The sequence below is a fragment of the Serinus canaria genome, chromosome 4 (genome assembly GCF_022539315.1).
Source record: "Serinus canaria isolate serCan28SL12 chromosome 4, serCan2020, whole genome shotgun sequence".
Classification (NCBI taxonomy): domain Eukaryota; kingdom Metazoa; phylum Chordata; class Aves; order Passeriformes; family Fringillidae; genus Serinus; species Serinus canaria.
Window position 1 is genome coordinate 31,458,821 of NC_066317.1, and position 144,179 is coordinate 31,602,999.

The 144,179-nt window shown below is 36.1% G+C and overlaps 2 long non-coding RNA genes across 4 annotated transcripts; one reads left to right on the forward strand and one right to left on the reverse strand.

Moving 5' to 3' along the window:
- Positions 1-543: 543 nt before the first annotated feature.
- LOC115485300 (uncharacterized) lies at positions 544-28,031 on the reverse strand. 2 transcript variants are annotated; one of them, XR_003946050.2, is made up of 5 exons: positions 27,809-28,031; positions 23,547-23,651; positions 20,993-21,082; positions 11,928-12,065; positions 544-3,014 (listed from the first exon to the last, which is right to left on the reverse strand). It is a non-coding gene; the product is annotated as an uncharacterized LOC115485300 (long non-coding RNA). The 2 variants fall into 2 exon arrangements; XR_003946051.2 differs by lacking the exon at positions 23,547-23,651.
- An 8,916-nt stretch (positions 28,032-36,947) lies between these two features.
- Positions 36,948-114,384, forward strand: LOC108964915 (uncharacterized). 2 transcript variants are annotated; one of them, XR_007777461.1, is made up of 6 exons: positions 36,948-37,037; positions 37,200-37,259; positions 37,821-37,895; positions 60,762-60,933; positions 78,032-78,104; positions 114,246-114,384. It is a non-coding gene; the product is annotated as an uncharacterized LOC108964915 (long non-coding RNA). The 2 variants fall into 2 exon arrangements; XR_001993026.3 differs by lacking the exon at positions 114,246-114,384 and adding an exon at positions 93,108-93,200.
- The last annotated feature ends 29,795 nt before the right edge of the window (positions 114,385-144,179 follow it).

Genomic DNA, 144,179 nt, shown 5'->3' on the forward strand with positions numbered 1-144,179 from the left:
AATTTTTCAGTTTATTTTTCTCTGCAAAAACATTCATGTTTCTACCTGACTTGTTTAAATTAAATTAATTTTCTTTACTGGGAGTACCATCCATTATTTTGATATGTTTTATTGTGAATGAGTATTTTTGATTGCAGCTGCATACCAAAAGAAGGAGTTTTGCCACTTTTCCTTAAAAAAAACCATCTTCAGAAATGTCAGACATCATTTTAGTGTCTTTGCTCAAGAAAATACTTCAGGAGTGCTCTAAAATGAGCTTTTTTGGAGATGGCAGCTATTGAAACAGCAACAACAGCAACAATAATAATAACAATAATAAAATGTATTTGTCTAACCATATTGGAATCACCTTTATACAAGTGTTCTTGTAGGCAGATAAAAAATATATTAGTCATGTGCTCAAAGCCAGGGTGCCCCATAGGTAAGAATATTGGAACATTTCTCACAGAGACAAATTCACAGGCTTCTTCCAAGTAAGATTAATTGGACTGATTTCAGTTTGGCTGGTTTCTCATGGATAGAAAAATAGGACACAAGAATTGCTGTAGTTTGTTTGCTTCTTTTTACTGAAATTTCTAATAAAAAAAATACTCTGGAGCACAGGTACTGAACCTCTATTACTTTGTAAGTGTATAGTTTACAAGGCACTTTGGAAAAGGAACAGAAAAGGACACAATTGTTTTGTATTCTGGTATGCATTTGTATATCATTCTGGAGACCTCAGCAAAATTTGAAATGTTTCTTTATTGCTGTTTAGGTGTTTCAGTTCATGAGCTTTGAGGTGAGATGTCAGAACCACCATGGTCATCTTGTTCTGACTTTCTTTGCACAGAAGCTATAGAACTGTGGGGGATATCTGACTGGAAGATGCACAGTGTTCAGTAGTCATTGCTTCTAGGAAAAAACCCTCAAGCCTTGGATCTCTTTTAGTGATAAACAATGCCTATTAAGTTATACCAATGGCTAATTTAGCTCTCTGTTATAAAGATGGCAAAATTTTTTATATTTAATTTATTAACCTTTAGTCTACAACTTGTACACATCTCATTATATCTTAATTTGAGAAACAGAGGAGATAGATTTAAAAATCTGCTTTCTTTGTCTTTTATATCCAGGTTGTATGCTTCTTGGCAAAGTACTACATTGAATTAACTTCTTAACACAAAGATTATGATTCTTTGAATGTTCATGGGAGTTTATCTTTTTTTTCCAATTTATTGATATTCTTCCTAAAATCTGAAGGTCATTCCTGGATATAATGCTCTAAGTGTGGTCATATCACTAGCGCAGTATACAAGAGGTAATGTAACCTTTCTTCTTCTGCCATGGCCTACATGATAATAGAGTGAGTAAATAATCCCAGGATGCAGCTCTTTATGCCACAGCCCTGCAAGTTCAGTGTATGATGTGATGTCTTCAAAAGTGAGGAGTTGTGCCTGATAAACCCACTCCCTGCTTCTCAGAAAATTCACTTATATCCAGGAACCTGTGTTAGTGGACATGAAGATATTTCCTGCCCCTGAGACACTTGGATGAATCCTTCAAAATGCCCTGAGCCCTCCCCAAGTTCCCAAGAAAAGGTGAGAGCAGCAATAAAAGGCAAGTAGCTGATCTTAAGGAAACAATAGGCTTCCTGGTTGCACAGTGCAGAGATCCTCTAAACTAGCTGGGGTTTTGTGTTTCAAGCAAACTCTGAGTTTTGTCTCCACCAAAATCAACAGAATGCTCTGTGGCAAAATCATCTGCTGCTGGTACTATGCACTGAAATGATGCTGTACTTCCAGAGCAGGGGCATTCACCTCCAGTCACAGCTCTGGCAGTGACTGCCCAGTAATGTCAGTTTGTTTTGGTTTGGTTTTGTTTGTCCTTTTAAAATTTTATTTAAAATTGAAATTGTATAGCCACATCCTATGAAACAGTGTATCATAAGATGTAATCCATATGTAATCCAAATTCTGAATAACAGAATTTCAAAAAGTCTCTAAACCTGGCACTTTATTTTCTTAATAAATGTAATTTACAGACCTCAAAGTTTTTTTATAAACCCTATTATTACACCTCAGCATGAAACCAAAACTTGCATGACTGCAAAAAGAATTCAGTCTTTTGACCATGTTTCATAGATTGATACTGACTTTACATCTAGTAGCATGCAATTAATTTAATGTTCTCAGAAAATGTTTCTGACCTTGCTTATATTTTATGCTGTTGGCCCATTTTCAGAGAGTGAGGGTGCTTGTTGCTGTGTTAGACTTCATTACTCACCTCATAGGAAGCAACAAACCTCCAACTGATGAAAATGATTTATCTGGAATACTTTGTTGTTTTACTTTGGCTGGTGAATGTCATTTTTATATCTACACTTTGCTTCCATTTGACCATACTCCAAATGTGGTGAAATCTGATTACACTTTTCTGCTGCATGACAGAGCAATATGAAATATATGTCAGCAATGTGTAATATATGTTAAATATGAAGTGAAGAAAAATGTTTAATTGTTTTACAGGTCAAGACTTTGCATCATGTTGTTTGCTTCTATTCCTACCATTGTTGTAAACTCTGTTGGCTTTCTGCTTTGTAGATGACAAGGTAATAAGATGCAAGTCTTGACTTTTGCCTACCAAAATCTCCTGTGTTGAAGTTCTGACAATGTACACTGAAAGTGCTGTAGCTGATAATGAAAGAACAGGGAAAATATGCCTTCTCTGGCAGAGGTTAATTGAATTTGTCCTTTCTGCTTTGCTTTATCTAGTTTTCAGTTTTGTGTTTCCTTCCTTTCCCCTCAGAGGGTAGGAGCATTTGTGGGAAGGCTGCAGTGCTGTCCTTTATGATTTTTCAGAATACATTTTAATTTCACATATGATCTCCATCCTGTGTGGTCTTGGTGTCCTACAAGGGTGTGGAATGTTGTCAGGCATTTCTGCATGCTTCATATTTCTTGAGAGCAGATTTCTTCTGTTTGAACTCCATTGTAGGCTTTATTTATCCTAATATTTTATCTTCAATAATTCAGCTGGAAAATATTAAGAAAGAATGAAAATGGCATTATAGACAGAGCAATAAAACTTATCAGGTTTATAGTAAACTTCTTTTTTAGAAAGTACTTTTAATTTTTCAGGATTTTTTAAAATTTTTTTTTGGTTTTTTTTTTTGGTAATAAGAATCTCATAGCTTGAGTCATGAATGTTTTCTTTCTGTGGGAAAACATTCATTACTGCACTGAAGTTTAATTTGGCTTGGTTTACAATATTTAATGATTCCACTGACCAGAAAATTGGTACACCTACATCTTAGATGTGTTTTCAGAGGAATTTAACACCACAGGTGTGTCAATTACTTTTTTCTCCCAGTTTAGATGTGTGTTACCCCTGTACTTATTTTCATCATGTGTATAAACTCAAAACCACTCAGTAGTGCCTCTGAGTAGATAAAGGAAACCTTCTAAGGATAAAGTGAAAACCCATCAACTTCTTGTAGAACAAGACTAGAGTGAATTGTCAAACTGGATCTTGCAGTCTTTTAGTTAAACTGGTTGTAGTTGTTATAGGTACACTGTCTTTAAAAAACACTTGATATTAGTTTTACTTTTCTGATAACAAGGATGCTAAAGATCTGTTTGCATGATGCCCAGTTCTCACAGCACCAGCACCCTTTACTGACATGGCTCTGGCAATAACCTCCTGTATGGTATCAGTCATTCAACTTAGACAGTTTGTAGCAGAAGGGTGAAATGAAACACTGACCCACCTTCCAGTTGCATAAAATCTGGGACAATTCAGAGTTTCCTTGCCTTCTATCCTTCCTTTCACCTGCAAAGTTTATATTTGTTCACAGTCCATACTAGATAAGTACAGCAGTAAAAGCTGTGAATGTTTTTAGTCTTTATTGTTTCAGTATGTCAAGTAAAAGTTTACAGACCCTGCTGAGTGGTGATAGAACGAAAGATGGATCATTAATGTTCTTAATAGTATATAACTTGTCATATTTGCTTTCTAAAGGTCAGCCAGTTTTGATCTGTCTTTTTGCTTTCTTGTTTCAGCTCTGACATAGTTCTGCATTCTTATGTCACTTTTCATTTTGTTATTCAGCTTGGATATAATTTATAATTAAAAAGTCCCCCAGTATTGATTCACTGACTTATTGATGTGTTCACCAAATAGTTCAAATGAAGTCATTACCCTGTTGACCTCTGCATTTGCTATTTGCTTGTTTTCCTTTTACCAGTCTGGATAATGCAGAATTTTTTTTTTTAAGAGGTGTGAAAACAATAGGATTTGCAAATTGTAAGCATGCTGTGATTCTTTATGTTTTTTAAAGACTTCTCATTTAAGCATTTAAGATTTTTTTTTCTCCCTCCAGGATAGCTATGTTGGAAGAGATTGTTGCTTTTGTGCAAGTGACATAGTATTAAAGCCCTCCTAGGGATTAGTATCACACCAACTTTGTTTGACTGTTCAGCTCCTCTGTAGTAAAAATTTACATTTTCCTTTCATATTTGCAAGGCTTACAGAGATTTTTTTTTTCTTTTTTCTATTGGTAGAAAGGTAATGAGGTAAATATTTCTATGTACTCCCTAACAAGGCAAAAAACCTTTTTTTTTCTAAAGGAGAAACAAATATGCTTCTTTGGTCTCCACTCATGTTTCTCCAAGACCAGAAGTTGAGTTCCCAGTTTTGCCTGTTAGTCTTGGAAGAAAGTAAATTTTTTCAGATGAAATTGCATGATAACTTGCAGTTTCTGAGCAAGCCCCTTTAGAACACCACAAGTCCCTAATTACTCTGCAAATATAGATCAAAATGAGCCACAATATAGACTTAAATCAGAGTCTCTGACTAAAATATGGAACAAAAAGGTACCTATTTATTTGACAGCAGTTTTAAAAAAATAAGTCTAATTCTTTGTAAATATTGAATAATTTTTAAAACCAATGTGCTTAACTGGGACTTTTGCTTGCTTGCTAATATTTTTTAAATGTGAATACTGTACTTTACTTTTCTATTTTTTCGGAAGTTATCTAATCTTCATTTGCTATAGTAAAACCTATGAAAGAAATAGAAATAAGAAATCACCAAAAAAAGAAATCTCTCCACGTGCATAGATGTCAGATACTTTCTGAACTTTTATTACTTCTTCTTGTCCATTTCACAGGCAAAAAAAATTTGACTAACCACTCTATCATATTTGTGTCGGTGCCTGGAGTTAGCTACGCACTCTTACTGTATATCTGAAAATGCTAATACATCTACAAATGCTAGAGAGAACCAGGAAAGATGGATGTAAAATTTTGAGGGACTTAGAGAATCCTGTTGTGCTTGTCAGGTTGTTTCAGCAGGAATTTTGATACCAGGAAATTATCAAGAAGCATATATATATATATATATATATATATATATGTATGTATGTATGTATGTATGGTTTTTACCCCAGATTTAATGCAGCCCTGGGAGAGTTGGATGTAACATGATCATCTGTAAGGAGATAATAATTTTAATACTTTTCCTCACTGCAATAAAGACATAAACAACTCATAAGTCTGTCCATTGAGCTAGCATGTCAGTGATCTTGGATATCACTTCGTAATTTGTAATGAAAGTCTCATTTGCCTTGAATCCTGTGTAAAGATTTGGCATTTCCTGGTCATTTATTAACATACATAAGAGAGAACATGTGGGTGTTTCTTTTAATTTCTGTTCTCTTAGGTCAGTTTTATAATTTTCTAGCATAATTGACTAAAAAAGGGTTATTTTTTATTTATAGCTCCATAAGTCAAAGAACAATCAGTGTTGTATTCTTATTTTTTTAAAATAATTTTTTAATTTAAGACTTTCTGTATCAGCATGATAAATCTGTAAGTGATTTGTGCTTGGGTATATGCACTGGGCAGAGAAGGGCTTGGCATTTTCAGAGGTGATTTGCAGTCTGGAGTTGAATACAGTCAGTAAACAAATTTAAGTCTCTGCATTGTCTGAAGTCCTGATGAGACCACATGAGATGATGTGCAAAGTTAATACAGGGCCAGCCTAAAATTTCAGATAAAGCACAGTGGGGTAACTGTAGCTCAGTTTGATTGTAATTGGGGATGAGAACCCAGCAGGTTTCTCTGTGATTTGAAAGGGCGAGATAAGAAAGTAGAGAAAAAAAAAATCATTGCTGATCATTGTACCAGTTGCCTGTGTGTGAGAAACAACATTGAGCATACAAAACTCTCCACAGATTAATCCTTTCCCCTTGATCATGTACTCTATTCAAGTCCAAGGTGAAACTATACAATCTGTACAATTATTTTGGCTTTTATTTTTTTTGTACAGACAGCTTGAAATGCTGTAAAGGAGTGATCTGGTTTCTACTAAGGTAGAGTTAATTTCTTCTCAGTAGCTGTTGCAATGCCATGTTTTGGATTCAGAATGAGAATGTTGATAACACACTGGTGTTTTGATTTTTTTTTTTTTTTGTTAAGTCATGTTTGTCCTAAATCAAAGACTTTTTCCTTGTCTCATGCTCTGCCAGTGAGGAGGCGTACAAAAAAACCCAAAAAAACCCCCAAGAAACCCCAAAAAACCAACCAACAACAACAACAACAACAAAAAAACACCCTGAAGAAAACCTCTAGGAGGGTACATAGCTGGGACATATTACCTGACCTGATCAAAGGGTTATTTCCCACCACAAAACGTGATACCTGCCATATAAACCAGGGAGTTACCTGGAAGGAGGAGCCAATCTGGATTCAGGAAGAGGGGGTCTGGCATCAGTCAGGTGGTGAGCAATTACATTGTGCATCATTGGAATTTTTTTATACCTCATCATTATTATTATTATTCACCATTTTTATTGTATTTTGCATTATTTTCAATAACTCTGTTCTAATCTCAACACACAAGTTTTACTTTGATTGTCCTCCCCATTCCACCAGAAAGTGGGGAAGAGATTGAGTGAATGGCTGCACATGTTTTATCTCCAACTGGGTTTAAACCATTACAGGGAGAAGTATTTTTCTCAGTGCCGCAGCTCTTGAAATTTCACTTGGTTGTCTATACTGAAAGCAAGAAACCTGGTTGCCTTTCAGCTTCTTCAAGGAATCTGTCTTATGAGTTCTGTGTTTTGGCAAATTTTCTGCCTTTGACAATGCATTATCAGGTGATATCTCATTTCCTACTTAAATACTTTCAGATATGTTTGACAGTGGAAGCAGTTTATAGTACTTATTATGTGCATGAATTATACCTTTAGATGTACCTAGAAATCTAGATGCTTCTTTAATTAAAGTTTCTGTCAGGCTCAGAGCCAAGATTTGATTTGTATGATTAGTCTCTATCTTAGATGAATATCCTTCATGCCATGCAGTTGAATGTACTGGCATGAGTTGCTTTCAATCTATTCTTTATAGTCTATAATTAATTAAGTATCCATAGGTTCAAAGAGTAGGTGTACTTGCCCACAATATGCCAGAATCAACCACGTCCATACTCACCTGCTTCAGTGCAGATGCATGCATCTGAACAATCCTTCTTTTGGTTTGAAATTATGTGTGTAGAGAGCTTGGTCCAGGCAGAAAGTTTTCACAGAACATTGTACTTTTTTCTTCATTTTTAATTTTGCAATGGAACAAGGTACTGTATTCAGGAAAGTTCCATGTATCTGTAAGTACTGCTGTGCCACACTTGTAGTTGTCAGTGATCAATAGCAGTTTTCCTTGGTTTGGTTTTGATGTCACAGATATGCTGACAAAAGCATTTGGTCATGTAAAAAGCAGCAGGGAAAGGAAATAATGGGGTATATTCAAATCATCAGTGTGGTTAAGTTAGGCAGCTCTCATCCTTCCTGCACCACTGGAGCTTCTTCTTCATTTCTCCAGATGATCAGGATAGGAGATTCCTTTTTTTTCCCCCTCTGAATTGCACAAAACAATAGCCTTCTTTTCTCCAGGATCTGCAATCTAGCTCTAAGGAGACTATTCTATCAGTTTCAGCCTAAGGTAGATGGTTCAGATTAGAATATGTGAATATTCATCATGTCAATGTGTAAATTTCTCTTACTTTCTGTTTCAGTGCCTAGAAAATGGAGGACTTTGAAAAGGGAATTAATATGTTACTCAACTATGGAAGGTAATGATCTATAAAATTACACATAAAAATATTTGTTCTTGGTAGGATACTTTTGGTTGACTTTGGGGTATTTTCTTGCCCCTCTGTGAGGTGTTGAAATGCAAGGATTGTTTTTGTTTGCTTTATTTCATTCACCTTGAACGACTGCTCATATAATTAAACAGAATGAAATCCTGTGTCTGATTACATTTTGGGAATCTCATTTCATTTGGAAAAGAATACTGCATTGTTTTACTCTGAGATAAATGCAAGATTAAATCCTAACAGGTGTTTCCTTAAGGGGGAAGGTTTTGAAGTCCTGTTGAGTCCTCAGGTTATATGACCATTCTGTATTTCTCAGGCAGAAATAATATTTTCTTTTGCACAGTAGAGGAAATCAAGTTTTTTGAACCCTCAAATCTGTTCTACTGTTTTAACTATTGATCGGTGCTTTCTTTCAAAATATTTCTTTGGACTGAGGGGATTTCAGGAACAGAAGTAGTTTTTTATGTTGAGATGTCTAAACTACCTGGGAATTTAGAAATTTTTATTTTATTATCATCCAGTTATTAAGACTATGCACAGTCTTGGTCAAAATAAAGGCAGTACAGGGGTTAAAACATTTAAAATAAATTATTGCATGGTAATTAGATTAGATTCCATGTCAGAAGATTTGTTATTACACTTACATATTAAATGGCATTTTAGTAGGAAAGCAGTAGAAATTTCATTGGAATCCAACACCAGTGCCACAAACAATTAACAAGCATTCTTCTTATTCCTGTAATTTACTTCTTCTGTATTTATCCAGAATAATAAAACTTCCTAGGAACATATTTCTGAGTAGAAGAGGTTTTCATGTGTGCTTGTGTATGTGTGTTGCGAGGAATGAGAAGAAGCTAGAGAAGGGGAGGCAAGTGAAAATAGATGAGAGCATCAGTATGGCTAGGGAGTGCTAAAGGATCTCATATCCATTTTTGCACTGTAAATGCTACACTAGATCTTGTAAAAAGCTGCTCTATCTGCAAATACCTCAGCAAACGGTTCCTTGAAATCCACTGTCCTTTGCAGCTCTGCCTTGTTTGTAAGCTCCTATCATTTATCATGGGAGCAGCTGTCAAGGCAGGGCTATAGGCTGAGACAACCTGGGAGCCAAATGCTGCTGGTGTATGCTTCTGTGAAAATTAGCTTGGATTGTTTGTGTCTGATCAGGATGGAATCCATTCAGCATGGAAAACAGTCTCAATGGGAAGAACTTGCTGAGTAAGGATTAACAATATATTTGTAAAACCAAGTGAAATGGATTCAGCAAATCAAGATTGTGTGGGAATTGGTGAAGGCCAGTGAAGTCTGAGAGGAATTTGCAGAGGAATTGCCATCTACAGTCCCTAGGTTTTACTGGAAAAGTCATCCTAATGTATGAAAGGTGGCAAAGTCAGCCATTTTTGCCTTGTAAAATCCAAGATACTTTTAAAAATTATATCTATCTAAGACCTGTCTTAGAAAAATATGGTTCCTAGATTATAGACAGGGGTGTACTTTTGCTGTCGGTTATGTATGAGAGGAACCTAGAACTTTTTAGACTGCCTCAGAATCACAGCCTCCCTGAAAGCAGACAAGTTTTTCAGACAAACACTTTGGGTGTCAGTTTTTACTAGTTGATTCAGGAGAAGTTATCATATCTAGATTCACATACTTTTTCCTAAATAAAAAGAATTAGCATAATCAAATTCTTTCCTGTAACAAGGTAAGGGTGTCTTTCTCCCTTCGTGCTGTTACATACCTTATTTCCTCTTTGCAAATTGAGTTCACAATTGCAAATGTGAAGTGAGAAGCAAAGAACCCCCAAGGAGTAGAGTTTATTTTTATTAATTCATTGATTCAAATAGAGTGAAATCTGTGTTATCCTTGCTTTCTGGAGGTGTGCATTTTAAGTTCACCATGAATTAGTTGTTTTAAGACCAATGAGATATTTTAGGTTACTGATATGCAGCCAGTGTCATGAAACATGCACAACCAGAGGGATCAGGGGTTTTCTTCAGTTCATCTCACAAGAGTTGCAAAGCAGTCTACAGTGATGTAATTGCAAGCAGTATTTTGATTGAGGTCCTGTTTTCATACAAACTCTTTAAAGCCACATGATCTCACATAAAAGCTGTAGGTAGTAAGTAGGCCTCCTACTTTCACTAAAATGAAGGAATTGTCATTGGCTAAAAGTTATGTTTTGTGGAAAAAAATAGAATATAGGAGAAAGAATAGAAGATATAAATCTAGCATATGGGGTTTTGGTCATGTAATGGCTAGAACTAGTCCAAAAGCTGGCAGTGAATAGGGTAGAAGTGAAGTAAATCAAAGAAGATGGTTGAAGTTACTACATTTGCAGTTATTTATAACCCTAGAAAATGGAAAACCTAAAAACTTGGCTGGAAACTTAGATGTATAGCTTAAGTTTTTAGTGTGATGTACCTCACCTCTGAAATAAATGTTTAGCAGCTGATATTGTAGAGTAAAATTATACAGATAGGAAAAATATTTGCAACTTTTCTGTGCCCAGGCTCTTAGTGAGCTCTTGTCATATTAAAACTTGTTAGTTGTGTGCAGCAACACATTTGTACTCATTGCTATATTTCCTTGCTACAGGAAAACTGGTTATTAAAAAAAAAAATATTGATATGTGCTCTACTAAGTATCAAATATTTCACTTAACTGAAACTGGAAAGTTATAGATTTTCTAATATTTATTATTAAATATAAAACTTGTCTCTTAATAACTTTTTTTTTTTTTGCTTTAAAGAATAGATTCAAGAATATCTTTCTGTGCACATGGGACTGGTAGTTTTAAAGCACAGTAGGTCATTAGTATTACAAGCTTCTTAAAAGAATTTTCTATGCTTCTTTCACCTACAAGCTGAGTGTTGGCTGTTGTGGGGTGCTCAGTGGGAAACAAAATTTTACCTTGAACCCATCTTTGCAAAGCCCTTAATTTCTCTGTTTGTACTATCTCTCTGCAGGTAAAAAATCTTTATTTATATGCATCATAAAGAAGAAAAACAGGATTTTGTAAATCTGAAAGGCTTATAAACTGAGTGTTTAACTATATTTGTTCATCATGAATTTTGAATGATTCAAATGGGCAAGTGATCATTCTCTACTGGCTTTAGTTTGCAGTGTGGTCTTACTGAAATCTAAAGCTTCCTATCTAGTAAGCACAGACTCCACATTCAGTAAGAGTTTGGGAGAGAAGACTCATTTGAGCTGCCATCCTCCTTGACCAGTTGAGTTCTGGAGGGATGGAAAATGAGAAAATAATTTATGCAACCAGACTTTTCTATTTGACTTTAACAGCTCTACCGTGGTAGAGGAAACAGTATAAGGCTCTTTTATCATCATTAATAGTAATAGCTCATCCTTCAGAGAAGATGGCTACAATCTAAACCATCTGTATCTTTTCACATTGCCACGAGAAGCCAAGTCCTAAACCGAGGAGGGCATATGCTCAGGAATCTCACAGGGAGAAAATCATCTGCCATTAAGTCAGTGGTGCAACTGTGAGCTTCTTCTAAATGCTATTACCTACTGATAATTACTAATTTGAATGAGCTGTCAGAGACCAGGGGGAGAAGAGACCAATATATGAGAAAAGATTTTTTAGGAAATACTGTCTCTGATTATTCTGTTCTGTCTTTCACCATAAAGCTGACAAGAAAGGTGTATGTTAAGATGAAAGTCTACTGAACATTTAGGAGGTGATTCCTCCTAAATCTCACCAGTTTTGCTCTGGTGAGATCCCATCTGGATACTGCATCCAGCTCTGGAGTCCTCATCTTAGGAAGGACACTGACCTGTTGGAGCAAGTCCAGAGGAAGGCCAACAAGAAGATTAGAGGGATGAAGTGCTTCTCCTATGAGGAAGGCAGTTTAGATTGTTCAGCCTGGAAAAGAGGAGGCTTCAGGGTGACCTTATTGCAGTCTGAAGGCAGCCTACAAGAAAGATGGAGAGAGACAATTTACAAGGGCCTGTAGAGACAGGAGGAGGGGGAATGGCTTCACACTGAAAAAGAGGAGGTTTAGGTTAGATATTAGGAAGAAATTTACCCTCACCACCCTCTCTTTACTGAGAGGGTGGTGAGGGTCTGGAACAGTTTGCTCAGAGAAGATGTGGAAGTGTTCAATGCCAGGTTGAATGGGCCCCTGGTTAAGTGAAAGATGTCCCTGTGCACAGCAAAGGGGTTAGAACTACATAATCTTTAAGGTACCTTCCAACCCAAGCCATTCTATGATTCTGTGATTTATGAGCTATTTGTAAAAACATCCCATCCATATATGAAACAGAAATAGTGGTTGTATAGTTCTAAATATATAAACTCCTTGGATATTGTTTTCCCTTGTTCTTATGTCAGAAAGATATGGTCTTCTGTGATGTAAAAAATTAAAATAGGGTAAAGAAAGGGCTTTAAAAGAAGTCACTAGACCACTGTGATCTACACAGATACTGTTGGTGGAAGATATGGCAGAAGAGAAGACAGGTATGATTTCTCATTGGCAATGCCTTGCCACAAGTACTGGCAATGACACCCTTGCAGCTGGTGTTGATGGAGGAGGTTTCTCGTGCTTCCAGATAGGTGGAGTACACTATCCTATATCTAGTAGAGTTACCTCCAGTGGTTTAAGTTTAAAGTGTTAGATTTGTGGCAGCATGAGATTCTGTTTTGCCTAATTTCCCTTGCTGAGAAGACAGATGAATCTGAGCTCAGTATTGTGCTGCAGCTGGTGCACACTGCAAAATAAAACATCCCTGGACTCTCTGCAGGACATCACACTGTAATCTTGTATTTTCCCTTCATCAGGCCTGGGCTGAATAACTTTCCTTTCAATAACCTGCTAGGCCCTGGGAGTGCATACTGTCATTACTGTGTGTGTGCATGCATGTGTAGATATGAAAGTACCACTGAGGCATTCCTTTTATGACTTGTTATAACTAGAAGTGGAACTCAGTACAAAAGTCCTGGTTCAGCTGCAGCAATTTTTAGTTCAAAGCAATAGCATAGATGCTCTTTGTTGGAGCATGTTAGACTTAGGTTATTGCTTTTAGCGTTACCTGTGCACTTCCAAGTATTGTCAAATTTGTCACAGACAGTAGCATATTTCCTTTTCTTCCACTGATGTTGCCCTGCAAACTTTTTACCCAGGATAACAGAATAAGAATACAATTGGAAGACATTTTGTTGTTACTCTTGGTGAAATTTTTGAGGGCTTTTGCAGTCATTCTGAAAAATTTGGAATAACAGCACTTCCAGAAAGTTGGCCAAAGGTCGAAATTCATTGAAATATGTGGCATTCTTATACAGCTCAAAAATGTTAACTACTGCTGGAAGGAAAACATGCATATGAAAAAAAATTTTATTGGCTCTTTTCCTAGAATCCTATTTCTGATTTCATGTCCTGGTAGTGATTTGGATCTATGTTATGCCCAGCTGAGTCTTTTAAGTCTATAACTTCGTACTTAAAGTAGTAGATTTATTTATTTATAATCTTAAAAGTCCTTCCTATGTATCAATACAAACAGTTGAAGTACCAATAGCGAAATAAAGTATCATTAGTTCCAACGGGAGGTGAGAGCAGTGTTTTTGATAATGTCTAAATGAAAATGGTACCCATTACTTATGAGAATATTGTTGTACAAGCTCTGAGAAAGCACCTCTTTACTTGAACTGTTATGTGTTGTCTCTGTCCTATAAGTATACATTTTATTTCCACTATATTCTTTATAATAAGGAAGTAAAAAACTTAAGAAATTTTGCATTTTTGGGTTTGATATTTTTTTCTGTTGAATTTGAAATGTGAATTAAAAAGACAAAATTTGTTGTAGAAAATTCCCTTTAAATTCTGACATAAAGTGAAGGAGTGTCATTCTAATCTCACAACTCTTAATTGTCTTTAGTGGATAAAAGGGAAGTGGAATCTATACCATATTTGAAATATGCATATATAAATACACTGATATATTTATATATATATAAAATATATATATTAATATATACATTTATATATATACATATATAAATGCATGAAATTGCAGAAGATAGAAGCCAGCCTCACTCAGAAATTGTTGCTAAAGGAGTGGGATGAAAGACACTAAAAGTATTGTGCTTGATCAAACAATTAAATGTCACAGTTGAGATGCAGGAAAACAGATATGTAAGGTGTAAAATGTAAACAGAATAGTGAATATATTTTCTGGGACGAAACCACAAAAAAAGATTCTCCCCAAATAATCGGCTTAATTTTTACTAAATCTGTGCCATTTTATTATTTCCACAGCACCAATAGCAATAATTCTGTCTCCTACCCTGCTTCTTCCTGTAAGCATTTCCTTCAATTTCTATGAAAAGTTATTAATTTTCCAACCTTTAGCTGCTTAAGCAACTGGGGAGGAATGGAACTCAGCTAGTAGACAAAAAATGTTATTGCTCATAAGGCTCTGTTTTTAGGTGGATTTTCTGTTGAAATACCCAGGCTTTGTCAACTTCTTAGACTACAAAACATGTCACAAGAGCTGTTTTTTCTCTTCATGTGCCCTGGCCAGCTTTAAATCATCTCTCTGGCAACTATCTATCTTTCCTACCATGTATCTAGCTTAGGGAATGTACTGTAGGGTGGTCTCCAAGTAGTTTGGTTGAGGTTTTACTTTTTTTATGTCCAGTGAATGAAACACTTTTGACAAATATTAGGGAGTTACCCAATGACTGGTTTGCACCCACATGAAAACAAAAAGCCATTTCCTAATGGTATGAACCCAATGCAACTTCCAAAAAAAGTTTTTATTATTTCAGCTCTGGTACCTCTGTCTCTGGGATGACTAGAAGGAAATAAATGAGTGTCCGTAATTTTACTTTTTTTTTAGAGTGATCTTCAGTGTATGTCATGTAATTGCCCTAGCTGGACAATCCACCTCAAACTAATATAGAGTTCACTTCTCAGATGAAGGTTAGAACATGAGAAATCTCACCCCATAAAATATTAGGAGCCTGCATGTGAGAAAACTGGAGAATAAGCAAGTAAAGTTCCTAAGCCAGAGGCACAATAATAATTCTTAATTAAAAAAGGGACCAAATAGAATAGTTAAAACAATTTATGATACAATTGTCTATAAAAGAGCCATTAAATCTGAACAAAAAAAAAAGCTCAGCTCAGTAGCCTGGGTTTACCCTAATAGAAGCACTAAATAATGACCTCCTCTACTGAAAAAAATATGTGAACTTTTGGAAAAAGACTAGTATTAAAATGTTATATTGCAAATGCAAATACCTTTGATTTTATTCCTTAATAGTGGTATGTCAGACATAAACCTCAACAAATGACATTATCAGGAAAACAAACCAGATTATTAACAGGATAGTAACTTTGCCTTGTAAAGGACACTGGCAGTCTCTGGTACTGCTTGAGCTCCAGCTGACACTGCTGCAGGAACTATTGAAAGGTTTCATGCTCAGTACCATCTCTGTTACTAGAAGGAGATGTTGGTATTCCAGGCAATTCCCCTGCTTAGCCAGCCATAAGAACATTTCCTATCCCCTCTAGCCATGTATTTTGCATGTGATCTGATGAAGATTTTTTAAACTAGTTTCTGTCTTCTACCTTTAAACACAGAATTATGAATTGCAGCCTTTGAAAGGATAGAATCATGTTGCCATGCCACAAAGTTAGCCAAGTTATTTTTGTTGATTCAGTTCACATGTCATGAAAAACTCTCATTAAATTCTGGAAGGACAAATTTTAGCACAAGAACAAGATAAAAATTTTAAATCTCCAGCTGATTAAACTCCTTGTAATTTTAACTAAGTCCTTAACCCATGGTTTTTTTTGTTTGGTTGGTTATTTTTGTTTGTTTGTTTTTGTTAATACTGATACTTTCCCAGGATCAGGTTCCTTGTATTGAGTAAGGATGAGATTCAGTCCTTCATGATAGAGGAAAAAAAGCCAGTAACACTGGAAGAAGATTTGCTTCATTCATGTATTTATTTAAGTATAAACATGGGAAATATAGTGATTTCTATACTTCTTCTGTATGAAGTAAGAGGTTTGCTTAAATTTAAATGTAGGAGAAAAAAGTGTAGTTTATTTGGTCTTCAGGGTTTCAGCTGGGACACCAGGAAGCAGTACCTGCTGTAATATCAATTTCTACTTTGTTCAGTGTAATGTGACATTATTGACACCTTTATGTAGATGGTCCTGCATTCATAACAATGATAGAATTATTTAGAGTTTTACTTAAATTAATTGTGGCTTATATCTTCTAAAATACCTTCTCTGCAAGATACCTGTGACTGTCAATCCCTATTGTGCTGAACCCTAGGATACCAAATGTGTTTAACTCTTTCAACAGTTATCAAAAAGGCATTTAGTGAAATATGGATCTCAAAATGCTGAATGTATTGGTGGGCTAGAACAAAAGGGATGGGAAAGAAAATGAAGGAGAAGCCAAATCTTGTGGGGAATCGTTGCCTCTTGAAAGAAAAAAAATGGTGTCAAAATTCAAATAATCAGGGTCTGGCTTTTGAACGCATCTCTTTTTAATTTTTGTGGGTTTTTTCCCCCACTACTTCAATGATATGCAAAGACATCATAGATTTTCAAATAAACTAGCAAATATTCCTCAAGAGAGAGTTTTCAAGCACTGTGGACGTCAGCTAGGATTAATGGTCTAGAAAGCTGCCTGCCTCTCTAGTAACTCTCTCCACTGATCTAACCTCTCTGGAATTAATTTTTTATTGTCAGATTAGAAAGATTAAAATAAAACAGAGCTGAGTGTTGAGTGGTGTGTTGTAATATGAAAGAGAATATTTGAGCTCTTTCATTTCCCTAAACCACCTATGCAAACACAGTTTTAATGGCAAATATGATAGAAGTATTCTGTCCTATTTGTAAAAGAATTCTGTCCTCCTAATGTAGAGCCTCAGCTCATCTGAGGCAGCTCTCAGACCTGTACTGAGAGGATTACCTCTTTGAATTTGCAATCTCTTTCAGAGATGGACTGGTTGTTACACAGCTGGCACTGTTATTGCACAGCCCCATTTTGGTAATCTGTAATAGCCATCTGTGCACTCTCAAAACCCTTCCAGATAAAACCCAAGCATTTCTACTGTCCAAAGGTGTATACTAATGTTTCAGGGTAGATTTAGGATGATTATTTAATGGGAACATAAAATTATGCTATAAGGAGAATATTGGCTTTAGAGGAATTGTTTCTATGTATTGAAAAAAAGATCCAGACCTTTGCATTAACCAATTTGAGCATTTTTTGTCCAAACAAATTTTATTTTGAACTGATAAAAATCAGCAAATTCTTACATTGTAATGGTTTCCTAAGCCTCTTTAAAGAAGAGGCTTTATAATTTCTTACGGACTAAGACAATTCATTGGATAGTTAATTGAGCTTCAAAATACAGAATTTTTAGAAGGAAAAGGAAAGTTTGATTCTCTATGGCTTTTATAAACCTTTTCCTAAATGAAGAGTGGGGCATATAATTGATACCTCTTTACCACAAGCAATTGAGTTTATTTTCATTCAGGTATAAAAGATGAGTCAGCAATGAGTACGGACTGAATTTACTGTTTGGGGCTTTTTTTTTTTTCTTTTAGTCATTATTTTCTTTCCTAAACTAAAAGGAATTTTAATTTCAAAGAGAAAAAAAAAGGAACACATTTTCACAATTCTATCAAGCTTTGTGTATTTTGCCCATAGGTGAACTTTGTACTATAGAAAACAAATTTCAATGCCCTTTTGTTTTGTTTGCAGGATAATGCTGATAAAATGGTATAAAACAGAGTTAGACATGCTTACTTCTTGTCACAAGCTAAATATTTGGGATCGAGGACTCTGGTCTGCTATTGGTACTTAGATTTTTTTAATACACAAAAAGGCAGCGAAAATTCCATTGCAGATTTAACTTAAACAGTTGCTGACCCCAATTCTACCTAAATTATGAATTTACTTGGAGACCAACATCTGCTTTTGTTGCTCAGATCAGTGGGTAAATATAAAGCTAAGTTCCTGCTGAAAGCTATCAAAGACAATAAAATGTTTTTTAGAACATTTTTTCTGCAGTGGATGATGATAGCAAGCTTTGTACAAGCAGCTTCCTCAGAGGAAGACAGTAAAAGGAGAGGGGAATTGTCCTTGCCCCTTTCCTGTGTTTTAACACCTCTGTGTCTCAGGCTATTCCAGCACAATAACAGATTCTGAAGGGTGAGAACGGGATGATGAGGGAAATATGAGGTGTCTTAGATCCTTCTACCCTTGTTCATAAAAGAAGAATTTGATTTTTTTTCCTCCAGACAGGTAGATGTGTTGTCACCTGCTGAAGCCTTTGTTTTCAGTGTGCTCTTTTCTGCATCTTGAGAATAGCAGGCCTTGAAAAAGTCTTTCCACATGTTATGCAAAGTAAACAACCCAGTCTATTTGAACCTAAGTAGTGGCTTACTTTTAAGTATCAGTTGATTTCCAGAAGTTCAGTAGTTCAGAAAGTAAAATATGATTGCTATATCTGGATGAAGTAGTCATGAATCCTTTTCAGGCTTTTTTAGGTCTTTTCACATAGTAGTGAACCCAGAGAAGTTAGTTTCTCTTGCTGTTGCAAATCATATTGTGACAGTGTATCATGTGCATATGTTTGCTTCTATGGCTAAAGATCCAAGCATGTACGCAACATAGAAGTGATAGCAAGGATTTTATTATTCATATCTACTTCTGTTTTCAGAAGTGAATCAAAGATCAGTTCTTAAAATTCTCTTTTCTTGTAGCTTGACCATGAACCCAGAAAAAATATTGGCAGCTAAAGATGTTATCGCAAACTGAAACTACTGAATCTATTTTCTGAGCACAGAGAATGTAATTCTTGGGAAAATAGTTATGATTTTTTTTTCTAAGAGTTAGGGAATGAAAATGACCCATGGAATAGTTCTCAGAGAGGTGGGGTTATAGTTATATAATTATATATAATTATATTATTATATATAATGATATAATTATATACAGGTATATATATGTCACTACAGGAAAATAAAGGTGTTTCCTTACAGTCATGTAGAACTTTATGTAATTTTCTTAATTACATTATCGAACAGACAATGTTTTCAGAGTAGTCATCCCATATAGCCATAAACCATATTGGAAGCTCAAGTCAGAGAAAGCCTCAAAGGTGTTTGAAGATCTAATTTCTTATGGAAACTCTGATCCTGCCATTAACCCTGTGACATTCTCAAATAATGTGAGGTTGTAAAAGCCCTTCTTCCAATCATAATAACGATGTTAGAGTGATAGTAACTTTCTGTGCAGTAATAAAAAGTCTTGTTTAATTTATTGTTTAATCAGTCATTATAAAATGTCATTTATTTTAATCCCTCTAAAAGATAATCCTATTTAAGGATTGCAACAGGATTTGAATAATATTCAGAGATAGAAGTGAAATTTCTATTTTACTATAAAATATTTGTTGCAACACCTATTATACTATTTCAGTACCAAAATTAAAAAGTGACTCTGCCTATACTGGTTTGCTTGATTATAGATCTCTATGTATTTGAAATTAATAGAAAATTAAATAGGGAATGAAATTTAATGAGATGAAAATTTATTAGCAATACAAATTTTCATTAAGATTTCTGTATCAAAAGATTTGTGGTCCACAGATTCAGTAAGAAGCTAGGAAAAATAAATCACTCTGTTTTCAGAACATTTTGATTTTACTGTTCTGGGAATTATCAGCCTTATTTATAGGTAGTATTCAATTTGATTTATATAATGATTCTACAAAGAATGTTTTACAGTGCAATAAAATCATAGAGCTTAACACTAAGGTGACCTTCATCTGAAATATGCATATGAAAATACTGAGTTCTTGTAAGGATCACTGTTATTATTTTTTAGCTACATTAAATGATCATTTCCCTGTATACAGCAGATATTGCTGATCTGCCCCAATAATTTACCCAGCAGTTTCTTATCTAGCTTGGTGGGAACATCAAAAATCTAAACCATGCAATGATGGTCATATGCCTTTAATGATTTGATGAATCAATATTGAAACAACTGAGAAAAATAGTTTCCTGTCACTGAGATTGTCCTTCTGAAACTTCTAAGTCTTTTTGTTTCACTGTATTTTGAAATTTTATCTAATTTTTTGCTGCCCATTTTGGGCATATTTGGGAATTAATATAGATATCTGTACATCACTACACAACAGCACAGGTTGTGATAATCATTAACACTGAATTCCACTGTTATCCCCTCTTCGTTCTTAAAATAGTAAGTCATGAAAAAGAATTTTGTTGAGGAACTAGAGCATAAATCTTTAGATCTGGTGGTGTAGAGATCAAAAAAATTGTGACAAAAGTCAATACTGTTATGTAACAAAATGAGTCCCAACAAAGAAAAGAGAAAAAAAATGTTGAGAAATAGCACGATGAATTGGAAAAAAAAATGGAGAAAAATCTATAAAAGAGTTGGGTACATCCTTAAATATTTCCTCTTGAGCAACACTTCTCTGAGTATCCCTTTATCTTTTCCTGTGCTCTGAACACACTATGTATCGTTGTAGGAACACACTTTAGCTTTAGTTACCCTAAGGCAAATTTCACAGGCTGGCAAAGCTGCCTATTTTTAACTTTTATGCTTTATTATTTGGAAATGTAAAGATCAGTTGCTACTATTATTTATGTGGGGGAAAAAGTAAATATTTCTTCACTTGCTTTAGAGAAAATATATCTACAGATGTTCCTTCCAACCCTAAGTATCCTTACCAATTCTGTACTTATGATGTAATAGGCAATACTTCAGTGAAGTCTTTGTTTTCCCCCCTTTGGAAAGTGCTGATGGACTGACCCTAGAAATAATGACTGTTAATTACCTTTTTGTAGTGTCTTTTTCTCAAACAAGCCTTTCAATGTGGGAAGATGCTGCATGCTTTTTGAAAAACACGTTTTCTTTGTGATGGAGACTGTAGGCAGAATGATAATATTTTTAGTGAGTGAATCTATTTAGTGAGTGAGTCAAAACATTTTATATTGCTAAAGTATGATCTTTAAAATCTCTATTCTTTTAGAGGTCCATTTTTATTTAGAGTGGATATTCATATTTATGTACCTCTGACCCTTTTTTTCTGATTGTCTAGGCTTTTACTCTTTGTGCTAGTTTTCTTACAATGTAGTAGTGGCTTTCTAGTTTCACCCCATTGATTGCAAGAAGATGTCGTCATTCAGATACAAAGTAACTTCTATCAATTATGCTGTAGGGAGACTCACTTTGACTCACCATATACAAAGAATCTTTGTTTAGAACTTTATATGAAGATGCTGGGAATATTTGCCAGATTAAAAAAAAGAAAAAGGACCAACAACCTACAAACAAAAAACCCCTCAAAGCACAGAAAAATACATATTTTTTAAGGAACTGAAATCTCTCTTCAGTGGTTGTCAGGGCAAGTTCTTAGGCAGCACCTAGTCAGCATGTTGCATATTGTTGGTGTACACATAAAATCATATAGAAGCTTGTTAGTTCTACCTGCACTACACCTGTAGTGTATCATCTACATTGGGGACTCAGAAGAAGCAGAACCCTGGTGTTCTGCTTCTGGGCAGGAGGTTGATTCTTAGAAATAATTGAAATTTAGCCTATTTGTGCAGCATGGGTTTATCAGCCACAAGCCTTGCTTCCAGGTTTCCATTTCTCTCATTCTTTCCCCCCTCTGTGAGTACACATGAATTTACTATATGGTTCACAGATGGCTTTCTAGCAAAAACTTCCTTTGTGAATAAGACAAGCAAGACCTTGTTTGGGCAGGGCACAAGGCACAGTAATAGGAGAAGGCAGCTATTTAAATAGTGTAGGATAGAGAAGGTCTCTTAATCAGTCTAAATATTAATATAGAACTAATTACAAATGGTTTTATATTAATATTTAGAACCATTTGTACAAGAACCTTCCAGTACTTGTACTCAACCTGGGATGCAGATGGTAGCAACATCACTTCATTCAATACTAAATAAAGTGCTTATTTAATAGTTAATCAACATAGAGCTAGATTTAATAGGAAGCAATGAATCATGCTACAGTCAACACTTTAATATCTATAATTCATAAATAAATAAAATTACTAAGTAAGTCAGAATCACTTGGATTTGCCTTTGATCATTGTATTGCATGAGAGAAAGCCCCAGTCAATGACAGTAGAGAAAAGAGCACTGATAGAGTCAAGCAACAAGAAAATGTAAAGAATAAAAAAGAAATTGCCAAATACTTGTTTTCTCTGTGAACCCAGACACTGAAGTAATTATAGGAAAGAAAATTTATATTAAGCCAAGAATTTTCTTGTGCACTCTGATATTGCAAAAAAAGGTGACTATTATATAATTTTGTCATGCTCATAATCTAAGATGTTCATTCTCTTCTCATAATCTGCTGAAGCCTTATGTGCTCATCTTTTGCCTTTAATTAATTATATTTGGGTAATTATGTAATCCCAACAAATAACCAATTATGTGAATTTGGGTCCATTATATTTTCTTTCCATTTAACATATTTTAGGCCTTCTGGTGTCTGACTTTGCCAGCAGTAAACTCATTGCTTTGTTTAATTAATTTAATTTGTCATGCTTTTATGAAAATAATTAAACAAGGATTTTGTGCATTCTCTATAGTATTTACTTTACCTTTCCCTGAGCTGTTTAGACTTAGATTCAAAGTGCTCCATCTTTGCTTTTTTCTTATAATGAAAGAAATTTGAAGAAGTACTGTTATCAACTTCTTTTACTGTAGTTTGTTTTTAATTGGGGGTGACCTTTGCTAACTCGAATAGGAGTCTGTTTACTAGCAGACATGATTTTTGAAGTAATACCTATTAGAATTCTGCTTATAGGAACTATCTTAGCATCTCCAAATTCTACTTCTCTTTCACAGCTACCTTAAATATCTCAAGACTGTTATAGCATAGTCTTATGTGTCCCAGAAATAAAATGTTCTAGCAGTCAATTAGAAATGTTGTGTGCAGAGGTATGTCTTAAATCTAGCTCCTACAGAAGGCTGTTGAAAATCTCCTTTAGGGATTTAGCACCTACAGAAGACTGGAAGAAACAGCGTATACCCAGTCATACCTAAACTATGGTCCATGAAAAGATAAAAAATTAACAGATATGTGTGTAGGTTATGTGAATTGAAAATAGATTAATAGGAAATTTTAAAGAATCACAGAATATTCTGAGATGGATCTTGCAATTCCAATTCTCATGTAGCTGTCAGCTGAAAAAGGGAACCTAGCCAATGCAGCTCAGGTACAGTGCCCATATCTTTTGACATTAGGAATTCCCATTCTGGAGACGTTCCCACTCAGGATTAGGGAAGACTGCAAACATGGGAATATATGTGGGGTACCTATTGACTGAAATTTGGCCAGTTTAGTCACTGTACCTGCCCAGTGTCCGTAGCTTGTTCTGCTCTTTCTGTGCCAGCAGCACTGTAAACCTGGCGGAAGGTTTCACAGCTGTTTCAAAGACCAAGCACAGCTTTCCTACCCTTGGAAACCAAGGCAAAAAAGGACACATTCAGAATTTTGATGTGTGTTGTTCCTCCTGCCCAGCCATGCTGGGCTCTGTTTCTAAATCTTTTATGTGAGACATAAATTTAAAATGATCTAGAGGGAAGTCAACATTTTTATTATATGTTGAAAGATAACTATAATTTACTTTTAAGAATGGATAAAATTTATTTTCAGCAGTTTTTAGAAAACATGAGAATCATTTGCATTAAAATTCATTACCTTTTAATTTAGGCCAGTAAAAATAGACACATGTTTGCATTATAGGACACATTAAAGACCCTGGAGAAGCAGTTCCTGTATATTGGAAAGCTATCACATATATTCAATTTGACATTAAAATATTTTTAAAAATGCAGAGTCCAGCAGCATGCATCAGATTAAAAAGCAACAATCCAGATTACAAATTTTAACCACATTAGTAACACTTTTCTTTTTTTTTTTTTTTTTTTTTGCAAAATTACAGAAGTCCAGGAAGTAATCTGGTAGAATATAGGACTTTGAAGCAGTTAAGACTAACTGAAATGTTAGATTGACAATCAGAAGTGTTTGAAATGAAAGCCATTTCCTTCATTATCAAGAACAATAGCACTTATTATGGGAGCTTTATTTGTTGCTGGCATTACACTAAAATAGTAAAGTATGATTGTGGTCCATGCAGACTAGGTCTTTGCTGTTAATCCTTCTATGAGGGTAGCATGATACCATGCAAATCTTCCTTTCAGGAAAGAGAATGAAATCTTGAAATCAGAAAACAAAGTGTAACAAACACTCTGGCAAGGAGATATGATAAAATAAAATGCAATTGAAAAAAACCCCAGAAAATTTGGAAATAGAGTGACTACAACCAAATGTATTGAGATGAAATGTGGTGCAGTGAAAAGGACCAAAAGGAAGAAAGGTAAACACAGAGAGAGGAGAAGTAATTGAAGAAATTAAATGCTAAAAAAAGAGAAAATTTTGAAATGAAGTGCAAACCAGAAAAGTAAATTGGATGGCACAAAGAGCAGGGAAATGGACAGAAGCTTGCCCAATTGATTCTCATTGAAATCACAAGATTTCATTCCCTTTCCTGAAAGGAATCAGAAAAGTGTAGTTTCATGTAAATACACAGACTTGTAAGTAGTCTGGGTTTTCTAACTCATAGAAATTAATATTTCTCTAAATTTATGCCTGTGTTTCTAATTATGTTTTACATCTCCCTGAACCATTTAATTACAGAATTCTTTCTCAATCCACGAACTTGCTATCAGAAAAAGACACCTTTGACTTGGTGCCTGTGTGAAATGCACTATATTGGTTGAAGCATTCTTTTTAGAACTTGTTTTGCTAAAATAATAGTAAACATCTGTGATTCTGCTAACAGAAATAACAAAAGGAATATAAAAAATGAGATACAATTATTCCTTCTTGATTTATTGAAATACTACTGCCATAGTGATCTTGTAGCCATGATTCTGATGTAGTTGTACTGCAGACTGTTTCTGGATTTATTTGCTTTCATGTTCTAGCTCTGCTGTTATGTTCTTTCCTTGTAAGCACCTGCAAAACCCTGCAGTTATGAAGTGTTATTTGTTATTCATCCTGTTTTCTGGGGCAAGTGGGAGACAAGAAGGACCACAGGTCACCATAAACCTTTCAGGTCAACCAGTTTGGGTTTCAGAATCACTCAGCTGTCATCCTCCTGCTTTCTCAACAGCTAAGAGCATATCATAAAATATCAGTAGTTTTGGTGTCAAGAAAGGAGTAAAAAGTAAATCCAGAAAATAAATGTAATTCCTGTTTAATCTGAACAAAGGTCCTGAATATTGTTGCAGTTCTGCAGGAGTTTCTGAAATTTATTTTCCAGTTGGCCTTAACAACAGTCCCTTAAGGTATGTGGGGAGATCTTTGCTGACTAGAGTGCAATACCATCAGTGTTCAACAAAAACAATATGCAGAGAGGCTATTGCCAGCTTGTATTTTGCCATGTGTTTTCATTACATGTTTGTGAGTAGCATCCTGTTCCACCTGTTTAGTGACTGTTCTCAAAGTCCACAAAAACAAGAAAGAAAAGGAAACTGTAATAATTCTGAAAAATATCAAATATTAGATAGACACTTCTAAAGGCGAGATGTAAAAGTAATTTGTAAAGGTAAAACATTCCTGCTTTATCTTCTGCCAGCCTTCATATGGATGTTTTTTCACTATTGTTAAGGACAGAGAGGTTCAACATGGAAAATAAGATTGTAATATAGGACTCTAAACTTGTTTGTGTTGGAGAGTTTTTTGAACCTGTCAGTCTTCAAGCAATGTGCCTTTTTTTCTTCAGCCACATTTTTTACATGATGTCCATGTTAAAGCAGAAGTCTGTGAAATACCAGCTGCTGATATTTTTGCAGATGCATGGGGAAATTTGAGCCTTTTGTAAAATGTGTCCAGCAGGTTATAGAAAATCTGGGGGAGAAAGGCCACCTTTGAACAAAAATGCAAATATCTTATTTTTTCCCATGGTAGCTTACAGAGATCTAATTTCTTTTAACTTTAATGGTAGATTCTACTTTAGTAGAATTTTGGAGCAGTAAATTAGCTTCTGGCATTTTGCATACTGGACAGCTGCAATGCCCAGAGCCACAGAGATGACAATTAGTAAAGAAAATTCATGAATAGTGTGGTAAACTGAAGGGGTAAGAAAGAGTTGTCTTAGTCCAAAGCATTTATCCAGAAACGATTTCATCAGGCTAATGTCAAACAATGTTCAAAGGAAATGTACTTTCTCTTGCCCTGAAAACAACCTGGTTGAATTTTAATCTGTTCCTGGCATATTTGCCCTATGTGCTATATTCTCCATCTTCGCCCACGTTATAGTAAGCTAATCACCATTATTTATAGACTAAGTTAGAAAAGTAATTTCTTCTCCAGTAAAAATTATAAGTTGCTATACCTTCTTGGAAGAAGTTAATTTAAAAAGTAATTAAATTATGTGTGTTTTGATTTTGTTTTTTTTTTAAGTATCTTTAGGGAAAAGGCAATACATCCTATACAATTACATCAACTGCTAAATCTATTATACCCCAAGTTTGTTCATACTCTTTTGGAGAGGAATTTTTGGTTTGAGTTGTGGGACTGTATTATATAAACAGTGTTTTGAACTACTATTTCTTTTTCTCCATTTGCTTTTGGAAAATTAGAAATGCTACTTCATTAGTCTCTAATGGTGAAAAAAGTAATGATTTCAGCACTTTGATTTGACTTCAGTTTCTTATTGGAAATAGGAATAGAGAATATGGCAAGGAAGGGAATGATTGCATGGGGATCTTTGATAATTATTGTATTGAAGAAGTCAGTTATTAGACCAAACTAAAAAAAAAAACCCATTTTTGTTTGACTTTGCTTCTGTTTCAGTGGTTTATGTCTCTCAGTTTCCATAAATTAGTTTGTGCAATCTGTCCCTGTGACCCCAGGAACGATTCTCCTTCTGTTTGTGTGAGGCATATGAACAGGGATGCTGAGACTGGAAAACTTAGTAGAGCTGATAATTGATTATTTGCCCTGGAAAGTAAACATCAGCTGTGGCTAACATTGAGTTGGATGGGTAAATTTCTTGTATCACAGCCTCACACACCACCACACAGCAGGAGGGAAGGGAAACTTGTCAGCTGCTCCCAGATGAGAAGGAAAGAAGGGTTTTTTTCTCCTTGTCAGACTAGCAAATTGTAACAGATTTCTAGCACTGAGTGTGAGATAGAGACTGATGTGTTCGTGCTGGTTCCTTCTGTAGCTCTGACCCCCTAACATCAAACCAAATCTTTGAGAGCTCACATGGTTGGGAGAGAGGAAGGGCTGGTGATTAACATCAGAGATGGTGGATACAGCTAGAAAAGGAGAGGAAAAAAAGGTGATATAAATAACAAAGATAGGGTGGGCTTTGAGATACTTGAGGCTCTGTTCCCTTCCCTACTCTTACATTTTCACATGTATTTATGTTACTTGATATTTACCTGCCCCTCATAACAGTTAATAAAATGCTTTTCAACGCACTTTGATAAATCTGAGATGTACAGAAAGAGGCAAAAGCATCAACTGTAATTTTCCACAAGATTAAAGCAGAAGAGATCAGACATTCAAACAACAGTTCTGTTCCTGCAAACCTTACCTTTGAGGTAAAAGATGCCTAGGAAAGACTTCTAAACCGAAGCTTTCTGTTTTTCTCCATGATCCCTTGCCAGATTTTCTCTCATTTGCAAAGAACATGAATGCTCCCTCCACATTTTAATTTCCATTTTAGAAGGTCTGCCTGTGAAGGCCTGGAAAGTACACTACTTTTCTATTAAGTTATTGCAAACAGAATTAATTTTAGCATGACCACAGACAATTACTTCTCGTAACTGAAATAATTCTTCTTTCATCTTAATATTTGCTCCTGTTCTTTCAATATTTGCAGACTTTATCAGCTTCCCTTTTCTGTTTTACCTCTGTAAACTAAACAAGCCAGGATCTTTTAATCTATTTTTCAGCTAAAGAAAAAAATTTCCAGTCATCTAATCATGGTATTAGTCCTGCTGTGGAATCCATTCCAATTTAAATAAACATTTCCAACAACAACAACAAAAAAATTAAAAAAGGACCAGAAATACTTGCAATATTCTGAGGTTTTTCCAGTTTGGCAAGTGATTCTGTGTTAATTTACCAGTAGCTTTAGAACACTAAGGCTCTTAGTCATTCTTGTATTTGTTAAGTTGTAGCATTGCCTATAATTCCTTTCCTGGCATTTCATGTCATAAAAAAGGAATCACATTTATTTCTCTATTATAATTTATTTTTGTTTTCTTTCATTTTGTGTGGGTTTTTTTTTTTCTCATTTATAATAATAATAATAAAATAAAACCAGCTGGTGTTTGCTTTGGTAAAAGGTATCATCACATGCCATCACAACCAGAGAGTATATTATAGTGATAAAAAAAACTTACTGTGAGCATGATGTGTTATTTGCTTGTCTCCTTTTAAATATTTCAAGTAACTTTGAAAATAATGGTCAAGGTTTCCTATGTCTATAAAATGTCCTAAATGTTGCATATTAACACAGCTAAGAATATGCTACTGCAATAAAGTATATTTTTTTGTTATCCAAATAGAGTAATGTTATACCAGTGGAATATTTATTTTAAAAAAATCAATAGAGCCGGCATATCAAGTGTTTTCTACTGATCTGATACTGCCTGTGGATTTAAGCATGTTGCCTGTGGCCATCCTTCAGCTTTAGAGGAAAATGCCTAGAGGTTATAAAGCTGACTGTGATCCTGTACCTTGACTGAGCAAACAAGAATGGGAAAGAGTAGGTATTTGATCACAGTAAGTTGAGCTTCTATTATACTTGTTTTTCTTGCCAGTTTAAGAGTTAACAGAAGAAAAGCAATATAATGAAAACATAAGGTAACAACCTATTCATAGACATCCTTGAGAGAAAAGATAACACAACACAGTTCCAACAACTGTTAGAGAAAATGACATAGTATGTATGGAAAATAAGATGCAAACTCCAAGCTTAGGCTTTGATCCTGTTTCCTTTGGGATCAGCAGTTGATTCCATGAGACAGATACAAGTGGAAAAGGGAGGGAGATATAAACCATTTTCAGCTATGAAGCATTTGCTAGTCATGATGACAGGTTTCTTATTGCTACTGACAGGAATGCTTTTTAAGATATTGCTAAGGCTTTCCTTTTGCTCCCCTGTCAAATACCAAACCTGCCTATTTAAGCGTTTCGTCTGATCACTGTTGTTGGATGCCCTTGGTCCTAGATTATCCTGCTATATGAATCAACATGAAAAATCCTATATTTTTTTTCAGAAAAGTACATCTATAAATATACAGAGAGATAGATTGGCAGGGGGTGGTGGGGGTGAAGAGTTTTCATTTCTGTAGAGGGTTATTAAAAGACCATTTAGGTTATAGTGATATTTTGAGTGGGACTCGATTCATAGACTTTGTTTACCTATTGTGCTGAGGTGAATTTTATTTAGGCAGTGCAAATATTTTAAAAAAAAGTGAAGAACAGCACAGTTTAATATTAAGATGCCATATTCAGATGTAATATATCCAGTGGATCTTTGCTTCCCCAGAAGAATTCCAGTGCCCAAAATACCAGGTTTAAATTCAGTCCAAATCATTTGAACTGCAGTCTTATTTGTGTTATAGAATGACAGAATCATTGTGTCTGTGTCTGTCATGGAATCACTGAATAATTTATGTTGAAAAGGACCTTAAAGATCATTGAGTTCCAACCCCCCCTACCATGGGCAAGACACCTTCCATTATGCCAGCTTCCTTAATGCCCCATTGAACTTGGTCCTGAGCATGTCCAGGGATGCAGCAATTTTCTGCTGCCTGTTGTGCTTCATCTCCAGTCAGTTGTGAAAAAAAAATAAATCCAGAAGTGCTAATTAGCTGAAGGTAATGACTGCAGAATGTGTCACTAACCACTGAAATACAGTCTGTGAATTAAAAAAATAATCAATAAATCATCAGACTTTGTTAAATCGAATCAGTCACTATAATAAACCAAAGACAGTGCAGTGATGTATAGAAAATACTGAGTACAAAATATCACCTATCATTGTACCCCAGACCATAATTCACCAGCAGTTAAGATAGAATGTAGTTTAATAAAGTCTATGTGCAGGTGCCATTATACTGAGAAAGACTGACTTGATAGAGTCTATGCATCCAGTGAAACTCCTGTCACTTCTAGAGGCAATTGAATCTTATGCTGCTCGAGCCCTTTAATTGGAGTTTCCCTCCATTTTTTGGAACTATCTCTGTTGAAAACTGAATTATGCAAAAAACAGGAATAGATTTTTTTCAATATGTTCTCTTGCAAATATGAAGATACTTTGGCTTCTAACACAATGCTTCCCCCCCAGTTTGATAAATGACTGCAGTATTTTAAATTATCAGAATCAAATGTCATTCTCCATTCAGTATGGGTTTTGCCTATTTTTTTTTGCTATTATTTGATTTTTTTTTCCATCTACATAATGAAAAAAATAATTTTGGAAATTGATTCATGGCTAAATGAAATCGCAATGCTATAAATTTAATTTCTTCAGAATTGAGTGAATATTACATTTTAATTTACAAGCTGGATGTCCAGGGAGCACAAAGAGGTAAATTGTATCTTAGAACTTAAACTCTGGATGTTTATAAGTACAATAGTAATAGTAAAGAATGAAATAATAAATTAGGTAAGGCACAATATAAATAACTCTAACCTGAGAATAGTAAGAGTATATGTGACATGTCTAAGGATGCAACAGTCTTGCAAGCTCTTACTGCTGTGACAGCAAAGATTTTGTCAAGAACACAGCCAAACTAGGTGTTGTACACATTCATTAACAGAACAGAAGTGGCTAATGTATAATGCTGGTTTTTGTGCCATCTGTGACACTGTTGGTGTCACCCAGCTCTCTGCCTTGTACAGAACAGGAAAGTACATTTGCAACAGAAGATGGAAAGATCACCTCTCCTGTGCTCTTGGAATCCTGTGTCCCAGAAGGTAAGCCTGTAGTTTGGTCCTTTCCAGTTTAGCCTTATTTTGTGTCTAGGGATTTCCTATTTAAAAAAAAGGTGTCAGTAATAAAACTGGGTGCATTTTTATCAGCTCTGAAAAACCTGAATTGGTTGAATTCAGTGCAGTGATTAATTCAAAAAACAAAATGCAGATCAAGAAATGCTGCCCAGCTGTCTTCTGTAGAAATATTTTTGTAAGATCTAAAAAAGATTTGTAGCATTTTTAAATCTCATCATGGGACAGGCAGTGTAAAAGCAGCAAAGGGCAACTTCCAGCTATGATGTTCCTTATGTTCCTTCTCAGTGGTCATAGTTCTGAAGGAATGAGGTGTAATCCAGCAGTGCTGTCATGCTGTTGGGCACCCCCAGTCACTGTGAGCAGTGCTCCCCTTGTATGTGACTTTCAGGCAGCACAGAAAATGCTGGAACATTGTTAAACAAGTGGCTGGTTTATGAGACCACTGGGAGAGGTTGCTGAGCATTGAACTCTCTAGTTTAAGATAATAGTCAGGTCTGGAAATTACCATGGTATGTCTTGGATTATTTTAATGTATAAATGACCGAAATGAGAATCCTCTCTCTGCTGGATCTTCTTGAAACTTGAAGCTCCTGATACTTCTTCACTGGATTTATATTGTTTTGTTTAGTTTTGTTTTGTATGTGATAATCATCCTAAACAACGATTAGTCTAAATGGTTATTTTGGCAGCTTTGATTAGGTGCCAACTACTACGAAGTTAATGTGTAATTTTATGGTTTGGTGTACTCTTGAGTATCCTTACATCCAATAATGCCTGAAAGGACTTTCTATTATTTCTACTGCTTCTATTTATGGCTGCAGAAGTTGGGTTTCTGTAAATATTCCTAGAAATCTGTCCATAACATGATTTCTCAGTGAAAGGAAAACCTTTGTAGACTCATCCTGCATTTCTTGTCCATTCAGACTTTCAAAAGCATATGTTTTTGGTCCTGAAGTTCAATTGAAGAAATAGCATGGCTAATATGAGGTATTTTGCTATCCTCAATACCTTAAAAATAGTCACCCCTCTCCCTTGACAGCCCCGATTTACTGATTAATGGCCCATCATCTTGCCTTTGTATGAAGCAATTGCACTCAGCTCCTCCTGAATTACCAAAGGAGCTGTATAACACACTGCTGCACACTGTGTTTCTACCATTCAAAACTCAGTGAGAACCACCAAACCATATTAGAACAGCAATTCCCATCTCCTGATGTGCTCCTGAGGCAGTTGACCTATTGTTCCCGATGAGGACAATTTGGTAGCTTGAGACTGTACACATCAGTAGCCTCCACTGGACTGATCTGGGCCCCACTAAAATAGTGTATCCACACTTTCAGCTTTAATTTCTATTGTGAGGCCCCCACTGAGAAACCAGCATAAAAGGATTTACACAGCTCTTAGGCCCTCTTTTTATTTCCATTGAAACTCAAAGTAGGTCTTAACTAGTGAGTAGTTAATTGAGTTAAGTTAAATCAGTTGTCTGCAGGCCTGTTGTCTGGGATGGAGATATTGTAAATGTCTTGGAAATGGAGGTGGCAGAATACAATTCTAGTTGCTACTGACAGCAGGTTGGAAACATGAAGTTCTGGAGGCGTTATATCCTTTCAGAACTCTTCAGTTAGATCTGTAGTGTTCATGCCACCTTGTCTTTTGGGTAAATATTTGTATTATGGACAAAACATTCACTCATCACCTGAATGACCACAAGGTACAGTTATTCTTTGGAGTTTGTTTTCAAAGAATATTTTATTCTTCTTTTCCTGCACTTTTTTGTGCAGACAGCTGGTATACCTTGCCAACCTGTTTCATTGCAGCTGCCTTGGCTGTAAATTCCTCCTTTGATTTTTTTGCCTTCCTAAATTATAGTAGTTGTGGAGAATATAAGATGCTGCTTTCTCTGTCTTCTGCAGCACTGTTTTCAGCCCTGTTCACTTTTTAAAAAAAATTCTCCTCATTTGTATCCCAAGGGTAATAGCATTTGTTGGCAGGAAAGAATTCAAAGTGTAGAATTGCAAGGATGATAGTAGATTTACTTGAGTGACTTGTAGCTGGGAATGCCAAGTCCTGGCACACAGCAGAGTGGGAAGCAATATATTATGCCTAGTGCTGCTTAGCCTCTGTTTTGAGAAGTAGAATTTCTGTGTAGATATAACGTAGGTGTTTACAGAGAGTTGGAGGCCCTCGCCAAGACATGCTTGAGCTTCCTGTCTTGGTAGAGAGATGAAAGCAGAGGTCATAAAAAGCACAGAGAAAATAATGGAGGTACATCGTGCATGTGCCAGACCCTTTGATATGTTGATGCTGGGGAATAGGTCACACATGCTTTTTGCCCCTGCTAAGAGGGAATGAGCTTAGCAGAGTATGCGCCCCAGCTTGCTCATGAAACCCTCCAGCCAGCAAGGTGGTGGAATAAATCTATTCTTATCACTTCAGCAGTGGGTCAAGGTCACCTTTGTTATTTGCATCCATGTTCACGCAGTATTATATTTAATAATTAATGTTGATAAATTCAATAGCACTTGTGGCTGATATCCAAAACCATCTTTTCTTAAGGCTGGAGACAGAACATATCAGGTGTCTAGCTAGCTCTCTAGCCCTGCAGTTCGTATTTCACCCCTGCCAGCACTGTGTTTCTTTATATGTGCACATGTCACCATTTGACATATAGCTTGTAAGATCTTCAAGATGTTATATGTTAATCAAATTAATCAGTTGAAGAGAAGGTTCATTAACTGAATAAGAACAGATGTGTGCATAAGGTAACTTATTCCTCATTAAAGGAGAATGTGTATGACCTTTGGAGCACTTAAGCCTCACATAACTGATAGGTAGATGGTATGGAAGATTATCTTTCTTTGAGGATTTTGTCTGAGCCATTTGGTGCTAGTTTATGTTACATATAGCAGCTAATGCTCAATAAATCTTTGTCATACTCTAGAATGTGTGATAGATTCTGACAGAACCTAGCTGATGTAAATAATATATTTGTTATAAGTAAATGGTTTACCATGTTTAGCTTTTGAAATTTTTTTTATGGCCATGAAGTGGAGTTTTACAGGACTCCACTGCTAGAACTATGTCTCAAATTAGCTTTTACTCTCACTACCAAACAGAGACTTGAATAAAGAGCAGGAATCAACAAGATTGTTTGTTTGAAATTGTCCTCAGTGACTATTTGTCATTTGAATACTGACCAATGGTGATTTACCTGCCCTTTCCTAGGCACAGCTGCAGATGAACACAGTCCCATTCTCCATGGATATTTTCTTACTGAGTGTTTGTTGAAGATAACTATCAGTAGGATTGTGTCTTGCAGTGGCAAAAGCAAAAGGTTGGGCTGAAAAACACTGGGCTCTGACATTCACCATAAATTTTTTAGAGATTGCTTTTCTCAACATCTCTACCCTTCTGGCTTGTTGTGCTTTCTTTACTGATATTCAGCACAGACTCTGAACATACCCTACAATTATAATCCCCACAAATAAAATAACTCCAGGCCATTTAGATAAAAATATAGCATTTTAATCTTTCCTGTTTTAGTTTGCACCCTGTGGAGAAGGCCAATGAAAAAGGTTCACCACTTTTATCACCCTAGTTAGAGCTAGTCAGAAGACTGAAATCAGATACCCTTTTGTCTGTGTGGTAGTGTATCATCATATTCTGCCTTAAATCCTCTTTGAGCCTACTAACCCAAGAGTTCTGTCACCTTCTGTTCTCTTAGTTTCTTTCTGGCCCCATGTTAGCCTCATAATCTATAAATCTATTTCAAGTTTCATCCAGATGTAACAAAGAATGATTTTAAAAGGAAAACTCAAAAAGCAAACACACAGACTGCCAGAGGACTTAATGCTGTCCTCAAAACCTCTTGATTTTTTAAGGATGTCTAACATTCATAAATGTGTTGTTTCAGCATGTTAGGAAGGGCAGCAAATACTGTGCTGGTAACAATCTGAAGAAAAATTCAACTCTTTTCTTGCTGCAGTGCATTAGAATTAATTTTATAATTATAAATACATATTTCTTTTTTCTTGAATTTAAGAATTTACAGAAAGTTATCAGTAGTTAATTTGGAGCTTTCTATTAAAAATCTCTCTTAAAACCTCTGATACAAATTTTGAGGCATATTTGTTTTATATGCCTACCTTTTGTGCTTTGAATTTTGCCATTTAAGTGCTCATCCCTCAGGTCTGGCCTCAAGTGTGATAAAAAATGACAACAAAATATCCCTAATCTGAGTCCAGTCTAAGTTTGTCTTTGAATAAGCAGTTTTCATTTTGCAGTCATAAATTTCACTCTAACACATCTTGCAAAGTCCTGCTTGGGTTTATTCCAGAGACCCTTTTTTCCAATTCTTACCAACTCTTACCCTAGGTCTGGAAATTACTTATCTGTGGAGGGCTTTAGTTTTAACTACCAGTAGATCCACAGAAAATTGCTAGGGTTAGTTCAGGCAAAGACTACTTCTACCAGCTGAAGTGCTACATTTCTTTATTTGCTGGATCTGAAGGTAAGGGCAATCTCACTCTATACTTCAACTTTATTTACTGTGAACAAGAGGTGATAGAATATAACAAGAATTCTACATAAAACATTATTTCAGTTGCTATGTACTAGACCAAAAAAAAAAGCATACATGCTGCAGATTTTTTTCGTTAGAAAATAATGTCTTAACAGCAGCTTTTCTAGTTGTAGCTCCGAAATTAATCCATTTAGAGTGCACTTATAATAAATAGGAAATGTTTTGTAGATGCAATTGTTCTGTTGCATGAAATCACATCCAAATCATTGTTTTTCTGGGCTTAAAGTACTTTGTATAACTGCAGTTGTGTAATGAAATGAAGATTAGTGTACTGCATGCATGAGACTTGCAATGTAATTGCAAAGAAAAATTACTTTCCTTGCATTCAGACTAACATTTTAGAAAATGCTAGGCTGAATGCAAGGAAAATCATTTGCATTTATGAAGTCAAGCCCAAAGGGAGATGTTTTTTTTCTTTTTGGAAAATGTGAACCTAAAACTGAAACATGGAAATTAATTAAGGTGTGCTGTATTGAAGTGTATTACTGGACAGACAGAATCAAAAGAGCGAGCAAAATGAAGATCTTTTTCTATTGGAAGTATCAGCATTCTAAACTGAAAAGAGAGAATGAAAAGGCTAAAGAAAGGTTCCAGTGGTAGCACTGTCTAGGTAAGGCAAATATATGGCACAGCTCAGAAATCTGCACAAGAGGGCTAATCTTCTGGGATTTAGATTAGTCAGAATTATTTAGCACTTTCTGTTTAGCAGAACAGTATTTTAAACAGTCATTGAGCTGATTTTATTGCAGAATTTGTATTCATTGTTGAGTTAAATCTAGGGAACAGAATTAATAATCTAAATTTTTATCCATTTTATGTCAGATCATCCATCATTAATTTCAAAATTTACCTGTCAGTGACAAAGAAATTTGATATGGGTGTTGCTTGTTAATAACTCTAATATACTTTTTAGTTGAAGAGATACAAGAACAAGAAAACCACTGAAGATAACTGAAAAAATCCCCTTACCTGCATAGCTATGTATTGATGTTTAATGAACAAATATCAATTTAAACATGAATTAAAAACTGAGTTTAGGTTAGGGACAGTCCAAGTGAATTAATGTTTTACAGCTGCAGGTCAGAGAGCACAACTGACCCTAAGGGCAAAGCAGGTGAGGAAAGCAGTTAGAATAGAAAAAACGTAGAATGCAGGAGGAAAGGTGCAGTTGTAGTTAATCTGCTAAATTAGTGAAACTAATTTCACTCCCCAAGATGTGAGTAGGAATTTTACTTCTGATTTCAGTGGGAACAATTAAGCAAAATCAGTCAAGACCCTGACTCAGTCCTAGTCTACATCTTAAAATTATTTGAACTCAGTGGTGGGCTGATTAGATTTTATGTACAACTTTTTGCTAAACTTTGCCCTATTCTTTTAGGAGAGTGCCAAGGCAGTGGGAAAGTGGTAAGAAAAGTCCTTGTAGCAGTAGCTGTTTAAGGTAAGAGCTAGTTTAATGTGATGATTGGAAAATATGTAAAAATCTTGAAGGACAGTCACAGAGGTAGCTTTTTATAGTGTTTTGGATTACTGTAATATTGATTATTCTTGTACAGAAAAGTTGAATAATATTTAATGATGAGCGTCTTGTGCTAAATGCTATAAAAGGCAGGAACAACTATTATGATTTTGTAATAACTCATAATACTCTGTCTTCTGTGCTCCATCCCTTTGCTCTAAATGGTGAATCCCTGAACAGACAGCTCCTTTGGGTGCATTCCTTGCAGCAGCTTCCAAGTGCTGTCATGACCTGGCGCAACAGAGAAAAAGGGCATCTGCTGGGTCCTAGTCCCACTAAGTAAAGAGGAGGAGTGGATTAGAGTTGCTTCTTCATGGTGAGAGAATCCAGTCAGAAGATGGGATTGACAGAGATGATGATGAGCTTTTGCTGAAGAACCTCAGCATGTTTCATTTGATGTGTGTTACCTCCTTGGGAACATGTTTCTTCTGATTTTGGTTAATAAGAAAGTAGACAAATTCCTATTTCTGACCTGTTTTGCAGCTGTTCTCAAGTTGTCAGAAAATGGCTGAGGGACACAGAAATATTTTTCTTCACTTCCTATGAGCAGATGATGAGGTAAGTATTGCCCTCCATTGTTTCCTCTCAAGTTGAAGCATGGTATAGAAGTTCCAGTTATTTAGTACTCACATCCTGAAAACCTGTCTCTAAATAATCTATGTTGCCTGTATTCAGGTTGTAGCTTCAGTATTTCTTATGATCTATAGGATAATTGCAATGGATGTATCTGAGTCAGACAGAATAACTGATAAAAGGGAACTGCAAAAGCATGCCTGGGTCTTTTATTGATTACTGCCACAATAAGAAGCTATTTTTTTTCAATATAATTGCTGGTAATGTTTAGAGATTTTGTTAATTTTGAGATTAACTACAATTATGACTTTCTCAGTGACCTGTGTGATTTAAACACACAGATCACTGTGAAATATACATGTAAAATTCTTAAAGGGCATTCATCAGTGTCAAAGGCTCTGCTTCCAGATGAAAGGAATGATCCTTGAGTTCAGGAAAACAAAATAAAACAAAATTATTTCACGGAAAGTCAAGGTCATTTAAATGATAGAGTTTGTAGAAAATAACAACTTGCTCCTTGTGCATAAAAACCAAATATTAGTGCTGCTGCAGAGAACAGGGATCAGCTTCTGAGATCCATCTAAAATGGTTTTTCCATTGGCAAAAACCATTTGGGACTATATTTTTCCAGTTTTCTAATCAAACCGGCTGGTTCCTGGGGAAAAAAAAATAAAGGAGAAAAAGTAATCAAAGATGTTTGTTTCCCTCTGGTGAAACCAGGATAGAAAACAGTAAAGGAAATCAAGATTTAATTGTTGAAGGTTTTTCACAAAATTCTGTGCTGATTCAGGTAAATTTTGAATTTTTGGCTCAGCAGTGAGTAAGGAACTCCATATGATAAAGGTGATTACATTTTCCACATAAGTGACAGAACCAAAAGTGTATTGGTATTGTTCTGCAAGAATGGAGTTGTTAGCACTCTCTTCCAATTCCAGTTTGGATCATTATTTTCTTACTGAATTTTACCTGCAGTTTAATGGACAGGTAAATTTTGAAATTAATGATGGATGATCTGACATAAAATGGATAAAAATTTAGATTATTAATTCTGTTCCCTAGGATTAACTCAACAATGAATACAAAATCTGCAATAACATCAGCTCAATGACTGTTTAAAATACTTTTCTGCTAAACAGAAAGTGCTAAATAATTCTGACTAATCTAAATCCCAGAAGATTAGCCCTCTTGTGCAGATTTCTGAGCTGTGCCATATATTTGCCTTACCTAGACAGTGCTAGCACTAGAACTTTAATTTTACCTGCAGATGGAAATTTGTAATATGAAATATTGTGTAAAACCACTATAGCCCCTGAAAATTCATCTTAGAGCTTGCTATGATTACTGGGCCTAAAAAAAAATTCTTGCATGGTGTACATTCTATTTGGAAAAACCTGTGATCCTGGTAAAGTGATATGTGTTCATGAATATATAACATCACTAAATGTAAGGTACAGTGGGAATTTCGAGCTAAAACAGTCAAATGGTGTAAGATTAGCAAAGCCTTTGATAGGAGGGACTGAATCAGTACATTACTCTTTAGATCTTTTTTCCTCTTCATTCACAGTTCTGTCAGTTACTTGATCAGAACAGTTTCTGTGGATGAAGGTGGGAGATGAAAAGTAGGGAAGAAGGCTGACTAAAGAGAGAAATTATGTTTTAGCTTAATCCTCAGTTGAAAGAGCTGTAACATTCATGAAGTCAGATTGTACCACAATGGAGCAGCTCATTCCTTCCATCACAGGAAACATCCCTCCTTCATATCTCTCCTCCATCTCTCTTGTATCTCAATTCAGGAATACTGCTCTTACAGCTGTACTTTCCTTCCTAATGTTAGACTGGCTCTTAATACAATCAGGAGATCTCTGAAAAGCAGGGGTATTTAGTCCACTGCTAAATGCATCAAGATGGGAAAAGAAGAAGGTGGAAAAAGTCAGACATGCATTTGGGGCTACAAATGGCAGGTAGGACATTGACCAAAACAACAAAACTTGTTGTCTTCCAAAATACTCCTAAAGACTCATTAAAAAATAGAATTTTTAGGCAATAAAAAAAATTACTTGGTTATTTTTTTTCCTACTGTCCCAGTTAGCATCTGGGATACATGACTTATTTTTCAAGCTTGAAAAAAGATATTCTTAGATAAATCTCCTTATTTTTCTCCCCACATGTAAAATTTAGCACCAAGAGAGGTGCATGACTTTTATCAGCAGAAAAAATTTTTGTTATGTGATTTCCAGGTGCTTTTGCATTGGTCTTTTTCTTTATAGGAGTCTATGATTTGAATATATTCTTTGAATTGAATATTTGATTTTGAAATTATGTAATGTTTATTTTTTTACCATCTTAATGTTTTTCCTTGTGCCATCTCTCCAAAATTTTTCTTCTAATGCTGTACCTCCAGCTATTACAAGTAATTTGAAATGGTTGCCAACATGGCTTTGAAGACTGAAAATTATTACATAAGTTCTGGTGGTTTAGTCACAATGATTTTTAGCTCCCTCAGCACAAAAAATGTGCTTCTCTTAACAAGGATTTTTTAAAAATCCTTAAGCCAAGAATCCATAGTAGGATAGTGACACCCAGTTTCATTATTCACTTCCTAAAAATAAGCTGGAGATAATTATTACTGGTTGATCAGTAACTGATCACTCACTGATCCTGTTGAGAATTTGAAGATAATTTGTTTTTACTTCTTTTTGAGTGAAGTTCATATTCCTTCATTCAATATAGAAACTGTCAATACTTTATGGATTGTTTGGTTTTTTTTTTCTCTTAAAAGGGTGCAAATGGCACTCCTTTACCCATTCCCTGTTCAGATCAATGACAACATCCCTACTGAGTTCAAAACCCCCAAAATCACACTTTTTAATGTACCTTAAAGGAGCAATTATGATAATTTCTGATGGCCAGTGTCTATATCAGACATAGTGGATTCAACCCATGTTCCCCCAAATCAAGCTGAAGAAAACATAAAGATCAGATTTGGTGGTAGAGTAGGAGATGTCTCAACAGTAAAAACAGTAATTCTACAAAATTATTAGTTTCAAATGGCATATTTAATTTTCTATGAAATATGTGTCACCTGTACAAATGTGTGTTGCTGTCATGAATTTAAAATTTGCTGGAAAAGAAGAATTTTTCTTTTTTATACTGTACAACCTAGAGAATAAATAATAAAAAAGTGACATCAAGTGCTTTTAATGTTCAAACCTGTCAGTAAATGTTATAAATAAAAAAAAAAAATCACTATCTGTGTCCATAGAAATGAATTCCAGTTTCAAAACTAGATTGTAAATTTGCATGAATTTAGACAATTTGGGTAACAATTATAATGTCTCATTTTCTTCAGGGATTTTAATATGTGTTACCAACATGTCTGTTCTAGATTTGGTCCAGAGATAGGAAAAAGAATTTTCATATGACCTTTCTGCATAGTTATAAAAGTATAAAAAATCTCTACTGCTATTTGCCTGTCCTGAATTTACATAACTTATGTCTGTGTAGTTATTCCTCCAGGTTAGGTGTCTTTATAAGCATCAGCTATTGAACAAAGATGTTTCTGTTGTTTTTCCTTTGTAGGATTTCCCTTTTTAATGATAAATTTAATTGCTTTCACATCTTTGGGTCATAATGACTGTATGCAGTGATTTCTAAAATGGCAGTTTGAGAGGTGCCAAAAGCAAGGGTTGTCTCATGGGAAAAAACCCATAAGATAGTGAGTACTGAGCCAAGGAGCACAGTCTTATTTAATTACCTGTTTAGGAATTGTCCTCTGGATGTGATGAATACAATCAATAAATTGACTGTCTCTAGTAATACCTGATATATGTCCATACTTTCATTTTATTGATAATTTCAAGCATGTTTCCTTTTTGACCTCAATTTTACGTACATTGCAAAAACTTCTTTCTCATTTAATTAATTGTGATCACCAGTTTGATCATCCAATAAATTTGATCATCTAATTTCTTCAGTGAAGATTGAGAATTATTGGCCCCAAAATTTGTGTACAGCATGATTTATGGAAAAGAAACCTAATTCTCTAGAAAACAGATTTGTATTTTAGAATACTGTCTGAAAGACTGCTGTATTTCTGCAAAACTTGAATCCCTTATTTCTAGTGCATCTAAAAATGCATCTTTGTGCTTTCATGAAGACCTTGAGCTTCATACAAAAAAATACATACTAGAGAGCAAGGTGTATAATTTACACTTTTAGTCTACACTAATCAAAAAACTTTCATTATCTATATTACGTATTTTTAAAACGTCTTATCCTGTATTTATTTGAAAATTCTGTTTAATCATATTAGAAGACAAAGCTTGGAGTGACACATTAACAACAAAAAAAAAAACTCTTGTAGTTTTAAATTTAAATCCTCAAGACTTCAAATCTTCCTGTATTGCATTGCCATCAAAGATAGTGACATCTATTATTTCCTTCTCATAAGAACATAGTGACCTACTGCTACTTTTTTGCCTTCATAGGCTTTTTTTTGTAAACTATGTGGTAAAGGAGAGGTAGCTTTTTATAATACTTGGCATGTTCCTGGAAAGATGAAGATGATTCACATCAGAATAGGGACACTGACAGATGAATTGCAGCAGTGGTGTCTTTAGCAAGCTGGATCAACTTGGCTGTAAATATGCCTGAGTCAGCAACTTTAAACATTGTAGTTTGTGAGGTAAACAATGAAATATCAGATGTTCCTATTTATATGCTGATATCTTGGTTAACTAAGCCTTCAATGCCTCTTACCTAATCGGCAAGAGGAAGGAGGGCGGAAGGAGAAGGAAGGGACAGGAAGGAGGAAGGCAGGAGGACGGAGGCCGAAGGGAAGGAAGTGAAGGAAGGAAGGACGGAAGGAAGGAAGGAAGGACAGGAAGGAGGAAGGAAGGCAGGAAGGAGGACAGGCAGGGAAGGAAGGAAGGAAGGAAGGAAGGAAGGAAGGAAGGACGAGAGGAAGGACGGAAGGAAGGAAGGAGGAAGGAAGGAAGGAGGAAGGAAGGAAGGCAGAAGGAAGGACAGGAAGGAAGGGAAGGAAGGAAGGAAGGAAGGCAAGGAAGGAAGGAAGGGAAGGACGGAGGAGGAAGGAGGAAGGAAGGAAGCGAAGGAAGGAAGGAAGGAAGGAAGGAAAGGGAGGAAGGACAAGGACGGAGGGAGGAAGGAAGGAAGGAAGGAAGGAAGGCAGGCAGGAAGGAAGGACGGAAGGAAGGAAGGAGGAAGGAAGGAAGGAAGGGAGAGGCAGGAAGGCGAAGGCAGGAAGGAAGGAAGGGAAGGAAGGAAGGAAGGGAAGGGAAGGCAAGTAAGAAGGAAGAGGACGGAAGGAAGGAAGGAAGGAAGGAAGGAGGACAGCGAAGGAAGGAATGAAGGAGGATGAATGCCATGAATGGCTAGGAAGGCCTTCAGTCCTTCCGTCCTTCCTTCATTCTTCCCTTCCTTCCTTCCTTCCTTCTTCCTTCCTTCTCCCTCCTTCCTTCCCTCCTTCCTTCGCTCCTTCCTTCGCTCCTTCCTCCCTTCCCTCCCTCCCTTCTTCCCTCCCTCAAAATTGCATCGTGCAATGCCATTAGTCATTTCATTAAAATCCACATTAAAAGCATTTTGATGATTGCAGTTCCCAGTATTTTGGTAACAGGGCACTTGCTTTGAATTTCCAAAAGGATTTCAGTTCTTCATGCCAAATTTATGGCCTTTTTTTTTGTCTTGTGTCACATTATCCTTGATTTGAAATGACATTTTTCTCTTTTTGATACAGTGCCTCTTGATATGTCTGCTGAGGGCAATCATATCAAACCCTGGACTTTTGGCAGGCTAAAAGTCTGGTTTTCTCTCCCACAGCATCTATTTCTCTGTGATATCTATAGCTCTTTTCCATATCTGTAGCAGGAATGATCAGAAGATTTGTGAAATTTGAAAGCCCTTTGAGCCTCCTGTGGTCACAGAAATGCTTCTTTCTCTCTGCAGAGGTTGAGAAGCCCCTGCTGAATTTGCTTAGAGGGATCTTGTTCTCTCTGAGCGTGGTGTGGGCTGCTGTGGTGCTGAACAAGGCAGGAACTCTGCCATAATCCCACAGCAAAGAAAATCTTGTCTTCTCTTACACCTGTACTGTAATAACTAATAAATTTGGATGTTCATAATCTGGCTCAAGTGCATAGTAAAAGGTGGTTTAGTTTATAACCTCACAATGCTGAGTATTCTGACCTGAAATCCTGCAATGTGGGACCATCCTGGTGCCTGTTTATTTTTGTGTACCTAAATTGCTGAGTTATAATTTGTAAGAAAACATGAGTTTTAGAATGCAAGTAGAAGATAAATAGGGGTGAGTAACTTTCATTTTTGAACTTAGCATGTTTCTTTTGCAGTTGCAGAAACCTGAGCTGCTTGGATTCAGGTTATAATTTGAATGATTCATTCAAGTAGCAATGTGGGTGAAAATAAGGTCTCAAGAAGGTCTGCCAATGAAGACTGCCACTCCAAGACAGAAATATTATTTAATAAGTAGAGATAGAGATTCTTAGAAAGATGTATTTGAAATAATTTTCAATGTAATATGAAAAGAATTGAACAAGCCCAATTGATGCAAATTGCATGTTATGCCACTCTGTGTAATGTATGTGTTTTGCTGTTGAAGACTGTGGTCTCATCACTGCACTGAAAATTTTATAACTAAGTAGGCTCAGATGAAGATTTTTCTAGTAGTCCAATCTCAGCTCAGTTACAGCTATTGTGAGACAATAGATGCTCTCATTCTTTTATTACTTTGTAACTCTCATCATGTGTGACCAAATTGTTTGAAACTCCCATGGTTATCCAGAGACAATGCAGGGCTGGATTCTGGATAAATTCAGTGAATACAATGCGGATTTCTTATGGATCTATGTAAAAACACTTAAAAATATTGGTAAACAAATCTATCTGAATGCATTTTCCATGTTTAATTTTTTAGAGTAGCATAGACCATGCTACCATGCATAAAATTTTCAAAATTAATTACTTAAAAGTATTTATTTGTAAAAATTAACATTTAGCATGAAATAAAGTCAAAATTATACCCACTTAAGAATTAACGTAAGAAAGATTTTGATTATGTCTAATGACAGCTGCAGAGGAAGATTGTTTCATTTTAGCTGATTTAAAATAGGATTTATAAAGAGGAAGGCTTTGTAACAGTGTTTGCTATTCTATTTTCTTCTAATTTATTTTTAGAAAACCAGTGCCTTTTTTTTATAGGACTCTGCAGGATATATAAGACTCTCACCAATGATTGATATTTTCTTCTTCCATTTAAGAAGTGAACTGTAATTCAGAGATAATAATAATGATAATGACAAAAAATACTGGGAAATTTGGATGCATCTTTGGATGCATCAATGCATCTTATTTTATGTCTTTTTTTTTCTTTTTTGTAGCAAAACCAGTTTGGACGTGTGTAAACAAAATGTACAAACTAAAAGAAAATAAACTTCTTGAAAATCAGATATATTGACAGAATGGGAAGGTTGGAAGGGACCACAGTGGGTCAGTCTGGTCCAGCCTCCCTGCTCAGGCTGGGTCATCCCAGAGCACAAGGCACAGGATTGCATCCAGACAGTTCTTGAGTATCTCCAGTGAGGGAGGCTCCACAGCCTCTCTGGGCAACCTGCTCCAGTGCTCAGTCCCTGCACAGTAAAGAAGTTCCTCCTTATGTTCAGGTGGAACTTCCTGTGCATCAGTTCTTGCTCTTGCCTCTTGTGCTATTGCTCAGCACCACCAATCAGAGCCTGGAAACATCCCCTTGGCAGCCTTTCTTCAGATACTGACAGACCTTGATGAGATCCCCTCTCAGTTGTCTCTTCTCAAGGCTGAACAGGTCTTTCCTGGCAAGAGAGATGCTTCTGTCCCCAGTCATCCTTGCTGCCCTCCAGTGGACCCAGATACAGGATGAATGATTTAATGGAAAAGGAAATAAAGGGCTATAATGGCCAAGTGAAAAATGCTTTAAATCATGTACTAGCAAGTGAGAAAATAAGACTTTAAATTAACATTTCATTAAAATGAATCAGAGTATAAAAGCCCACAATTTTGAAGAGTATGAAAATAGTGTTTTGAGCTGTCTGGTTAACCTTGTTTATCACAGGCATACTGTAATATCAGCCAATAACTGTGGAATTCATGATAATTTATTCTTCTATTCTTCATATTTATTTGGATATAACTTTTGAAAGCGAGGTCATAAATGTTTCCTTAACTTACTAAAAGACATTTCTTTGTTTTTTATTCAATAACCATGCTGCCATTAAAACAATGAAAAGCCCAATATCTGCAAGGTATAGATGAGTATGTGAAATAAGGTATGCACTGTGAATTATAATTTACATACCAAAACTCTTTTTAGGATAAAGTTTGGATAAAAACAGAGCCAAAGTAAAGACAAAGTATATGATGCAGAGGTGAACTCAATACAGAAAAAAGAAATCATCCCAAAACAATTGTACCTGAAGGTGCTAGAATGAAATAACATAAAAAGTATTCGTAAAAAAGTGAAACATCATGTAAGCTAAGACATAGAGTTTATTACCTGTATGTTTTTGTAGGATTGCTTGAAAGATGCTATTGATCTATATCTGTCAAAAAATGTAACATCACTCATCTTTTCTAGATAAATTTAATCTCCTTTATTTTAAGAGTTGAGGTACTGGAGTGAGTGGGCCAGAGATATAACTTGCCCAGTATTGTTATTCTGACCCTAGGAAGGATATTATTTACTGTACCTGTAGCAACAGAAAAAAAAAGATAATTTCTTGGTTGTTTAGTTTAGAAAAAATTTCTCTTTTCCTTTCTGTTTCTCTAGGTCTTAAACTTTTGATGGACAGAAAACTCTTGGCCTTACTCCTGCAGTTTTGTACATATTCCAAAAGAAAGATTGTTGACACTTGCAAGAATTCTGGATGTTGATTAGAGATGTTATTTTTGGATCTCTAAGATTTTGGACTCAGTAAACAGTGAATTCTATTCTTCTATGTGGAAGAAAAAGTACTTATTATGAATTTAGCATCCTTTAATTGAATTTTTTCGTGCCTATTTATTAAAAGAAATGGAGATGAGAAGCTTCCAAACATTTCCAGACTATCAGTACATATGTTTTTTTAATCTGATGTCCTTACATTAAATCAAAGAGTAACATTTTTGTTACTCTTTAAGTAAAATGATTCCAACCTTACTGAGTGTTTTTCCACCCAGTTTTTTTTTTTGGTTTTTTTTTATTTTATTTTTTTTTTTATTTTTGCAGAAATTTGAGCTTCCTTTTCTGAACCTCTGCCAGTTTGACACTTTTTTTGAAACCCTGTCATCAATGCTGCACATAATATTCTGGAGAAGATGGCATTTTAGATGGATATGTGGTAATTTCTTGACTGTGATGGCACATTGAGCAATTGATGTTTTTTATTTCCCCCTTTTCTCTCTCTTCATTGTCAGTAAGTTTGGAAGGCACATACCCTGTACATGAGTACCACACAGAAATTGAAAGGAGATATGATCACTCTTTTGATTCTCTTCCTTCCTATCACTGTTGAATTCAATTACTGCTGTCTTTGAAGTTTTCTGGCTCAGAAAGAAATATACTCTTCTGCAGTAAGTGATTTGGTCTGGGGAGAAGTACTGGGATGTTGTCTGGGGTAGGAGCTTGTGCTGCTTTCCACTGAAAAAGCCATGCCTCTCAGGGCATCAGAGCTGTGCTGGGAGCTGGTGAGGACAGATGTCAGGAAAGCCTCTGACTGCAGGCACTTTTAGACCCTTTAGAGTCTAACCTCTAAAGGTTGGTGTGCAGCAGGTTGGTGTGACAGCCTCTAGTCCTCTCATGGTGAGGGGTTTACTGTAAGGGAATATTCATAGTCTCTTCCCACATAACCCAGTCTATGATTTGAGAGAAAAGAGGAGTTTTCTATTTTGTCAGAATATTTTGCTTGGTTGTATTATATATTATCTTGTTTCAGGGAATATCAGGGGGTTTCATTAGAAATTGTTGCAGAATTTCTAAACATAGGCAGTATCCTTCAACACTTTAGCCTTCCTCCTTTGCTGTGTTTTCATTTTAAAGGCTTTTGATCTTTTATACTAAGGGCTCCATTCTTTGGTCAGATGCTGAGGCATAATTTGTGCATTGAGGGGTGTTTGATGTGGGTGGGACACTGAAGAGTTTCACACCATCTGTGTATCAGATGTACTTCTAATTAACTTGGTGGAAGTAGCCTCATAGGAGCAGTGCTTTGTACTCTGAGCTCCTAGGTGTGTGTGGAAGGAGAAGAGGGAAAAGAGGAAGAGGTCAAGAGAAGTTATAAGGAAAGGAAGGATGTGGAGTGAATGTGAACATACCTGCACCCTTGAAGAGGGATGTGTGCTCTGTTTAGAGGGTGTGGCCTTAGACAGGAATGCAGACTCCAAACCTGTTCATTGATTTTGCTTCAAGTAGTTAGAACATTTATCCCAAAATTTCTCCCTCACCATAGGCTGTGTTCTAGGCTGCAGAGTGCCTTTTCCACTGTCTAATCCATTTGCTTGACAAACATTATATGGAGCTGGCTTTCAGCTGTGCTCTGTGATTTTTGTGGGTTTTCAGACTCCTCTTTCTCCCTATACTTCTTAAGCTGAAATATAGGAAACTAAGTCAGAGGTATATACCTCATTAAAATGAACAAACAAGAAAAAACAGATATTTCAGTGCTGTGGAATTTAAATCTCTCTTAGATTTGGATCTAAGATCTGTCTTAGATAGAAAGGCTTTCCCTAATAATGAATTCTACATGAATAGTCATAATCAGAAGAAAACATCATGGGAAATTGTCCAAATGCCTGAAAAATATCCAAATTTATCTTCCATTTCACATTTATCTTACAAACTTGGAGATTACCTAAAAATGAAGTGTAAACTTTGGGCTGTTATATAGGTTTTTCCAAGTAGTTTCTTCTCACCTATCTAATGTTGTATGGTATCAGTGAACTCGGAAAATATATTTCTTTTTCTTTATGGTATTATTATTTTAACTTTTTTTCTCTTTGAAGTACTCAGCTTATCATGAATTCTAAAATCTAATCTTCTGTAAGTGTTAGTAATGAGACAGTGGAGCAGAGAGTCATGGCTTCTTCCCACAAGGTTTTGCTTTCATAATGAATTAAGTCATATGAAGTGTGGAATCTGAGATAAGGCATGAAATTTTTAGATGGGGCCAGCTGGAGTAGCTCCATTAAAATCAATGGAAAGACACTAGTTTTCACCACCAGCTTGTGACTCACTCCCAGGGGAAATAAAATGGTTGATATAAATGTTTCAGTCATGAGCCTCTTAGAGTGAACAATTGACATGGCAAGGGCAGATGCTGGCATTCAGAACTGAAGATAATTTGGGATATTATATTCTGGATGTGATAGAATCTGTTGATTTTCTCTCTATCACCCAGTATCACTTTGAACCCGACTCATATTTGAGCTTCTTAGAAAGTAGTTGAATAATGTGAAGTTTCTTAGGGCTATGGAATAAACTGTGGGCTGCTGCACAGCGTTAGGAAGAATTCTTGCTTTTTATTAAGACTAATCAGGGAAGGAGAAAATCAAATCTTTTCCCCTTAATTCCTCACAAGACACTCACTGAATTGTACTACCGAGTCCTTCGCAGAAATATGACTATTGACAGATAGTGTTACTACTAAATTCAGTAAAACCATATTTATGCTGATAAATATGCATGTAGTTTTTTGTCTTTTACTGTAAGGCGGGTGTGGGATGCCATTTTCCAAACTGAATGTGGCAACAGCAACAGCCAAACCCATGTGTGAGAATGCATGAATGGGCTTGGAAAGAAGGAACAGTAGTTATGGGTTTTTCAAGAGCCACTTTCAGATTCTGTGATTCCTACTGTGAGCTCAGGAAGCCCCCAGGCAAGAAAAATCCAGACTAAGAAGCACAAACATAGATGATTTATCTTTTTTTACTTTACTGTTTAATAACATGATGAAAACAGAGAAAAAGAAGCAGGTAAGAGGTAAAGCAGAAAGGTCCCTTCCCTGGGAAAGAGTGTTAGACTTTCATGAATCCTGTTTGTATAAGATGTGAAAGTGTTTCATTTCACGGACAGCCTGGTTTCCCCATTTGCATCACCCTTGGATCAGCGCACAAGCAAGTTTCTCCCTGTGGAGTTTTATTAATGAGGTTATTGTTAAGCAAGAAAGCTCACCTGCTTTCCTTCCCAATGAAAAAAGGAACATTTCCATGGGCTAAGATTTGCCCTCTAGTGCGGCTCCTGAAATCCCACCAAGTTAAAACTTATCCTCTATGCATTTTAACTATTCCAGTGACAATGAATGGACTTTTAACAGTTTCAGAATATGCCCCATTAACTTTAATATGTGCTAAACTTTGTAGCATAATTTTAATTTTTCAATACAGCTTTTTAATGCAGCCTTTCAATACAGCTTTTTTCAATACAGCCTTTCAATACAGCTGTGCTTTTCTCTCTGATGAAGCTTTTCTGCTGAGGAGAATGCTCGCACTAGAACAATAATGATCTCATTTTTCCTGAATTCTTAAATTATTCAACTCACAAGTTAGGATCATAAGATATTTCAGACTGGAAAGGAGACATCCTCATGCAATTTTCTACTCAAAGCACTGTCAGCTGTGAGGTGAGAGCAGGTTACTCAGGGCTTTATCCAACCAACTCTTGAAAACCATATTAAAAAATTGTAAGAACAGAATGGAAATTGTAAGAACTTGTAAGGTCTTGAAATCGGAGAAATTACAAATCCACAACTATTAGATTTTAAATATTAGGAGGTGCCTTTTTGACTATTCACTTCAGTGCCTGTTTATGGCCCTCTTGTCTTTAAATATGTCTGAGGATTTTTTTTTAACCTGCTGCCTTTGAGAGACTCCTGGGGCAACAAATTTCAGAAGTTCACTTTCTACTGTACAAAGCTATTTTCTTTTAAAAGCTTTTAACTGATATGACAAATTCATCAAGAGCAAGCTGTTTCTCTTTGGGCTTATTCAGTAAATAGTTCTGAGTTCACTCACCCTTGTTATTTTACAGACCTTCAAACATACCCCATCATCCTTCTCTTTGCAACAAACAATACTAGTCTTTCTCATCTGTCCCTGCTAAGGTTATGACTGTCTCCACACCTTCTTAGCTCCATGTTGTTTTCCTTGAGGTACAGAAGTGTCCACAGCACTGAAGATGTTTGTGTGGAAGAGGCTGCTTAGCCATCCCTTGATGCCTGAAGTCTGCCAGAGACAGATGTATAAACCACAGCTTTTAAATTATATGGTAATGTTACTGAAAGGGACTGTACAGCTGTGGTGTAAGCAAAAAAGGAAATTCATTGTTGATCTTAATGGTGGTGGTGGACATCCAGTTTATCAGAATGTCTTACTTGCTTTTGGGCTGAGTTTTTCCTTGCTCTCTTCCACTGCATCATTGAGTGTGGTTGTATTGTGATGACTAATGAGTTTGTAAATGCCTACTAAGGAAAGCAGTTAATATTTGTGACACTGTTACAGTAAGAGTAAGGCAAAAGCTTCAGAAAAAAAGAAACCAAGAAAAGCTTTTGTATAGATTTCTGGACATCAGAGAATGATCTAGAAATCAACAATCACTGCTTATCAGGACTGCAGACCTAGCTGCGGTGTGCTCATCAAACTCTTACACTTGTTCCTGTTCTGGCACAGCAGGAAGTAGGCTAGGAGATATGGATGCTTCAGTGTGGCAGGGGGCTGGAAGAGGCTCTTAAGTCTGCTAGGAAAATGTTCCTGCCTGTCTTGTTCATAGCTGCTCAGTTATGTGGCCAGAAGACACTCCTCATAAGAGAAAAAGGTGAGTACACCTAATTAAAATTGCTAATTTAATGAGAAGTCAGAAACATTCTGTTTCTCCTCCTTCCTTAAGTCATGCAGACAGTTTCCAAACACTCAGCTAAATGGCTTTTTCTCTGACACCATCTCTGAGAGGTACTAGTCCTGGCTTTCAAGATTCATATCACCTCATAAAAGAAGTTCCTGTGCTACAAGAGCTGAACAAAAGTTAAGGGAAATGAATAATATGTAAAAGAACTTTTGAAAGTTTGAAGTCAGATTTGATTCATGCAAGTAATACAAATTTTCTCAGAAAGCAGTGACTTATTTTAACTGGAATTGGAAAATATTGTTTTTTAAAATATAAACTGTCATGTTACACGAAACTTTATTTCCTCATACCAGCAGTGATTTTATTGACAACTGTTCAAAGAGGTTTTTTTTTTTTAACTACATGCTCAGTCATCACAAGGCCATTCACTGGAAAGGGGGACTAATTTTTTTTGATGGTTCGCATTTATTTTTGCTCAGTGATGGAAATGAATTGTTTTCATGAAAGATTCATGTCAAAGTATGTGTTGTGGAAGCAGAAATGTTTCTTATTCATATCTCTCTGTGTTCCTCTCAGAAAACATCTAACTTTGGAAACTTTCCAGTCAGAAACTTTCCAAGTTAATACAATGCTGAGCAACATGTAACTTTGGTTTAAGAAAATATTAACCATATTAGCAGTACTAAGTATTCTAGTGTCAACAAGTCTGCAGTCACAGGCAAATAAAAGCAAGAACATTCTGAACAAATTCATCACTACATAAAGGTATTCTAGACTAACACTGGAAATTCAGGAGCTAGGTCATCCTTTCTTGGAAATTTTGCTAAGATTTTCTTCAAATTAGGTAAGATATGATCCAGTATAGATTAGTTCCCACTTGAAAATCATTTGGTTAAGGTATTTACTTATGAAATTTGCTAAAGGGAAGCCTTTAGAGATGCAGTATCTCACTTTCATTTCAGTCCTGAGGGACAGGAAGAAACTCATGCATAGTAACTATCATTTTCATAAAGCTAATGAATTCACACTGCTTGTACGTAACAATTGTGTATCAAATGTGAAAATAAGCAGTAGGAGGTTACAAATTGCTAAAACAATGACAAGATGCCCGAGAGAGAAATATAATTTGTTTTCCAAGCAACATTTTCAAGTTACTCTTTACTTCTTCCTCTTTTAGATGAGTTATGAAATAGTAACATCATTGAGACAGTTAAATGTTATGATACATTAGCAGATTACAAAAAAAATAAAGAGGAAACAACCTCTAGATTATTCTGTGCAGTTTAGTGTTTTGTTCCTACATTTAGATTATATTTTCATCACTATTCTAATTCTTCCCTATGTGTAGCAGATGCTTTTAAGAAGACGTTTTAAGAACAAAGTTTAAGTAATGCTGTTTTAAGTCATGAGAAGAGCTTAGAATTTTGACTCAGTTGTACTGTGATTCTATTGCAAAGTCAAAATAAATTCAGAAACAGGTTTAACACATTTTGACTTTATGCAGTAGGGGCAAAGGTTCCATGCCAACCTTCAGTTAGCCTTATCTTGATAGCATCATAATATTGTCAGTCTCTAAGTGTATCCAAAGTGTCATTACACAGACTGAAAGTCAGCTAGAGAGAAGTGGCACTCTGGCCTGTCTGTGCCATCAAGTCTCCACAAAAATGTCGTTGTGGAGATGAAGTGGATGTTGTAGTGACATCTCTGCCATCAATTGGTCATTAAGGGATCCCCCTAGCTGCTTATCCAGACAAGTTTTATAACTCCTCTGCACATTCATACCATGCAGCATATCAGGATAAAGATCATAATGTTTTTCCAAAACAGTGCTGAAGCACTTTAAAATGGGCACTGGAAATATTTTCTCTAGTCGTTATCTTCCCTTTTGTCACACAATACTGTAGTTCCACTACTGTAATGTAATAGAATTTTATAATGCATATAATATCTGAAACACTCTATCAATGCATATTTTATGAGAAAAGCTCATTTATGTAGCTCTTTTGCCTCGTAGAAGCAGGAAAAAGCCCCTACTTCAACATTTTTAATCTGATTCCTAATCTATAAATAAAACTGCATTGTGTCTCAAAATCCTAACAAAAACAACTGTTGTTACTCTGTAACCCCCTTGCAGCAGAAAAAAAAATCCTCACTTGAAAATGCACTAGTCATACAAAGACAGGGAAATCTTTAACAGGAAATTTAAATGTAATCATGTAAATATGAGAAATGTGGGAGTGATATGTAGCATGTGTACATGGAAAGGTGTTTTCTCAAGCAGCAGTTCACTGTTTGCATCAACTCTTGCAACCAACCTTCCTCCAATTCTCAGCAAGAATCTAGCAATAACCTATGTGTCTTAGCAGGTTTTTATTAGGGCCCTAAGTGCCTTTTGCCCGCTTTTGACTCAAGCAAAATTTGTTAAACCAGTGATTTAGTAAGTTACTAACTACCAGCATATCCATACAGTGAAACCCCTTGTGCTGTGATTCACTTCATTTGTTAACAGTAAATTTATTAATTTGCAGTAGCACCTCATCAAACTCATAATGGAATTAGAAGTAAGAATAGGATTGGTGAGATCCAAAGAAATATTAGGGCACTAACTAATTACTGACATAACTACATTAATCAAAATATAGGTTAAAATCGAAGATGTTCACAGAGATGATTCAATTTAAAAAAAATTGTTTGATTTGCTGTACTTCTAGGGTTGCTTTAATTGAAGACGAAGAATAAAATGGCTAGAAATGATTTCACTTGCATTATTCCTGCCAATGCACTAGAATTCATTTTTTTGACTGTGTCCTGTACTGAGCTACTTTGTCTTGTTACTTTTGTTGATATTTAGAGTGGCGAAGATGAAAAACTAACAAAGTAAAGCAGAAACCCAGAAAATGAAGACAAGAAAGACTCATATATAAGTCCTGATAGTGTTTTCAGACCTTTGGACTTGGCTAGATATCAAAGCAATAATTTCTCTGTAGAAATAAATATTTGAAAGTCACAGTCTTGCATGCACCAAGTCCCTAATGATGGTTACTATAAATTTATTTTATCTCATTGAATTGCACACTGGTCCTGAATCATTTCCCTGGCAAAGAAGGTAAAAATATCTCATTTGTGGCTGCTCTAATTTGCTGTTACTGGTAATTTAGTGTAGGCTGAAGCAATCCTGAAATTCTTCTATATATCTCTCCAAAATCTTGACTCGCTTCATGGTTGGGGACCTAAACAACTGCTGCAGAGCAACTGTTTTCTCCCTTGTCAGTGCATAAGCCAAACTATAAATGAAAAGTTGGGCTATAAAATTGCATTTTTCTCTCAGAGTAGCCAGAAATGTTAAATGTTCAAATTCATATAATCATTATGTGTAATTTTAAATACAATAAAGCAGATGGCTCAGAACAGAACCAGCCTCTTTTGGCAGTTGACTTGCTAAAAGAAAAATGTCTATTGACATTAGTGTAGGAAAATTTTAGCTCTGAAATTGGGTTCCTTTGTTGCTTTACTCGTCTCTGCAATTAGGAAAATATTTCAAAAAATTCAAAAGTTGTTTTGTAAGCTTTCTTGTATTTCAGCCAGCTGATGTGTTCTTTGACTGTTTGATTAACACATCCTTGTTTTTCTAGAGTACAGATAGCAGTTTTTTAGAAAAGTAGCTGCCAGTAATAAATTATCCAGAAAAGCTGATTTCAAGGCTGGCTTTTCTAGAGAGTGGATGTAGTTTGTCTGTAGGTCTGTAGCTCAACTATCTTTGAGCTTTAAATTTCATAAGAACATTATTAGTAAATTTGCTCCCATTTCATCCCAGAATATCATTGTTCAGCATGTTGATTTGGAAATTTAGCAACAGCTTCAATTTTGATTTTCCTTTTTCCCAGTTGTGGTATAATCACTGTGCATGTCTATTAGCAGAAAGACCCAGGTTTAGGTTTCTTGTGATTTTAGAAAAAATGTAACATTGCAGCTATAGCTTGTGACCTATTAAGTATTGAAATAAAAATAAATGGCCTCATCAAGGACTTCTAAAAGCAGTAACTTTCTTTGGGTTCCTGCCATTTGATGATGTCTTGTTAATGAAACTGTGCTCCCCTGTTCCACAAACTACAGACCAGTGGATTGGTGTCTTTCAGTCACTGAGGAAAAGCCTTGAAAAAAGTCATAAGCATTGGATTTTTTTTTTTTTTTTGGTTTTGGTTTGTTTTGCTTTGCTTGTTTTGGTGTGCATATATTTCTGTGAGTAGAAAGACTGAATTTTAAGTTAATTAATAACGATCACACATAGGACTTAAAAGTATTTTGTGGCTTATGGCATTTTTCTCTCATCATTTCATAATTAAGAAAAAATATGGTGTGTTGATTTACAAATATTATTCTAGAAGTTAGTGATACTTGTGCAAAAATAATCCAAGCTGTGCAGATAGTGTAGATCACACTAAGTTAAAGCAATGTGAGCCTAGAATATCTTGTTATTTCTTTTATTCATCGAGCCACATATGTGCTTTTAGAAATATTATATATAAGTCTGATATATTTATATCAGATTTATATTATATATAAATCTGATATAAATATGTCAGATTTATATTAAATATAAATCTGATATAAATATATCAGCACTGATGTATTTCAGTGCTGATTGGGGTAGAGCAGTCAAAGAGAGCTGCTGGAGAGTTCTGGATAATGGGAACCTGAGTTCTTGGCAAAACTGGTAACACACATGTGCAGGAGCATGGGTGTGGAAGGTAACTATGGCTGGCAGCCATGCATTCTGGTGGCTTGCAGCTTGCCACTGAGGACTTCCTATTTAAAGGATTCCATATTAGATGTAATGAAATTTCTTCACAATATGGAGTGGATCAAGCTTACCAGACATGCTGGTGGTACTGGAACACCAAAGAATATGTGAGATTACTCTTATGGCCTGTGTCTGTATCACAGAGACACATAGAGGCAAGTGAAGCATGAAGATATGTTTTTTTCTGGAAATGTTTAATGAAAATATAGTTCTGTTTCTCATCTTTCTGCATGTGTTGGCAGACTGATTTAGAGGATTCTGCAGAGGCTTAAAACTACAACAGAGAGAAACAACTAAGGGACTTTGTACTCAGTGAATCAAGTGAGCTAAAACAGAAGCTCAGGACCTGGGAATTAAATGTTTAGTTACAACAACCTATGTCTTTGAAAGCTGAGAGATCATAAATTTATGTTAAAATGTTGCATTATATCTAAAAATTGCCTTATTATGTAATAGTGAAGGGAAATTAACTGGAAGAAAATCACTCATGAAAGAGTACTTCTAAAAATATATATCTGTAACTTCAGCAGAGAAAGAAAATCTGGCTATTTAGCAAAGGAGAAAGAGTGGGGTGGGGGAACAGACTCCTACAGTGAGAATTAATAAGTGAAGTTTTACAATGGACTGATTTTTATGGCTCAGACATGAACCTTTGAAAGCAAAGGTTTATAAAGTAAATGCTGACACTTTCTTAAACACTGTAAAGCATTCTGTAATGGTACCAGATTTCTGGTATTTCTTTATAAATAGATATATATTTTAATAGCTAAGCCTTTTGCAAAGAAGTAGTACAGATTATAGTAGGAACTACAGATAAAGGTATCTTTTTCTTTGCTCCAGCATAATAGGTGTCAGTGATTTTCCAGCAACATACTATAAGTAACCACAGTAAAACTCCTGACCTTCTGCCATTCACTTAAAACCTTCAATGTGAATTACACTTTTAAAAATATAAGCTACTTACTCAGTTATTTGAAATAATTTTGCTGACTATTGATTTCTTTTTTGGCATTATATTCACATTCTTCACTCAAAAGAAATGACTTCTTGGTTCAGAAATGAAGTATCCATTAGTGCCACATTTCTTAAAGATGAGTTGGCGTGCTTTTAGATAACCATAATCATTCCAACCAGGCACCAAACTTGTAATATTACTTACAGTAATATTGTAAATTCATAATTTTGAGCCAGAAGTTGCAGAAATACTAATTTATTGTTATAAATCTGATTTAATCTCATCTTTTTTGAAAAAAACCCAAAACTTCCTGATAGGTAAGGATTTTAAAATATAAAGTCATATTAAATTGCTGGTTTGTTGGTTTTTTTTTTTTTTTTTTTTTTTTTTTTTTTTTTTTTTTTTTTTTTTAATGTTGTGAACTTTTTAATCTACTACTATTTTATTCTTTTCAAGTTATAATTTAAAAACCTCTGTTATGGTCTTTTATGGATAACACGTATTTGTCAAGTTTAAACTTGTTCTCACCTGCAAAGCTGAATCTTTCTAGAGGTTTTTACTGGGAATTGTAATCTGTAAAAGGAGGAGTAACTTCTGATTCATGACAGCCTTAAGCCTTTCTGTAAGTAATGTGGGAATTGATTCTATTTAGAAATAAAGAATTATTATCATCAGCCCTTCCCATTCTTCCACAGCAATGACTGATTATACCCAGGTTGGGATGAGCATATAACACCTTTTAAAAAGCAAGATGCCTCCTTTAAAAAAAGGAGCTAGAACCTAGTAGTCACTGAAGTAGGTGTACACTGAAAATGCTGAAGGTGAAAGCACTGCATATGCTTCAAAATGAGCTCTTTGCCTTTTTCTCCAAATCCTGGTGTCATAAGCTGGTGGTGTGTAACTAGTGCAGTGACTGAGTTTTAGGGGACTGGAGTGTCTGCTCTGACTGTTGGAGACTGTCCTTTCTCAGGGATCTGGTACCATCAATTCCAGACCATGAGTGCCCTCAGCCTTTACACACAAGGCTGTTAGAAGCCTCTTGTGATATGACTTCATCAGCATTTGTGTGCTGGGCTGAGCGTGGGAAATTGTTTAAGCAGAATAATTTTTATATTGCATGTAAGGGATGCATTTTTCTTTTTAGCCACATTCCTGTGTGGTACAGCATCTAGGAGATGAACGAAGAAGGTTGAATAAAAATCAAGGGATTTCTTTCACTGTAATGTAAACATTACAAGATTAAGCAATGTTGATCAAAGTTTTAGAGTAGTGGAAAATAAGGTTTACCAAGAGAATGTGTATTCTAACAACTTTTGCTGTGTTGGAACCAGTGACCTCTTTGGAACTGACTTCTCTGGAGCCACAGAAGGGGAAGCCAGGAGAGAATGAGTAAATTCTTTAGTATGGCGTTAAGTTTGAAAAATATATTTTTATGGTTTTTAGCTGTTTCTAAATGTCTGCTTTCATAAGAGATGTTTGCATGTATCTGTGTAGACATTCCTTTCTTTTTGTCTGTTAACAGGCTGTGAGTGTTTATTCCCTCAAGAAATTCCACATGCATAAAAAAGATTCCTTTGTTTTTCCTCTCTTTAAATTTGATTTCCTACTGCTGCTTCCATGAATCTTATGAAAAGGCACTTAGCATGGTTGCAAAGACCCCCAGGGTATTTTCTGATTTTTCTGGGTTTATTTCATCAAAGCCTTTTTGCATTTGATTTTTTCAACCCAGTTTTAAACTTAAAAATGTTTAGTCTTAATAATAAATGTCTAATCTAGATTCGCATTTCTATTTCCAAGACAGAAATGTGTGCATGAAGTATTGTTGCAACATTCTCTCCTTATTTTAGCCATCTGATACTTTGGGCTGATGCTGTTACCAGACAGAAAATAAAGAGATTTTGTGGTTAATCAGGTGAAGTCCACAAGTACTTTTTGATTTAGCTCCTGGAACTTTAGCTTACTCTGGGAGGATATATTGAAGTTTAGAAAATAGTGTACAAAGAAAAATAGACACACCCAGAATCTTCCCCTGCTTTTAAGAACTAATCTAAGAAAAGTGGCACTGTAAAAAAGGAGCTATAAATTGAAAGTGAAAACACATCCCCGTGGCTTGTAACACCAATATGGTTCAAGATTAATTCTGTAGTGTATCAGTTGCAACATATCTGGCCCTTGTTATCTTTGCACTATTTTTATATCCCTGTAAAAGAAGACTAGTCCATTATCTCTTAATATCATGTAGAGAAAATTACTTTGTGACACAAGGATGGCTGTGGAATTTTTACCCCATGAAATGTTTTTTCAAAGTCAAATCACATCAGATTCACCTTTCTGTCTCCACAGAGTCTAGGCACTGTTAAGAAGCAAACCAGGTCATATATTACAAAGCATTCCACGCTTTGTGTTACAGTTTTAGTAAGTGCTAAAATACACTCACCAATTACAACAGTTTATTTTGCTATCCTATTTGAAATCCTTTTTCAGTTAACAAGGTGATGAACAGTAAGGAAATTATTTGGATGTTTTTGATAAAATGGAATTTATTATGCTCTCGCAGCTGAAAATAATTTTGTGTTGCCACTGTTCTTTTTCCTTAGGCAGAACACTCTCTTATGAGTACTTTATTTTTGGTGGTACAAACCAGTGCATTTTGAGATTTTATATTTGTACTTTTTTAATATTTAGCTTTTGTCAACAGCAAATTCTAAAGCAGTAATTGAATTTATAATCCAAATTCAGTCCTTAGCTGCAGGAGCCACTTGGAAATTTAGGACCCCTACAAGGGTTCTTCTGTATTTCTTTCAGTGTTGTGCTTTGAATTCACATGCTGTATTCTGTATTATACCAGTATTCTAAAGAATGATTTTTGATAAAAAATCTTTATAAATGTAGTATCTATGTATATAACACCATGCCATTTCATTAGGTTTGTAGCAGGTACAGAATTAAAATGTCTTGTTGATTGAGGGGAGGATTGAACTTCTGGAAAAGGTGGCTGGCCATTCAACCACGCTTAAGCTTCCTCAGTTCATTGAAGACGTGGTTTGATAGTGTATCCATTAGCTGTAAGCAAACCTAAGGTGTAATTATCTCTTCTTCTTCTTCTCGTCCTCAAAGATAAACTTTGAAGTAACCTGCCTTTGTCTGTGAGAACAGAAACCTATGTTGTAACTTTCAGAAATTTTTCCTTTAACAGAAATTTTTCTTTCTTAATTCTAGCTAAAAGACATTTGGAGCTTCCAAACACTTTTGCAGACGTGCTGGAAGTGACATTCATGCCAAGTTATTGAATGTAAAAGCAGTGCAGTGTGATCCAGGGTTGTGACTCGAAGGTTTCAACTGCCAGAAAAGTGGAAAAAGCCCGAAGCAAGTACTGGAATTGTCAGAAAAGGTAACCAAGTCATATCTCCTGTATTAATTCAGTCACCTAGGATGCAGGGGAGAAAGTGAGCATGGATGGTGGTCTGTGCAAAATGCTGGGGAACAGATTGTTCACTCCCAAGTTTGCTTGTAAGAAACAGTGAAAAGACACAAAGTATGCAGATGCAGCAACATTTACCCTGCTCAAAATCATGTTGACAGAAATATATTTTCTTATGAACTGTATTGTATGAAACTTGAAATGAGTGTACTCATGTAGGGGTTTACACTTTTTTGTTATTACAGGCTATATATAGGCTGCATTTATACAGCCAGTTCAGGATCTTCCTGAACAAATCACTGCTGAGCAAAATAGGGATACATGGAACAGAGGAACTGTTTGTGACTACTGAACATGGGAAGAGACAGCTGTGTGTGTGATTAATCTGTTGATTTGGATAGCTATGAATCACTTTCCTAAATATCAGGATGCTGTGCTCTTATTTTTAATCTGCCCTCTCTGATGAAATGTAAACAGGCTGTACATTAGCTACCACTGTATCTTCAGTATAAAAGTAATATCAGATCTCTAGTCCCAACTTCCACCAGAGTCTGCAGGGTTTTACTTCTGTATATGCATACACAGAGAGACAGAGGAAGGGCACATCCTTGTCACCAGGAATTGTTCCTTTAAGAAATTCTAAACATGAATTTGACAAGTAATTTATATTTGCTACACAGTTATACCTCTGCAGACTGTGGAATGGCTCCCAAGCTCAGGTCTCATCATATCCCACTCTGCTTCTCAAATTGTATCTCCTTCTATTTCTTTGTTTGTGAAGGCTCTGTGGGTTTCTGCTCCCTGCACACTAAAAAAGCTTTGTGAAAAACCAAGCAAGAGGTAATACTGTGTGTTCCCTCTGTGGCTTTGGATTAGCTTCCCCAGGGCTGGTTTGCCGTGGGGTCTTGATTACACTGACAAAAAATGAATGATGCTAAGTTTTTAATCAAAATTGTATCCATTTAGGGGCAGAGGATGTAGATGATGTCCCTTGTCTAATCATTGTCTTGTTTTGCAAACAGGCAAGCACTGAAATTAGGTAAAATTGTAAAATGTGCTCTGTGAATTTATACACTCCAGATTTCCCTATAAGCTTCATTTTTAAAGAATATATCAGTAAGTATTTTTATCACTAGTGTGAAGAGTGAACTATATATTGCTTTGAGTATTGATGTAACTTTCTGAAGTGGTGGACAATAGAGCTAAATGAAAAATGCAAATATTTGCTGTTAAGATGTATGTGTTTTGGTTTGGTGGCTTTTGCTTATTTTGTGTTTTTAAATTAAAAATCTGAACAAAAGGTCAGCTCATAGACCACATTGTCTTCTATGAGGTTTCTAGATATTTTAACAACTGGTGTGGAATTTTTTTAGTTTGTTGGAATTGCCTGCAGTGAATGACAATAGCTTGTGCCCTAAGCTGCAAGGCTACCAGGCTGCCTGAGAATACCAGGAACCAATTAACCCAGGAGCTGGGAACCTTAAACAAACTGACACCTAGGACTTGCTTTGGAATTTCTTTCTGAGACACTGACAGTTGACTTGTTTGGAATTTACTGCTAAAAGGGCACTCAGTCACCATCTCTGAAACCCAGTTAATTAATCCTTGTCGGAAGAGCTTTGCCCTGAATGCCTAATGTCTTGTTATGCTGACCTTTAAAGTAACACTTGCAGCTGAGGATCTACCTAAGAGCACCCTGTCTGCTGAATTCTGGGTTTCAAAAATAGGCACAGCAGGGTCCTCACACTCTTTTCCTTTTGTTCAAGACTGTTGTACTCGTCCTGCTTTTATTCAAAACTTTTCATCTAGCCATAGTGCAGACACAGCTGTGGCTGAGAACACTTATGCTTTTCATGTTCCCTATGGCCTCTTGCAGACATAGCCAATACCTTCCCCAAGGACTCTTCTGTGCTTGTAATTGCATTGTCATCCTTAAAAAGTTTCTCCTGGCTGAAATGAATTTCTCACTGCTCACAAAACTTTCACCTGTTATAACAGTTTATAGCTCTGGTCTCATAAAACTGATTCACAAGGCATGCATATAAACAGATCCGTAATTTCTGATTTGCTTGTAGCTTTTAGTGCAGACCATTTATAAGATATAAACATGAGGTTTGCTTTTAAGAGTGGATCATCCAAACATCTCCTATCTACCTTTTATCAGGCAGTGGATAAGCAGCAAGTCAGGTCCCTCAGCAGCTCACACATGAAGAAGCCATCACAAAACTGACATCCTCAAGATTACCAAGCTTTCTATATCTGCCACCACCTGGGCATTAAAACCTCTCACGAGGCAGCATCCTGTGCCCTGGGGTTCAGAGTTACTTCTGCAGGCTGCTGCTTCCTGTGCAGGTGATGAGCCAAAAGGTGTGTGAGTGGGCAGGTCAGCTCTTCAGCACCATCCTGCTGCTTCTCCTGTTTGGCACAGGGTGGGAAACACTGGAAGCCATGATTTCCTGAAACACCACGAAAAAAGTGATTGGGAGTCCATGAAGTCAAGGAGCTCCATGTTTTGGGACTGTTTCTAGCATGAGGAGGTTGGTGGCTGGCAAGATGTCAGTCAGGGTTGCCTCGAAAACTGGAAATCAGATGATTCCAGTTTTTCTGAATCAGCATTTCCAGAGGAGAGCTGTTAGGTCAGAAGATTTTTGCACCTAATATCACAAGCAGAACAGCAAAAGCAGCATATATTGCAGGAGGAGATTTTGAAAAGGTCATTGACTAAGTATTCATTTTCCATTGAGGATTACAATCATACTTCAAGAGAAAAAGGATGCCCAAGTGCTAAATTGTCTTTGGAAAGTTCCATTTTTTGTCTGTATGGCCCAGCCTGAATGACTGAATGTCTGCTGCCTACCTAAGACTGCCCTTTGGAAAATAGTCCCCACGTGTGGTTTGTACAATTTGTTCAATAATTTAAAGTTTGCTCTTTTTTTCCTCTCTTTTTCTGTCCAGAACACTTTTAAATTTTTAAATTACAGTATTCTAGGAAAATAATTTTATGTAATTCTGATTTATATGCAAGCAATAGAGCAAAATCCCCAGCTTAAAATACAATTTGACTTCTCTAGGGGCATAAATCTGACACTGTCCCTCAGAAAATGTGAACTTTCTACAAAGGCTCTAGAGTCACCCAGTCACTTGCCTGCAAAACTAGACCAAAAAAAGAAAGATATTTTATAGATTTTTTTAAAACCACACTTTACAGCTAAACAAGAAAAGTGCACTTCAAAATCCAATGATGTTAGCAATGCCATTTTACCATTTCAACAAGGACAATAATTGTTTCTTAAACATGTGGAGGCAGAAAGAAGAAAATAGAAACATTGTTAATCTGAAAAGGAAAAAGAAAAAAGGAAGACAATGACACATTGTGTTTGTGTTCTGATTTGAAGGCATTCTTCCTGGCACACACACATAAATGGGGAAAAAGGAATAGAAATAAAAGGATCCAGAAAAAAATTGACTTTACCCATTGTATTTTACCATACTGTATCAGGATAACATATAACTAAAACTAAACAATTGGTTCTAGAGAGAGGTTGGTCTCCTGTGCCCCCTGTGCATCCTTTGATCACAAAGAAAGTGATGCTTTGTATTGTGCTGCTCATAATCACATTTCCTTGACTATTTAAACCAAAATTAAAAGGAATCAGCAAACCTGATAAATCAAATATCAAAATGGAAAACAATAGAATTCTATTTTCCTTATTGCATGGCAGAGTTTGCACTCATCTCTGCCTTTTTCTGTATTCAGTTACTGATACCAAATTAATGAGATGATACACAAGTGATTATCTGCCATTTGTATTGGACATCCTCTATTCAAAAGCAATAAATGATCTGAAGACTTTTACAGTGACAGAAATATATATTAACCATTATTAAATTATGAAGTAGCATATAATACAATGTTAATTATAGTTAGAATTAAAATTTTTGAAGCATGAATTTCACCCTAGATATTTAAGAATTTATTTGAGCTACTTTTGCTGCAAATGGGATTGTGCTAGGTGCTAGACAAATTCATTGCTTGGTATAGATAGATCTTTTTTGGTGTGATGCAAAAATTGTAGTTGCTGAGGGACTTTTCACTGACTCCAAGTGTTTTGGGTGAAGCCTTTTGTTACTGTACTTGGTTATTTTTAGAAACATCTGTGCTGTTTTCTAGGAAGCACTTAGAGAGCACTCCCAGTTAGGGAGGAGCAGGGGATGAAACAGGAGTTTGCAGCTTCTTGCTCTAGGTGCCAAGATGTACAGTTTGTTCTCAATTGCCTTACAAAGTATTGGAAAAAGCCAAGCCAACACTCAGTCAATATTTTGTTTGCTTCATTTCGCAATATGTCCAGGCTCTCTACCCAAACCCAAATAACAGAAGGATTGCGTTTGAGCTGTAGTATATCATGTTTCTGAAAGAGAGAGCAAAGTGGCATGGAAATTGAATAGTTAGAAGCCTTAAAGGGTTATTCTGAAGTGGAGGGTAGAAGCAAAAGGAGGATAAAGATAGTAAATCCCTAGAGACAGATTTATAAAATCATCCACAGCAGTTCTTTGTGAAATCCCTCAAGTAAACCAATATTCTCTGTCCGATGTACTTTCTCACAAAAGCACGTTTTCCAATATCTGTGTCCTTACAAATATTTTCATGCTTTTGTAGCCACTGTAGTAGTACCAGAGCAGTACAAAAATCAAATGATCTGCACTACTTTTGGTTCCATATATGGGGGTATGATTTTATTCCCAAAATGATAAAAAAGTAACAAGAAGGTGGAGTTTTTAAAGAAACTGCAGTATGATTCTGTCATTCTATCATGCTCTCATGAGAAGAAAACAGCCACTTTTGTCTGATGTAATACATGACAGAAGCTCTAAAAGGGATGAGTCATAACTGGAGAGAAGAGTCCACTTCATGAAATGCTCTTTAGGCAACACCAGTGTGTAGATAGATAAATATTTTCCATTTGGTTTTGGGCTTGTTTTTTTGCCAGAAGTGAAGCTGTCAGTGGTTCAGTTAGTGGCTGATAGACCTTAACATTGTGAACTTCTCTGCTTGGTGCTTATAGCAAACACTGTTTACAACAAATGAATTTATTTATAATTTATAAATTGCAAACTTCTGCTCAGTAGGCAAATGTGCAGTAGCTGGCACACCTTTTCATCCTTGACTCTGTATAAGATGATCAGTATTTCTGCATTTAACAGAAAGGTTTGTCTCTTCTGACACTGAAATTCATAAATGTTTTACTATATTGGTCTTCTCATGTGAAAACAGCAGTCAATGCCAACTAAGGAAAAAATAATGTAAAAGTTGGTCCTATAAAAGAATTCACATGGTGTCCCTCTTCAAATCAAGTTTTTTCTTTGCATGTATGTCATATTGCAGGCTGTACATGCATTTTTCTTGAATATGCAAGAAGTGTAAGAACTTTAGCAGTTTGGAAAAGACAGAAGGTCCAAGGTAAGGTTCCTGAGAAATCATCATCTTTTCTGTTTTGAGTACTCCAGTAATATTTTTGCTACAAAGAAAGTTTTTGCAAATAACCTTTTTATATTTGTGCTGATGAATAGATGGGAAAATATTGGGCTGCTAAAGTTTCTGAAACTGTAATAATTTATGGTATCACCATATATATTGCAGTGCTATAAATTTCACAGATCTAAGATTGGTGCTTATTAAGCTCAACACCTTCATCTGTTATAGTTTAAATCAAAAGATTGTTATTTATATCTGTACATATATTTGTATAGTTGCAACAAAATAAGGAACAATGAGACACAGAAATGCATCCAAAGCTGAAATATTGTATGGCTAATATTAGGAAATTGAATCTTAAATAATTTGAATATTAATTCTTTTCTGGGACATTAGAATGGACTTTTTCTTTAGAAACAGGATAGTTTAAAAGAAAAACAAAATTAAAAGTTATTTGAGCTTGCTGCTTCCACCTATAGTAACTTCTCATCCTCAGAAGACAGTAAGCCACATCAAGCCAGAATGGAAGTGAAATTCTTATTGAAAGTATTACTGACTTCCACATGTTTATATACTGGCTGAGTTTGATCTAACATAATCCAAGCCTAAGGGAAAAAAATCCTAATGTAGGATTTGGAGTCTTTTATGCCGAACTATAATTTCCGATACAGCACTTAAAAAGCTTTCAGTGGCATTGTACTTATTTTACATGAATTCTAGGCCATTCACCTTGCTAGCCTTTCTCTGCAGAGTTAAGACATGGTTTTGATTTTTCTAAACTCAAAATAAAAAAATAATGTCTCAGTTTCTATTTAGAAAAATAACTTACACCATAACAGCAAGAAATCCATAGACAAGCTCATGGGAACACTGTAACTTGCAGGAACAGGATCAGAAAAACACTTTTTCAAGGTGATAAAGCACTACTGCAGTGACCAAAAGGAATGATTTAGCTTCTAGAAGGTGAGTTATTTTCAGAGAGCTACAGAAACACTGTTATCAAAAGCTTCCACGAGATGCAGAAACTTTACACTTCATACGTGACAGATTTTTTAGGAATCTTCTGGCCTAGGTTTTATCAGCTGTGTGATGCTCCCAGCTGATTTCTGACAAGCTGAAGTCCCCCACAGGACAAGAGCAGTTGACTTGGAAGTGTGTCCTGATTCCTGAAAAAATAATTTTTTTGTCATCATCATTCTGAATTGGAGAGCCATAGCAGAAACCACTGTGAAATCCACATTATTTGTTTGCCCCTTGCTTTGTACCCAGAGGCTCTCAACTCTGCCAGTGCCTCCTGTGAGCTCCACACAATCTGTCCCTTCCATTACACACAGTGCCATGCCTCCCCATATTCTGTCCTGAGTATCCCTCCAGAACAGCCCAGGACAATCCAGCATGGCACTCTGATCACAGGACTCACTCATCAGGTTTCTCTTATGCAGGGATATCAAATATCTGGGACTGGGCCAAAGCTTGTCTTTTTTGTTCCTCACTCTGCCTGCATTAGTGTAGAAACATTTCAGGTGTTCTTTGCAGCCACAACACCTCCTGCAGCAGATGAAAGGATCCCATTATTGATCATTTCCTCAAGTTTAGGCACAATATCCCCTTGCTCATCATTGGTAAGCCAGATATTTTCCATTTCCCCCTCCCAAACTAGTTAGTGGCACTCCTTCAGCAGAGCTTTTGTAGCTTAATCTCATGATTGTTGAATTTTTTAAACACGTATTTTCTCTAAGATAATCTTACAAGTGAGGATTTCTGTAATGTATGAAAGAATAATTATTTAGGTGATAAAAAAAGTTCCTGTGATAACTGCTGTCTGCACTGTGAATCAATATATTTTATGAGAGCTTTCCAAAGTTACAAAAAAAAGGAAAACTGAATATCATCATATTTCTCACTCATACCAACAGTAAGTCTTTTGCCTTTTCCTAGTTATGACAGGGTTTGCATACTTACAAGAATCTGGCCACTTCCTGGACAAAGCATAGTTTTTTCTTCTGTAGGGAATCCTGAAAAACATGATAATTGCTAGGGATTTTTCCCAAAAAGTCCAAATGAATTTGTGTTTGCTTATAGCACACCAAATTTCATTAGTTTTTTTTTTAACTGAAAAGTGTTTAATACATTTAAAAATTACATATTTTAAACTCTGGGAAGTGTAGCATCTTAAGTGTGTTGCTCTTCTCAGTCCTATCAGCATTTTACTTATTGCTAAGGTCTTTACAAGAACAAGTTTTCAGTAATGCCAAAAAAATCAGTGAAGTCCTTTATAAAATATTTTGTTGAAGCCTATAATTCTATGGATTGAAACTCAAAGTTGGATTCCCTTAGAGAATGAAAGCTGTCACATAATTTTAAATCTAGATATAATTACTCACCCAAATCCTAACCCCAGTTACAGTTTTGCTTTGATTGTTGTGGGTTTAGGGATACTTCTCACCACAAATTTAATGTAGCAGCTCTTGCTTTGGGAAGAGAATGGTTTTGTGCTTTGTGCAATGAAACAGATTAATGGAAATGTTCAAATGTGTCTCTGTGGGGGGGCTAAAGTAATTTGTGTTGCATTATTGATCATCTTCCATACTGGGCATTATTATAAATGTGGAAGAGAAATTTCTCTCTCTTTGACTAAATTCCTAATATTTTAATTTACTGTCCATGGAACATAGGTACCTCAGTGACAGTTTGTCATGGTACAAATATGCTGATACTTCTTTCTTTTTCAAAGAAACATAAATTTTAGTTTTCAGTGAAATAATGTTTTTACCAGAAATTTATCCCTCTGGGCCAAGTACTGTCACAATTATGAAGAGTAGCCCCTTTGCACTGAAGAATGAATTCTCAGCTATTTCACAGGGCTGTGAAACAATGCAAGAGCTCTTGAGGCGGATCAAAACAGTAGTCTCTAATATAATTTATTTGCAATCATTCCATCTCTACAGTTTTCAGAAGTAAAACTGCTCTCAATTCAGTCAGTTATTCAAGCATTGTTGGGAGAACACTCCCTAGAAATGAAAAGTGGGCAGAAACTTTAATTAGCACTTGCTATTTTTTAATGAGTTGTGAGAGTTGGTCAACTGTACAGCATATGTAGGGCACAATTTATGCAGTGCATATATTGTGAACTAGATTGTTCAGCTGCACAATGCTTTAACTCCTCTAGACAGCAGAGAATCTGGTAAGGGGCAAAATTATCTAAAGGAGTTTGTGCATGTGCTAACCTCCTAAAAAAAACATTGCTCACTGATGCTTCCATTTGTGAGGTATCTCTTTCCAACCTGGAGTGTGCATGCAGCTCCAAAACCGCTCCCCTCTGAAGAATGAGACCCATCAACTGTCCAAAGCCTACCCAGAGAAGAACTGCAGTAGCTTGAGAAACCAAATCCAATAAATGTTTTCCAAATGAGAAAGATGCACCAGCAAGTGCCACACACTCTGTGAGTGATGCAGTGCTCTGGCATGGTCCCACTGACTGGGTGTGACTGGTGGAGCTGCAGGATACTGTGCTGCAGCATCTCCTCAGTCAGAAGTAGTTCAGCAGAGACTCAGCATGGAGCAGTGATTTCATTCACAGTGAACAGAGGCACCACACTTTAAGGCAGGGTAGGAAGTCAGAAACATGCGTAGTTTATGATTCTCCATTGGTTTCCTCCAGACTGCTTTCCTCCCTTTCTCCTATTGCATTAGGATTATTCTCAGCAGGTGGCTAATTTCTTTCCATGCTTATAGGAAGCCAAGTAGGTCTCTGAGTTCTCTGGGCTAGGATCAGCTAGTATGCTTTTAGTTTTATATGTGTGATCTGTGCTTCAGAAGTATAGCTCTGCCAAAGGTAAAAGGGTTTTTTTTTTTTTGAAGAGAATCTGGAGAGGTTGGTGAAATAAATGCAAAGCAATCTTTTGAATTACATGTCATGCTGCATGTCTTTCACTGAGTTGTAGAGAACATCAGTGCTGAGGTTATCAGTCTGCTGTTTCCACCCACTGAGAGAATATTTAAATTCTGGTGACAGATTATGAAATAGATACTGAAGCTTCTCTAAGACTAGCACTTCTGAAAAAAGGGGAAAAAAAAAGAAATAAGAGATTTTCATAAGATAGCAAATGTCTCATGCTTTGCATGCTGTACAACCGGACAGGTGTTTTGTGAAGAATCCCCAGGGAATGTCTGGATTGATGTAAACAGGAAGGAGTTTTCATTTCATGAATCACTAGATTGTCAGTGATGCATTATAGGTTGTCACAGATATTATGGAGCAAAAATGAGATATTACCCTGAGTTTTATACCCCATGACTAGAAAATTTGAACCAAGGGATTTGTATATTTTAACTGTAACCATCAATGGCAATTTTTTTAACTGCAATTGTAACTTTGAGTATTTTTGAGACACATTTTCTTTGTAGATTTTCTAACTGGATATAGCAATTAATCCTTTAATATTTTCTCACTGATAGCTCCTCTCTTCTGTCAATGGCAAAATATGACACTGCTGAATATCAAGCAATTGATTTGTGAAATAAATACTGTAACATATTAGTATAAAGATTTGTGAGTTGATCTCTGAATAGTGATAGATAAAATAGCCCTAAAATATACACTGTGTGTAGTAGTAGGTGTACTGGAGAGCCAGGCATTTATGAGTGACACTATGAAGCAGGAAACACTTTTGTACCTCTCATCATGCTCAATGAAACATGTTGGTAGAAACTGGTGGAGAAAGCTGAGATAGCCAAGGTAATGACATATGCTTACCCTTCCTAGGTGAGAGGAGAAGACTAGAGGAATTGTCATACAAGGCAGAGAAAATGGCATTCTTCAACAGTGCTGTAGAAAGAGTGTGGGATTGTTGGTGTTTGGCATTTTTTACCCCACCTTGCTGGTCGTTAATTTCACTAAGAGATATATGAGTGGCAGATCTACTTGTGCAAGATTTGAGGAAACAGTACTGGACTTAAAAAATTAAAATTAGGTGTCTGGCTATTTATAAAGTTCTTTTTGGTTTGGAATTCTTTTATTTCCTCACAAGTGTCTCTCACTGAAGACAGTGTGTCAGTCTGGTGTTCACAACTTGGTAGATTACCTTGAACTTTAAGGATAAACCTGCTGTAAACTTTTTGCTTGGAGTTTTTGTACCACTAGCTAAACATAACATATCCTTCTTTAAAATGGTGTATTATTATTCCTGACTACATTGTATAAAATGAATACGCAAATGAACTTGGAGTTTATTCACTTATGTGCAGTAGAATTTTGCCTTTGACTGTTCCCAGCTGTTACCACTTTGTGGGAGTCATTCAATAAGGGCAGAAAATGCAGCTATCACCTTTGCAAAAAATATTTTTGACCTTGTGAATTTCCAAAATTTCATTCCATTAATTTGAAAGCTAAGATTTAATGTAGTGAACATCAGGCAATCTGTAGCACTTAATCTACTAACTCAGCAAAACACCAAATTAATTCAAATTTGAAAAGGCCTCTCCATCTGTAGCAAAAGCATGTTATCAATTACATATTGAATTAAATAAGAGATAGGAATATTTTTGAAAGCTTGAAATTTATGGTTTCATTAGACTGAAAAATTAAACCTAAAAATGGGTAAAAATCCACATTAATAATTTAGTTTTAGCACATAAATGCAAATGGCTTGGAACTGAGCTTCGTTTCAGACTGTAAGTGGTAATTACCTTGTGACACCTCATGAGGTTCATTAGAACCCTGCTTTTAATAGAAGTGGGGAGCACTAGGGATCTACACAAATATGAGAGTTATGGTATTCAATCACCACAAAGTGGTAATGATAAAACTTCATTAGATGGGATTTCCAAATATGAAATCCAAGAAGACAATCAAATATGAGTGATTTAAATGACCATTTTAAAGTATTTTATTTAGTGAGTCCTCTTTTCTTCTCTTCATGAATAGGTTGCTTTATATGAATTATTTTCTTGCTTGAAATAATAATATTCAACAATTAGTAGATGGAAATTTTTTTCTTCCAAAGTGTTGATCTTATACAGGGCCAGTCTACAAATTGGGTTTAGTTATTCATTAGTATTTTAGGATTTGTTATCCATTATTTTTGATATCTCATAGCTATTTCTATACAAAATTATTTCTGATCCTTTTCTGGCCTATTAAGCACAAGATATATGTTCATACACAAATACACACATGAGAATTTATATTATGGTGGAAGTAATGATACTTCCACCATAAATAAGGATATTTACTTATGGTGGAAATAAGCATACTTCCACCAGAAGTCTCCTTTTGACCAGAATTTTATGTTGGTTTGAATTAGTATTTAAAAGACAAGCACATGACTGAGGGTTTTAGGGTGCATGCATGTTATATATAGAGATTGAAATACAAAATTAAAATGACAATGAAAAGAGAAAGATCTATTTCTCTCTCTCTTCAAAGCAGATTTTAGATAAGAGGAATCTCTTCTGCTGTTCAAGTTTGTATATGTATTTCCCATAAGTAAGATGGTTTTCTATTTTCTATATTTTCTTTTCTTTCTTACATCAGTGAACTCGGATTCTGTATTTTTGCTGATGTTTTATTTGCAATCACTACTAAATATGTTGCAAATACTCTGCCTGTATATGTGTGAGGAAAATTCTTTTGATGACAGTTTTGTGAGCTTGTCTAGAATCCAACACAATATTCAGGACCTCATGATCTACTGTGACATTTTATTCAAATAGAAAAAATGTACATCTACTACTCTTATAAAGCACCAAGGCCTAAAATTTTTTGCATTCTTTGTTTTATGCCCTCCTCATGTTCTCATACACTGTCTTTTTGTTGATAACATAAAATTTTATGTCTTATTCCATTGCTTTGTCAGTTGGCTGTATCTCACGATATCCTCACCACTGCAGCTTTATCATCTGTGAGTTTATAACTATGCCAAGCATTACCCTTTCAGATTCCTCTTTCATCTGTTCCTATGAAGATCCAAATGTTCTGTTCTTTTCATTTTGTTGTGATAAACTTGTGCTTGTACAAATGGGAAGGTTCACTAAAGAAAGGTGCTAAAACAGTTTGGATAACTTCAAAAATGGCCTACACAAAATGCAATTCAGGAAGAGCATGTCATTATTGCACATCAGCAACTGTCTTTTTAATCACCCCAAATGTCCAATTGCATGTCTTGAACTTGCTGATCTTTACATTAATTTGAGGACTGAGGGCTATTTCCGAAGAAAATAATTTTAAAGTTCCATCTTTAAAGCACATAAAGTTTACAGTTGAAAATGTCCAAGCAATATTGAACATCCAGGGTGATTCTTGGAGAATGCTTATTCTGGTTGGGCAGATGGAATTTTATATTATTTTATATATTCCTTAGTAAAAGCCAGAATTTTAAGTCATTATGCTACTCCATCGATATGTAATCTAGATAGTCTCAGCAATAATACATTTATGAATCTATTTTAACTTCTGTATTTTTTCCTCTTTTACACCACAAGTTTCACTGGTTTTGGTATTCTCAAATTCCCACTTTTCCTCTTGCACTGTATAACAATTCCTTATACCATGTGGATCTTAACCAGCACATTCAATTTAAAATGCAGTACTTTACCCAGTGGTCATTACACCATGCAGTTATAGCTTTAACAAAGCATTAGTGCCACTGTTTTTCTCATTAAGTTTCTACTAAAGATGGATTTCTTTCATCACAATTGCTGCTTCATTGCATAAAAAAAGACTTTTCTCTCCTGTAGTTTTTCTATAATTTGCTCTGTAATTTCTCATTGTTTTCCCCAGAAAGGTTACAATCCCTGCCAGTCCTACTGTGTGTAATTCACAAATTTCTCAGAATGACATTTCTATAGTATCCAAATTCTTCATACTTAGACTTGAAGAAAAGTAGCATTAAGATCAAAATGCTTAGGTCTGTGCTGTCTCATCAGCAACTGACCTCAGAGAAGATATTTTTATTTAATCCAACAGCAAATCAGAGGGATCATAGAGGAGTTTGGGTTGAAAGCAGCCTTTAAAGTTTATCTAAAACAACCCCCCTGCCATAAGCAGGGGCATCTTCAACTAGATCTGGTTGCTCAGAACCCTATCCAGTCTGACTGAATGTTTCTAGGGTGAAGACATTTATCATCTCTCTGGGAACCTGTGCCAGTGTTTCTCCACCCTCAATGTAAAAATTTTTCTCCTTACATAAGACCTGAATCTACCCTGATTTAGTTTAAAACAATTAACCTTTGAAACAGAGTCTGCTGAAATGTTTCCACCCATCTCTTTCATGAGCCCCCTTTAGACGCTCTAAGGCTGCAATAAAGCTTTCCTAGAACTTTGCCTTCTCTCTCAGCCTTTCCTCATGGGAGAGGTGCTCCATCCCTCTAATCTTGATGTTTCTGCTCTGGACTTGCTCCAACAGATCCATGTCCTTCCCATGCTGTGAGCCCCAGAGCTGGATGCAGCATTGCAGGTGGAGCCTTACCAGAGCAGAGGGGCAGAATCCCCTCCCTCCCTCCCCTGCTGCCCACACTGCTTTGGATGCAGCCCAGGGAATGGCTGGTTGGCTTTCTGGCTGCAAGATCCTTCTAGAACAGAAAGAGTGCATGCACATCCTTTTTCAAGCAGTCCAATAGTTCATAACATCTTTGAGATCAGATAGTGTAAAAAATTTCCTGTTGATCTCAAATTACTTTTGATTTCCTTGAAACCTTTTCTGATTTAATAAATTGTTCACAAGTAGTGCTTACACTGAGAGGAAGTTGAAAACTCTCATTATGTCACAAAGTAATGCTAATGTCTTTGTCTTTGATATTAAGTGGTCTGTAGGTGAATCCAAGCTCATTTGTTGCTGCAGCAGTTTGCAGGACTGTTCTTAAAATCTGAACCTGTCCATCATAAGAAGTTTTGCTATTTAAGAAACAGTGCCTCCAGGCTCTCAGAAAAAATACAGCTGTTTCATTTTCCAGTCATTTGTCTAGACTGAAACACAAACAAAATTATACAATATACAGCATCTGTATCATTTAGCTCTAGAACTGTTAATGACTGAGGGTCAAAGTGAAAAAATCCCAAAACTTAAAACCTTTCTGGTTATAAATCGCTGTTTAGTTAGAGTCAAACCATCAAATGTTGACACTTATGTAATAAAATACTTTATTAATAATAATGCTTTAGAAATGCCTACTCTTTTCAAGTTGAAGTAGGAATATTCAGAAAATATATATGAAACTCCCTGGACTGACCCTGGAATTGTTTGAAAACAAAAAAGCTAAGTTAATTTAATAATGAATGTCCAACAAATGAATAATTAAAAAGAAAGATAAATAACTGCATTATCCAGTGGGACAGTTATGTATTATCTATAATGAACATATGTGACCCTTTGCAATCTCTAGTTTGATCTGACAGCTACTCTCAAAATAGCTGACTCACAATATTTCTGAGTTTGCAGCCAGATGCATTGTTGATGGGAAGGGAAGGAAAGAGGAGGAAATGAGGAGTGGAGAACAGTACAGTCTTAACCCAGAAGTGCTACATGCTAAAAAGGCACATCAAACCAATGTCTTATATGATTCCAAGGATATTCCTATACTACACTGTTCCCTTGCCTAAGCACTATAATGCTAGCTGGCCCATGAGATGCCCCATTAGTAAAATAACTTGTGAATAAATTGCTTGCATAAGATTTTTTCTAATATACTGTTGCTTCACTTGCCATTTGGTAGTCAAGAAAACCACCTCCTCAAAAAAAAAAAAAAGATAAGTCAGATGGATGTGGTCACTTCTGGATGGCTGGCATATTTGATCATAGAGATACAGTTAATTTGGATTACTGCTGAGGAAGGACAATGAGGCAGAGGAGACACATGGAAATTCAGTGTTTGTAATTAATGACAACGTACAATTTCAGACATGAATTGAAGTATGTTCTTGTGTGCCCCAGAAGTAAAATAAATCTGTGGAGGCTCTGGACTAGGAAATATTATTCTATAGATGATGTAGCAGAGGGTTGTGTTTTATGTCTTCTTAATAAATCTCGAAAGTTAAGAAACACCAGAACCAAATTTATACTGATTCTAAGATGTGAATCTGACATTTTTTAGCTCATTTAACCCTATTAATGTAACTGATGTTACCAGGATATTTCTCAGTTTGCAGTTATATAAACACACGCAGAGTGTAAATAAAGAGAAGATTTAAACATTATCCTTTAGAGCTACCAACTTCTGGCTCAAAAGAGTTTTACTTATTTTGGAAAGATATAATTCTATATTTCCAAACAGTTAAAATACCATCCAGCCTAACACTTTTTTTTTTTTTTGGAATTATCACAAAAATTAATTCTGTTCAATTTTCTTTTTTTAATTCCACTACCTGTGGCAATTCAATTCTAGCAGAATGTAGGCAGCACCATAAAATGAAAATTCTTGTGATTAATTGTTGCTACAATGACCCTTGGCATAATAAATATGTAAATATTGGATATTTCTTCAGTATGATGACTTTTACTCAGTATTACAGAAATAATAAGATAAAAATCAGTTTAAACATACATTAGTAGAAAACAAGCAAGTTTTAATGCTTTAATTTGGAAAAGGCTGTGCAATTAAAACCAGACAGCTGTTGTGGAAACCTTAAGGTTTAATGGGAAAATTTATAAATCATGATTTATGGTGGGACAATGCAATTTCTTGGAATGGATCAAGCCTGAATTAAACCTGTTCCAAGAGTGTACTTTATAATTTTTTTCATATAACTCTATAAGATCTGCAAAATGTCACTTAAATGGTAGCCAGGGATATAGTTTTTGCTTCCCATGTGAAGAAAGAAACAAAATTAAAGCTAAAGAGAGTGTAAAGCAATTGCATGTTCCAGTCGTCCATTTATCCTCACAATATCTCTACAAAGTCCCTTTTTACTGCAGTTATTTTTTTGCACTAATATTGAACAGTTCATGATATGTCTGGGGTCTTTGCCCTTCATGGGATCATAGATCTAGGATGCAGTTTGAACCCCAAACTAGCAAACAACAGAACAGCATTATTTCAGAGTTCATCTTCAGAGCAGGAGTTTACATGAAGGCACAGAGAAATGTTAGTGTGGGGAAAAGCACTGGGTTTACCAGCACAGCCTTGGATTGCCAGCCCCTCCCCTGGCTGACAGGGTTGAGCAGCACGTGCATGTTAGAGCACATGACTGGAGCTGTGGATGTGTTAATGACTGAATATGTTAATTATGCCCATTGCAAAAATTTTATATAGGGACATTTGTCATTTGACATTATAGGATATTGGGACATATAGGATATTTGTTTATAGGGGCAGATCATCAATATCTGACCTTGTCCCAGAGCAGAGGAATTTTAAATTGTCAATGGAATGTCAATGGATGGGAAAATCTTGGGCAATAGCCTCGTCATGGAATGGTAGAAGCAGAACTTCTGACAGATTTTTTTTATTTCCTGATGCTTTTGGTGTCCTGTTGGATGGCCATGTGTCTTCATTGCTAGAAGGCCCAAAATATAGATCTTCAACACCTCCTTCCACTTTGCTGGAGCAAGGAAGATTTTCAGCAAAGTCACAGAGATAATTTTCTTTTATTCATTCCAGAAACGGTGATAACCAGCAGAGGAGATTGAGATTGGTGCCTGTTCTTCTTCAGTTGCCAGAGGCTTCACAGAAGGTAAGCTATTACTCAAAAGGGGAGCTTACACAAGGAAGAAAATATCCATTCTATGGGAAATTAATGTTTAAGTCAAAACCAAGCTGCATGTTGTTTTCAGTGTCAGTTGTCTGTGTCAAAATCTGATTGAACAAGCCTATGGTGGGATTTATTTTGATGCTGATAATAGACATGCAGTATTAGCACTGGTGCCACAGACAGGAGCAAAAGGCACATGGGTGCTGCCATTTTCAGAGCTATTAGCATTCCAAAAACTGAGAACGCACAGAAAAAAAAAATAACCCAAAATATGTAAACACATAAAAATTATTCCAATTCAGGAAGTTATTTAAGCAAACAGAAATAAAACCCAGAGACCAAATACTGAGCAGCATACTCAATTTCCTAATCTATTTTCATAGCCTATTAGGCCTGTATATCCACAGTAGGAGACACACATTTTAAAATTTAGTTACACTAGGTTAGGACTGTAGCATTCCATAAAATGGATAAACCCAGAAGTGTTACAGTTTTTATCCTCATTTTCTGAGCTGTAAAATGATAAGCATGAAAAGATGATAAGCATGGAAAGATGCTGTGTAACTACTGTTTAGTACTTTTAGGAAATTGAAGCATTCTGGTTGTGTTCTCCTTTAGAAAAAATAGATTGTTGATTACTCAAATAAAGATTCAAGTCTTCATTTAGAAATTTTCATCAGATCCATGGATGAGAGGAACCTGTGCGTGAAAGTACACAAGCACATATATATACTGGGACCCTATATTTAAGAAAGACAAATGGCTCATTTTGTTTCTATTTTTCCGTAAGCCCAATATTTGAATCATGCTTTTGCGTGCATTTGGAGTTTCTTTCTCCACGTTGTGTTGGGTTGTCAAACATCTACTTGGCCTATTGCTTACTCCCTCTCCTCAGCAGGGTGGAGGGGAGAAAAGAGGAAGAACAGTAGGGAGAAAGTTTGTGGGTCAGGATAAAGGCAGGGGAGATTGCTCATCAGTTACTGTCACAAGCAAGGCAGGCTCAACTGGGAAAAGACAATGCAACCACTTCTAATTAAAATAGACATTTATTAATTTGGGTAGTGGGAAACAGAAATAAGACTGTTGAAGCAACTCCTTTCTGCCCAAGTCTTCCCTGCCCCCCTTTCCTATGCTTTACATCATTCTTTCATTTCTGACTCTTCTAACCCTGCTCCCAGTGGTGCAGGAGTTTACATCAGCACATGGCAGTTTCTTTGCTCCTGTGTACTGCTCCTTCCTCCTGACACTTCTGTGCTGCATGTGGACCCCTCACAAGCTGCAGGAGAGACATCAGTTCTTCCATGGAGCTCCTCCTTCTCTGATGTCAGTTTTCCCTCTCTTATTTCTCACTTCTTTTCCCCCACCTACTCTTGCTTTCTGGCATTTTATGAATTTTTTAAAATATGTTTTCATGGAGGTGTCATCGGCTTGGGTGATGTGTTCACTTCTGTCCTGTGGTGGGTCCATTGTAGCTGATTGCACCTGATTGTGGCACTGAGCAACCCCTGGCTCCTCCCACAGAGACCCTCCACAGCCCCCCCTGGATACCTTCCACCTTGCCAAGGACTGGAAAATTTTGTTAAATTTTAATCATATAGGAAATTCAGTTCCTTTCCAAATTTTTTCGTTGCTGTTTCTCTCTGATGTACATCACAGGAGAACACTTGCTCTGAATGGAGTATGAAAGTTGAAACTGCAAAAGCATTGATTAAAAATGAAAAAACATGGTCCAGAAAACCAGCTGTGTTACTAAGTCTTTGCTTTCAGGATACATAATTTCTTTTCTTCCTTACCACTGATGACTTAAACTGCCATCTTCCCTCTCACCACCAAAATAATTCTGAAATCTAGCATTGGTTATGAAGAAAAAGTATATCTCCTCTGGAAAATTTAGCCTTAAAGCTTCTAATTTTCAATAACTGAGATGCAATTAACCAATTACTTTTATTGTCTAATTCTCAGACTTTAACACCTTCTAAAAGTTCTGCTATAAACATCAGCTGTTTATAATCCTGCAGTTGTAAGACAATGCTATTTGCAGCTTGGCAGGTGTTTAATCTCTGGTGGCTGTGAGATAGGTCATTTATCTCTGCCTGAAAGCTCTTTGGTAGTATTTTGTATTTCCTGCCATTAGCAGTGAAGCTGCAGGTCTACTCACATCCATTTGGGCATAGAAGTCTGTTCCTCTGGTTCACCTTTACAGCAGCTATTAGAATAAAAGATATCTTGGATTTTAGTCAGCGCACTAAGAATTTTTTAAGGATTAGTAATCACAGTTCTGGCATGCTAATAAGAGAAACACAAAGACTGAAAGACTGGGTGTTTGACCTTTTATGACAGGAACTTGCAAATCATAGTGTTACAAGCTTTGCTTGCCTACCGCTTCAAAGTAAATAGCTACAAAATGTTCTGCTATAGTGCTGAACTTTTAAAAGAAATTAGTAAGGAGAGATTCAGCTGCTGACAAAAGAGAAAATACTTCACAAAGGGGGCATAAAGAAAAGCACAGTGCAGAAAAGAAGCAATCAGAGAGGAAAGCTAATGCAGGAAGTAAGAAGAGTACTTTATGTGCTGGATATGATAAAGGCTGGACAAAAAATTAATCACCTTCACTTGAGTAGCCTACTTTTTAATGAAGTACAAAGCTGTCAACAAAAGAGAAAATGTCACCAAATGTCAGCAATAAAATAAGCACAATATAAATCAGAACATATTCCTTGAGATAAAAGTTGCATAAACTTCATGAAACTTTCCCAATCAAATTCTAAAAGAAGAAGAAAAAATCTTTACAGAGAAAATGTCAATGCTAATACAGTCAAACAGAAAACTACACTAATGGGACAGAATGAAAAATAAAATTATCTCAAGTGACAAACTACAGAATGACCTGATGAATGGCCTTGTACATGAGCCTCCAATTTTAGAGAAAATAAAAATTTTGTAATAAAACACAAGGCAGTGAATTGTTTTATGAAAAATTAAATATTTTTTGGTAGTGTGTGAGTTCTGTGTAGTGCAAATTAGGTGCTTAGTAGTCTTCTCTTCTTCTACTGTAAATAAATTATGCCCTTTTACATCTTTCCTCTATTTAGATGCTTTAGTTCTTCTTTGGCAATTAGGAATAACTTCAGCCACTTAATAGAGAAAGAGCATCTTGAGCTCATCTTCCTGGAGAGCATAACCTTGTTTTCCATATTTCACTTCCTGAAGAACATTTTTGTTGTTTTTTTTTTTCAAACACCCCTCTCGTATGTTTAGGGGAAAGTGTCCTCATTACCATCTCCTGACATTTTTTTCCTTTGTATGAAATCAAGATCTGTTAGTAAAAACTGTGAAGCATCCCTAATCTATAGTGGATAATCCATCTCTGGATAATTTTGGGTTTTAATTATACTATGTATACTGTATACAATAGTGGGAAGGAAGGAAGAAAGAGAAAGAAATAAAGAAAGATGTAGGTAAAGGAGAATTTGGTAGAAGAAACCCATTACCTTGAAACCAATTGCAAAATTTTGTTTATATCAAAAAGGAAAGAAAACAACTGAGATAAATAAAATAATTGTAATTCTACTGTCACGGAAACTCTGGAAAGATCACAAGTCTCGAGGCTTTAGGTGTTCTATGAGTTTAGTAGCATGTTTGCTGCAGCATCATCAACACCTTAACAATGCATTATGTGCTTTGGCTGGCTCTGCCACTGCCAAGCTAGGTTCTGAGGATTAAAAAATTAAAAAAACAAAAAAAAAAAAAAAGAAAAGATGAAGAAGTAAGAAAGAGAAGAAGAGAAAGTAAGAACCAAGTGCCCTGCATCAATGTAATTCTTGAAATAGGAAGTATCTGTATTTCCTTGCCAGTCATTACAGCAGGAGTAACTAACCTAAAATTTCATGACTGTTTTTACTGAATTTGGCTGGGACAGAGTTAATTTTCTTCATAGTAGCCAAGATGAAACCGTGTTTTAAGTCTGTGATTAAAATGGACAATAATGTTTTAGTTATTGTAAAAGTGCATCATATTCCATGTACTTGAAAGAGTGATTGTTTCCTCCTCCTCTTTCCCCTCCTGGACTGCTGTATGCTACAAGAGAAGGGCTCCACTAGGCCCTCTTTTGCCCAGTATGGTAGTTCAAAAAGTCACTAATGGAATGGCAGGTATTCAAACAAAACAAAACTGACAAAATTTTATATATATATATATATATATATATATATATATATACAATATATAAATATATATATATAAAAATTTTATATATATATATATGCACACAGAGAGGAAATCCTGAAAAAAAAGATGCTTCAAGAAAGAATACCTTAGAAGCAAAAAAGGCCTGAGCAATGCACAAGGCTCTTTGTTGAAGAAGTACTTTACTGTGTGGAGAAAAACCTACATTTCTTTATAGAAACCTCTGCTACTGATTAGTGTGCTGATTTAGGTATTCCAGAGATACAGGACCATCAGTCATCACTTCCTCTTGATCAGCCTGACACTGGGTTTTCTGATTCCTGGGCTTTCTTTCTATAAACTGAAGAGTTGAGATGAATCATGTAGGACTGTGAACCCTACAAGATGACAAAGTACTTAAACCCAAGTCACTAGCACCTCCGAACCCCCCTCTGCCCAAGCTTTATGTGTGTATTGACCAGGAATAGTGACATCAGAACAGTGAACAAGTGGCCTTCCCATTATTTGCCCTACCTTTGACTGCTGAAAGATCCAATTCTCAAAGAGTTATGCCCTGCGAATATAGTCCCACTGAATTCAACAGCAGAATTTATGTTTGTGTTTATTCAGTATATGGCTCCTTCAGGCTTTTCATCCATGGACAAAGGCAGCCAAATAAAAACAACCAGAAACACAGAGGTCCTGCTCTCTCTGATGGTTTTCTGTGGTGGTTTTTGTATTCCAGCTCTCCCATTCTTATTTTATCTCCATTGAAATTACTTGGTAATTTAAAGGGTGCACTTAAGGCCTGTTATTTATTGTGAGATTAGTGTGGACATTCAGACTCAGACCAACAAAGTACTCACCTAGGGATATAGGAAAGTTTATGAGCTCCAAGGGTCTTGTTCTCTAGATGGGAGGAATGTTAGCTGGTGCTACAGTAATTAATGGTTAAATTACCCTTGGGTAGTAGGTAGTAGGTAGCATAACTTTACAATCTGGTAGCTTTAAATTTCACGACTAATTGTAGCAGTGGGAGTTAGAATGCAGGTTGAAGACATAATGAAATTACCACAGGGAGGAACAGACTAATGAACTGAAGTCCAACAAAAGTTATGGCTACATTACTGTCAACTTGAAAATCTGTAAATAAGATCTTTGAAAACCGTTGAGGGCACTAGACAATGGGTTTTATGTGTATATAAGTATGAAATGTGGATTGGGAGGAATAATTGAGTTTGCTAGATTGTCAAGTATGTACTTGGAAAAAAAATCACTTGGTCATCATTTAATCTTCTTTGCACACCTTTTTCATCTTATTTGCATTTTTAATGCAAACCCCCACAGAATATCTCTTCAATCATACTGAATTGGTTTGTGTCAAGCAGTTAATGCATACACAACTTTGCAAGTCTTTTAATTCCTCAGCAAAAAAACTTAGAGGAAAGCATAATAAACTTTTTATGTTTTTGGTACTTGGAAATTCAAAGTCAAACTTTCCTAGTTTTATTAAGAATTCTGAAATCTTGGTTTATTGAATAGTAATTCTAAACCAGCTTTTTAATCTACTCAACTGTTTCAAACTAAATTATTTTCAGTTAATAAAATATAGATGAGTGAATCCAGTGCTTTAGGAAATGTGGCTGAAAAATGATCCTTTTGGATATTTTTTCTTCTGGGTATTTTAAGATGAGTTTTTTTTAATGTTCCTGTTGTTTGGAAATGTTGCCTGAAAATCAGGTGTGTTGCTTTACCTGCTGCAGAAGTTTGAAAGAGCAGCATTTGACCTTCCAAAGGATGTCACAGTCTGCATTTGTCGTAGAAGCTTAAAAGCATTTGATGGAACTCTTAATCTAGAACATCATTTTCCTATGTATTGTGAGACTTTATCATGGATTACCATTTATATCAGCTACATCAGCTGTATCAGTTTCACCTGTATATCAACAATACTGTTTTCACCTTTATTCAGACCTGGATATTGCATAGCCTGTGAATTGTTCCAGTAGTGGAAATTCCATTAGTTTACTGCTCAACCTGTGCTATCACATCTGTCCTTCTAATCTAAATTATTTCCTAATATCCTACCTTTTCTACTGTAAGTGAGGCTTGTTTATTCTTGTTCTATATGTCCTGTAATGCAGGAATAACTTATTATCACTTTGTCCCACAGCTTTTAACATAATTAAAATCTATCCCACATTCACACTCATGTTAAAAAGATTTCCAGTCTTCTCTTTCCATGTTTTCTGTACCTCTGACCACCTATTGATAATCTCTCTAAGCTGTATCCATTTAATTCCCATCTTAGACTGCAGTAACCAAGGCTGCTCAGTTCATGGAGGTTGTGTCCGTGATAATTACAGCAGGGGACAGGCATTTAGACTCAGATCTGCTACTTAGGTGGTTCTTTTGCATCCTGTGCCCTTTATCCTCTATCTGTTTGGCTGCTGTTGGACAACTGGAATGTCTTGCACAAAATTCCAGTTCTTCATGTGTATGTGTTCCTGCAGTTTAGGTGCCATCTCCCTTACCTTCTTGCAGGTTCACTAAACATCCTGTGCCCCACTATCTGTGGCATTAATGAAGTCATTGAATGGATCCTAACAAAATATAGGGTTCTATATATCCCCCCAAGTCCTCTGAATTTCATTATGCTAACTGCTCTCTAGCTACAATTTTCTATGATTATCCAAGGTGTTTTGCACCTACCATCCAGAAATTAAATCCATTTGAGCTTTCTGGCTTCTTATGGGCCTACATTATGACATTGAAGTATATGATCTGTATTGCCACTGCAATATTTGTTAATAGTTTGCTCAGATTTTTCTCAGAACTAAGCACAAGCTGGTTATATTCCTTTAGTTCCATTTTGCTTGCTTTTTTGTTGGTTTTTTTTTCTATAAGCACTATACTTTCTACATTTGCTAACACTATTTTTATTAATTTCCACTCTTGTGGCTTTTAAATATGTCTTGAGGGTTTCACAAAGAGAATGATTATATGAGTTTTCAGATCATCCTTTAAGTATCTCAGGTAGAAGTCCATCATATCTCAAGGTTTTGAAAATTTGTAATGTAGATGTAACCTTGTAAACTTTTCCTTCCCTTTTCTGGGTTCACACCATACTACTTTCTTTGTTCCCCTAATTAAATTAATCAGGCAGTTACATGCTTCCATGTAACTTTTTATTATGAAGACTGATGCAAAAATGTGCAAGAAACATTTCAGCTTTCTCAACACCCCTGTCACTTTTTCTTCCTCCACTTATTAACAAATTAGCACTTTCCCTGGGGTTTTTCTACCTATCAATAACTTTAGTATTATTTCATATATCAACCACTCATCCCTGAATTTTGCCAAAAAATTGGTATGACTAGATTGAGGTCATTTTCTCAAAAAGTAGTTAGTTGGTGTAGTAGGAAGATATTCAGAACTGGATAATAATAATTTTCCTTCCTAATACATTACGGTGGCGAATCATAAAAAACATGGTTAATAATTTCTGCTTCATTTTCAATTTCAGTTTTTCTAATTTGAGCTCCCATTCATTAATCCTCTCTTTGGTACACCTCTTTTGCTGGATTAACTGCCAGCCTTTTCTTTCTGTAAATGCATTTGTAAGCTGTGATGAGTTCAATTTGCATTTCACCTCTGAGAAAAGAGTCTGAATTCTCCTTGCAAATGTCTATCTCCAACAGTAAATCTATAAACCCACCTGGTTTTATTCAGTTTCCTGCTGATAAATGTCCTAGGATATAATTAATCAGTTCTGTGAGGGGTGGTAAAATGCAAATGTGCAGGGTTAAAAAGAGCTGACTAGATAAAGGTATGAGGTTTGGAAATAGTGGGTGCTAAAATGTGAGAGGAAAAATGAGGAGAGGAGTAAGGAAATAGGAATTTCTATGCTGAGTATAAATAGTGTAAAGATTTTTTTTCTTTTTGAATATCTGGATTGAATGAATTTTTGATTTTGTAGGTAACACTTGTTAAAAAATTAAATTTCATTAACACCACAAAGATTTACAAATGAAGCGTTTTCTTGTTTCTGTTTAATTCTCAGAATGTAATTGAGCCTGTCTGAAGACTTTGTTTTGACACATATGCCTGAAATACTAAAATATTCAATTTCTGTGTTTATGGTTTAATTAATAAAATATATAGTACAAAAGCATACATATATAGGTGGCAAGTATATAATAGCATAAAACAAGGTTGAAATTTAAATTCCTACACTTGAAAACCATGATACTATGATTTTAAAGGGATTCTTTTAATCCCCTCCTACAACGTTCTTTGCAGCATATACATTTAGTCATTGTGTACAGTTCATATGATAAAAATTTTGATTTCAGGTAAATTTAGAAGAATGTAGAGCCCTAATTCAGGACCAAGTAAACATTAAGAAATTAATGAAAATAACAATATCCCCTCCCCAACTTCTTATTCATTATCAGAGTCATAGCTGGCTCCAGTTCAGTACTAACTCAAGCTACCTTTATTTGAATTAACATCTCAAGTCACCTTAGTTGCAATGCAAATGCTCAGAGTGCAAAAATACACATGGAACTTCAGCTGATGGCTCAGTTAGTACCAGAACACAGTTGCACCATCCTCTTGGAGTACATGGGACTCCTGGGCAGTGCTAGGTTAATCAGGAACATTCAGCTGTCATTATTTTCCCGCTGGCAGACCCTTTTTGAATTTAAAGTCCTATTTAACCTGAGGTGGAAACTTATGTATGTACCTGAGAATGGAGTTCTCAGTGAGGTATAACTCCTTCTGCTTCTGAGACTAGCATTGCACTGAAAACAAGAGCATGAAACAGCAAAGCACTTCACTAATACTTGCACCTCCATTGGCCCTCAATTTCTGTTTTACTTTATTCTACCATCAACCTTCTTCATACAATAAAATGCATAATCAAAGCAGGGTGCTAAGATAAAAGTGAAAAAAGCACTAGAATCTCCACTTTGTGTAGGCTTTTTTTTCATAACAAGCTTAGTCTTTGATCATTTTCCATTTGATCAAAGAGAGCTTTGATGCTCTTTGAAGAAGTACTGAATTATTGGAATAAAGATATAGAATTTGATTCACATTTTCATCTGAAGAAAATAAGCAAAAGAACTGGACTAGTACTTTGCAGTAGATATGTCTAAGGATCTACAAATAATTGGAAAAAAACCCCCACAAATATAAAGAAAAAAAGGAGTATAATCTACTTACAAGGAAAAGTTAACAGCAGGAAAGAAAGCCAAATGTATAGCATGTTTTTTTCTAGAAAATATGTCTCTAACTGCCAGTCAAACTGTGATAAATGTCTTCAGCTTGGAAGGAAATGTATGCTTATGAATATCAAAGTGCAAAATGTATTGCAGATCCATGCCTGAGCAATATTTACCACAGCTGGAACACTTTACTCTAAGGAATGCTAGAAAAGAGGAATAAAAGTCTAGGAAAAAGCAAGTACAGTTTAGCTCTCTATGTTTTATGTAGTGTTGCATATTAAGTGAGGTGAGGTTTTTTTCTGGTGGGATTTTGTTGTTTGATAACAGAAGTGGAAGAGTTCATACTTCTTTTGAAAATCATCAAAATGAATATATATAAAGTCCATAATCTGGGTTTAAACTCATGTTTTTTGGCCTTTAATGAAATACTTCAGTTTCATTTTGGAGGGTGGATGGTCAAAAGCAGCCAAGAAACCAAGCCAAATTTCAAAGTACATATTCTTTTGTTGTTGTTGGGGGTTTTTATCTTTTTGTTTTTTTCTTTTTTCAGTTTTCTCTTTTTCCCTCATAAATAGCCCAGTGCTAGGAAGTGCCAGCAAGGTCAGATAGAAAGACTGGAAAGACTAAAAGCTGCATTTAGTCTAGAAAGGAAAGGCTGCTATTCATATATACATTTTGGTTAGATCACTTTTATTGTAGAACAGTTATTTAATTAGTATTTTGTCTCACTTGTAAATATTGATTTAAAGCTGTAGAAACTTTAAAAGTTAATAACTAATTATTCCTGTTTTCAGGAGAATGGTTACAGTGTTGGAGCTGTGTCTACCCTAAAGCAACTTTAATGGCTAATGGTAGATGTGTTTTAGGTCTCTGTGATTTAACTGAAGTAATGTTAGTCAAAGTTCTGGTGCTCAATCTATTCAACAAAATCCCTTCCTTCAATAGAGATTTTAATGATTTTTTTTTAAGTGGTATGAAAAGATGAGGAACCTTCGTAAATTCAAGCTGCTGTTTATTGTAGATGGTACAATGAGATTCATCTAAGACAGCTTGTCAGGCTATTTTGGCTCTGACAGTAAATAGACCTAACCAGGCTTGAAGAGAGGCAAATGAGATCCATGCTAAGCAAACAAACAAAAAAAAAAACCCAAAAAACCCCCAAAAACCCCCACCCAAAACAAACCAAACACAAACAAAAAAAAAAAAGAAAAAGCAAATTTGAGACAGAAATTCCAAACAAACAAAAAGCAGACAACCAGGTCTTGAACATGAAAAAGACTTTAACCACAGAGAATACACCACGAAAAAGGAGGAGAAAGATGCTTCATATTCAAGGGAGGGAGCATTTGAAAATTTATTTTATTTGTTCCACCAATGCATACAGTAGAAGAAAGAAGAATAAAGCTGACTCCTACTCCATCTGCCTAGCAGAAAACAGAAGCAGCCTCAGATGATGACTTAGACAGTTTTTCAGGTATTTTAGATCTCCCCAGAAAATTACTTGACTTCCTAACTCACTGAAGTCATCTTTACCACCCTAATGTTCTTTTTAAAGAACTCTTGGAATAACAGGAACATTACAGAAAATTGCAAAAATGATGTTTTGAATTAGGTGGATCATGAGCAATTGCCTCACTCTAGATTAACACAGGGACATTAACAAATCAGAAATGTTGTAATATGCACATATGTGAAGTTAAACATTTAAGAATAAGGACCACTGAAGATATTTGAGTGAGGAAAGCTTCAACACTGAGAAAACTCTGGGAATTATTAAGAGAAGTTAATGAAAAAAAACCCCTACAACACAGGGCTCTGTCTAAAGGGGTTAATATAATTCCTACATATTTAAAGGGAGTAAGAGTGAGAAGCCATTCTCCATCTGTCCACACACTGGTAAAATCAAGAGCAGGATATTCCATACAGTGTGATAGACTTAAAAGAGGTTGGTCTGTCCTTGAAAGAGGTCAGTTTGAGGGATGATGCTTACAGAGCTTGTCCATCAAAACTTCAATCCATATTAATTCTGAAATTAATTATTAAATCATGATAAATTTCTGTGCTTATAGTATTTTCCAGAATGAAAATGCATCTCTTATTTTAGCTGAATAATTCCTACCTTTCAAATTATGATAGGAATCTTTGTTCATATCCACTGATAAAGAGCTTATGCAATTTAAACTTCTCTCTGTTTTGGGTCATTTTGTTCTCCTGCTGTGGCTTTGCCTCTGAAGGCAATGCTCTGGTTTCTTTGGGGACTTGATTTTCATCATAGAATAGAAGAGAAAATGCTCCAAATGACTTCTTGTTTAGCTATATTTGCTGAGGAGTGTTCTTTTTGTTTTTTAGTTTAAAAAGAAATGAACAAAAATCTAGATGGCTAGACTCAGGGAATATGAAATAAAAGAACAATCAATAGCAATGTAAAGATTAGATTGAAACAGTGGGGAAAAACTGCATGCAGAAAATATGATGCTTTCACAGAAATATTGTTAGCCTCTTGCAGGTACTTTACTGTCATGGTAATGACTTTTGCTACTTAAAAAAAATACTATAAATGTTTTATATATGAAAACAAATTTTAGGAAAAAAAGACATTAGCCTGACATTTCAAATGCTAAAGAAAACTTTAATAGAGTGGAAAGATACTTTCTGGAAAGATATTTCAGATGAGAAATTACTGAATAATATAGTTGAAATTAAAATTATAGGAAAACATAAAAGATGCAGATTTTAACTTGCAGTATGAACACATTACCATGTGAATGTGTTCTATGTCATTGGGGCTTTTTAATTATTATATTGTGAATATTCCTTGTATTTTATGCAAATCCCACCAGATTTCCAGTTACTTCAAAAGATTCAGGCTAAACTGCCAGCCTCTGGCCTGCATCAGATCAACAATGATAAAGGAAAAACTTCCTGTAGGTAGATCACTTATTAAGAGTCAAGAAACAGATAAGAGAATAGTCTTGGACCAATGGAATCTCCTTAAAGTCTAGGAAGGATGGATATCAGTGTTCTCAAAACCAGTAACAATATGTACAGCTGCAGAAAATATTTTACTTTCCAGGTTTTGACAATGACAGCTGCTTTCAATCGAATCACATTTAAATGGTTTACTGTGGTATGCTGGTCACTTTTGTAACAGAATGGAAATAACATGCATATTTACATATAGATGTCCTAATTTGCTCTGATGGGTCTCGTCTGCTACAGAAAACCTGTACATAGGAACAGTGTCCATATTGTTATTGCAGTACAAATTTATTTCCAGTTTACAAAACTATTTCCTTTATGAAGGAGAAAATAAGGGGTTTTTTTTTGTGAAAGAAAACTTACAGTGCCTCAAGGTTGCAGTCATATAACTGTGCTTGCAGTTGTATATGTATGAAGCGGCACTGTCGTGTTGAAAGTAGATCTATTGTTTCTTCTGATATATGTCTGCAAAAGTGTCAACTATTTGACTCTGCTACTGTATTAGAAGTTTTCATAGAGTCAATTCCAAAGGCTCCAGCTTCTTCTTACTGTCCAGTCCAATTTATCAAGCGCACTGAAATGACAAGTGCAACACAAAAAGTTCTTGCTGCCCTTGGGCTGGCGAAAGCAGTCTGGTCATCTGAAAATCAGAATAGGGTTTGCAGCTGGATATTACAATTTCATTTGGTGATTTTTTTTTTAAATTGGTGAATTGCTTTGCATACAGTTTGATCCATAAGCAGAAAAATAATTTAAGGCTGGAAAAGGAAGGAAGGTCCTAGCATATTCTGAATGAAGATATATGGATTCAATTCAGGGCACTGTATATATCACAGATGCAAATATTCTTGGTTGGAAAACTCCACAAAAAACATTTTATTCTTGTTGAGCTGTCTTCAGGTCTCTAAGCAACTGACTAAATCCTTGAAAGTGGGCCAGGTAGGTGCAGAAACAGGATTATGTGGTTAACCATTGGAGTAAATGAGTATAATAATTGCCAGGTTGGTTTAGGGCCATTGTTCTCTTTGATGGTGGGTAGAGCTTGTGAAAAGCAGATAAAGGTAAAAGAACGGAGTGTTTTAAAATAGGTTGTATACATCCTGGGCTGAAATAACAAATGTGTATTTTTAGCCCCTATATGAACGAAGTGGGTGTGGTAGCACACCTGATTCTTTTTGAAGGTAAATCCTGCTTCAGCTACAAAAAAAGCACTAAATAAGACTCAGAGCATGATCAGGTAAGTGCTTGAGTGCCTGATATGCTGGTTTTAAAAGTTCAGCTGAGACACATAATTAAGTGTGTTATTCTGCTGCAGTGGAAATTAAAATAGAGACATTTTTTGTGAACCTATGTACAAAAGTACAGTCCAGGTTTTAGAGGTGCAGGATTTTCCTTTTTTATTTGAGGAAAATGTTATAATAAAATTACAGAATGGTTTGGGTTGGAAACCAAGATCATTTAGTTGCAAACCGCCTGCCATGGGCAGGACACTTTCTGCTAAACCAGGTTGCTCCAAGCCCTTTCCAAATTGGCCTTGTTCATTTCCAAGGATGGGACAACCTCAGCTTCTCTCAATAGCATGTTCCAGGTGTCATAGTCCCTATGGGAAAGAATTTCTTAATCTGCAACGTAAATCTACCTGCTTTCAGTTGATAACTGTTAGCTCTCATCCTGTCCTATCACTACACTCCTTGACAAAGAGTCACTGACAAAAAATGTTTGTGGCTTTTCCTGTGTAGGGAGTTTTATTATTCCCCAGGATGGGACAAGCAAGGAGCACACTACATTTGATGACTGAGTTATCTTTTCTTCCTCTTCCCTTTTCCTTGCTACATAGCTGAGTGGAAAAGTCCTCATACCAGGCTCAAATAATGAAACTAGAAAGTAAGAGTAAGAAAGGTAGCAAGTTGAGAAAAAATTCAGATTAATTCCCCTCTGGAGTTTAAAAAGAATTAGGGACCTAACTGTGCTCTTACATTATTTTCTGCCTGGTCTGCTCCCATGGTAGTAGAGCTTTTTTGCCATTTCTTGCTACTGACTGCTGAGGAAATTTTAAATCTGAGTGTACATTGTTGAACCTCACCAGCAGAGGTTTGATCTTTAAAACAGAAGCCCACATGCTTCCATGTGATGTGTATTGCATACACATACAAATGAATTACAGTAGAAATAAAAAGAATTCAAATGCTTTTAAGATGTCTGTAATTTGAAGCTCAGAATGAGTATAATGAAATTGTGGGTGTCCTTTGTAAAGAAAACACCCAGATGGGCTCACCGTCTCTACTCCATATGGCACTTAGTCTCTGCTCTGCATCCTGCTGTGCTCGCAGTGTAATCCATATGGACCTTGCTTGATTGGTTTCCTGTTCCTGCAACACTGACTGTCTCTTCATGGCTTTCCATCAAACATGCACTTACTGCTGAGAGAACACATTATTATGAGATGATTTCCTAGATTGCTGGAAATGTGACAGCATTAATTTTTTGTGTGTTTTAATCTATGCTGTGGCTTTGGCCATTAGTGCTGAGGTAGAGTACGTCCATATAAAGCCAATTAAGAGTACTTATACACACCCTCTAAAGACAGCTAACGAGCATTTCTCTGTTAATGCAGCGTGCTCCTAGGATGTGCAAGCCATGAAAAGGAGGGCCAGGAATTTGGAGGAAGGCCATGGGCAGGTATCAAGTGGCCTTAGCTCTGAATGGGGTATAGAACATAAGGAGAGCTCTGCAATTGTGAAGGTGTCAATCGTATACTGGTAGGTGAGAGACAAAAATGACAAAGGAAGTGCAAGAGGCACTCTGTCGAGGTTTTCTGTTTTCAAGGTGAATTAACAGTGCTTGACAACTGCAAGCTGAAAGCATGAGATGCAGCTCTAAAAGACGGTTTACACCTGAAGATCCCAGGTCATAGAAATTCCAGCTTTAATGCTCACTAGATGTGTGCATAAAAAACCTGCGAGCAGCTCATTAAGTATTGACACAAATTGTAGGAGTTGATCTCACAATCATATCTTGCTAGGGTTCACAGGAGAGGGGTACAACTTTGATGTTATCAAGTTATTTTGAAAGCTACATTCACTTCTGATTGTCCTGATTCTAAAGAGATTAAGCAAGAGGATGCAATGCTGTGTGATGAAAGACCATGAGAACATGGCAGACAGACTACAAAGATAAAAATGTGGAAAAAGGCAAAGGAGAAGCTGGCCTAATGACTGTATGGTAGAGATTAAAAAGGATAAAGAGAAGGAAAAGGCTTTTTTGATGTATCTTTTGTTGTAGTGAACCATGCTAAAAAGCATTCTTTTGAACATATTGCAATTATCCTGTGGAACTCTGTCATTAAGTATTTCTATGGCAAAGAAAGTTGTGGTATTCAGTAAAGAATCACATAATTGAACTGATGATGAAAACATTCAAAAATTTGTTACATGTTGTATAAATGATCTATAACTATACATTTTAAATTTTTTAATGTAAAAGTATATGACTGTGTCTTATAACCTTATAGACATTTACCTAGCTGCAGGCCAGTAAGATTTAGGATTATGCTTTTCATATATATATATATATTATATTTATATTTATATGTATATACACACAAAAGCATGTGCTCACATACATAAATTTACATATATATATAATATATATATATAAATAATAATAAATAAATATATATATATATTTATCTCACAAAAAGCTCTCAGAGATTTTGGCATCTTCCTTGAGCTGTGCATAGTAAAAAGCAGCATAAAGGAAGCCTTGGGACTGGTGACACAACTGAAAATTCATAAAATATAGGCATGCTGGAGGACAAAGGGAGAAATCAGCATCTTTTTGACAGTCAGTATCTCTTCTACATGGTAGTGCTTATATAAGGGAAAATACTTGTGATAAAATATACCCTATTATATCCTTTATTTTTATTGCTGTCATGACAGCTGATAAACTCAAACTGCTGATTGTGTCTGCTTTAGTGACAACTTGTAACAATTTCTCTTTCTTTCCCTGCATTTTGCCTTTACCCTTTTCCACAGATCCAAGAATCATTTAAACAAATTACTACTATAATCTACATCACAGTTTCTCACTATACTTATTTTCAGATATAATATATTCATACCTGTAGATTTACAGATGTAGATATGGGTTTTTTAGGCGCCAAATTTGCTCCTACTCTGCACACAGTTCTATGTGCCCCCTGGCATCCAATGTATAATCACCATATGTCACATAAACCAGAGCAGGTGAGGTTGGCACCTCTGGATCATCTGGTTGAAACTCCATCTCAAGGCAGGCACACCTAGTGCTGTTTGCTCAGGGTTGTGCCTGATCAGGTTTTGAATATTGCTAAGGAAGAAAACTCCACTCCCTCTCTGGAGAACCTGTTGGGGATAAAAAGAAGCTTTTTCTTGTACTTAAACAGACTTTTCTCTGTTCAAGTTTGTGTCTTCTTGTCTAGTCATTGGGTCCCATGAGGAAAAGTTTGGCTCCATTTTCTTTTCTTCCCCCATTAGGTATTTACAAATATCAAAAACATCTCCTCTGGGCCATTATTTCTTCAGTTTAAACAGTCCCAGCATTTTCAGTCTCTCTGTATATGACAGAGGCTCCAGTCCCTTAATCATGTATGCTGCCCTTTGCTGGACCCTCTCCAACATATCCCTGTCTTCTGTTGGAGACCAGACCTAGGCACAGTACCCCAGATGCATCCCCCTTGCTGAGCAGCTGTCCCACTTCTGGCAATGTTCTTGCTAATACAGTCCAGGAGGTTCTTGGCTTTCTATAGCACAAGTGCACATGGACCTTGGTTGATTTTCAACTCATCTAACAGGATCCCAAGATCCTTTTTGGCAAAGCAATCTGCAGCATGTGGGTACAGGAATTTATGTTTGCTGTATTTCATGAGATGCATGTCAGCTCATTTTTTTGACCTTTGAATATCAGCACCACTTTGTGGTTTATCAATTGCTTCTTTCAGTTTTTTTTATCATGTTCAAATTACTGAGCATCTAATGCTGTCTCATTATCCAATTAATAATGAAGATGTTAAACAGTGTTTTCCCTAGTATTAACCCTTAGAGTGCACTACTTACATCTTGATGTGCTGCTGCTCTCCTGTGTTGTTTCTCCAGGAGATACTGAGGTTATTCAAGTCTTCCATGAGTATCATGGCTTGAAAAAATGAAATTATGTGAAGCTTTTGTTTGCATTTTTCTGATCAGATGTCCTGTAGTAGACACACACAGTTGTACTGACCACTTTGGTTTGACCTCTAATCCTGATCCCCAAGGTCTCAGCTAGCTCATCATTCATCAGAAAGTACTCCTTCATGTATTCACTCCCTTAAAATGACTTTCCCTTTGTGCCATCCTGGCCTGTACTTAAATGTCCCTAAAGTGGGACATGCCTCCATCCACTGCAGCACTTCAGCTGTGTGAATTCTTACCTCACCTCTAGGATGCTTTCACAGCCCTGCAGCTACACACTGACCTCTGTTTCTTCATTTGTTCCTCTGTTTCATGTGTTACTATACAGGCACTTCAAAGAGGTACCCAGCCATGCTCATTTCCCAGAAAAGGTATGAGTGTGTTCCCCACGATGCTGTCTTTGCTTTCAGGTGCTCCTTTATTTCTGTGCCTGTGCTTAAAATGGACCTCTTTCAACTATTTTTTTATATTTTTTCATAAAAAGGATATTTCAGTCCATATCACCCTGGAACTCTTGCTTGCCAACCCAGTCCACCACTTCCTCATTTAATTACTGGCTGCAGACTTTGTCCCATTGCTCCAATTTTAAAGCTCTTCCCACTTGCTTGCACAGCTTGATGACAAAGATGATTTTTTCCCTCTTTGAAAGGTGGGTCCTGTCTCTTTCCAGCAGTTCTCAATCCTCAAACAGTCCCATGGTCACAGTAAAGCTGGCTGTTGACCCACAGAATCAGTGAGGCATCTCTGCAGCCCCTGACCTGAAAAGATGCATCTATACTCGAGTTGAGGTCCCAGATGTGCTGGGGAATTGCTCCAGTGGGCTGGGGACTGAGCCCTGCAGTGTGTCTCCACTACTGCTGAGCAGCACATGTGCTGCTCTCCCCAGAGTGTCTGCCCCCACTGTGTGCCCTTCTGCATGAGCTGCTGCCTCTGTTACAACACAACCCATCACCAGAGCAAATGAATTTCTAGTCTAAACTAGCTGGTACCTAGATATTTCTAACTCTGTGGTGGTTTGCTTCACCCTGCTTTAATACAGTGTCAGAAAAATGCTTTGTGGTTTAACAGCAGGGGACTGTATTGTTTATTCAACAATAGATTAGGCCTGGAGAAGGAAAGGTGTGAGGGCAGGAATGGGTACACATAATCTCAAATACCAGCAGAATGTCAGACTTTTAATAACTTGATCAAAGCCAGAGATGTGTATTAACCTGTTCCATGCTAAGGGAGATGTGACCTGGGCAGAGAATAATTGAAAAGGGGTTAGCAAAAACCAAATAATATCTCTGGGGTTTTTGTTGGTTTTTTTTTCTTGTTTTGTTTTTTTCTTAGGCTATAAAGACCTGCATTTTAGTTCTAGGGCGTTTTCCTCTTTTATGGTATTCTGAGATGCAAAGTCTTCATTTATAAGTGGAGAAATAGTGAGAAATAGTCTTTAAAATGTCATTTTGCCACAGGCATCAAGAAGTATTTATACACACAGATTAGCAGCCACTGCCTTTTTAATGAGAAATGGGATGTCATTTTTCATGGTAGCAGATTCTGCTGTCATTGTTCTGTACTCTATTTTTAGCAACTCCATAATAAATGACTGAATACAACAAAGCTGGATTGCTATGTAATGAGGAAATCTTCAAAAACCTTCACCAAACCTCCAAAATGGTTATCTCTAAGGAATAGAGAGCTACTTAATTTTTTTTTTCTTAAATGTATTCTCTTTTAGTAACATATAGTAACAGCATATTAACAAACTTTATTAGACTCTAAATAATGATTTTAAATGTTAACATTGCATCTAAAAATGAAAAAAACCCCAAAACTGTAGGTCTATGTAGGTGGTGGGGAGACAAAGTTCCATGAATGTGGAATCATTTTTTAGTTATGTAGTCCCGAGTGCTACCAGAAACAATGAGTGAAGCCTGAAGTCCCAGAGTAATTTTTTTCCTCCCAGGTTCATTTAGGCTCCTTTATTCCAGTTAACACATCATGGCTCCAGCTGTCTTTGAAGTACATGTGAATTCAGACATTGATGTTAATAGAAGCACTGCTGGACCCTGAGTAACTGAAATAATGTGGGAAACTACATTCCTCACCATGAATATTGCCTAAAAGTAAGAGACCTGAACAACATTTCTATGGAGTGGACACTGTATTGACTTTGCAGTAAAATGAGATGATGGTAGCAAGTCTAGTCTAGTCATGTCTGGTGCTGCAGAGCTCTTGCCATTAGAGTTTCTCACAGGTTGAGTATTTGTGCTCCTACAAAGGAATGAAATGTTCCTTTGTTTATCTGAGCACCAGGTAGAACTGTGACCTGATGGTGACCCTTGTGAAGGAAGAAAGGACTGGTTTTAGGGATTTTATGACCTTTGAGTTTGTTTGTGATTTCTTTCCCCCCTCTCTCCACATTTCCATAGCAACATGTTTTTGAACCTATTACTTCATCATTAAAAGAAAAATTTCAGAAACAGGAAAGATAAATAGTACTGAAGTCCATAAGTCTGGTGCTCACGACAAATACTGAAGATTTATGAGGAATTACCTTTGTATTTCATAAGTTTACATTATAATCTCTTTTTTATACATGAAGGGAATTTGTTGTTCTTTAAATAATACAACATTTATGCCTTATTTTCTTCAGTGCAAATACCTATATATAGTAAAAATTTTGATGGGTCACAATTCTGATATACACCAGAGTTAGACACATCATTATTCCTATTGAAACTCAGTGGGATGAAAGATTAGGTCAAATATCACTTTGAAGTGAAATTTTTGTATTAACCTCTCTTCTAATCACTGATTTTCAGACTTTCAAAAAAGGTCTAAGTGGATGTGGATTCATATTCTTAGGCAAATGGGAATTTATTTATTTTACCTTATTTTACAGAGACAAATATCATGGATATACATTTCTTTGATATATATTTGTTGCTATGTGTAAGCTTCAGAATTTTCATATTTTCTGCATATATTAGTTGCATGTAATGCAAACATACAAGGTTCTGGAAGATTAAAAGGAGAAAATGAAGCAAGTACTTTTAGTGAGTGTTGTAAAAGTATGTAAGGTAACTGTGCCAATTACCTGATACCATTAGTTACTATTGAAAGAGGTGAGCCAGAGCTGCAGTAAATGCAGGAAATTGTGCTTGGAAACAAGAAACCACTCATCAAAACAGAGCTTTCCTTAGCCTTGGTGCCATCATGACAGACCTTCAGTTGTGCTATTAAGGAATATTTGTATGTTCAAGCTAAGTATATCAACCTAGAAGGTAAAGAGGAATGAATGAATGAATAATATTTAGATACAGATCATAATGTTTTCTAACCTAGTGACACTCTAGAACTCCCCTTGTTTGAAAGAAGCTTCTGCAGTGGGAGAGTAGACTTTATTGTTATGGGCTCCTCATTATTCAAAGTTAGTAGGCTTTTCCTCTGTTGAGAGCATCAGACAGGAATGCAGAGATTGTTATTTCTTCAGGTTCTTTCTTGAGACATTTGAGAAGCTGGGCACACTGATAAAACCCCTGTACATGTAGAAGGGTGAACACAACCAAAGTGTAGCAGTCATGATGCTGATAGGGTGCCCCACGTTTGGTAAAGTGTGACAGAAGTCCCACTATGGTGCCTCCCCTCAGCCCCACACAGTCAGCATTCTCTGTGATGTTAGAAGAGTTTTCATAGTGTGATAAAATGTAATTAAGCAACACTGAGTTTGAAATTAATTTGGCAACAACTCAGATGTTTCTCAATACTTTGTGTTGTTCATTAGTATGAAAAACTGCGGCCTTTACCACATTTACATTCATCTGAGGAGTATGTAATGAGGGAAAGGAGCAAGAAAACATATAAAAGCTGTCTGTATAGCAGTGCAATAGCAATTTAGAAATATAATAAAATGAACACAACCACCTAGAATTAAATGCTAATTAGAATGATGTATTGTGGCCATTCACAGAGTTTGATCTGAGCTCTTGATTACTGGTGAGCACAGACTGTTCAGCAGCAGGCAGATAAACTTTCTGGATCCATCTGTCTGCCAAAGTGGTCCTATTCAAAGTGCTTTTCTATATGATGTTTAACTGATTATCTGAACCAAACATTTAACTCAATGTTTCAGCACCAAAATGTGTGTTTTATCTTCTGACCATGGAGATCCCTCATCCCTCTCTCACTGTGAAAAAATGTTATTTTATTTCTCTGTGTAGGAACAGAGTCAGAGAGAAATCAGCCATAGGGTTGTTGATTTCAGAGCATCACAGCTGTAGGGAAGCATTAAATACAGTGGTTTCCAATCCCTTCTAGCAAGGTAATACAACTGGAAAAAATATTTAATTTTGATTTGGGTTGGTTCTTTCTTTGATCATACAGACAAACTCAAAATATTTTATTGTCATTGCTTCTGAAAATCTTTGACTCTCTGTTGTATTGTGGAATTAATTACAGTCTACTTTGTCCTTACTGACTTCAGAGGTATTGTTTGGAATTATGGTATTATTGCATGGTGCAGCAGTTCCATGGTGCAGTAGTTCAGAAGACAGCTGCTATACCATTAGAATATTTTTGTCTGCAGTTTAAGAAATCTGCAATGTAGTACTGTGTTTCACAGGGATTTTGCAATAGCTTATAGCACTTAGAGTTCCACTTACAATTCTGCAAGGAAAAAAAAGGAGAGAAAAATGGGCTAGAAACCTTGAAAGAGTCTATCTGTCTTTAATTAGTACTATTTAATTTATTCTTTTTATTTTTCTGAATCATCTGCCACCCTGAAGCATAGATGCCTTCATTAAATTGTTTTTCTCCCTCCAGAAGGAACTTTCAATCTATTTTATTTGACAGCTAACTAAAGTGTACAGTTTTCCTTTCTTCACTTTCATGGCCTATTAATTTCCCTTATAAGGCAAATCAATTTTGTTACCATTAACCAATGGTACCACATTAGACCAAGGAGTAGAAGCTGTTCCCAAGCCACACCTCTGTGAACTCTGGTACTAAAATGGTTCTCCTCAGTGCTGATAAGGGCCAGAACACTGTGAGCTTGGAGACTTGTATTCACCTAAAGCAAAGCAAAATTAAGTAATTTTGCCTAGAAAGCATGTAGTGTGAACAGCAAAAAGGTAACTGACAGCTTTTTGAGAATAGCTGTCAGGTTTGTGAACCTTGCATGAAGTGAGAAGCTCCCCAGTGCCAGACTGGTTCCAAGGACTGCACATTGCACCCAGGGTGCTGCGAATTTGTCAGCAGTACCCAGCATTCTATTTCAGGATTAAGACATTTGCACTTGTGCTGTATGCCACTCTCCATCAGAAATCTGGGATGTGGGATAATGTAGGTGATACCCAGAAAAAATGGTGCAAGCTTCATTGCAGTGGTAACAGGGGAAGCTCCTCAAAAGTAGGATGAAGGATGAATACTACATTTTTTAGTAGTATTCAAAGCCACAGAATGATTTACAAAGAAAGAGATTGATTGATTTAGGATCACAGAAAGTGCAGTCTTAAGGATCAGTCATAACTGGGAGGTAATTGCAGAGGTGTAAGTAATTCTATGATTTAAGAAATAAATATGAGCTCTTTTCTGGAGAGGAGTGGCAGAAATCTGCTCCCCTTCCTGGGTGATGATGTCTGTTAAAAAAAGACATCAAGGCCCTATGCAGGACACAAAACAGAATTTTCTAGGAAAATATTTTGCTGCTTTAGTGAAAAAAACTGTCAGTCAGTAATTTCCATGTTATGTATGTAGCAGGCTTGGGTGGACCTGGAATGAGGAGAGGAGAAAAGACTCAGACTCACCTGCCAGTTAATGCAGTGATGCCCACAATGTTTGCTTGGTAGGTGAGAGAACCACACACAAAGTGCAATGCTTTGCTCACAATAGCAGGTTAAATCTCTTACATCTGTCTCAAGAAAATACTTCTATTAGCTTACAGATCACAACAGAGTAAAATTTGCTCATTCATCTTTGCTGGAGATTTTTTCACATTTGGTAATTCAATACACAATAAAGCCCTGAACTTCCACCTTCCCCAAATCAAGTGGAGCAACTTCACTCTTATTAACTCTTTCTTCTGATTCTTCTTCCTTCGTATCACAGAGAGAAAGCAAATTTAAATAATAAAAATTGTTTCCTAGCTTTCTCTGGCAGGCATGATGTTTAGGGTTGTTTTTGTATTTTTTTCCCATAGATTTATGTACCTCTTGGTCTGTGCAAAGTAAGATAGATCTTTGAATGTCTGTTCAAAATATATACCCAGAAATTCTGTGGTCCAGGAATTGCATGACAAAATGTGTGGACACATCAATGGAATTTTCTCAAATTATAAAATTTACACATTTACTGATCTAGAGCTGAGATTTAAATAAAATGGTTTAATAACTAGCAGATAATTTTTGACAGACAAGTCTTTCTGGCTTTAGAAATGCTGAGGATTAGAATTAGAAACTCCAACTTCTTTCAGGTAAAAGAACATTTTCTACTTGTATTGAGGTAATAGATACATGTAGCATATAGAAAATGGTTAAATTTAGAGGAATTTTACCTTCACTTAAGTATAATAAGAATTTCAATCCCTAGTATTTTTACAAGGTCTAATTTCTCTATGACTCAGCAAGGAATCTACTTTTATTTGCTCAATTTTGCGATAAAAATTCAGGGAAAGCCCCTTTATTCACACAAATATTTAGAGCTTCTGTGTGCATGAATAAGGCTACAGACCATGAATGTTTTTTTTTTTTTTGTGCAAACGAGAGTATTCATGCTGAAATTTCTTATCTAGCTCTGTAATATAAAAATGCTTTTTTGCATCCAAGAGTTATGGGTTAACAACCAGAGGGAGACAAAAAGTGTTTTAAAACAAGAAATAGATAAGCTTTGGTATGTGCCATTTCCAGATGAATATTAATATTTATTAATTGATCTGTAAATTTTTTACTAAGGCATTTAAAATTATAAATTTCTGAACCTATAAAATGTGTAATAAAGTACTCAAGATGAAGGTGTGGGAATCTCTTGAATACTTGTTGTCACAATCAAGATATTCTTACGCTGTTTCAATTTGTCCATGTTGCAAAATGAATCATGGATAAATTTACATTTCCTAGAGATGTTTCATATGTATTTAGGCCTAGGTGAAACAAATATTGTGGTGATGTAGAACACATGAGCACATTTCCAGAGGCTTTAAAGCTCCTTGTAGTTTACATAATTTGCCTGACTCATGGTCAAAATTAATGCAAATTCATATAACATTTCTTTTGAAAACTTGCACATTTTTACAGCTGAAATCAAAATTTGAGTGAAATTTGGCAGGGATCAATAAGAGTCAGCAGAGAGAATAAAATAAGCCCAACAGTAAGTATAAATAAGGTAAGCCAAGCTGAGACAGCCAAACAAAGCAACCTGGTTGTTCAACAGGCAGGGCAAGAAAATTGATCCAGTGGCACGACAGCCTGCCTGGAATCAGGAGCAGTTATGTAATGCCCTGGAAGTCACCAGCAGCCAAAGCACAGCTGCAGCAGTAATTCTTAAGGAGCAGAAAAGGGAAAATAATCAGACTCAAAAAGTCAAGACCTTATTTACCTGAAGAAATGAGTTCTCCAAGGTAGTTGATAAGACTACACAATAAATTCACGAATGTAGATAAGAGCAATGTGACATAAGTGCCTCAAAGAAGATGCAACAAAACTGCAAGGGAACAGAGACTGTTGCCTGCCTCTTTGCTTGTAAATTGTGCAATCTTCATTCCTTGAAACTCCACACAGATGGACGAGATGTTTGTTATTTAAGTATCATTACTCCTGATTATGTGGTTCAGTAGCTAAAAATGTTAGTACAGATTCCTTTTGTGAAACACTACCACAGCTCCACTAAATGTTTTAGAAATGCTCAGTGAATCTTTCCTGAATTCCATCTGTACTCCTGTGAAACACCCCTGTTTCAGCTTCTTTTCAGTCTTTTCTACTGTTTCTTTGGGGGTCACTGCAGAAATTGGGTAGGGGCTGTCTGCAGATTCTACCTGTCTATCTGCTCATTGCTAAGAATTGATTTTCACCTACTTCTTATTTTCCTCAATACCTCACCTTCAGGATTCTACACTTCCCAGAAATGAGGAGTAACCTTTCTGATAGCTGTAGTCTTTTAAATTTCATTATTTATCCATGTAGAAATGAACTATAGTTCCACTTTATAATGGATTTCATACCTTTGAATCCCTGTTATACCATTCATTTTTATACGTCTTTATCACTTTTTCTTGCTGCATGTTACAATTTGTTCTATTCTCTGCTGCTGTTCTGCTAATCTGGGAATTTGCTCTCTCCTGCTAAACACAATTCCAATAGTGATGTACTGTGCTGTAAAGGCAATGCCCTTAGGTTCAGCTGAACTAAATCCTTCCAACCTCTGTAGCCTTTTGAATTATCTCTTAACTGCCTCAATTCTTTTTCATCAAACTGTTCAATCACAGATGCCTGTGATGTTACATTCTGAAATACAGACTCTCCGGAAAAAGAAGCTTAAGCAGTCTGCATTAAACTCTGTTTCTTCTGTTCATTAAGCTGCAAGTCACCACCAGAGAAAAATATTCCAGAGTTTCATGTCCTGCAAGTACAGATTTCATGTACATTTATGACAGGTTACACTATTCCTCTTAACTCTGCTACAAACATGCTCTAATTCGTGTTTGATTATCCAGAGTCAGATAGAATCCATAGTCATGGAATCATTGAGGCTGGAAGAGCCCTTGAAGATCATCCAGCCCAACCATCCACCCAGCAGTAACACCATTAACTCCTAAACCACATTGCCCTCCCCAGATCCAGACAGCTCTTAAACACTTCAAGGGATAGTGACTCTGCCACCTCTCCAGGCAACATATTCCATTTGAGGGCCTGACCACCCTCAAAACTGAAGGTTTTTTACTAATATCTCATCTGAATCTCCCCTGGCTCAGCTTAAGGCCATTTTCTCTTGTCCTCACTGCAGGCACCGCTGGCTCTCTTTTGGATGGTTGCAGAGTGCAATAAGGTCCCCTCGAGCCTCCTTTTCTCCAGGCTAAACGATCCAGTTCTCTCAGCGGTTTCTCACAGGACATGTTTTCTACACCCTTCACAAGCCTTGGTGCCTTTCCCAGGATGTGCTCCAACACCTTAATGACCTTTAGGGAGTTAGGGTCCAGAACTGAAGGCAGTAGCTGATGTAAACTCAAAGAAGCATTAATAATAATACATCAAACTCTTTTATGAAGTATCTCTAATTATGGCCTAATTTTCTCATATGTCTCACAGCTTCATGATCTTTGTCTTTTGGATTTAACCTGCTTGTAAATCCTTAGCATATGTATGGGCTTAGCAATTAAAACAAATGTAACCAGTTTAATTTTTGGTTTTGTTTTTCAGTTCAAAATTAATTTATTCTCCAGGAAGAACTATTTTTCCTCTTGAAGTTATTTTGGTGGGGACTTTAGTGACTTTGGTATTTTCACTGAAAAGCTCACAGTTCCATTTTCCTGTCTAATATTCAATTTGATATCAATAGCCAATCTAAAATTCAGAAGTGTTCACTCAGTGTGTAGGGCAAGATGTCAGCCCGCTTTAATTCCTGCATTCACCTTTTGAAGACCTAGGCTCTCTCTAGAAGTCCTCTTCAGCTTTTTTGTTTTGTTTTGTTTTGTCTTTTTTTTGGCCACTTTTTCTACTGATATGTTGATATTTAATATGGCTAAATTGAAAATTACTGTAAAATTGTTATGCTCATGGTGTCTAAGTATGGGTATTGGATGCTTGGATCTGTGCATGTTTTTACAGTTAATGCACTTCTTGTCCATCCCAGCTTCTTCTGGTTCTATGACTTTTCTAAATTATTATTGTCTTTCCATTTTTTTCTTTCCCTTTTGATAATCTGTTTGGCCAGTGTTACTGCATCTCAGTTTTCTTCTAATGTCTTTTTTGACATGTCCTTATTGCTTCTCCTGATTTAGATTTCTATTTTGTAGCTGTCATTCCAGTAGCTTTATATCTTTGATTCCAGTCACTATTTGATCTTTTCTAATGGAATCAGTCAGTATGCCATAATTACATGGCAGACTTGTTAAGTGACTGTCAGTCAAAGATTCCTCAAATTTAGAGAAATGAAAGAAATTCTGTTCTTTGAGAAGTGCATGTGATGAAACTTATGTCATTCAAAAGTTTCCCTTTTCTTAGGAGCACAGTATTTCTCCTGCACATTTTCAAAACCAGGTTTTTCATTCTCTATTAGTACCAAACTAACAAGTAAATGGAGAATTTCAGGTACTTCTATATTCAAAAAATAGCAGCACCTTTAGTTGATTGCTTTTGAGCCAAGTTGGTCATGGACAGGTTCAAAAGCCTGCATAAATATTTTTTGATTCTGCAGCATTCCCAAAGAAAATCAGTTGCTGCTCACTCTCAATAATATTCTTCTCTCTGTTTCAATTTCTTTGAAAACTTATTTTTTCAAATGCTTATTTCAGTATAATGCAGCAGCTGTAGGATGTCTGGTTGTAGAGCAGCCACTCAGAAATTACAAACATTGTTTCTGTGTGATCTAAATTTCTTTGCTTGTGTAAGAAATTACCAACACACACCAACACTTAAAAAAAAAAAGATAGAGAAAGTAATGTAACTGACTTCCTGCCATTCAGAGTGTTAAGTGTTGAACTGTCTCTTTCAATCAGACTTTTCTTGACTCAGGTGTTTTGGGGTTTTTAAGATTTATTCTTAATTTATTTTGCCACTCTGCCTTGCCCCTCTGCCTTTTGTCCTCCATGTTCCAAGACCACAGTCCTTCTAGGACTGCTTTATGTCTATATATACCACCATGAGAAGGTTGTTCACTGCACAAGATCACACTTCAAGATCACACTGGCTTAAGGTGCTCAACCAGCTTAGGCTGCAAGGGAAAGTTCATGCAGGGAAACCTTGTGGCTTTCATTTGGGATAGTATGGTGTGCTGTGTTGTCTTGGTCTCTGTTTTTAGTGCAGATATTTAGTGAACCCTATACAGTCAAAATGAAGTATTTGAGAAAAAGCTGTTAAAAATTCATGAATAATGGTGGGATTGCTGTTGTATAAGAGTGGATGTTTCAGCTCAGTTTGCTATTTTGGCTCTACCATGAGGAATTGTGTAAGATCACATTAAGGATGCCCGCAGGACTTGCTGACCTGAAGTGAAAAGAATCACCACATGATAGAGTTTGAAAACTGCTAGCAAAATATCAAAAAAGTCATTAGTTAGGCTGTCAGTGTCTTCTTTCACCTTTCCCCCAAAATTCTCAGAGATCTCGTGTCTAACCCTTCATTTATGTAGCTAAGATTTTCAGTCTGCTGCAATGCTGAATTTAAGAGTGAGTGCAGAGGCAAATAGTCTACTTTTGTTTTCTGATAAAAACATGATGAATATATCTGAAGAAAGTTTGGAAGCTGGTAAGATGACCTAGAGGGGATTTAAAATGAAGTATGGAAATGTGTTCATTGTTTGAAAGGATAGATTAAGCTTGCCACAGAAAGCCTATAATATGTTTTAATGAAAATACTGCTCAGTCATGTTCAGGGGGGAATAGTTCATTTAGGTGAGAAGATGTATCAGCATTGCCAGTAATATTAATGACATTTTGTCAACAGCTTGTCATAGCTGCAGTTTCATTGTCTCTTGCATCCTCCTCAACATTCCACAGTGGACCAGACACAGTCTGATACAGAGGTTACCAGGGAGATTCCATGCAAGCAAAACCTCCTATGCCTCTGTGATCCTATGCTGCCCATAGGCACTATGATGAGGAAGTTGAACAGTCTGTACTAGGCTTGTCCTTTTCATATAAATTTCTATAGGCACTGTTGAGCAAATTATGGGCTTGATGAATGTTTTGGTATGGCTCAGTACAGTTATTTCTTTGTTTTGTATAGGTGTTAGAGAGAAGAGGAAATGCAAATATCAAGTTGTCCCCTGAAAATTTTATGTTGCTTTCATATTAGTTTTGGCCTTTTTAAGAGGAGAGCTCAGTGCATAACTCCTGAAACATCTTAAGTATGTTGTTCGATGTGAGTATGCCTTTCCCTCAATCCACCAAATTGCACAGGTCTGTCATTTGCTCTGTCCTGTCATTTGATAAACTAATAATTTTGTCCTAATGAACTTCTAACCCCAGAATTAAATTATTTAAGAAGAAAAAGAGAGGTATTTGAATGATAGCAACTCATCTATGTTGGATACAGGCACTAAAACTATCCTTGAGAAACTAATCCTGTTGCAAAACTATTAGTGTTGCATACCATGATTGCAAAATGTATCTTCTCATCTCAGTTATTACACATCCAGATGCTGATGGAGAAAGCAGCTAAAGATAGTTCTGTATTTTTGTCTGTGAGATTCTATGATATCTGGATAAATATGAAGTTCTGAAACTATAAAGTAAAACTTAGGGAAAAACAGGGAAGTTATGCAGGTAATTCAGGGAACACATAAAATGGCTATTACTTACCTTTGCAATTTAAGATCTTGACAAGCTATTCTGTGAAAACAGTAAGGAAACTGTAGGAAATCTAGCAAACAGTTTATCTGAATACACCAACAGTGAAATACTCCATCATTCATCTGTTGATTCCTCCATCTATTCATTTGGTGATTACAAAGCATTTCCTTTGTCACAAAACATGCATCACAGACTAGGCTTCTTGCTGAGGAAGTCACTTTAAAATGGCAGCCCACACTGAGAGACATCAGAACAATTCACAGCTGGGCAGATGTGAAACAGTGCTGGTATAATACAGCATTTTTAAACGGCGTCATAGCGATTCATTTGTGGATTCAGCCTTTACAGCTACAACATTTATCCCAGAGTATTCCAGTGAATTGCCCTTAGTTAGGAATCTAAATATGTCTAACCATACATTGTTTGTTGTGAGAACACTTGACTGGAGTGTCTGGGTGTTAAATAATGATCTTAGACATACCAATAATACCTCTTTCCTCTTCTGAGATAGAGCATTGGAATATAAATGAAAATTACTTGTTTGGATTTCCAAAGCAATCCATTTTTGCAATGAACATGTCTATGAAAAGCTATATTGGGCCTCTTTTACCTTCTATCTCTCAGGAAAAAAAGTAAGCTTTTCTGAAAGACTCTTTAGGCTGAGATTTTGTGGGAAGATCACTATATCCACCTGTTAGGATACACATTTAGGATACAAAGTATGAAACCCTCAAAGTAACCAGCATGGAGCTGTTTGTCTCTTCTGCCTCAATTCTGAATGTGCTTTTCCTCGTGGCTTGTACCTGCAACCTTAATGGTGTTGACTGTGGATTTCTCTCTTGCATCTCTCCTGGGCAGTTCTCAGGAGTTAAGTAGACCCTCTTGAGTGCATCTATTGAATGGAGGAAGTGATATTGACCATAGATGTATATTCTTGTCTAATGGCAAGCCTAAGAACATAGCCAAGTTTCCTCATATTTACTGTAAGCTTGGAGTAAATGCCTGTGGCTATTTAGTGGATTAAAAGACACTTGGTAATTTGTTCAGTCACGGGAGTGTGATTTTGGGCTTGATGTATGTTCCAGTTCAGCCAAGAATATAATGCACCATGGCATGTACACCAGAAAAATCTGAGAGGCCTAATGGTGAATTGCAACAAGCTTTCAGGAAGGGTGCTCAAGTTCTTAAGCAGTAACTATTTTGGGAATCATCCTATATAAGGAAAGAATTTTTGTGTATAAATCAAATCCAGTTTTTGAGGATTACACTTTACCTATCAACCACTGATATCCCAAAGTAGATGAATATCCACCTTGGTAGGTAGATACTCAGTAGGATCATTCTAGCTCCCTATACAGTAAATGGTAGATGAAAAATAAATAAGATGTCTAAGATCAGGAGTGTAGATTTTTGATCTCTGATGTGCCATAAAAGAAGTGGAAGCTTGTGGTTTGTGCTTGTTATTGAGTATACAGCACCGACTGCAATATGAGTGACTGCAAAGCTGGTTATATGGTTTTGTGGAAGATTACTTGTTAAATCACCTGCCAGGATACACATATAAGGCTCTTGTGAGACCCATCTCATATTTAGGGCTTGAAAGGGGAGAAATTGCAATGAGCTCACTGTAAAATGCAACTTTTTGGTGCCTCTAGGAAATTCTATGTGAGTCATTTACTGGCACCAGTAAATGCTGGAATTAAGTTTAGCAGAAGGAAGGATGTCAGTCAAGGGTTACAATATAGGATCTATTATGAATTTTTGCTTTGGAAATTGCCTGTGCTATGCACTAACTAACTGCTTATTTGACATGTTGCTGTCTAAGGAAAGGTAGCATTAATGATGTTTATTTTCAGAAATGCACTGTTATTTCATTACATGTAAAAAAACAGATTTTAATTTCAGCATTTATTAAATTGTTAGTATATAAAAGTAAAGAAATACCAAGACCTACAGTAGAGACTTTAGGAAGAAAGGATTTAAAATATTATTGGATGATGACATAAATAAAAAAGAGCACAAGCATATGATATATTGTGGGGAGCCTATCACCAAGACTGAAAGTATATTTACATGTGTATGAATGTCTCTGAAAAGTCTGAAGAAATTTTCTTCTACTTGTGACAAGACAAAAAAATTGTATTGCTTGCTTATTGAACATGATTTAATTTAAGTTAAACTAAGAAATATGCTGCTGGCCTACCTTCAATTTTTATGCTAATTTAGTTGGAACATTAGACCAAGAAAGCAATTCAGGCCACCTACTTTCTTTTATCACCTACCTGGGAAACTCCTAATACAGTTTCTATTCTAGATTTTGTATTTTTCTATGTGTCTGGGATTAAGTATCTTTGTGTAGTATAGAGTTTGAACAGCTATGTGTTCAGATGACAGCTAAAGTCCATTACAGTTCAGAGATGCAGGGCCTGACTTGCTAAATTCTTCCGAGATTTTTTGCTTTCAGGAATTGTCAAAGTAGGCACTTTACCAAGGGACCAGAGCTGAGGCAGAGGCATCAGAGTTTAGTTCAGAACAGCATTTGAATTTTTACCTTTTTTAAAGGTAAAGAGTTAGGATACACCTCAAGACACTGAAATATTAGTTTTTAGGCATCCTCTGCTCAGAAGCTGTTTCTGCTCCTGAGATTGCTGTAATCACGGAGCTGATATGAAATGCTTTAATTTTGCTCTTTAACTTACAGAGCTCGGCAGCAACAACATGATTCTTAGAATGGAGAGGGTCTGGGGAAGACAAGATATCACCTGGGAGCAGGAAAGGAAATTGTCCTGTTCATGTTTCATATTAATGCAATCTTCCAGTTTATTCAATTTTCTTATGAGTTAGAAGTATGTGTATGAGGCAGAGAGACAGGGGAGGACATTTAAGTATTGTCAGAGAGGATTGTCAGAGAGTTTTAAAGTCAATCACTTCTGATACATTTTCCCCAAACTGATCTTTAGTAAAATTCTTTCCCCCCTTGAGATTACAGCACTTTTATATAGTTGTATGAAATGCATAATATGAGAAGGGCTGCATTGGTTATGCCACTGGGAGCCTGAGACTAGTGCTGTCTCAGAGGTAATAAAAATTTGTATGACAAATGTTCATTTAGCATGAAACAGTCTCAGTATTAAAAAATATTGTTATTCAATGTAACTATTTCAGTACATAGTAATCTGAAAAGTGTTTATTTTATCTAATTTTCTATTTTAGGAAGATGATATTCACACTATAAATATCATAATTACTGGACAGTTAACAGTGTTTAATGCTATCTGTACTTTAAATGATCATGGGCAGTCAGGGGAACCAGATTAACTTCAATGGTAAAAGGCCAAATAATTCTACTGTTTAAAGTCATGAATGACAGTAAAGATTCTAAATGTATGCTTAAATATATCTCTATTAACACCAAGCATTAACATTTGAATCCTGATCTCGTCATAGAATCACAGAGCATACTGAGTTGGAAGGGACTCACAAGAATCTTCAAAGTCCAACTCCTGGCCTTGCACAGCACCATCCCCAAGAATCACATCCTGTGCCTGAGATTGTTCAAATGCTTCTTGAGCTCTGTCAGGCTTGGTGCTGTGACCACTGCCCTGGGGAGCCTGTTCCAGTGCCCAAACACCCTTTGGGTCAGGAACCTTTTCCTAATATCCAACCTAAATCTCTCCTGACATAGCTTCGGGCCCTTCCCTTGCATCCTGTCACTGGTCATCTGGAGATCAGTGCCTCCCCCTCCTGTGCCCCTCATGATTTTATTAATCTGCTATAGCTGTCAGCAAGTACATCTCTATTATGTGTGTAATTTTAAACTTTTAAAAGTAGTAATAAATATGATAGCTACCTTTCAACTGCTAAAATGGTAAAAGCATGAAGACAGAAAATAACAGAAGTTTCTGCTGAGATTACAGGTCTATAAAGCTCTGTATTCTGAATAACTTCACAATGTGCATAATTTATGTTTTTGATCCTTTAACAATTAGAATCTGGATTCTTGGTGCAATTATTAATCTCTATAAGCAGTCAAGCAAACAGGTCAGACACCTCTAAAGAGTAAATTATAAGGCTTAAAAGATATCATCTTTCCAGCATGCAGTATTTGAATAGTGTGGGTAACCTTTTTTGTTTGCAGTAAGCAGATGAGCTCCAGCATTAGGGAAGAGCACACACTTGACTGAAAAACTGAAGGAGCTCTCTGACCTCACAGGTGTCAGAGCATGGCTTCAGCACCTCCCAATCCTCCTGTCTGCATGGTGGATGAAACACCTACATGTCATCGAGAATATTCTGACTGTGTGGAGCTACATTCAAGGATGGAGGTGGCTCCATTACCCAGTACAGAGGCAACGAGTATATTTAGATGACTGAATCATCTGATAGGATTATTAAGTAAATTATTGCATTTCATTTGAGAACAAATACTGAAAAGCCAAGGAAGAGTAACTAGGACTTGCATCTGTACTAAGAAAACATACAGGAATGAGACTGGGGAGAAGGAGTGCTCAAGCAGAATAAAAAAGATGAATAAATGATCTGCACAAATCTTCAGCTGTAGACATGTGAAAAGGGATTTCCACTAGGTGTCCTCTCCCCCTATCAGCTTTTGCATCACCAGCTTCATTATTTTCAGACTGCTCCGCTCCCTCTCACACAAAGTTTTCTCTTACATTGATATATAGCTTGTGTAGCATTGTAACAAGAGAGTCTCATTCAAATTTCTTTAAAGCTTATCTGCATCAGACATGACCTTTATCCATTACTGTTAATGTAAGGTATTGTAATGTATTTCCTGTGTATACATATACTGTAATGTATTTATGGAAATTCAGTCTGTTCAAATTGTCTGGTATTTACAAATCTGGAGTTTAGCTGTAATGCAGTTATGACAGACACCTTTAGAATTACTAAGATGCATGTTTTTTAGGTATTTCATGAGTTTTCTTAAACAAAACTATTTTAAGTTTCTTGTAATATCAAGAAGATTTGAAAGATGTCAGCATCAGAACAGACTAGATTTGTTACCTGGAAAGGTTATCCCAGTTTTACTTCTCAGTTATTTCAGCAACTTGCATGAAAACAAGAATGTGCATCGTTTGAGCTTAGATAATGGATTCAAAAAATAATTTCATATTAGCAGTTAATTTTCCATTAATAGATTGGTGTCTGACTTGAGTGATTATTTAAAAAATGCAAACCCTTTCCCATTATTTAGGTCTGGAATATGAGGAAAGAGAAAGGTTGCAAGGGAGAAAAGCAATGAAGGGTATTTGTGGGACCAAATGCTAAAGCTAATCTAACTATCTAATAGTTGGTTGGCACTAGGGGGTCACAAAATGTCTCTGTCAGGGTGGCAGACATCCCTCCCCAGCAGGGCTGATTTGATATCTTTGACAGTGTGATGGATGACTTTACACAGGCTGAGCTTGGTTTGCCAGGACATGATGTGAACCTCCTTCAGCAGTTTGTGCCCTGTTTCATGCCAGACATTGGCTAGAATGGTTCATTAGCTAAGGAGCCCTCCTGCTGTATTTCACTGCCTTACAGATACAGCCAGTCTACTTTCTCATGCAACAGATATGAGGAAATAGCTGCTCTGTTGTTTTGTTTCAGATTTGTACACTACTGTAGCAGCAGGCAGAAGCTCAAACTATAAAGCTGGGAAAAGATCCATAACTGGCAATTAGCAGTAATTGTGATAGCTATAACACATTCATATCACACTGGTTTCAAAATGTAGTTCTTGGCACTTGAGTACATTTAAGGAAACCGCAAATAATTTTTCTACTGTTATCAGTTTTCAGTACTGTAGCAGTATTTGGAGGATGTGAACAAACTACACTTGAAGGGAGAACATTTCCCTGGAGAGCTGGACCCCAGCTTCCTCTGTAGTTTTCATGTTACTGGAAAATGAGAAAAAAGAAAAAAAACTCACGGGCAGTATTCAGGGATTCTGGATTACTGTGGATTCTTGTATGAGGAGCTCTAAAGCGATGTAACTTCTTTTTCTTTTTTTTTTCCTTCTTTTTCTTTCTATTCTTTCTTTTACTAGTGAAGGGTCTGGAACACAAGTCTTATGAGGAGCAGCTGAGAGAGCTGGGATTGTTCAGCTTGAAGAAAAGGAGGCTCAGGAGACCTTATTTCTCTCTACAGCTACTTGAAAGGAGGTTGTTGGCAAGGTGGGTGTTGGCCTCTTTGCCCACCAAACAAGTGACAGAAGAAGAGGAAATGACCTCAAGTTGAGCTGAGGCAAGTTTAGATTGGATATTAGGAAAAAGTTCTTCACTGAAGGGGTTACTAAGCATTGAAGTAGGCTGCCCAGGGAAGTGGTGGAGTCACAGTCTCTGGAAGTGTTCCAAAAAGGTGTAGATGAGGAGGTTAGAGATATGGTTAAGTGGCAGACCTGTCAGTGCTGGGCTAATGGTTGGACTTGATGATCTTAGAGGTCTTTTCCAAACTTAATGATTCCATGATTTTATTATTTTAGTACAGAGTACCCTAAGATCTAGTTTAGCATTTTGCATATGTCATTGAGCATCATGTCATTGTGTGAATCTTACCAGAGAAGTTAGAAGAGTACCCACAGGAACCAGGCATTCAGATCAGCTTGGTACAGGAAATAACAGAACTTCTTTAGCTGATAATCTCTTATAAGCATTGGCAGCTAACCAGAACCTCACGTTACCAGCACATTGAGTAAAGGTATTGCTGAGCCCTGCTGCCTTTTAATTTATGTTTCTATTAATAGCATCTAATCTCCTGCACAAATCACAAATATTTAATGAAATTTAGAATCATCAGTGTCTGTAATTCGTAATTTACCCATAATATATTAACTTTTAAAATCCAAGAACTTTCTTTGATTAATTTTTAACATTATTGGTTACCACCCTTTTACAAAGAAAAAAAATTCTGTTAAATATTTCTGCTAGTAGCACTGCCAATGCCAGTGAAGTGAGCATGATTACTTATGAAGTTACTAACAAGTTAAAAATTTACTGTATCTATTTAGAAAAAAATCTAATGTTTGAATAATATATAATCCTGGAATCTAAATTGTTGTTATTTTTGAAGAGTTAAATCCCTGTGTGATTCTCTGAAGAATTTTTCTATTTAATCTCTTGAATCACTTTTATGCTAGTCTGACAGTCTTTTTACTTTCCAATTTTTCTTGGTAGGATATTTTATATTAAGCTTTTTAACATAGATATGTGCTTAGTATTTGTTGAAAAGCACAGGAAAAGCACAGAGCAATGTTTATTCAGGATATTTTTTGTACTTTGGTTGGTTCTCATTTTCTTGTTTTCCATGATGATTCATCCTCTTCCTAAAAGAAACAAAATACTTCTATCTTGTTATTCCCTCATTAGGAAGTTAGTCTCTAAAAAATATTTTTCAGCAACAGATGTTTCTTCCACGAATGTATTAAGGGAATGTAAATATTTGCTGCTCAACAAGCTGTTTTGAACCAAATCTTCTTGGACCATAAGGAAGTCCAAGGACCAGAGTTACAGAATATATGCTGATGCAGTGTCATTTTGTTTTGCAAATGCAAGTTTAGTTTTCAATTAAGGTCTGGAGAAGATTGCAGTAAAATATGTATTTTCCAGTGATATAATTAAAAAGCTTAATATAGAAACAAATTAAATAAAATTCAAACATTGTTTTCCAATGTAAAATGAATTTCAAGAGCATTTTATTACTGACAGGACATAAAGTATTAAAGCTTATCTTGAACACACAAGGTCCCTGATAGAAATTCAAATCTAAAAACCAGCCTTAATTCTTAAGAAAGCTTCAGCACAAGGCAGAGGAAATTTTGACCCATCTGTAATGAACATAATAGAATATCAGCCAAGTAAGAATCCTTCTCTTGTTAATTTTCTTTTGTCTTGTATCATGATAGTCTCTCAGATCAGAGCTGTTTCCTGCTGAACTAATTTAAAAGTCAGTTTTTGGGCAAACTTCCTTTTTGGGGTTTGTAATAGAAAAGCTTCCTATTAAACTCTTCAGATGATATTTTTAGGGAATCATTGTCCCAAGAAATCTCTGATGGTTAAAAACTACAGAAAATGATAAAAATTCAAATGTTGATTTAAGTTAGATTTAACTTTGGCAAGATGGTGCTCTGCTCTCCAATTGCTTGTGGTATGGCAAGCAATCAAACTACTGGTTTAGCAGCTGAGAAAATCATGCACTTTAGCTAATAATTCTACATATTTGGAATGGAACACTTTATTATTAGAAAAGAGTTTAGTTGTGGAGATTAACAAATCTGAGGGAGTAATCTGGAGCCGACACAGAAATGCAGGAATGAAATATGGTACCTATATGGTACCTGCAAATATATTGTTACTGAAGGGACCTGAAGAAAAAAGGCAATAGAAAAAAAACAATGCAGAATGTCAAAATATCAGTCATTTAAAACCTGTTGTGACTACAGTTGGGATTTCATTTATGTCTTGGTAAAAGACTGTATTTTACCACTTAAATTGTCAGCTGATCATTTATCTGAATAATGCTTTATCCCTTCACATCTTAAGAAGGATGGTGGAGGTGATGAGGTGCTGGAGTGGAGATAACATTGCAGTTGATATCTCCCTGCATGCTGGAGTGTCCTCCTGATTACCTTTCATCACATAAAGATTTCTCTGTGTCTCCTGCATTTCCAGCTCACTGTCAGCCTGGAGGCAGCAGTGTTTTGATTTATATACTAGTCACAATACATCCTTGTAATCTATTTATTGTAAAATTCCAGTTCCTTCAATCCAGATAATTTTTTATAGTTTTTGCCTGGAGTATCAAAAATAGCAAACAGCTTGGAGTATTTATAAAAAGCATATAGCTTTAAAAAAATTGCTTGAAATGAAAGAAAACTAGAAGAGTTCTCTTCTTTCTTCTTTCTTCAGATGATTTTTTTCTTTCTCTCCTCATAAAACATTTGTCAAGGTTTCTTCTTTGAGTGTATATTGTATTTCAAGCTGCATCTTTTAGAGTGTTAACCTTTCCAATCTTCACCACAGAGCACTCCCAGAGGGTACCTCCTTCTGGTGTCTCTGTTAACCTTTATAGACCACCACTCTTTTGAAATTTTCCACAGACTTCAATAAGATTAATTCTTTCTACTTAAAATTCATCCAGGGGATCGTTTAGCTGTTCTTCCTCCAAATAAACTGCTTTTCTCTGTTTACAACAGAGCCTTGACAGAGGTGCCATCAAGTCTTTTAGGTGTTTTTGGATGTCTGACCCAGCCTCTAACAAATGACCCAGGAGGGCACAGCTCCTCTGTAACTCCTGAGAGATGGCAAAACCTGTGTGGTTGTCTTGGATACCTCAGAGCACTGGATTAAGCTCAAATTAAGACTTCTAGCTTTTCTGTTTCGTTGTTTTATTTTGCCTGAAGCTAGATGTGATTATAAATGTGCAGCAGCTCCAGGCAGCAGCAGCAGCTTTTGAGTAACTGATCCTCCAGTAATTTGTCTTAAGCATATTATAAGAAAACTGCACATAAATATGGCACAGCTGAATAAAGTCAAAGGGTTTAGGCAAACAGTCTTTCATATTTCAGAAACAAGGAATTTGTTATGCAGAAGTCATGGAAGTAGCATCTGGGTAAAAGATGAAAAAATAAGTCTGCAGTGATTTTTTTTTCTTTTTTTTAGAAAAATTAAATAGCTATGTGCCTTACACATGTCCATCAATGTACTCTCAGAGGCTTCTAATTAATTTTCAAAGCATACTGTGAACTGTCTGAATAACTATCTGAATAACTGATTTCTATGGAAAATGAGTTTCCAAGACATGTTGGAAGTATTAATTGTAGCTGAATACATAATGTCCCTCTTTATAATTTCTTTTCTGGAAATGACTTCCTCATCTTCTAAAACACAGAATATCATCTGTCTTTGCTCAATAGTTACTGCTGCAGTGTAGGTTTCTCTCATGCTTAGCAAGATTATTATTTCAATTGTTCAGTCTGATTCCTACCAAAAATCCCCTACAGCTTGTCTACTACTCTGAAAGGTAGAAAATTGAAGAAAACTGAATTTACTTGCCTACATTTCATTTTCTCAGTGGTGGAAGGTGGGTTGCAAAGCTACCAGGTTTTTTTCTCAGTCTGCATTTATCCAGCCAGTGTGCACTTTAGAGAAGAGGCCTCATTCTCTCTATGGCTTTCTCACTGTGGGAAAGATGATCCTGCAAATATGTGTTTTGCAGGCTTCATGAAAGGTGTCCTAGCTAGCTCAAGTAATAATAAGAGATTAATTGAGGTATTAATCTCACCTAATTTTAGACTTGTACTGTGCAGATCTGAAATAATCAGCATAAGCTATTTTTACAGTCCATGAAGAGAATTAGGCAGTTGCAGGAAGGTTTTAATTCATCTGACATTTTGAACATTATTTTTAGGGTGAAATAATTGTATTCTAAATTGGTCTCCACTAGTTATGAAGGGAAAGCAGATGACAAGTAAGATATAAACATCTATAATATAGAGGTCTGTATTTGATCACATTTAAATATTTACCTAGGTCACTCCAAGTTTTGAATACTGTTTTTTAATTTTCAGTTTGATTATTCTGTCTGTTATTAGTCATCTTCCCTGACTATTTGAAGGCCAGCTCTCATTGACCTATGTGCCTGCAGAGCAATAATCCATAAGCACAGTGCCCATAACTGATTTCCTTTCCCATCTCCCTCATATCCTTAAATCAAAACCAGTCAAACTAAAGCCACATGTATCATTTTTATGCTTCAAGCAATGTTGCACCATGTCACAAAACCAGATTAGGAATATTCATACTTCTTATCTTATGTATAAGGATCTCATCTCTTCAGATGTTAAATAATCCCTTTTTTCATTTCTTCTGTTGAAATATAACTGCACATGTTGCACTTGCATTCAAGTTATATTGTATAGCAAGATCCCAGAAAAACAAATGTAAAATAGGAGTCTGAAATGGAAAAAAAGTTATTACTTTCTATCTGATTTAATTCAGAAAATGTATTACTAGTGCAACTACTTACAACAAAGGTGTGAAAACAAAAAGGCCAGATTTCAATCTGATGTAGATCAAGGTATATACATCAAAAACAGTGAAGGATCTAATTAAAGGTAAGGCCATTGTGTGGAAGTATTCTGATTTGGGTTTTTTTTAGTTGTTTTTGTTTTGTGAACAGTTACAATGTGGGAATAGGAAATCAAAGTAACATTTTAAAATCTTAAAGCCATGTTTTATAAAGCTGATGTGTTCTTCTGTTTCTGCTGTACTTGCATAAACTCCCTAGGTAAGGGCTGAGCATATGAAAGATTTTTCATTGTCTCACATTTTCATTTGATCTGAAAGAAAGCCTTGGGAAAAAATCTACTATGTTATGGTTAGAAAAGTGAAGATTCAGAATGTGGGGTTCCTCTTGCTCTGGCTTTGCTCTGCTGTAGCTCTGTTGATTGCCACTCTGTTCTGATTGTCATACTGACTTCTGATCAGCCAGCTGTTGCCTGCTTTTTTCTTTGATAGGCAGGGACAGCAGGGACTGGAGAATGTGTCTCCATAGAAAAGAGAGTTAAAATAGAAAAAGCTCAGTCAGAAGGAAGAAAAGAGCTTTACTTATTTTCTTCTTGATACTGTATTCCAGTAGACAGACAGAAGATAGACAGACAGACAGACACATGGAGTGAGAGATTCCTGACAAGTACATTGCCTAATGCTTAGGCTCCTTTGGGAGTCTATCCTTGTCCTTGTTAGAAAGTATTTCCCAATGGTTCCTTTACAATTCCACAGGTTTTTTTGACACCAAATATGTCCCTATCTTGGAGGGCTATCAGGAAGTGATTATGCTTTACAGTTTTTTTAAATAGATTTGAAAATTATAATATCTGCTAAAAGTTGTGTGTGGGGAATTTGTCTGTTGTTGTCTCTTTGGGTTTCTTGTTGGGTTTTTTTCCCCATGCTTAATAAAACCCTTTCTCCAGTATTTTCTATCAGTTTATATATTTTTTTAATTGTTTTTCTCATCTGGTCATTGTCTACCAAAATCACATTTTTCCCTCAGTTAGAGTACCCAGCACTCAATGCTATGTTTGCATCCAGGTTAAATTGATAGTGAATGGAAAGCAAGATTACCTACATGACAATTTGTTTTTATATCCTCGTATAATTATGCCAATTTGGGCAACAATTAGACACTCCTGACTTAATGTCTTATTGATTCTGATGTTCTTGCAGCACTTTGTTGCTGGTGCACAGATGCTGATGGAACCTAATAGCTTTAGAATCTTTTGGGCCATGGAGTGCATAGTTGTGTCAGGCTAAGTATAAGTACACATATTTTTTCTCCTTTATGTAAGGATAGGTCTTAAAATGGTACAAAATGAGGTAGGCCATATGGCTTTATGTCTTATGGGATGCAAAAGAGGAAGAAATGGTTTTCCCTCCTTGCTATAGCAGCTCTCCTTTGCTTTCCTCAAGTGAGATGCTGAAATGGGAAAGGAAACAGCTCCACTGATGACTTCTGTACTAGGCACATGGGTGAGAACATTGCTCCACATTCATGTACAGAAGAGGGTTGCTCCACTTTGCCCCTGCTGGTACATCTAATATCCTAGTCCCTGATTTGTGCTGCAGAAGGAAAATACAACTAGCTTACCTCAGAGAATTTAGTTCACACACAAAAGAGCAGATTTCCAAATCATTTGCGAATTTGAATCTCAAAATGAAAAAAAAAAAAAAAGATTATATACAAGATGCCATGAACACTATGAATTTTTACTCTAAAAAAGCCCCAGAACAATATTAACAAATCCTTAGAGATAAAAGATATCCCCCATAAAAATTCAGGATTCCTTTGGAAGAAGTTCTAGCTGTCCAGAGTTTGTTTCTGGAATGTACCTCAGTAAGTGAGATTCAGATGGTTGATTGCAGAGAGGCAAGATCTCAGTTCCAATGAGATTAAATCCTCATGTGGTCATATTGACATCACATCTGTGCATCCAAATGTGAAGAGCTTTCTTTAACAAGAGCAAGTAATATAATTTGCACTGTTTTGATTGGTGCTAATCTGATCAAAATAAATATTTGCATTTATACTGCTGAGGCAGGTCACACTTTGCTCATATTTATCCATTATTTTAACAATTTGGGGATTAAATTTATGATTCCAGGAAGTAACTGTTGTGAGACTTTGATGCAGAGTATTAAAAAAGAGATTAGGAAAAATTAATAAAAATCAAATAAAACAATCACTTATAATAATTTTGTATACTATTGTACTTTTCAGTCCTTAATGTGAGAAATTAATCCTTATTTTTCTGTAAAAACATATCTATTATCCCCAAAATCAGTGGAGAAACAGTTCCTGCAGGAATCTACTCCTTGGCACAAAACCTTAAGTGCTGGGTAGGTGGATCTTTTACAGTGTGGCTCTCCTTAAATAAAATGGTTGGTATTTTAATTTCCAGGATAGGATTATGTGCATGCATGTGGTGTGACACAGGTACTGTGAATCATATGTGTCTCAATTACTCCTGATCATGGCACACATCTGGATAATACATTTGCTATCTAAATTATAAAGGATGTTGAATGCATCAAATTATTTTGTTGTGATCTTCTATTCTTATGTCATTTCTTATTCATTCTCTCCAGAAGTTCAGGAATCAAATCAAGGTGCAAGATGTCCATAGAGACTAGAAAATGCACCAAGTTTTCAAATTCTGTTCATAAGAAGTATTCTGCATCACAGGAAAAAAAAACCACAACAAAATCTTGCCTGGTCTTACTCAGCAGCAAAACATTCAAAAAATATACAAAAACCACACATAATGTACTACTGGTACAGGATATGGTATTCTGTATTTTTTCCTGGAAACTCTTGTCAGAAATTTTGCATAGCTGAACTTAAAAGTTCACTTTCTTGAGCATCTATGTACTGATCTTTTTCACACAACTTTGTCATAGGAAAGAAACCCTTAGTCACATATATTTTGTCATGCCTCAGGAAAGTTAGTAGTGACCTTTAAAATGTATAAATAAACAGGTAATATTTTTACCTATATTGTAGCACAGATAATTACAGTAGATGTAACATAATATTCCATTGTAATATTCATTATCCATTTATCTTTCCTATGTATTTCACAGCAGTTGTAAACCTCTGAATTTTTAAAAGCTTGCCTTAGAGAAAGAAATGCATTTTTAAGTTATAGTCTCAGATTAATCAAGAAAGTAGAGACAAAGAATCACATGAAAATAAAAAAAACCCTTAATCTCTCTTGAATTTTCATACTTGTGAGTTATAGATGGGAACTTTAAAATAATTTACTTTCAATATTTTACATTCTTTTACTGTCACTGAGAACAAATGGCTTAGATAAAAAGAGCTTAAGAGAAAAAAGAGAAATATTTATTTTTCCTGCTTTATCATTAAGCTAGGAAACATAAAAATAAAACTAAAGTCTCAAGCTTTTCCCAAGACTAACATTTTTCATTAAAATGCTACACAAATTTCAGTTTAGCCTTTTTGTATGCCTGAGGCAACCGCTGAAGAGCTCTGAATTTTGAGGCTTTTCCCACCTACAGCTAGAGAGAACAGTGTAAAGTGTTTTGTGCTATTGTGTGGTTCATAGGCAGACACATTTTTTTTTCTTTGATCCCTTTGTGTTTAGCAATCATTTATTTCTTTTCAATTGTGGTAATTTTTTTTTTGTTTTTGTTTGTTTGGGTTTTTTTGTGTGGTGTTGTTGTTGTTGTTGTATTCATCAGGACTGTTCTGTGCCTCAGCACCTGGCATCACTTGGTGACCTCCCTGAAGCTGTACACAAAGGAAATTGTTGGATTTCAAAAGCAAAGGTCTGTCCTCTGCTTGCAGAATGCACCTTTCTAAATGAAGAGTCACCAAATGAGAAAGGGATGGTTTAAGTACAAGTTACCCTCCATCAATTTTGAGCAAGTTATAAGAATAGTAGCTTCCATAAGGTAAGGATAGTTCTGATCTGTCAGCAACTCCCTGCAAGTAAATTTTTCTAATGCTTAGCAGTAAAATTAAATTATTTTTAAAACTCTTTTGAAGCTGACTAATTTGAAAGAGGAAATAGATGAAAGCAATTTCCTTTGCTGGTGTCTTACTTTCCACGCAAACATCATCACTGAGCACCATCAATGAAACGCTCAGAGCTGGTGTGTCCTGCTTGTGCAAATAGGTTGCTGAGGTAGCCAGGGCTACCTGCAGTGTGCAGGGAACTAAAAGACAAAATTAAAAAAACCCCAAAAAACAAAAGAAAAAAAAACAAACTAGAAAGAAAACCAACAGAAAAGAATATTTAAATCTAAACCAAGCAGTATTTCATATTGCAACTACCAATACGAAGCTGGCAATATCTAATTAGAGAGTCATGTGCAGGTTATCCTGATTGTGATCTAGAAGGCTGTACCAGAAAGGACTGAAATATTCTGGAAAACAAGTGTCTTAATGCCTACAGACTCTTTCCCATGGTATGAATTTTAAATCTGGTTTGGACACCTTAATTTTCATCAGAGAACCGGTGATAAAGAGGGATCCAGGGAACCCTGATAAAGTCTTGATCCTAAGATGACAAACTAAGTGTTCATTATCACATTGTTATCTTGAGATAACCAAGTTATCTGAATCTAACCAAGTTAAGTGCAGTGGGTTCTGGTTAAAGGCCCAGTACAATAAAGATGGGTGACAGAGTTCTCTCTGGTTTCTCTCAGAGAAAATGGAATATGCCACAATTTCCATTCTATTTACCAATGGCCTGACACTTTGTGCTTCAGAAAATCAAGCATAAAGACATACTCAAAACCCAATGCAATTACAAGACAAGTCTGATCTGAAGAGTTTTGGCTTTATTTGCCTGGATAGATTTTGAAAACAATTTTTGAGGAGGAAGCTGTTATACGACATTTAAAAATTCAAGCATCAAAAAGATGTAATGCCTGGAAGGGGAAATATGAATGGTAAACTGAAAGAAGATTAAATGAGTAACTCATAAAGTCTATAAGCTATGGAAAAGAGGGAAGATAAATTTGATGCTACAGCTGGAGGTCCAGGTTTACAGAGAGACTCCTTCTGTTGCTTTTACACAGACTCTTTATTCCCATCAGGTGATGAATGCTTAGGGAGGTTAAGTTATAGGCATAATAAATGTTCAGAACTCTTCCAAAATGCGTGCAAATTACAAAGCTAAGAGTACATGCCTAAGAATAATTTATAATCCCCATATCAGTCTGAACAATGTAACAGCAGCACAAGTTCATTTTGCACAGGAGCAGACCGGAATCTGACAGCTTTCCTCTACAGTTTACAGGAAAAGAAATGTCTGGGTATCTCTCAAGTAAATGCTCTCAATGATACTGCTGCTGGCAAGCTATAAGTTAACACACACGATTTTCCTGAGCTTCCTCTTTGCAAAGAAAGAATAAAACTGCTGAAAATATACTGATGTAGCAGTGTTAATTTTCAAATAATTGTCTTTACTATTTAATGATCACACATCTAATATCCCAAGAAGGGCACATTTTCTTGACAAGCATTTTATTGGTGTTAAAGGAAGAGCCTGGCAGCATGAAAATAGTGTAACAGTTTAACAACAGGAAGAATTGAAGGGCTTTGGTTTCCTACCTGGGGAATAGTGAGAAGTTTTTTTTAAATTTTTGCATGTGTATAAGTTCTATGGAAAGCTTTACATAATGGTTGGTAAAGCAGTTCACATGAAATTTTTTTATAGGCAGAAGTTCTTGTGGTTCTTTGAGATGACATTCAAATTTCAGTAAAACCATGTGATTTAGATGGAAGAAATATTTTAGGGACAACAAACAGGGTACTGACTGATTGTGGTTTAGACCTGTTTATTTGGTATTGAATAAGGTGTGCAAACTCAAGCATAGCTATGGAGACATCAGGAAAGACATGAAGAGAATTTGTCCCAAAGGCTTGCAGGGACATGTTAGCTTTCAACAGAGTGAAAACAAATAAAACAAAGACACTTAATTTATCCTGAGTGTAAATTCTTACACAATGTAAATTCTCTGCTGCCTGCCATAAAATAGGTAGGTAAAGAAAATTGGAAAAAAAATAATTGGAGGTTCTGAAATGTTTCATTTGCAAAGGCAGACACTTAATGGGTCACATTTTCATTTTCCATGCAGCTTTGGTCCTGAGTGAGGCAATAGCCTGTGGTGAATATATTTGATCCTGTAGCTGAAGGTCATGTCATAAACATAATGACAAAGCAATTACAATTGTCCAAGGAAATGTAAGTCTTTCATGGCTTAACATTTGTGACTTTCTACATAAATAACCCTCATTTTATCTATTTTTATATAAAGATTATGTAATTGATTAAGATTTACACTTAATGCAAAGCAGGCAAAAAAGCTATGAATGTGTTTTCTCCAACGTAATGTGGAACTAAATTAAATTTACAAGATCTTAACATCTGGGGGTAATCACGGAATTCCTGTGCTATGTTTATTGATGCATTACCATTTCTGTGTGGCTGTGTAATTGTCACATTAAAGCATCAGTTTTTATTTTCTGCTTTTTCAGAAATACATGCACAGAAGGATGTTGGATTTTATAATACACAGGAAACTAAAACCCTTTTCCACTAGGAAAGTTAAGGGAGGGAGGTGCTTTCTTTTCCTGAAGGTTTTCTCCTGTCAGTGTTCACAGGCCTGTCTAACTAAGAAGGAAATGGACATAATAGATCTTGAAATCATCCTGTGAGCTTTTCATTTACTGTAGGAAAAAATGGCTTTTTAGGATTTCAGAGCAGAAAATACAGAAAAGTTTGTGAAATTTAAAGAATAGATAATGGAGTACTGATCTGGTCTGTCTAATCTGTGATTTTTTTTTTTATTGTTCCCAACTTCTTTGGCTCTCTCTCATCAATCTCTGTTATTTTGGTTTCAGAAGTAGTTATTTTGATTCAGAAAGTATGATCATTGCTGACAGTTTAGACTGCTGGGTAACAGCAACAATTTTACTCATGGACAGCAATTTTACCCATGGACAGCAATTTCTTTCCTCAGGGACATGATCCCTTGTGAGAGTCTTGGTGGCTGGAGGAGAGCAGAAGGCAGTCTCTGTCACCTCAGTTGACCTCACCTGAAGGGGAAATGGTACATTCTTTCCTATTCCAACACTGGAAGTAGTGCTAAACCTATGCATAAGATGTATGGAGATGTCTGGGAGTCAATCCTTAGTCCTAAACTGTGCTTCCAATGATTCACATAAAAAATAATGACAGGGGTTTAATCACAGAGCCTATAGTTCCACATTATGACAAATCTAAAAGTCTCTTCTCTCATGCATTGGGGCTCTACATTAATGATAGGACAAGCCTAAACAGTTCTTGCCAATTGGTAACAGCTGACAATGTTTAGAATAATTTATGTACAGACTGGAAAGCACTCTGTATTATTGTTGGCATAAATCTATGAGAAAATTTCAGGTATGTACAAGTTTGTAAAAGTCATCTTTTAAGTGTATTGACATTTTATATTATAATATGCCAAGAGAGAACATTTATTCAATTGATGATATCCAGCCATAACTGATGATACATGCAATTTATGTTACCAAAAATACTTATATTTTGATTTTGAATCACAAAAATTGTAAAATTATAACTTTTTTTAAATTTAGATCTAGCTGTTTGATCATTAGATATCCTTTGTTTAAAATAGCTTGAGCATGTTTTAAAATATCAACTGTGCTGTGGTTTATTTCTTTTTGCTTCTGTGAACTACACAATTCATTTTTATTCCAATTTATCAGCATAACTCCCATTAATTAAGTTTTCAATTTGATTTCTAGCTGCTTGTTTAGCAAGGACTCAGGCCTTGCTGAAAACTTCCCACACAGAATTTAGTTTAGAAGGACAAAAATATGGTCAATGGGAAATCTCTTTTGCTCTCCTGATATAAAAAATGTTTTGAAAGTGAGACTAGTAGGTGAACTATCTATCTTTCTGACCTTGTAGTTCTGAGCCGAGTTCAGAATCTTTAAGGATGTACTCTCCTCCTTTCAGTTGTTTTGCTTTGTAAATGTTGGTTCCCTTAATTCTTCCTCCTTTTAATTCTACCACAACCAAAGATTTTTATGTCGTATCTCCAGTTACAGCTCCCAGCTTGTCCAACATTGGAATTTTATGTAAAAATGAATAATGTATATGAAACAGCATTAATTGTTCTACTCAGACTGTCGTGTTCTTCCTCAACTCCCCAAACTCACGTCCTACCACTCTAGCTCAGAAATAGAATTTTGCTTGTCCAACTCAGTAGATCTCTGCAGCCAGCACAAGGTAGGAACACACAGTGTTATATTATCACAGCAGTAATAGGATCACTGGACTTTAAAAGCCAAAACAGCACTAAAATCGTAAAAATGACAGGAAACATCTTTCTTGTATCTTATATGGTGAGAAAAGTATCTTACTTAATATGCAAAATAAAACAGCATTCCTGTGTTCCTTGGCTCAGAAGTCTGAATTTTTGGATTGTTTCAATATAGAGTAATTTTAGGCTGCCTTCCAGGCCATAACAAGTTTATGCCCAGCTCACTTGGTGCTCACACAAAGAAATTCAATTCTCTCTGCTTGCAAATATGTATGTTGACTGTATCCTGAATTGCTTTCTTTGAGGGGCCTTCTAGGGAGGAAACAAGACCAGAATCATAGTGACTGTTCTCTCACATGCCAAACATTCAGCTGCAAGCTTTCTACTGCACTTTTGCCCTGGGGAATGTGTCATAAGGTGCAGATTCTTTGGGGCAGCTCACCGAATATTTGTTTTGCCATACCAGGATCTAGTTCTGCATCCTTTGATCAGGTTGTAATTAAGTGTGCACTGTTTACTCCTCCTTTACTTCAATTAAAGTAGGACTATACACATCTTTCTGAGTATGAATCTTACAGTATTTTGTACTTCATCTCAGGATGCTAATTTTACATCTCATCTATGAAAAGGTCATAGTAAATATTTTATTTCTTGGCTTGTGAATTGGTAACAACAACCGTAATAACCACAAATATCTCCTGGCATTTGTTTATCTGGCTTTCCAGAAAAATTCCAATGAGTATTTCTTCCAAGCACTTATGCACATGCTTTTATTATTTTTCTCATTTCCACTTCTCACAGCATAAAAAGATACAATTCATGATGACTTGCTCCTGTAGCTACAGGTTTTGGGCTGAACTCTGAGTCTAGGGCTGTTGGGTGCTGAGGAGCAGTCTCCACTTCATACCAGGACTTATTCCTCTTGGATCCCATATCCATACTTTCCACATCAGTCCTTTTTGTTCTTGTTGAAGTTAAAGTAATGCTTGTTGGTATCCATTGAAGAACTTGGGCATTTTTAATGACGGAGCTCTCAAGGAGAGATTAGGCTGACTTCATTCACTCTCCAGCCAGTCATCCTTGAAATGAAACCTAACAAAATAAACTTTTACCTTTAATACTTGGGCAAGACTAACCTGGACTAAAGGAAACAAATCCTTCCTAATGTGCCAAGCAGCAAAATTGGCTCAATGAGCTCATCCTTCTGTGGCATTTTTGCCACTACATCAGGAAATGGTTGCTATGGAGTGAAGGTTGCTGCTAAGGTGACTGTAAGGTAGTGTTTCTTTCTTCCTCCCTTTATTTTCTTGAAAGACCTTATGTTTTGCACTTCTTGAAATGGTAACATTTTGCTTAAGGAAACCCAAGTATCCCAAAACGTGCACTGGACTTGATTCAATGAGAATATCAACCAGCAAGAACTACTTTATTGAAAGCCTATGCAAAAAATTCTCATTCATTTGTAATTTCCACTTAAATTATGGAAATGCATCAGTATTTCCTCTTACTTCTGCTACTCTTTCTGCTCTGTTTGACGTCCTAATTGCCTAAAGATAAAAGTGTTCTTCCTTTCCTTTGTTAATCTTTCAGGATTATTAAGTATAATTGCTTATATCCAGCTCCTGTTGACTGATGTTGAGACAGTTTCTGATGCAGAGAAACGATGAGCTACTTTTTTTGCTGTAGGTGTATTATCTGAAATACAGGGACTGTGATAAAGCTCTATTACATGCAATGAAGATGACTTCACTGTTTGCTCTTGTACACTGACCTTTGCAGTGAAATATGTAAAACTTGTTACTGCTTAGAATTCTGACTATTGTGTTTTGCTTTCTTTTTCTGTCAAAATTTCTGTTGTAAAGAGAGAAGTCTTAGTAGGCTTTTAATTTAATGTATGTGCATTTTTCATATTACTAATAATTAATATTTAAATGTGCCTCAGTACATGTAGAAAAATATGTTATGAACTGATTAGAGGTGATCATTAATTTGTAATTAATCAAATGAAATCCTTAATTTATTTAATTCAGCAAGAAATCTACAAATTTCTGGTATTTTCATTTTTTAAAAGGGTAATTCCAGGATAGAATAAGTGGTGGGCTTGCTTTCATGGATCATGCCATAAAAAAAATCAGATTAAAGAAACAGATGCCAACTTCTAAGGCAAAGAGTAAAAACTTCAACTTCCCAGAAGTGTTTTTGTAGATAGCTCTGTGCACCTGCTAGTGAATGAATGAAACTGTAATTTCTAACAAAGGGAAGTTTTGTTTCTTTATTTACTTATCTGTTTGCTCTCCCTGGCTGCTCTGAGTTACAGGCTGCTAGGAATTTCATCCAACAGACATTTCTATCTATCTGATATATATATATATCAGAATCTAAGGAAGCTGCCACAGCTGAAATTCAGTAGTCATTGAAAATAAACTATTAATTACCCAAGTAAAAAATTTCAAGATAATAGATGCTGAAGGAGCATTTATCATCTTTTTCCATTTTTCAAATTGCTTTTCAAAATTTTTTGTCTTGGAGTAATGGTGCTATTTGGAAATGTGAAACTGGATGAACACTAGGAAAGCCAATGGTGTTAGATGGTTGGCATGTGGTTAGCAAAACTACCCATCCCTATCAGAGAGCATGGTTCTGACTCTGTAGAGGTGTTTTTTTTTGAGCAAGTATTGTGGGATGTGACTAAAGAAACAGGGTGGGGATACCAGTCTGTCTTAAAAGGTTGTAAATAAAAGATTTCATTTCTTATTAGTTCCACAGTATTGTTAATAAAAATAAATCTTCTTTTGGGGATAGATCAATTTTTATTGGCATTATGGACTAACCAGACAGAAAAAAATATCACCGAAGTTTACAGTACTCTCTGTGGTTCACTGCTAGAGCTCCAAGCCTAGACTTCACACTACTGCCATAATTTGCTTAGCATATTGAAAAAATGTAATTGCATATTAATCTGAAGTGTAGGGTTGTATCAATTTTATAAAAAAATTCTTTACAGAATGCATTTTGTTTCTGTAATGGTGGGATATATCTCTGTGTGTATGCACACATAGCATTTGTGTGTTATGAGAGTACATATGCATTGTGTGGTCTATATGTAAATTTATTCACAAAATAAAAAAAAAATTAAAATATGGAAAAAATACAAATCTAAACTAAACAAAATATAAATCTTAGTTGCTCTATGCCCCCTTAAAATATATTTACATTATTAAACAAGATATTCATGTTAAACTTAGCATAAATGAGCTGTGACCATTCTATAGGTACTGCACAATTGTTAACACCTGCATACACTTCATAACCTTGGTTACTGATATCTATCTCATGTTGTACTCTTGATCTCTTCTTTTCTCCCTCTCACTTTTCCACTCATTAAGTGGCTTTAGAAACTCTTTTCTCAAAGCAGAGGCAAATGAATAGCTGAACTTGTGACTTTTTCAAATTACTTGAAGGATTTACTGAAATTTATTTTATCCTTTTTATGACTTTGTTATATATGAAATAAAAGAATACAGAGCCTTCAAAATACTTCTGAATAGCTCCCTGATTTTAGACTGCTATCATACTCTCTGATTTTAATGGTTAAACTGAAAGCTACAATACAAATATGTATATATATGCAATATTTGTATTAGTAGCAGTATGGAGAAAGTGTAAAAAAATTAATCAACATATGAATAAAAATATGAATAAAAAACCCATATGAATAAAAAAAACCCCTCAAAATATACCTTCACCTGTTTCTCATAGATGAAAAACACTGTGATAATTCTCAGCCACCAATACATCTGTCTTATTTTAAATATCTTTTTTCCACAACATTTTGGAAGGCTTGTCGCTAATCAATCCTTATGACTTAAATATTTGAGAAACGAGGGAGATGTTGTGAATCCTATTTCATTTTACATTTTCACATCTCGGCACTTACTGCCTTTTAGGAAAACTCCCACATCCTCTTGCTTTTTCCTGCATTTCTCCTTCCAGTCTCATGTCCTTTCTACATCTAAAAGTCAAAGTATCTGTGTTGGCAGAGAGGAGCGTAACTGAATCTTCAGTTTCCTCTGATTTTTATGAGACAAATTAGAACCAACTGAAAGATTCAGGTGACAATGTTGAGATAAATTTCAGTGGTTTTGTTTCACTTTATGTCTTGTGAATATTTCTTGGTAAAATGCAGTCCTCAAATTTGTAACAGAGAATTCTGAGGATACGTTTTGAATGTCATCTCTGTTCTCTGTAGTCCCTTGAGTGAAATCCTGGGGAACAATTGTCATAGTCAAAAACTCTTAACCTTCAGATCTTTCTACACTCTTTTCCTTTGAAATATCTAACTGTGAAATTAGGGTGTACACTGCTGTGTTTCTGTTCTTTATGCAATGTACCTGAGACGCTCCCTGATATGTTAATTTGGCTAGCTTATCTTTCTTTGCACACTCCTTTGCATCTCATTGTCCATCCATGTCAGCAAAGTCTAACAAATTCCTTCATGGAATAATTTGATTATGCTGTAGAATTTACAGTTTTAAAATCCTTGCAAGTTTTCATGCCTGCATAGTTGAAATTTGCCTTTTAGAATAATACACCCGTACATCAAAAGTCTTTCTCAAACCAGGATTTTGTATATAATGTCCTTATTTCATTCCTGTCCTGTGTGTTCTATTTATGAAGTAAGAAGGAAAAGTAGAAGTTTGAATATTGAAAGGAAACAAACAGGTCAGCTTCCCAAGTGAAAATAGCTGCTTTACCTTCTGGTAAAATTGTTTCCTAAAATATGTCAAATAATTATAAATATATAAAATTAATGAATTTAAGTAAATTATAAAACAAAATCCTTGAAAAATAGTTTCTAATTTACTGTAATTTATGTATGCATTTATATTTACTATAATACAATTTTTTAAACAATAAGGTTGCAAAACTAATTAATTTCTTCTTTTTGCTATATTCATCCTTTAATTCCTATAGAATTTTGCCTCAATGTACCAAAAATAACTTGTTGAGATCAGATCAAGTCATCTATCACTATAGGTAAATGCAAAGTTATTTAAGCTGATCAAAAGGTAAGGAGACCTATTGTAGAGTTTTGTTTTATTTCTAAGTAATACTGCTTTACTCTTGTCCCTGCTTCTGCCTCCCTAAATGACACAAGGTACTCAGGGACAGTTCAAGTCTCTGTGGTGCTGTTTCAGTCAGCCTTGCTCCGAGCTAGAGCTGCAGGGAAGCAGATTATCCCTTTAGTCTTTAGCTGCTGGTGCTGCTGGTTGCTGGGCTGTGGTTAGTTTTCTTGGCAGCAGCCTCAGTATGGGGCTGTGTTATGGATTTGTGCTGGAGACAGTGTGGATGATCCAGGTAGGTTTTAATTGTTGCTAAACCATGTTTGCACAGAGTCAAGGCCTTTTCTGCCCCTCACCTCCAACAGTGAAGAGGCTGGGGGTGCACAAGACAGTGGGCATGGACCCAGCTGAGACAGCTGACCCCAGCTGACCAAAGGGATATCCCACACCATATGGCCCCTGCTCAGCATGTAGAGATGGGGCAGGATGAAGGAAGGAGGAACATTTGAAATGATGATGTTTGTACTCCCAAGTAACCCTCATGTGAGATGGAGCCCTGGTTTCCTAGGGGTGGCTGAATATCTGCCTGCCCATCAGAAGTGGTAAATGAATTCCTTGTTTTACTTTGGTTATGTGAGTGTGGCTTTTACTTTCCATATTAAATGTCTTTATCTCAACCCACGAGTTTTTTCACTTTTACTTTCCAGATTCTCTCCCCCTTCCTGGGGTTAAACCACAACTTCTCCACTGAGATTATTCTCTGCAGCTCTTGTGTGTAATGCTGCCCACTGCAAATTGAATCCATATGAAATGATTCTCCGTATCTGTCTCACAGTTCACCAAACAACCATGAAATGAAATTAGCTTTTCTTCATTACTAACTCAAACCAGATTCAAGTGAGAATATTACAGGAAATCATTCCTGATTATCAATTTTCTGACCCATGTATTATAGCCTAATTTTGAGCTTTTATGCAGTTGATTTACGGTTGTTTGTTTGTTTTGGTTTTTTGTTTTTGTTTTTTTGGTTTTTGTTTTGAAACAATAGTTTCTGATTCAGGCACATAGCGCCTGAGAAAAACTCTAAAACTTCTGCTGTGTCTCCTTTGTTTTGCAGATGATAAAAACTTTGAGTCTTTGTAAGTGCCTGCTCTTTAGCCATTATTTCGTATTTATTTTTTCTTGCATTATCTTGCATACCTTCCACAAACCATCTCCAGGTTTCCTTTTCCAGTGCATCATTTTCATTATGAGTGAGCTAAAAGCAGGAGAGCTTGTTAAGACAAAATGTTTCCTCTTTTTTTACCTATTTTTCTCTTTTCAATTTATTTAGGTATTTAATCTATATTTTCCATTTTCCAGAGAGTACTTAAAAAGTAAAATTAAAATCCTGTTGTCTGGCATACTAAAGGGTGTAGCAAATGATGATGTTGCATGAAGGCCTTGTAGATTTCAAATAAAAAGTCAGTGATATTTCACTCACTGGTGTTTCTTATTTACTTTATTTCAGGTGCCAGCAAAAAGGTAAGAGAGAATAATTCTTTCATTGACTGAATACTGCACCAAGAAGGGATTTCTGTAAAAAATATGTAACTTGCATAGAGAACAAGGCACTGATATAAATCTCAAATACATATAGTCTTCTAACATCAACCATCAAAAATTTTACATTTTCCTAGAGCAAAACACATGAACATATGGACAGATTAGCTTGAGGATGGATGGAGAGAGGAGTGGAAAATGAATGATTTATATTGTATCAAGCTGGGTTCTCCCAGACAATTTTTTTTTTCGATTGGTGATTTATTGATTTTATGGAAAAAAAAGGGCAAGTAGCTATAGCTTGCTGTATATCCAAAGCAAAACCCTGCTCAGCTTCAAATTGGAAGCACTGTACATCCATGTGTTTCAGTACCTGGAGAGAAATGCTTAGTCAAGATTCCCATGCCAGGTGCCCAGGAGCTGACAGAAGGAGCTGCAGGGCAGCCTCTGAGAAGAAAGGCCAAGGGCTACCATGAGCCAGGCACAGCCCATCCCAGCCACAGGGAGCCACCACTGGGCACAGCTGAGCCCTTCAGCCACACTCATGGCACTTTTTGGAAGGAGTATTCAAGAAAGGGCACAAAACTCCAGAAAGAAAGGGGCGGAGAGAACAAAAACGAGTGTGATGAAGGTCAATGTCAGATGAGGGGAAAGTGTTGGCACAACAGACCAACAAAATGAATTTAAATTTCTCCAGGTCCAGCCTGTGCTGACCACAGCAAGAGCTGGGAAGTGCTTCCCTGCCTTTATCCTGACCACAGGATTTCTCCTTCATGTTCTGTTTTCAGCCCTCTCCCACAGAGAGTGGAGAGTGAATGGGTTAGGTGGGCACTTGGCTGCAGCCTTGGTGGTCGTGGACTCAAGCTAGAGCACAATGTGGAGCAAAAGCAGTTGCAGAAATATACGAGAAGAGCAAAGAGAGCTGGAATTTGCCCCATTTCCTCTTTCTCCATAGATCAACAATACAAGTCATCCATTGCAATTAGTCAGATTTACAGGTTCTTGCTGACGGTTTTTGGATAAAACAATAGGATTGACAGATGTCACCACTTGATGAGATCATGTACACAGTTTTGTCCTCTGGAGAACTTCTTAGTAATTTTGGTGCACTGGCCAAGCCTAACACTTTTGGCAGTTCAAAGAAGGGCCAGCAGATCAGCTAAGTGCCTGTTCCAGATGTCATTATTATTATTATTATAAACCTACTGATCCCCCAGGAGGCCCCAGGGGGAGTTTAAGCTGCCTTAATACCTCTACACCACTCTCAGCTCCCACCTCTCCACATTGTGTTGATTAGTGAACACCATCTCTCTAGGATTTTATGGTAATAAGTAAGTTTATAACAGTATTTTGTCAAGTAAGACACCAAAAATAATGCAATTATTGTAAACTGCGTGTTTTTTTAGTCACTACTTTTTGAACATTGGTGCAATAGTGTTTCATTTCTCTGTAATAGATCAAATGCAATTATGCTGCCAATTTTAGATTCAACTAATAAAAGCTATAAAAATAAGGTAAGTAAACATATGGTTGTTTTCAGCTGTCTTCCATGCAAATAGCAAACAGAAATATTTATTTGTTTTCCCAGATATCAAATTTCTGTTGGCCAAATTGTGCCTATGGGTATAACCATGCTGAGGTTGTTTAAAGTATGTTTTTATTTTCTGTTACGATTGATGTGTTAGTGAATCTCGGGAAACTTGCCTGAAGGAATTTTTCTTTATGGCAACAGGAACAAACCCCTACTCATTGAAAAGATAAGCCACAACAATTTCCAGGTTCTAATGAACATTATAAATTAATGGAACTCCTAAAGAGGGATCAGATTTATTTTGTTTCAAAAAGTATTTGCTTGGATTTCTCATTAATTAAATATGATTTCAAGTATGAAAGTAGATAAAATTGATTCTGTACTAATCAACACATATTGCCTGCCTATGGCATTACTATTATGCTGATGCACTCAGTGAGAAGTGGTCTGAAATCAATATAAAAGCCCTTAGAGCAATGTTCATAGCTTTCAGCTGTGATGTTTTCAGGCTGTTTGCTTCATAATTAACAAAACTAACAAATTGTACAAAAAAATAAAAATTAAACCAGATTCTCTGAGAAGGAAAATAGAGTATTTTATTAGGACTGAAGGTTTTTGTTCTTCATCTCTTATAGCAAATTACATTTTTTTATGCAAGAAGTTAATTATGGAAAGCACTTATAAGTTTATTGGCTTCATTCATTTGGGACATACTTAATTTGGAAATTGATTCGATTTTCTTGCTAACATAAACATTCAGATTTATAATTTTTTGTTTGATTGTTTACCATTTTTGGTCAAAATTATTTTTACTTAGACTATAAGAATTCTATGGTCAGTATCTTGCCTTCACATATTTTTGTATTATCACAATTTTGTATGGATGAGAAGTTTTGAATTCACTTGCAAGATCTTACCATGTAAGATCAATTACACAGTAACTGTAGTGTATCTTGGAAAATTCTGGCTTCCTGTTACCTGGGAAAGACTTTGTATGTTACATTTTAACCTCAACAGAGAAATAAGGTAATGTATAACACAAATGCTAATAATTTAAGTGATGCTACTTTAAACACTGGAAATACTTGTAAAATTCTAACTTCTTATGCTCTCTGATTCATAAATGTTTCAATTTAATGGAAAAAAATCAATAAACCCCCCCCCCAAAAAAAAAGACTCACCATGCAAGAAATAACACTCCAGTACTAAAAAGTTCAGTAATTTATTGCAACTGACTTTTCTTGAAAAAATTTAAATTATTCCAGCACATATTATGTTTGAAATGACTAAGAAATATCTATACCCCAAGACCCCAAAAAGAGTTAGAGCTGATGCAGCCTTTCATCAGGACCCAGAACCGTGCAGAACAATTGCACATCTCCTTTGTGTTTGCCCTTCAGAATGTTAACAGGTTTGACTGGGATTTAAATATTGGAAGTAGAAAGTAAATTTTTTTAGTACCTATGAGGACTGTGGGGAAACAAGTAATAGCAATCTTACAGTAAAAAAAGCTTTAGAAGACAAGTGACATTTAGTTCACATGAGGCAGTAGATGCTTGGTCTCCTTTCCTCAGCTGTGGAAATATCCAGGCTTTGGCTCTGTTCCTGCAGGATGATGCCTACCCTTAACTCCAAGTCCTGCTCTCCTGGTTTACTGACAAGCAAATTTGGAGACATCTCATTTGTCAGGACAATTGCCACTGATTCTCATCATTTTAGGGTAGCAGAATTGGGCATTTACAGTTCAGTGCAGGGTCCTTCCAATGATGTAGTGTGAGACCCTGTCTTTGCCTAATGCTGGAAACAGCAAACTCCCACCAAGAAAGCAGCACGCATCGTTGTAATTTTTTTCCTGGTATGATTGCTGAATCTTGTGATTTTTTTTCCTCCCTCTTGTGTGATAACATGCCTGTTTAGATCAAAAGCTGTGGAAAATATGAAAAATAGGCATATGAATGCTGGGGTGAGAGCATGTCAAGGCGTGCAGCTGTATGGCTCAGACCATGACTTGTCTTTGAAGGCAAGGCCTCCTGGAGCTCGTTTGTCTGCAAGGCTGTGCACAAACTGACACCTCTCAGTGGGGTGCAGAGCTGTCCCTCAGCACAATCTCTCTCCCTAGCTATAGCTTTGCCAGTGTGCTACCCCTTCCTCTACATTTTGGAACAGTATGCAGCCTCAGAGAAACTAAGGGGTAGAAGTGTGAATTCTGTCTGGTCCATATGCTGGGGAAAAAAAAAAGTCAGGAAAAAAGACAGATGGAATGTTATCCCCAGGATCTGAAACAAGGCAGCCAGGCATACTGCAGTTCAGATGTGTTAAGGTGGTTTCTTCATTAAACTAAAGATTAGTGGCTCATAAAGAACCAAATTTGCTGCAAAAATTGCATTTTTTTTTTATCTTGCTGAATTTGCAAGATGTTGTTTAGGCATAACAGTGATCAGAAAGCATGTAAATAAATCATACTGCTGTTGGGGATTACTTTGGTTTCTAAGTTCTCTTAAGCCTCTCAGGTAGTTAAATCATATTTTTAGGAGTTTTGTTAAAGATGTCCATATTTTTGGTTAATGTGGTTATTTTATCCTTAAAAGTAGCATCATGACTGCAAAGTGAGTTGTAGCATCAGACAGGGATCATTGCAACCTACAGCTACCATGAACAATCTGGTTAAATATCAAGAGGCAGGTTCTATCAAGTGTTTAGTCACTCAGGCTTTTGAGTAGGGACAATTTGGGACTTGGGTCTTCTGTGGAGTGTAGTGTTGGAGTAGGGTTACCATTTGTGCCAATGTCTGCAAAAGTTATTTATCACTTCTAGAAATATTTCATTGTCAAGAAAAGAGAAGAATAAGTATTGTGTTGAATTTTGTGGATATAAGTGCTTTATGAATATTGCAGACTTACTGCATAGCATCCAAACACATAGGAACATTGACAGCTGCTCCTTTTCAAGAAGAGAGAACTGAGGCATCTATTGACAAAGACCAAAACTATTAAGTGGCATCCACACTTTCCATTCTTATTTTGATAAACCTACTCTTGTGTTGCTGAGCACTGGAGGCTTTTTCCTTGGGTTTTAATTTTTTTTGTCTTTTTCCCCTGTGAGGATAATAAATCTGCAGCATGGCACATCTTTGAAATTGGCTCTCTTTGCGTTTGGATGCAGTCATGAATACTCACTAATTCTACAAATGTAGTTCTAGTTATCTTGTACTGGGCATATAGAAAAGGAGGAAGATATGACTATTGATAAATATCTGTGTTCTAGTTGTTCAGCATCCTGCTTATGAGTAAGGTTTCTTTCTATTGTCTACAGTAATATTTTTCTAATTGCAAAATAGTCTCATTTGTTCCTGTGCTGTGAATTTCTTGTTTTTCAGTCACAGAAATGACTGAAGCAGAGCTTAGATAATTTTCTAGTGCATGACATACATTCACAAGATTCTGTTTTTATGAACTTATATCTGAGTATATAAATTGTAATTAAATCTTTAGAGATAGCCAGAGATTGCAATTGAAAAGCACTTCTGAAAAATGGTATCAAGTCACCTCCTGGGTATAAATGACATAAAAAAGACCATTATCATCTAGAAAATTATATGATAAGCTGGAAAGAAGGACCAGAGAAAACAAGCAAACAAAGTATTAAAGAAGAGATGAAGGAAAGAATCCTTACAACTTGTTCTTTAACAAATTTTTAAGCAGAATTGACTGATGGAAAATAAGCACTGTCTGTGCTTTATGTTAGCATTTAATGTGCATCATCAATTTGTATTTAGGCAGCTTTACTCCATGGCAGAGGTTGAAGTTAGCTGAAAATAAAGAAGTAAACAAATGAATACAGTTAACTAAGGGATTTGAATAATGTCATTATTTATCAAATGATTTATTTGACAAATAGTATTTTGACTTCTGCAGAATTGGTTGACTATTATAAGCAGTATTTGTTGAATAAATTAGTCAACGAAAAATGATAAAGATTCAATGAATAATGTATTTGATAAATAACATTTAGCAAGATGAACTGTGTATAAAATTTTATTTTCTGAATCAGAAAGTATTCAAACTTTATTCCCCTCCTTCCCCCAGCTCCCAGCTCTCCTATGGCCAAGTGGGAAATGCTGGTTTTGGTTCTAGCAATACTGTTCCTCAAGTTGTACAGGAATGAAGCTGAAAATTAGCTACTTCTCCTAGAAAAACCATATTTGATAGAGATAATGACATTAAAGTTAAGAAAGACTTCATAATTTTTAAAGGTATAACAAGTTTTTGTAGTGCTCCACATTTAAACATAGTGGAAGTTTCTCCTTAAAACCAAAATCCAATTTTACTTGCACCCCTTCTACCATTCTCTTTGGCATAATAATGATTGGAGACATGATTTACTAAAAGCATTATTTTTTTTATCAAAGATGTGGAAACAAACTAGAAACGAGGATTGGACACAGCAAAATCCTGATATTTAAAAGTAACTTTACTTGAAATTGGGATTTTTAATATCTCTAATGCAGGAGAGTTTTGAGCTGCTTCAGTTGAGTAAGTGATGAACTTCCATTACACTGTTCTGTGTATTTATCCTTTCTTCCTATAGCTGACTATAACAACCTTTAATTAGTTCAAGTTTTTTTGGGAGCAACTCTAGGAAAAAAAAAAAAATCCCAAATGAAGATGATGGTGGTTATTTGAAGTCACATGTCATTTGCTTTTCTTTCTCTGTGAGATATTTCAAAGATTTTTAAAAGATATTTCAAAATCAGCTCCAAAGGAACTATTTAATGCCCTTATCTAGGGGGTCAGCATATCTGGCTCATATTTTTCTTCCCTTAGCAGTCAGGTGTCCTAGTTAGTCCCTGAAGACATGAAAGATATAAATTCAGGAAGAGATGTAGATCAGAAGAAGAAAACAAATGTCAAGGCTGAGAAGCTGCCTGGGCCTGCAGAACTTGAAAGGAAAGAGCTGGCACAGCAGCAGTGATTCTGTCTGTATGGGGCCTTGGGCACAGCCTTTCCTTGGTGTCTGCTCCACCTCACCTCTACCTCAGAGTTTAATTTTTCTGAATATTGAAATACTTGCTAAAGTGTTTTTACCTGCCAGAGAGGTTTTTGATATTTCTAAGGAAGGATGGCACAGCAGGGGTTAGAGATGAAAAGGTGTTTTCGAGGCCTTTGCCTGCCTCTGTGTCTGGCTTATGCTGCAGCTCCCTATGGGCTGCTGGAGATCCTGCAGGATTTTCTATCTTGCTTTTCATTCATATCTGTTTGGGAAGCAATTGTATGTGTAGGGTCATGGAATGGGACCACTGGATTTAATGTGCGTGACATGAAGAAAGTTTCCAGAGGAGTAAACTATTTGCGTCACACAGAAGAAGTTCAGTTCAGACATTCACTGTGAAAAGTGAAATTGTATAAAACACAATTGACAGAAAAAAAAAAAGAGTATGTATTGCTGCACTGTAGTGGTATAAACAGGATGAAATACTGTCTTTGTTGCAGTCAATGAGAGATTTATGCTTGATTTAGTAGTCAGGAGGTCATCACACACAGAACTAAATAAGATGTTAAAATGAGCTTTTGTCCTTTGGTTTCAGCAAATATTCTAACCATTATCTAAGTCAGATTAAAAAATTGATAGCATGGATTGTAAACATCTGCTTGGATAGTTTAACTGATAGTACAGAATCATGTTTTAGTATTCCAGAGCAGTGAATAATCTGGTGAAAAACTGGGTGAAAAATCCCAATAGCAACAACTCTAATTTCTTTGTGATACATTGAAGTATATTTTACCAGTTTCCTTATGCTAGCTTAACCAAAGAAGTGGACAAACAAAATCAACAATACAAGACATTCAAATGCAATAACCCAAAATCATCTATCAAAACTTTGCCTTTAATCCTTAAACTGTGCTGCTTTAGGAAACATAACAGACCAGGTGCCATTAGCCTGTGTGTGGTATATCAAATATCCAATTATAGCAACACTGGTATATCAAATATCCAATCTTGAGAACAAAAAAGAGACACCATAGGTTTACTTTGCTTTGCTCTTTTTGTTGCAGCTGCAGGGTTAGGGTGCCTGTTTATTTTGGTGAAGAATTTAGGGATTTAAAATAAAACCTCCTTAAATTCGGTGTCTTAATAACTGAGTGCATTCACAGGCCATCTCTAATTTAATCACAGAAATGCCTTCTAACTGTCATGTTGTGCTTTTAGGATAAGGTATAAAATTTAGACAAGTATGGTTTCCTCCTGCTCAGCTACAATCTTGCTGAAATTTGGAAACAAAGTAATGGATGCAAGCCATTGCAAGATATTTTACCTGATATATATATATATGTCACTGCCAGACAGCAGGTAATATGTTTCCCACAAAATCGACATTCCTTTTCCCAATGAGTCGAGGACTTTTCCTGTTAAAGTCTATGTCAAAACTTGTACTAAATTAGGTTCTATCAGAGCAGAACAGTGATACAGCTCCAGAACACATATCAACATTTTGCTCTTTCTGTAGACTTTTCCTCCTCACGATTCTGCACCTTTGATTGCAAAGCTCCACTGATGTTCTCTCTCAGTTGGATCAGAAAGTCATCCTGTTAATGAGAACAGTAGTTCTGAGCTGTTCAAGCATAGTTTTCAGCAATGCTGTTCTGACCTTTTAAATTGGACTCAGAGTTTGTGCCCTTACTGTGCTCTGCCACATAGAACTCAATTTGTTTTACACACAGGGTGATGAGGGAGCATTAAGAAGAAGTTATGAAAATTTGTGACTGTCAGGACCAAAAAAAGGGAGAGAAAAGTGTGTGGTCTAATTCAGGAGAGTTCGAAGTAGTGAAGGCAAAGCATAGACTTAAGCAAATGGAAAGAAAAATTGGAAAAAGAAAAAAATAGGAGAGGATTATGGAAGTCAGAGAGGCTACATTTAATTTAAGCTGACAAATTAGCTCTCACTGTACATTTACACAGCATAAAATTTACATCTAAATATTTTACTGCATGTAAATACATGTATTAGGTAATACTTAAAGAAGTAAGTGCACAGAAATGTAAGTAAAAATATTGAATTTAAAATATTTAAACTGACAACTTTGTGCAAGAAGAGGGGAAAGACTGAGTGGCATGTAGCATGCCTCACAGCTGTCACAGTGAAGATGAGCAGAGGGATGCACATTATCAGGGTATCTGTTGATATCCATGCAAAAAGGTTATCTCATAGGAACAAATGAGCAACACAAAAGGGGCTTAGAACTGTGTCTCTCAGACAGTCCAAGGGTTGATTTAACCCCATTGCAACATAAAATTGAGGAACCGATTCAATATGATTGCTCTGTTATTTCAAGGCAAAACCCCTAGATTTTATTACTTGACAAGAAAATAATGCCAGGGTAGTTGTGCTGGTGAACAGAACGCTTTCTGGAATGCCTGTTGCCACTCTGACTGAACAGCATGAACTCCCCTGTAGATTAAAATGTAAATTTTATTGAGCAAAACCAGCAATAAACAAAAATGGAGTTTTTCTACACTTTGTACAGAAACCTGGCCATGAATCTCAACACATTCAATTATCAATCCTATTCTTACCTACCTGTAAAACCCATAAAAGCCCTTTCCAATGTGAGTTTGTGAACTGGAGATGCCTTCATACTGTCAATTGTTGGTCAAAGTGATTTTGATAAGTTTAATTCAAACCTATCATCCTAAAAGAAACCATCCTGAGCTCAGTGTGCTGGTTTTGGCTAGAGTAGAGTCAATTTTCCTCTCAGTGGCTGGTATGATGTGTTTTGGATTTGTGCTGAACAGAGTTGATAACGGAGGGATGTTCTTGTTATTGCTGAGCAGGGCTTACACAGAACCAAGGCCATTCCTGCTTTCTATGGCCAGGCTGGTGGGGAATTTGAGGGTGCATGGGAGGCTGGGGGGAGACAGAGCCAGGTGACCCCAACTGACCAAAGGGACATTCCCACACCCTGTGACATCATGCTCAGCATATAAAGTGGGGAGAAGAAGGAGGATGAGGAGGATATTTGGAGTGTTGGTGTGTGTCTGCCCAAGTAACCCGTACATGTGATGGGGCCCTGCTCTCCTAGAACACCTGCCTGCCCATGAGAAGCAGTGAATTCATTCCTTGTTTTGCTTTACTTGTGTGTCTTAATCTCAACCCATGAGTTCTCTACCTTTTACCCTTCCAATTCTCTCCCAGTTCCTGCTGGTAGGGCAGTGAGCAGGTGGCTGTGTGGGGCTTGGCTGCTGGCTGGGGTTAAATCATGACAGCTGAGCAGACCTACTCATTAGCTACTAACAAGAAAACAGATCTGGTGTGTGGTCTTTGAAATCTCTGTGGGTTAAAGAGAAAAGCTTGTGCAATCACTGTGACATCTTAAGATTTAAGAACTATAAGATACATACATTGACATCTTTCTTAGGTGTGTTTAGAATTACAAAGAGATTAATCTACTACTTCAAATAACTTGTACAATAACCACAAGGTATGTGTATAA